The following is a 144,179-nucleotide window of genomic DNA, read 5'->3' as shown; positions in this document are numbered from 1 at the left end:
GGGCATCCAGATGCTGGTTTGTGCAGCTGATTTAGCAGGAAAGTCTCCAGAGAGCTTTATGCCTGGTGGACTGCAGGCCCGAAGCCTCAGTCTCTCTCAACTCGAAACCCTCCCCTCCCCTCCACAATCCTATTCTCTCTAGCCTCCATCGAAAAGGCCTGAGAGATGGCAAATTGGGTGGTCAGGGGTTTGGTTTAACCCTCTGATGCCTGCCAGTCCTTCCCCAGGAAAATTAAAGCCAGTCATTCTATCATCCATTCAGAGATTGTTTGCTGAGCACCACGCAGTACAAGGCCATGTAACGGGCATAGGGACACAGCAAGGAGAAAATACATATTTGTTCCACATCCTCTGATTTACAATCAAGTGGGAGAAATTAAACTAATCACTCAAACACCTCATAATCACAAGTGTGATAAGGCCATGAGGGAATGTCCCCTGGGGCGCATGATGATGGCCCTGAGGAAGGCCAGCCAGGGAGTTCTTCCTGAGGAAGTGCTGATAGAATCTGTCAAAGCGGGAGGCAGGGGCAGGGTTCAATCTGCCCACTGTGCTTTGAGAAGCTGGCCAATCACTGTGAGACCACAGCAGAGAGGCGGTAGGTCCCTTTGCCCAAGCAGTGGAGCAAGTGAGTGTGGGAACAGGTCATTCCTGGCTGGAACTGGGAAGCTGTATCTGGCCCCAGGGCTGCTGGTGTGGAGGATGGTTCTGCTCTTGGGGCAATAGCAAAAGATACCACAAGGCCCAGCTTCCCTGAAGCAGAAATGGCAATACCCTACCATTGTCAGCAAATATTTGGGAATCTTGTGTTAAAAACAGCAGAGTTATTATCTATCCTCTCATGGAAACCAACAGAGAGATTCTAAGTAGGCTTCTTCAGGGTCATGAGCATCTCTGAGACTTAGACATACTCAGCTAAGCCCCCATGAACGCGTGCCTCGCCACCTCCACACATAGGAGGAGAGACAGCAAAGGACATGTGAGCATCTCAACTAACCTAAAGGTTATAGATTCAGTTTTTCTTTTATGTAATTTTTGGATAGCTGAATGTTAAGCTAAACATACTCCTTTTATGGTTGTAAATATCTTCCCTCTTTTTCACATGAATCTAATACATTGAAGGTTATTAAATTGTTCTGGGACAAATGAGGAAATTGATGAGATTGTTTTATGATGAATTTCAGTTTTCCATTGTCATGATTTTACCTACAGGAGGTTGAATGGAAGGTATGATTTTTTTTAAAAAAAAAGACTTATACACCACATCACAGCATTTGACACTTGCAATCACCATGTGAATTAGGCAAAAAATATTTCAGTTTAACGGATGAGAACAACACCTACCCTGAGACATTAAGTAACTTGCCCAAAGGCCAGGTGATTGATCCATCTTTTTGTGACTACCACATTCTTTGCAGGACTCTGGAAGTCTTATGTCGAATTTTTTGTCAACTAAATTCATGGTTGTCAACTAAATTTATAGCTGTCTTAAAATTCAACTCTTCCTACAATCTTGGTGCAGAAATAAAATCTACACCACAACTATATTGTCTTCCTGGATAATTCAATTTTATTATATTTTGTTTTAATTCTACTAATGGAATTTTGTAAATAACCCAGGGGATTTCCACTAGCTTCCCAAATAAAATACATATAGATCATGTGTCCAGATTGATTACAAGTTTGTTCCACATTCTTAGTTTTTGTGTTTCATTGGAATGAAAATCTTTACTTTCTCTTTACCAGATTTTTTGGTGTCCTGTTTTGTTGGAATTTTTTAATGACTAAGAAAAAGGTTGGTATATGGTGGAACTTTTGTTAACTTTTGACAATCAGCAGCGCCATCTACTGTTAAGTAATATAATTATTGAGGTATTATGGCAACTTGTCAATGAAAATTAGGACTTAGTGAGGGAAAGACCATTTTATACCCCGGGACTTACTATATAAATAACACAGATTATATATGTTAGTTATCTATATAGACTTAAACTATAGAAGTAATACAGATTCTTGTACACATTTTTACTTTATATTATGATATCTTTAAGCTAGCTATAGAAATAATCAGAAGAAACTAAAATATAACTTATAATTTTATAATGCTTAAGAGTGCTAAGTTTGGAAGAGGATTTTATGGCGGTGAGTCTCAGATTAACTTCCTACGTGACCACTCTTACACTGTTTTTTCATCTGGAAGATGTGAATAATTGAAGTTGTTTTTTTGATTAAATGATACATATGTAAAATTTACTCCAAAGGTGGCAGAAGAGTAGCTGTTGTCATTTGACATTTGATGGGTGCCTGCTAGGTAGCTGATTGGGCTACGAGTCTTCTTCCAGTACTTCTGTGAGACAGGAGACTCTGAGACAGCGGGTACCATGCCAAGATGACACAGTCAAATGAGAATCACGGTTAAACTGCACTTTCTACACGCTCCAAAGTCATTATTCTGTTCGATCACAAACATAGTTCTGAAGCCACTTCTGATATATCCCTGTGAATGCTCATTTCAGATTCACAATGAAGACCTGCTTTTCACATATTGATATGGGCATCTGTGGTCTGGTGCACGTACCACACGAGCTAGCTGTGTTGAGTTTGCCTAACCTTGAAATATTTGAGAAGGCAACTTCAGGAAGACTCCTTGAGAGCTCAACCTTGACCATAATCAAAGATGAAAAGGATGAAAAGCCTGTGGTTCCCCATGCCCTCAGTCTTTCATGCAGACCTCTCTTACTGTTATCCATAGTTTTTTTACAAATCATATCTTTCTGGAATAGGATTCCCCAAGGACAGAAGTTATACATGTTAAATGAATGAATAAATAAATGGAAAAAAAAAAAAAGATTACAAGTTCTCCCAGTACGAAGAGATGCTTCCTTGAGCTCCCCACTCCAGCATGTTGTGATTACTCATTGGAGATTTATTGACTCAAATCAAATCAGGCTACTTCCTTAAGAAAACCACTTTCCCCACTTTTAATAACCAAACCCAAGGGGAATTAATATTACTTCACATTTTCTCTCTAGGGAATGTGAGAGGATTTCACTAAGATGACAAAATACAAATAATTAGTTGATAAAATGCATATACGAATCACAAAATTGTATTGTTATGGTTGCTTTTAAAGGTATTTTACCACTCTTCTGTTAAAAAAAAAAGGAAGGAAGTTGGTTCAGGGAAGTGCTGTGACTATTAAGTGAAATAGGATGTCTAAAATAATGCACACCCACTTCATTCTTTCACTCACAAATATATTCCTCTTACTTTGGGGGCACTTTCTTCCCCATCATAAGGGTCACAGCTGAAACTCCTAACACAACAACAGACTAACAAGAGAAAAGCATCATAAATTTATTTAATCAAAGTTTTACATGGCATGAGAACGATTAGAATGAAGACTCACAGACCCAAGGAAAGCTGTCTTTGTGCTTCTGTTTAATGAAGAGTAGACGGCCGTGCAGAAGTTTGATTGAACAAAAGGATATGATCTAAAAGTAATAGACTGAGGGGGAGCCCAGGTTGTCTGTTTGGATTCCTTTAGGCATCTGTGTGTCGTTTTTCTTCCTCTTGGATAGAGGGCAGTACCCTCTGAAATGAGGGCCTTCCAAGAAGGGCAGAGTGACCTTTGTAAGTTTTTTGGTTTGCTTTGAGGAAGAGGGGCTCTAGTTTCTATGACTTGCTTCAGGGGAGAAAGAGGCACAGGAGACAGGAGGGCAGGAGAAAGTCAGAGCGGGGACAGGGGTACATAACACTCCACTTCTGAGTCTTCCAATTTCTAGTTCAGAGTTCTCAGCATGCCAAAGAGCCATACTTTGGGGTATTGCTTTCTGAGCCCCAACACCACTATATGCCAGATAGACTGTTCTAGGCACTAATGGTTCCAGCATCAAAAGAAACAAAATCCTTCCATATGAAATTTACATGGAAGTTCAGGTGGGTGGTGAGTTCCAACAACGGGCAAGGAATCTGCCAAATAAGCCAACGGAAGTACTGTGGAGAAAAGGAAAGCAGAGGAAAGAGACTAGAGAGCCAGGAAGGGCAGGTTTAGGTAGAATAGTACTTTCAGGCCCTGCTGAGGAAAGAGCTGATGAAGTGGGAGACTGCACCTGGGGATGTCTCCAGACCAGCTTCTCAGACAGAAGGGACAGGAAGCAGGGCCCCCGATGAAGGAGGTATGAGTAGCTTAACAAACCCCAAGAGGTAATCCTTCCCTCCTATACTCCAACATCTGAACCTTTTGGTTTTCTTGATGATGGCTCCCACGATCATACTAATTAAAAGTGCATAAGTATTGACCCTAACAGTGTATGAAAATGTAAGGACATCATTGACAAAGACCTGATCCTTACAGTGTACCTCAAGGAATATAGAGAAGTAGCCAAGGTGAAGTTCTCTGTGGTGAGCTATTCCTGTTTTATGACTATTTGATTTATAATGTTTTAAAGGGTGCCTGGGTCTCCACAGGCACCCTACTTAATGTCTAACATAGCTGGAATGGAAGGTGGGGTATTTGTAATAGAATACACTGGAAAAAAAAAAACTCAGTTACCAGGGTATAGCTTGATGCTTTCAATTCTGTCTCAGCTCTGACATTCAATAATCCTGTGACGTGGGAAAATGCATTACCTGTGCTAGGAGTTGAATGAGCCTTTGTGGGTTGACCTGGAGACCCAACACACACTTATAACATTCTCGCTATAGAAAAATGAGTTCTGGGTTTCAAATGCTACACTTACAGACATTCAGAACACAGACCATTTATGAATTGGAGACTTCCTGTGGTGGTTAAGAGTATCCCTGGTGGCAAAGGGCAGGAAGAGATTAAAGAACAAAGCCCAGAACTACTGTAGCAGGAGCATTAATGGGAACACACTGATCATGACAGACAACCCAGCAAAGAGCCCTGAGAGAGTATCAGGCTGTAGCCTGTGTGGCTAGTGCTGTTAAAACTGAGGCAGGCCAAGTGCGACTTGCAGAGCGCTCTGCAAAGCTTCTGTAGAAGTCAACTGATAGAGCTCTGTAAAGGCTGGGAAAACATGCCAAAGTGCTTTTCTCTTTACATTTTGGGAACTATATGCCCTTTGCCCTACACAGCATGACATAGCACCTGTCTCTAGGATGAAGATTGTTATAGCAGGAATAAAAACTGGGGAAAATGATATTTTGAATAACAGCCATGTTCAAAACAGAATATTGTAGCAAAACACAAAGCTTGAAAATCAAGTGTTATTCAGAGAGAAGTTGATCCAGATTCTTTGATCTTCTTCTTTAACACATGAAAAGGGTCATAAAAGTCTATCTAGGAAAACAAGAAAGAGGTGAGGGAAAAGTCCCTTCAACCCCCTATAGACAAAAGAAGGGGAAAGAAATTGATAGAGTAGATCAGAAAACAAACTTCTTCATTCTCCCCTTTAACGTGTGTGTGTGCGTGTGTGTGTGTGTGTGTGTGTGTGTGTGTGTGTGTGTGTGTGTTTGGGGAAGAGAGTCAGGGTATTTCAGAAACAGCCAGCCAGATGGAAGAACCCGGACTAGTAGTATTCTTCTCCCAGAATGAGGGAGTGTGCGACTAGAGGTGGGTGCTACAGCCTGCAGAACTCTCTGCTGTGCACCATCTGATGGGTATAGAAGACTGAGCAACCATCAAGTCATCTTTACAGCAACTTGACCTCGCTGCAGCAGCCAAGCCTGTGGTGTGTGGAGCCACCTCATTCAACTAGCTCATGGATGGTCACACTACCTGACTGAGTCACAGGAGGCACAAGCTGCCTACAACAAGAAATCAGTCAAGCATGAAGCTTAGGGGGAAAAAAATCCAGCATTTAAGAATTCGTATTTATTATTTTTATGACCATTGTAATTTTTAGGCAACCGATAATCAATTTATTTAAATAGTTGACTGAGGTTATCTCTGTTTTTCAGAGTGTGCTCAAAAAAATTTATACTTGATTCTATTAACTAATTTTTAAAAGCTAAGTCTTTATTTTTGATGCTAATTGATAAGCAGTAATACAGAAATTTGGAAAATGCAATTTTTTTAGAATCCAACACATTAGCCAATTGTTTTATATACATAGAAAAAATAAGTTCCATGTCTTTTTTTTTGTCAAGACACAATTTACTGAATGTGGCAGTAGACATAAACCAGACGATGAAGATGGAAATGATTCCAAAGAAACAAAAACCAGGTTCTCATATATTTTTACTAGTTTTGCTCTAAAATATAATCTCCCTAGATTTTGTAGCTACATTGAAGATTAAATGCTAAAACTTTGGTGTGTTATTTGCAGAGAAGTACTGGTTAATTAAGCAATTAAACCATCTAAACACAAATGGCTTTTACATACAAGAAATAAAAATAATAAGACATTCAAAAGCAAAAGAATTATTTGAAAAAAAGAATATTGAGTCAAAATGCTTATGGAAGCAAATGCTATTTCTCATTTAGACATAAATACTTTGCATGCTACATATAAAATAGCAGTTCAGGATAGTGATACTAAATCTAATATGTGATCACTAAGAAAGCAGTAAAAAAAAATGCATCAAAAATGTTTGCTGGAAATTTCAGATGAATCTAAAGCAAAGAAGGTAACTTGAGTACCAGTTTCTAATGATGCTGTAACTGGACACATTCAGAAACTGGCTAATCACATGGAAGACCAAATCTAAGGGCAAATGAGACTAGCCAAGTACTTACCTTTTTTCTAGTTGGAGAGGAAATGAGTACTATTGCTAATTATCTAGGCCAAAAGGCACTAATCAGCATAGGTCAGGCAAATCATGATGATCAACCTATATAGGCACCTCAAACTCAGCATGTCACATAGAAGGAACTAATCAACTGTTTCAAGCCTTATCTTCCTTTATGGTCTCTGTGTTATTTTCTGCTATAATCCACCTAGTCATTCGAACAAGACACATGTAAACAATTTCTGACACCTTCTCCTCTTTCACTCCCATATCCTCACCCTACACCTCCAACTCTGCTGAGTGAATGTTGCTGGAATGTATCTGTTTCTCTATCTCCCTGCTCTCCCTACTTTGGTACAGGCTATCATTTTTATAGCTGGTGTAGAATGCTAGCAAAATATTTTTCAACTTGATGAACACATAGATACTGCCAACATGGGAATTCCTTTTGTATATACGCTATTTGAACCTGATGTTGGTACAAAAGAAAAATTGTGTTAAGCAACATCACTGAAAAATAGAACTAGCTCTTGACTGTATAAAACCAGGAAAGGCTGTCTCATAAACAAATACGATGAAGAGTTTCATGTAGGAATTTGTTCTGATAGCAAATTCCAATGATAGGAAAACTTGCTGGAGCAATTACTCAGATGAAGGAGTGAGCCTGTAGCAGTTAATCAATTCACCAATTTTTTTTTCACAGAGAAAACCTTGTTAAAAATTATTTGCAAGTCAGTTGAACTATACAGTGTGTTTAATGAAGTTATAAAAACTGAATGACATCAAGACCAATATGTTCAATTCAAAGCACTCTCTTTATTATGTGTTAATATGAAAGCTGGTGTACATAACAATAGCAATTGTTCCTTGATGAGGTATGATTGCTATTGGGAGGAGGAATTCTATAAAGTCAAGAATGCTTGAACTATGAAACAAACTTACAGGGCTTCTGCAGGACAAGAGACAAACTCTTATAGATGTGCAATGGATTGCCAGACTTGCTTATCTATTTGATGTCTTCAATATTGTTCATGATAATGAATACTTTTGTGCAAGGAAGGAAAGCAGTGTGTTCTTCAATGGTATTAAGATCAAAGAACAAACAAAAAACTCAGGAGCATGAAATTCCAGAATTTCTACATTTTGCATGACAACAGTTGTTAATGAGATAGATGATGATCTTAATATAGCATACCTGAGAAAAGTTATTGCTAACATCTTGTGCATTTTATGAAATGTTTTAGATTTTACCATAAAAAAGACTCGTACATAGGCAACTCATGGATACAGAATCCATTTTTAATTAAAATATGATTTAAATATTCCATTGTAATGAAGAAAATACTATAACTTTCATTTTAAATTGAGTTTTATGAATATTTAGTATTCAAAGTATCAGTAGGAGGTGTATATAATCCTGAAATAAATATACACATATTAAGGGCCATGTCAATAGTTTCTGCTAATTGGGTTGCATAAGCAACAAAGTTTAGAGTCCATCAATTTAGAAAATAAACATATCAAGATATTTTAGCGGGATGTGATTAAAGATTTGATTTTTGTTTAATTCTCTCTTGGATTGGTTCCTTCGGATCATATCCTTTCATACATGTATGCCTATATGCAAAGAGAATATTGATGATAGTCCTTGAATGTTTCCAGACTGATGACCATGATTTCACATGATAAATTAATGAAGTGGTTTCCGATTATGATTTAGTTGGCCATATAGTTAAATACATGGAAGATGTGTAAATAGTCTAGTCCATATTCCTCAGTAAAAGAATAGTTTGCCTTAGTATTTTGGTTTGGATATGCGAAATCCCCCAAAAGCTCATGTGTGAGACAATGCAAGAAAGTTTAGAAGTGAAATGTTGGATTATGAGAGTCTTAAGCTAGTCAATGCATTAATCCACTTGAATGGCTTAACTGGGTGTTAACTGTAGATGGGTAGGGTGGGATAGAGGAGGTAGGTCTTTAGGGATATAGTTTTAGGGTATGTATTTTGTCCCTGGTGAGCCGAGCTCTTTCTCTCTGCTTCCCTGTTGCCATGTTCTGAGTTGCTTTCCTCTGTCATACTTTTCTGCCATGAGTGGTGGAATTGGCTATCCATGGACTGAGACTTCAAAAACATGAGTGCCAAATAAACTTTTCTTCCTCTAAAGATTGTTCTTGTCAGGTCTTTTGGTCACAGCAGCAAATAAGTTGACTAAAACACTTAGTCTCCTCCAGTTAGACTCTCATCCAAATTAATCTTTCAGGGTTCCTTGAGTCTGAAACCTTCTCTCCTGGGATCCTGGAATGAGGTGACTAGTAAGGCACTAATCATTGAGGGCCTTCTCTTTTTTTTGACAAAATAATACATGCAATGAATTTGATTTCAATCCCTACCTCCCTCCCACTCCCCTTTCTCTCCTCTCTCCTACCCTCTATTGATCTTCCTTTTACACCTTTATTTATATATTTATATTTATATATGTTTGATTGAAATTCAATTAATGAAATTCAATTTTGATGAAATTCTTTTTGGTGCATTTATATATGTTTGTTATGTGCTATTGTTTAATTCATTTCATATTTCTATCACTTTGCCTTCTTTCTTCTCATTCTCCTTCTCCTACTCTATTGATCTACCTTATATCTTTCTGATATCCAATTTCCTTCCCTTGGAGGGACTTCTTTTTAACCAATGGTTCACAAACTGTGTTCCTGGAACCCTGACCTTTCATGGGGTTCTCCATTCCCATCCTACTCCCACTTCACAGTTTTGGTTTAATCCACTTCATATTTTCAACTTTGGCATAAGAAACAAGTTTTTTGTTTCTAAAAAACAAGTTGGAAAACTACTGCCTTTCCTCACTGCCACCATTTGCATCTGCCCTCAATGCCAAGTTCTCTGCAAAGAATTTCCTGCAAAACTACAAAATAAATAAATAAATAAAAAGACACATCTTTTCTGAGGTGAGCAAGTCTTTATCAGGTTCCATTTGTCTACCTCCATATCGGTCTGAGTTGCTCCCTGACCCTCACACCTCCCTTCAGCTCTTCATAATCCCTGGGATCCCTCAGGCAACACCTTTGTCAGTTTCTACCTGTGACCTCCTTAAAGCCAGAAGCTGCCTGGTTCTCTGTGCCTCCTGTGGACTGTACCACAGCTCTTTCTACACAGTATCTACAAATAAAGTTTTGTTGTTGTGAACTACCAATGAAGGAACAGGAGAAGATATTAGGACATCAAATACAAGATTCCAGTAATAGAACTTAAATTGATGAAATTGTCCACCATAGAACCAGTTTGATGGTTGCTGTGGAAACCAAACATCCCTCTTCAAATCACAATGTTCTGAGGCCCAGGTAACTGAGGAAGACCTGTCAAAGAGAGGTCATTTCTGGTACAGAGTGGTTTTGGACCAATCTCTCAATTTCTCTGTCTTTTGAGTCAGGGGAACAGACTAGAAACTTAGATCATGGGCTGGAATTCAGCCTATGTACCTTCATAAGAGCATTCCAGTACTAACACATTGAAATACTTTCTGGCTGGTTGGCAAATAGCTGCTGGCTCAAATCCCCTAAAGGTTTCACTCCAATCTCCTCCCCACCCTCACAGTCAAGACCATCTCTGCCCCTCTTTGCCCTCCATCTCACCATGACCTGGCAACTAAAGAGTTAAGGCCCAACCCAGTAGGGGATTCAACCCCAACCCAGCCCTAGAGCCTGGCTACGGTTGTGATCATTCTGGTTGTCCTCATTCTGGTTGTCCCAAATCTGGTGATTTTGCATCTCATAGTCCACAAGTAGAATGTAAGGGAAAGCCTCATGGAGAGCTGGGTTGAGTCACAGAGACAAAGATTTGCTTAGGCATGAATTGTCCCCCATGGCTGTCCAGATCGTGTGTATGTGTGTGCACTGGAGCACTGCCCAGGCAAAACCTGGTGTTATGGTTGCAGTATGAGGTGTCCCCAAAAGCTCATGGGTGAGACAATGGAGGAAGGTTTAGAGGTGGACTGATTGAGATATGAAAGCCTTGGCCCAATAAGTAAATTAATCCCAATAGGGACTGAGTGATAACTGTAGGCTGGTAGGGTATGACTGGAAGAGGTGGGTCACTGAGGGCATATCTTTGGTATATATTTTGTGAGATTGGCTTAATCTCTCTCCCTTTCTTGGTGTGATGTCTGGAGTTGGGTTTCCTCCACCACACCCTTCCACTGTGATGTTCTGCCTCACCTTGAACCCCAAGGAATCGAGCCAGTCATCTATGAACCAAAATCTCTGAAACAGTGAGCCCCAAAGTAAATTTTTCCTCCTCAAATTGTTCTTGTCAGGTCTTTTGGTCACAGCAGTGAAAAAGTTGACTAAAACACCTAAGAAAGAGGGGAAGAGGTGCAAGCTACAGGGATAGGCTTGGAGTTTGCACTTCAAGAGAGCTGAACAGATCACTCCTGGGCAATTCATGGTTCATTAAGACTTTACTTCAAGAGGGTTAAGTTTATGCTGCTTGCTGTGATTTATCCAACTGACCCAGGCTATCACCAATGCATCACAAACCCAAGACCACTATTGAATGCAGAGACATGTTTGGGTAGCCCTAGGATGGCGGCTGGTGTTGAGCCAAGAGGTGGCACATGATTAGTGTTAACACGGCGTGATCTACTTTTGCCTGATTAGTTAACGTCTCCTCTGTGCTAGTGGTCAACAAATGTTCCTCATTCTTAATTGGTATGGTGGTGCATGCTCCAACCGTGCTACTTAATCCTAAACTGATTGGCTGCCTTAGGTATATAAGACACACACCTATAGGAAGCACCTCGGATAAGCAGCACCTCTGATAGGTCGCAGAATGAAGGTTGTAGATTGCAGAACGCAGGACTAAGAAGACACCTCCTGATCCCAGGTCACAGGACGCACCACTAAGAAGCACCTCTGATAGCACGCACCTCTGACACGCACCTTTAGGTCGCGGGATGCAGGTCGCACCTCTAAGAAGAAGAGGTAGACCTTTGATAAGCGTAGCCTCTCTGAAAGAGTAGCATCTTCTAAAATTAAGCAAAGTCTCTCTTCCTCTAAGCAAAACCTTTCTTCCTCTCAAAGCCTCTTTTCCTGTGTAAACTAGTGAACAAGCAAACAAGATAGAAAGCAGCCCACTAAAGAAGGATAAAGATAACAGAAGTAGTTCATTTTCCAGTCCACCTCCGATAAATTACCGCGGGATTGTTGCTGCGGGCGGCAACAATTGAAGATAAAGAAAAAGTTTGTATATGATCTGGAGAAAGAAATTGAAACTCAAATCCATAGAAATGCATCTATAGACTCAGAGGATTGACTGAATTCACTTTTCCTTCCTTTTGCATTATGTATTTGTATTGGTACGTGTATTTATGGTCACACACCCTGACTTGATGTCTTCATTTTGTTAAAGATGCTTTTCAGTCTCCATACAGATTTACTATGCATAATTATATTTATTTCTCAAAATGTTCCCAGGCCAACCAGTAATTATTATGTTCATTTTACAAACAAAGAAAACTCAGAGAAGTTCAATAACCTCCCCACAACCCTTTTGAAGTCAGACCCTCAGACTTTCCAACATGACTTACTACATCACGTTGCTTCTTAATGTCCTTTGACTAAAGACAGTGCTCTCTTTTTTTGTCTTAATAGGAAGCAGTCCAGTGAAACTTAGTCATTTATATTCATTGCTAAAGCAAGGAGGTGACCTTCTACTAAGTGGAGGTTGAAAGGAAATACAGACAGGGTCACAGGAGTTTGCTACTTGGTCAGTGAAACACATAACATGAAACTTTTAAAGAAAAGTATCAGAGTCCATCTAATTTTTTTGTTGTAGGAACCTACTGATTTCTCTAGATCAAATAGCAGGTGAGTACAGTTCATTGCCATTTAGCCTTTCCAAGTAAAATAAATATAAACACAGCAGTAGAAAAAAAATTTAATATATACCCATAAGAAGAAAAAATATTTAGGATGAGAGACTTAGTTAATGGAGAAGAATGGGAAAAAATACAAAAGAAAGCACCCCGTTCTGATGACAGCACAGAGACAGGCATAAAATTCAGGCTATGAATCTTTCCTGAATCTGGCAAAAAAAACTTGTATCCTCACCTGTCTTGGTTTTCTCATATGGATCTCCCCCTCTGTGGGAAGAAAGTAAATAACTTTCCATGTAGTTTCATTATTTCATGATCTTTCTGTTGCTGTACTGGTAAAGAGATGATATTTTATTTTTTCAGCAACTGATAGGTAGATTACTTTTCACAGGGGAAAACACTCAATAGGGTCACTAGAGCAGGTGAGTCTCTGGGGGTCACATGGACCAATGTCAAGAACAAACAATGCAGGAGAGGAATTGGGACAGGAATCATTTGCTCCCTAGAAGGATGGTAGAAGCTGAACAGAATGCAGAGTGCTATGTCACATGACCCCCATCTGTGACATCATTAACTTCATGGATGATTGAGGAAAGGGACCAGAAACTTCAAGGTTCCTGAGTCTCCAGGGTGAGGAGAGGCAGAACAGAATTTGTGAATGCAAAAGTCCACAGTGTTTCATCCCCAAATGGCAAGGAGGTCTCAGCTGACTTCTGGGTTCCATAGTTAATCATTTTAAGAATAGCGTGCGATTGTTTGTTACCCTCATTTTTAAACTTTGGGAGAGGTTGTACCAGGTGTCATTTTGGTCTCCTCAATTCAGGACACCATGATCCTTGCATTGCTCTAAAGACAGTTCCTGAAATTCTGGTCTTTGAAGACTCTCCATGTGGTCTGTGGGTTACCCACATGCAATGGGTCGGTTGTGTTTGAAGAGTATCTTCTACTGTAGATTTGAATTCTCCACGAAAGGGCACAGAAATAGATACTTGAAAATTATAACCACAAAGATGGTCACGTGCTAGGCAACACTTCAGATGGTTGTGGGGTGTGCGTGTTCTGTGGTTGCAAGCAAAAGCTTTGAGGTGGGTGGTCCAAGGAATTTCTTTAGTGTGGTTCAGTCTGAAATCTCATTGGGAATGATGTTAGGCCAAGTACTTGCAGGGCAATAAGAAATCAGACCACTTCACTTGAGAATCTTTAAAACAGGTATTTGTAACCAATATTTCAACTGAGAAAATATCTTGACCCTAAACTTTTACAATTTCATTACTGACCATAATGGAGGGATAACTCAGTCACATCACTTTCATGTCCAATTTTGTTTCTGGTAGTATAAATAACAACTCGGTTTTGAAATTTAATGCTGAGTCATATTTTAGAAGATGGTTTGGGAAGAGAGGGGCTCAGAAGTCCATTCTCAGAATTTTTTGAAAATCTTTACTAATTTTTATCTTAGTACCTATTTTCTAATTTAAAATTAAAAGTACTGGTCCATCCATTGGCTCAAAACCATAGTAAGAATTCTGGAACCCAATCAGCATTTCATGTCTGTACGACTTGAAAGACCTTCTAATAATAGGGAAGAAGCAACAGGTGCTATGTGGCACTGGTCCTTATTCTTGGTTCTGGGTCTACTTATATTATCTTTACCTGCTATGATTTTAATGTGTCCACTACAAAGTTTAGGTCTTTTCAGAGTGACAGTATCAAGAGATGTGACTTTAAGAGGAATCAGGCCATGAGGACTTCTCCCTCATGAATGGGATGAGATGCCCTCAAAAGGGAATCACACGGAGGGAGCCCTTCCACCTTAAGCCATGTGAGGACATGGTCTCCCTCTACATCCTTGCAAGATGCAGCCCTCACCAGACATCAAATACCTGTGGTTTCATCATGGACTTCCAGATTCCAGAACAATAAGAAATAAATTTCTGTTCTTTACTAAAAAAATGGCAAGAGTACATATTATTCAGGTGTCAAAGATTCAGTATTGGGAGAGTTTTATTAATCCTCCCAAATCATTAAAAACAGACATAACATCTAGGTTCGTGAAAGACAAACATTGCAAACTAAACTAGATAAGAAGGAATTCCTACAACGCTGGAGTCGGGGTGGATGAGACCAAACATGAGACAGTAGAGGTCTGAGAAAGCAACTAGTCCAGAAATACGATATGAGCCTCAGAATCTATACATGATCAACAGAACTCACCCCAGAAGGAGAGAACCTCATATTGTGTAAGGACCTGGGTGATCCCATTGAAAAACATCCTGTCAGAAAGGTTCCAACTTATGGGGGAAGGTGGCCAGACTTGTGAGTGTCCAGTTGGCCATGAGGCTGTGGTCGACTGAGTACAGCCTCCAAACATGTCCACATCCTCTTCCTGGAAACCTGGAACGATGGTATCTTGCATGGCAAAGGAATTCAGCAGATGTAATCAAGTTCAGGATTCGAGAATGAAGCATTATCCTGGATTATCCAGGTAGACCTAATTTAATCACAATGCTCTTTATAGTAAGGAGCCAGGAGCATCAGGCACCAAAAGGAGCCAGGAGCAGAAGCTAGAGTGGCATACTCTGAAGATGGAGGAAGAAGCCTTGGGTCAAGAATGCAGGCAGCCTCTAGAAACTAAAAAGGCGGGAAAATGGGGTCTCCCCTTAAGTTTCCAGGAGGGAGTGTGATCCTGCCAGGACCTCGATTTTAGCCCAGTGAAGCCCATCTCAAACTCTGACCTCCAGAACTGTAAGAGTTAATCAATTTGCATTTTTCAGCCACTAATTTTGTGTGATTTGTTACAGCAGTAAGAAGAAAGAGACTAACATAATAGAAACTGCGTTCCCCAGAGTTCCCTTTCCTGTACGTTCTGATTAGAGAACATAGATGAATTTGCCATGCTGTGGGAAGTGAGGGTGAAGCAGGAGCCGTTCCTTCTGAAGCTCTTCGGGATGAGGTAAGCTGCCCTCAGGGTTGGACTTACTCTCCTCTGCTCCATGTTCAGCCCTTCTTGCAGATGGCTGGCCCTGGTGATTCACAGTGGCCCATAGCAGATATGTGGCTATGAATCCACAGATGCAAGAGCTTCCCAGAGGCTCTCCACACACTCCCTTCACAGTCTCGCTTCAGCCCTAGACCTGGGCTTCTCCAACCTGTCCTCATTCAGGAGCCCCAGGAGGATTCAGTAGACACCCTCAGTGTTTCTCAAAATGATCACATTAACCCGAGTTAAATAACATTTATGTGTAGAGACAGGAGCAGGGGTGTTCATCTTTCAAGGGAAAAAAAGGGTGATTCTCACAAACATGAGAACCTCCCCTAGGAGAAGATGGGAGACAGAGAGGCACCCAGGAACTTTTCTGAGGTGCTGGTGACAGTTTTACAACCTAAGAAGTATTTACATGACTATTTGCTTTTTTTCTTATTTGAAATGAACATATGTTTTCATTATTAAATGTCATGCGATATCTTTTCCCAATATAACATTTTTTAGAGATTTTATTCTAACAATTGTATGTGACACACAGGTTTGAGGGAGCTAAATGTAAGATTCTGCATTCTATAGGGTAGCTGGTCCCATATCATGTGTATTAAAAATTCAGATTTCCAGCCCCACCAAGGCCACAGATCAGAATGTCCAGTGTGGATCTGGAGACAGGGTCATTTTGCCCAGGTCATTTTCCATCTGGATGTATTTACTGGACAAAGCACCCATCCCTCTGCAGGAATCGTCCTGAGCATCAGTGGCCCCCTGCTGCCCTCTTGTGGTAGTTTTTTCTCCCCAAACTGGGCAGAACATGCCCCTATAAGGAGTAAGGGAGCAGATTCTGTCCTGGAGTTGGTGGTCTCCCTGAGGACTTGCCTAGTTGGGCTGGATACCAAGACATGATACCACTACCTTGTCTGCCATTTTTGTTGAAGTCCTAAGTGCTCTAGACTGGTTTACATTCCTGAAAGCGATCTGTTTTTCTCCTGGCAGTGAAAATGTCTTGGACCCATAAACCCCTCTTACCTGCTCTAACCTCCTGCTTATTGGTCCTCTCTGACCATGGAGATCCCCTGACTCTACTTTCTGCCTCTCCTTCTGGGCCCTTCATCTGTACACTCCTTCCCTGTATCATCAGGTCTTCTTTTCTACCTGAAGAAATTAACCAGGACCCGGTCTCCCCTGAATGATTCTATCCAGTCCTGTGACTCCACGAAACCAGGGCTGTTGTGAGAATAAGAATCAAAAACTGCAGAGAAATAAAGGAAAGGGCCTGAGCTGGAAGACTGCTCTGAGACCAGGACCTTGTTGGACATGCTCAGCACCTGCTACTGGGTCCCAACCCTGCCCCGACACTGACCTAGTACCTCCTCCTTTTTTCTATTCTTCCTCCTCCATCTGCCAGTTTCTGATTCTGACAATATGCTCAGAATGGGCAGGTACACACACACACACACACACACATACACACACACACACACACAAACTCATAAAATTGGGGTAACTTAAAGGCACCCCGACCAGATCCCATGGGCAGATTCCATGTGTGTGGAGTTCCTGTTCATTCACCTCCCACTGTCCCCAAATAAGATGCTGTGTGAATTCTGGACTTAGCCCCCACTGTTAAACATGGCCACTGACCCCTCTTCAGTAAACAAATCCCTGCTTCCTCCCCAAGAAATTATAACCCACCCAAGGGGGTCAATGTACTGTAATGATTACAAATATGATTTGGGGATGAGAATTGAATTGAAATCTCTGCTTGCTTATTGTATGCTGGTGGCCTTGGGTTACTTATTGTTGTCTCTAAATCTCATTTTCCTCATCTGTAAAGTGGGAATAATAGCATTTAAATCAAAGTTTGTTGCAGTTATCACATGAGGCAGAGATGACAAACACGCTTATCACATTTCATACACATACAAGCAAAAAATAAATATTAATAATATTCATTGTGAAGTTCAGACTGGGGGAGGACTCAAAGGACTATATCTCAAGGACCAGAGGCATTTGGAACCCTGGGCAGTGCCTAATGCCCAAAGGTTCATTTCCTAAAAGAGCCATCTCCCTGGGAACTCTCTAGGGAATGCTTCAGTTTGACACTACTGGAACTTCATTCTCCTTTTAACTTCATCATGGTTCTGGCCCACAGGATGGAATCTTTGACCTGCAGCCCAGAGATCACACTACCTATTCTGAGTCTCCCTGTTGATCAAGCTAGCCATGGAACTGCCCTGTTGGGAGCATACTACCCATTTTTTCTTCCATCTGCTGGATTTCCTCTTCTCTTCTACCATTTCCCTTCCACTTACAGTTTTTGCTGCCAGGAACAAGACATTATCTCACCCACATCCACTGTTGGTCACTGAGAGTCTGGGGATTAAGACTTCCTGAAACAGAAAGCTCCTCATAGTCTAACCAGAAATCACATCATCACCTGCTTTAAATACAGCAGTTGAATCCCTGGAAACTGCAGAGTGAAGGGTAGCAGAATATGCCACCCCAAAATGTCCCCCTTTGAAATAAGGATTATTTTGAGTTGAAGACAATTAAGGAGTGAACAGAACAACTCTGTCCCCCTCCTTTCTAGCAGGAAGGGAAGGACAATTCTTAATCTCTGATAGCCTTGAGACCCTCAAGACCCTGACCTCTACACTCTACACTGGAGGATTCTATAGAACAAACCTTACTAACTGACTCTTATTTGTCATTAATCTCCCACATATTTACCTTCTCACCATCTGCTGCCTCCAGAAGCCCTCTGCCTCATCACTTCTCTAAAAGCTCACTGTCCTCATGTCATGATGTGGTATTGGCCCAAGTTTTGGACAGTGCTTCCAGTCCCCGCAAGTCAGTCTTTTGAGTCACCCTTGCATGTCTGTGATGCACATGCCCATAAACTTCTGTTTTCTCTTGTTAATCTCTATTTTGTTACTCTCATTTATAGGGCCCCAAATGGGTAAAGGAAAAAAAAATATTTTTTTCTTTCCCTGCAAAAGCAACTTGGGAGCCAGAGGAAAAGAACAAACAAATCTTTGTCATGGAGACCTCTGTGCACAAAAGTGGCACCCTCAAGGGCCTTGCTCCTGCCCTCAGCCTTGCTTTCCTACTCCTGTCTTTCTTGCTCTGCGCTCAATCCTCCACAGGGAGGAGCTCCCATCTCCCCTTAGGTTTTCTACTAAGCTTAGCATGTCAGCCTTGGACCAAACCCAAAACATTTGTCTGTTTCGTTGGAGAAGTTCCCTTAAACCTTCTTTCTCTTCTATGTGCCTAATTAGACTTTGGAGAAAATGAAACTCCATGATAATCCTAAATCCTCAGTTATGGACCCAATTCTGCACTCACTGGTTATATGACCTTGGTAAGTTCTTTTCCCCTCTCTGGGTTCCTCCATTACCAAATGAGAGAGCTACGTTGGGTGGTCTAAGAGGCCTCTTCCACCTCTGATGGGTCAACATCAGTTTCACCAGTGTATAGGAAAGTCAGGTTTGGTCTTTCTGTATTGCGGCCCTTCTGAGAAGTTCCAATCATTCAGATAACACATCTGTCTGTTTTATCCCTCAATAACTTCAAAGTAGATCTTTGACTCATCTAAGAGTATTTCATGAAGTGACTTGCTTGAAGTCACAAAGTAAATGAATTTCATAGACCAAAATAGCAACTTGGGTCTTCCTTCCAGCTCTCTTCCATCAAGACAGCATACTAAATAGAATACTAAAACCACTCCTGCCAATCCCCGCCACTAACTATTATTATTATTATTACTATCATCATCATCATTATTTAGTGTTAAAGTGATCAACAGATGTCATTAACCTGAGATGGCTCCATGCCAGAGGTTCCTGTGTGAGCAAACCAAAGCCCAGTTCAAAGCAAACAGTAAAATGAATCAGAAACTGACATTACCCTCTAACCAGGGACTTTCTGCTGGACCATAACCAAGTAACTCAAAAACCAAACAGTAGTCCATCAAGAAATTTCTTACGTTGCTTTTGTTTTCAGGATAGGAAGGCCCGCTGCTCTCACTGCTGAATCAGAGCTCTCTGAACCTTTTCTGGTTTTGAGCATTGCGCAATTCACAAATCCTTTCATGCTTAAATTAAATCTGTTAAGTTTATTTTGCCTAAAGTTTTTCTTTTAACAGTATGCTTTCAGCCATGCAAAACTTTATTTTAACTTAAATTTTAAAAGGGGACATGTTTAAACATAAACCATCACCATTTAAAATGCTTTTAACTTGCATGAAAAAAAAAAAACTTGGAAATTGTGAAAACGTATCTTTCAGCTTCTTCTTCCCATGTTTTTTGGTTTTTATTTTTTGAAAACTAGAGGCTTCAGTTTAAATGCATGACCCACATTCCACGTGAGGCTTGGTGGTGCTGATTCAACATGGGGATAGTTAGTATTCAGCAGATTTTAATTTCAGAAGTTGTATGTTTTATATGCAAAGTTCACTGGCCCAAAAACTAATGCTGGCTCGGCCTGAGTATTAAAATCCATCAAGTCCCAAAATTTTAATTATATATAGGACAATGGGGCATAATTTAAATTCCTAAGGCCTGTAAGGCTCCCAGGAGGGAAAGTCACTGAAAACAAACCTCTTCCTCAAGGCATCATTATCTTATCTCCTACTCTGCTCTCTTATCTAAGAAATGAGGATCAAATAGCATTTGTACTGTTGGAAGCACTATCATAATCACAACTTGCATGCAAATTTGGAAAAATCAATTGGGGATTTTATAAGAGTTCACGGTTAGGAACTATCGTACTAGATATTTATGCTTAATGGTATCACCATAATTTTTATAAATAGGGCCTGTTTTTCTCAGAAAGTTCTTTATACCCCACCCAGGGAGGCAAGAGTTCCTCAAGGCCCTCTGGATGGGTTTGAGGAGTGAGCGTGTCAGAGGCCTTACAGCCAGGCCATAAAAGTTATGTGGTTGAGACAGAAAGAGGAATAAAATGTAGACCTTAAAGAGAAGGCCACAGATATGACTCCAGATATTAGAGAGAGCATAAACCTAAAGACAGAAGTGGAGGTGGGAGTTGGGAGTAGAAACACACACCCATCTTGGGAAGCAAGTAGGGAAAAAACACAGCCAGGTGGCATACAACCTCCCTGAGAACTCAGTTCACCCCCAGCGATAAGGAAAGACAGAGAATGGGTAGGGGAACAGTCCCAGATGTGACTGACTGGTTACCCAGTACTGATAGTCTCTCTCACTCTGGCCCCCTTCCTGATTGTCATGTCCTGAGCTGCTTTCCTCCTCCACCCCCTTCCACCATGATGTTTTGCCTCACCTTTGGACCAGAGCAATGGAGTTGACCATCTATGGACTGAGACCTCTGAAACCATGAGCACGAAATAAACCTCTCCTACTCTAAAATTGTTCTTGTCAGATCTTATGGTCACAATGGCAAAAAAAAAAAAAAAAAAAAAAAAAAAACTGACTAAAACTTCCCCCAAGGCTAAGGCAGATATCAGATATTTTATAGCAAATCTTATCCGGAAGCATAATAGAGTAATTTTGATTTGACAAAAATTAAGAAATTAAGTGTTTTTTTTTTTTCCTTAATAATGTGGAGACCAAAATACGGCATCAAAATTTACTTTTAGTATGAGAATTGTTTTCGTGCTGAAAGCAATTAAGAAGTAGATGCAAGGAGCTCTCTGCCCTCCCTGTATTTGCCTAAAAGCATGACACAGATTTACAGAGATAAAAGGTACACTGCCCCACCCCATGCCCACCAGAGAATTAACCACTGAAAACAACTCTACAGACATAGGCCTGCAGGTAGCACCAGAGAAATCTATACCAACAGGTTTCACCAGCTAGCCTTCATATGTCATTTATTCACTTTTCCCCCCAAATGCGGTCTCTAGGGATTCAACATTATTTCCCTTTGTGTTTTCTCTTCTTCAAAATTTAACTTATCTTTATTAAGATGTTATATAAGCTGGAATTCAAACCCTCTATGAGAATTACTTATTCACTAGGTATCTCCCATATTGGGCATGAATTTGTTACTAAATGTTCATTTGTTATTCTCTTGTTAATCTGTCTTTTGTTACAGAGATCCATTCCAACTAATTTATAAGAATTGAGGGAAATATTATTTTTTCTTCCCTATAGTGTCAAGTAATAGAATGGATCAATATTCCTAAAATGTAATGCTCGTCTCAGAATTTCTCATACTATAATGTTTGAACACACTTTGAAGAAAAATGAACAGAATCCCTATATAGACAATTCTATTTTTAAAAAATAGGTACAAACATAAGTTTGATATAATATCCTTGTGTTCAATGTCCCTTTCCAATTATAAATAAAAAAATAAATTAAATGTAAACAATACTAATATAACTCAAGTTAACGGTACTAATTTAATGATAGTTGGTTCTGGTTTGCTGAAACTAAACTGCTCTTCAAAGGGTAACCAACATTTCAGTTTCTTTTGTCTTCTGTGTGTCTATCCTACCATATGCCCTGGAACCACTCAATTATTTGTTCCATTCCTTTATTTTCATGAAGCACAAGAAGTACATACAAAGTCTGATAGTCATTGTGGCCCACATGGATTAAGGGACACGCCCCTCCCATGTTTAAAGGCTTCAAAGTCTAGAGTCACTAGCTTTTTATCATTAAACTGGGGAAGGGATCTGTCACCACTCAAGGCTCTGCCCTATTGACATATGAGGAAATTCCAGCTGTGCCTCACCCCATCATCAGACCTACAGCATCCCTTCCATGCCAGTCACACGCTGCTCAGTGAAAACCGAGTAAAAATGTGTGCTGAGCTTAACTCAGCTTTGAAACCAGGTTTACATAATTTATTAAAAGAGAAGAATTGATTTCAATTTAGCATGATGATATTAACCTATTAGTCTTTCCCATGTTGGTGGTATACCCTATTGGAGGAAGGGAAGGGGAGCTCTATGGATTTCTTCCATAAGGGCACTAATCTCATTCATGAGGACTCACCCTCCTGACCTAATCCCCACCAAAGACCTTTCCTCCTAATACTATCACTTTGGGGAGTGGAATTTCAACATATTAATTGGGGAGTGTGCACACACATTCAATTTCCAATGTTTTGACTTTCTGGATTTACAAATTATATTTCTTTCTTTAAAAAAACATATTTTCCCTGCCCTATTTCTTTCCTACAGCTTTATTGAGTTTACCTTCTATAACATTCTCAAGGCAATATTCCTGAGAGCTCACTTCTTATAAAAGTTCTCCTCCACTTGGTTACTATTGTCTCCTGTTCTCTTTCCCTTAATCCAACCCCAATGAAGCATCTCAAGTCACAGGCTTTTACATAAACCACCAAATACATGAGAAATGCATTTCAAAAGAAAAAAGTCTTTCCAGAATCCACCACCAATTGGCAGTTCCTAGAAAGATATTTTTAGATTCCATCATGTGTAAAAATTGAGCAATAAATTGAACCAAAAAAATAGGATACTCTAATTAGATGGACAATGATAATGCATTAAAATTCTTCAGTGTAAGAGATCTCTTGATGTAGTTACACTACTGTAGCATAAAGTTTAAAGACAGTATTGTGCAAGAGACAAGAAGACATTATTGAATAATTTCTTATTTGCTTTAGACTCTGTTGTGTGTTTCAGATTTCCACATGTGGGTCTCAGTTACACACTCCAACTCCCACGTGGTCAGTGTGGCAAAATCTGTTGGCTAATTAACCCCAAACCATTCTCAAACTCCTGCTGTCTTTCTTTCTCCTACCCTGCTCTGCGACTCTTGGGAGCAGGCCAGTTTCCCATCTTCTCTAGCAGCTGGAAATGGCTATGTGTTCTTCTTCTGGACAATCAGTTGCAAGTATGGGTTTCATGGGGTCATTTGAAACAGCTTTTCTTTCCTGATAACTCGTACCATGTCTCTCTATCCCTTCTTCCTGCCTGAGCAAGAGAAGAAACAGAACAAAATGCTAACATTGAAAATTGATAGAGTAGAAAGATAGCCTGGCCTGGGATGGCATCATCAATTGATGACTTTATGCCCGGAACCACTTGCCTCCTTTCTAAACTACTGTTTGTCGGATTCTTTTGTTGTTATTTGTGGTTAAAAGTATTCCTAACTGATACATCAACATCTTTCTACTTTTTCCTTCAGGCAAAAGGTTTCAGAGCTCACTACATTTAGAGCATGTGGCCAGACAAACCCATAAAAGTATCCAATAATTCTCCACTATCAACCCTTAGATATAGAATCCTTCCTAGGAGTCCCTTCCTCTTAATATCATCATCCTCTGACTAGAGATTTACAGCTGCTTATGGTGAATATGTCACTTGAGCCAGTGAAATTCCGTATAGATGCAGAATTCAAAGGTGAAAGAAAAGATATTCTAACTACTGAACCTAGAAAACAGTAAGTCTCATAGGCTAGGGAGAAAAACCACTATTATCTGGATTTTAAGTAAAATGGCAAGTTCATACAGGTAATTAAGTGGGTTGGTTAACTCAACAAATTAACTTAAATAAGTGAGTGTAAGTGACATATTAATATCAGTATTCATTTGATGGTTCCTGTCTCCAGTGACTAATATGAGCCCTGAGTTCCTAAAAATTAGGGTACTCCAAGCATTTCTAGAAGTCCTCGGGAGGTAGGTGTCTTACATGGTTTTACAAACATACTAATTTTGCTTTTAGAATACACCATGCCTTTGGGCCTCCTCAGTGTGGAGTATGACCATGTCCACAGAACAACGTCTCCCAGTGGACACTACAGACTCCCCCAGGGCTCTGCCCTTCCTTGTCCCCTACTCCATTCTCACAAAGCATCCAGGAGGATCCTTTAACAGTGAAAATCCCCTCTCCCATTATACTTAGAATGAAGTCCATGCTCTTTACGTGGTCTCAGTTATGTGACCCCTGACAACACTAGCAGCCCCATCCCGTACCACAATCCCTTTATCATTATGGTAAAAATCCCGTTACCTTCCCGTTCATCTTGCATGCCAACCTCATCCCACTTTAGCAAGTTTGCCCTGGATATTCCCTCTGTTTGCTACTGTTTTCTTCTTAGCTATTTCCTTGGCCTTCAGATATCAACATAAAAGTTTCTTTTCCATGACATTTTCTCCAACCATTCAAGGTAAACTTATTCTTTTATCCCATTCCTCTACTGGATTTCACCATAGCCCTTAGTTCTGCTAGACTGGTTTGCTATTGTCTCTTCCCTCACAAGAATGTCATTGCCTCTGGTGATAAACTTGCACCAAAATCTTTTACATAATATAGACATATTTTTTTCCTTTTACTCATTGAAGTCTCCAAAAGTCATATATGGAATATATTTATATTAAAATCTTCATAAAAGAAATCACAAAGGTATATTTCAGTGAACAGAGTCCAGTAGTATGTTATTTCAGGGGTCATGATATCTCTTCCATCCTAAAATTTCTCTAATGCATATTTCCATAGTATGACTTTTGGGGCCTTCAATGAGCAAAAGGAAAAAGATTATGTTTATATATTATGCACAATAGACACTTTGGGCCTGATAATTCTTTGTTGTTGAGGGACTTCCCTGGGTATTGAAAGAATGTCATTGTCCTGAGAGCGGGAACTTTGTATGCCTCGTTCTCCTCTATAGTTCCAGATCCCAGAATAATGCTAGGCACCTAAGAGGTGCTCAGTGGATGCTTGGATATAACCTTAGTTAAAAACATACAGCCTCTGGTCATAGACTTGCACCAAAATCTTTTATGTAACAGAGGCATTCATTCATTTATTCAACAATTAATTATTCCATAGATACCGTGAACAAGATTCAGTAATGTCAAGAACACAACAGTGAAGAAGCAGACAGCCCTCATAGTGTGGAGCCAGATGGAAAAACAGACAAGTGCCCCCATGGAAGACCAGCACAGCAATGTGGGAAAGTCAGGGACAGAGGGAGGCAGGAGGATGGCTAGAGAGGATTGGCCAACCTGTTCTGGAGGGCCAGCGTTCAATGGGTCAGAGTACGATAGTGGGCAAAGTTTTAAAAAAAAGGGTCTGGGGAGCTGTAAACATGCACCTCATTTGGCAAGCTGGGAAAAACTTGGTGGTGTTTTCATAAGATGAATATGTAATTCCAAAATATCAAATGTGTGAAGTATTTCCTTGATATACAATCTTCACATTTAATTAAAAATCTTGTAGAGTTCAAAATTTAATCTTGTTTTTAAAAAAGAAAGGAAGAAAAGCAATCATATATTTCGTGACTTTAGAGGATGTTCACTCCCCTCTAGAAGACTAAAAGGAAACCAAAGTAAGGGATTTGTTTGGTCTACCTTTTGGAGCAAAAGAAGTTGATGCTGGATGTAGTTGGTTCCAGCTCTCAGACAGGAGCACACAGGTATTGGGGCCTAGGTCCATAATAATTCAGGTGTGATACGCATGTAATGGGTTTCCTTGGTTATCTTTGGAGGTAACATGGAGTAAGGCTGAGGATTTAAAGACACTTACACTGACTGTATTGTCACACTAACATTTACAAAAATGTTTTGAACATAAAACATTAATGACTTAATTTCGGCTTCATTTAAGGTGTTTTGTTTTGTTTTTTTTCTCGCCAAACTTGTCATACTTTCTTTTGCTTCTCTACAGTTTAGTGAACTTAAAGAAAGAAAAAGGCAGAATTAATCCTCTGACAGCTGAAACAAGAAAAAGTTGAGTTTCAAACTGCAATGTGTTAAGGAGAATTCCCCCAAAGATAAGGGGGAATGTTTAAATTTTAGAATCCAAAAAATTATGCAATGAATTAGATAAATCCTTGCTCCACTTTATGGTCTTTCCAAAATCTTTTTCTGGCTTTAACTGCATCTAGACAAATATTGACTATTAGGGTTTTTTTTTGTTTATTTGTTTGTTTTGTTTCTTTGTACTAGGGATTGAACCCTGGGGCACTCCATATTCATAGCCCTTTTTGTTTTTTATTTTTAAAACAGAGTCTCACTAAGTTGCTCAGGCTGGCGTGTAACTCGCAATCCTCCTGTCTCTGCTTCCCCTACTAGTTGGTATTACAGATGTGCATCTAGCTGTTAAATTTTTTTTAATGAGGAAAGCAAAGCAATAATGTTTAATCCAAAATACCCCCTCAAGAAGGAAAATTGCATAGACAAGAAGGTTTGTTGTGAATTGTATTTTAAAATATTTTTAACTGACACATCTACATAAAATGGAGTTAAGTGCCGTGTGGCATTTCAATACATGCATACATTGTGTAATGATCAGATAGGGGTAACTGACATGCCCATCATTTTGAATATTTAATGTATCTTCGTGTTAGGAATATTCAAAATCCTCTCTACTGTTCTGAAATATTCAGTTGTGTCAACCACAGCTAGCCTACTGTGCCACACAAAATAGAGATGTTACCGTTCCTATACAACTGTACCCCTGTTCCCCTTAGCCATGCTCTCTCCATCACCTTTGCCCACTCTTAGCTTCCGGCAGTCACTACTCTACTCTCTACTACTTCAACGAGATCAACATTCTTAGCTTCCACAGATAAGTGAAAACATGCAGCATTTGTCTTTTTCTGTCTGACTTATTTCACCTGACATAATGTCCTCCAGATTCATCCACATTGATACCAATGACAGAATTTCATTTTTTTTATGGCTGAATATTCCGTTGTATATATGTACCACACTTGCTTTATGCATTCAACCATGCATGGACACCAAGGTTGATTTCATATCCTGGCCATTGTTAATAGTGCTGCAATAAACATAAGAGTGTAGATCTCTCTTCTACATACTGATTTTCTCTCCTTTAGCTATATACCCACTGGTGGTATTGCTGGGTCCTATGGTAGTTCTACTTCTAGTTTTTTGAGAATTTTTTTTCTATATGGTTGTTTTCTACCATGGTTATACTAATTTACATTCTCACCAACAATGTTTGAGAGTTTCCCCTTTGGAGAATTGTCTTGATGGTCATACAACTCTGTAAATTTAATAAAAAATATTGAATTATTCCCTTAAAATGGCTGAATTTTGGGCTGGGGAGATAGCTCAGTTGGTAGAGTGCTTGCCTTGCAAGCACAAGGCCCTGGGTTTGATCCCCAGCACCACAAAAAAAAAAAAAAAAAAAAAAAAAAAAGGCTGAATTTTATGGTGCATATGATACATATCATTAGAAATATACATCATTAAAAATTAGATATATATCATTAGAAATTAGATATATATCATTAGAAATCAATATATCATATATGTGTGTATATATAACATACATATACACATAGTATATATATTTATATAACACATACACACACACACACACACACACACACACACACACACATATATATATCTTTTTAATTGGGTTCTAGTCTCTTCCAATATTTGAATGATCCCTGCTCTGGTTCTGTGCTGTCATATCCTTTTACAGTAATTTTAATAATTGGGAGAACTAGTCTATTTCATGATTGTAGTACTGACTTTCTGGTTACTCTTACATGTTTGTTCTTCCATTTGAATATTAAAATCATTTTGTCAAGCACTTGCAAGTGGCCTGCTTGTGGTTAAAAATTTGTGGATTAATATAAGAAAACATGGCATCTTAAAACAGTGAATCTTTGTGTGCAAGGACACACAAAGGCTTTTCATTTATTACAGCCTTCTTTTATGTCTCTCAATAGGCCTGTGGAGCCACATTGCTCAAATCTCAGCTCAAGCATTTCCTCACCATGTGACTTTACACAGATTGCATAACCTCTAATCAGCTGTTTTTTCATCTCCAAGATAGAAATGACAGAATTTACATCACAAGTTTGTTGTCAGGACTAACAACAAGTTGTTTATGGAAATCACTTTTCTAAAAGTACCTGATTCATTGTAATCAATGTGATTATTACAAAGGAAATGTACATGACCATAAGCAAAGGCTAACAATCCACAGAAAGCTGTTGTTCAGCATTTAGATATCGTACAACATTTGGAGGGCAATTAGGCAATGAAAATCACAATTTTGAACATTCACCCTGGTTTCTAAAAATATTACTTACACATTTAAAGAATCTGTCAAAGTTCTCCAAAATAGATCACCAAGAATGCACCTGTAGTTGATTGGGAGGTGTCTCAAGAGGAGTATATTAAAATGAACACATTTTAGGATTTGAGATTTGGTTAGAATATTTTAGAGACCATATTCAGAATTCTGTTATATTATGTACTGTCAGAAAGAGGGAGCATTTCTACAACTGCATATCTCAATAAATTTTTTGTGTAGGTAGGGCAGACGACAGCTGGGAAAAGGTACAACTGGTAAAGAATTAGCAGTCACTCACTTAGCAAGGGAGGTGGGCATTTGCTAATTTGTGTTGCACAGTGTCCTTGTCTAAATTGGATGTTCTGTGAGATGCCTATGGAAAATGTAAGGGTTATCTGTGAGCATCTGAATATTAAGGCCTACTGCTTCAGATCTGTTCGTAGGTGACAGAGTGATTTTATTTTTCTTTTCATAATATTCTTGCAATGAAACTAATAGATCTAGATGTCTATCAGTTCAGAGGCTACTTAGATATCCTCACAATAAAATATTGAGTCTATGGAAAAATGAAGCTGACATGAAATGACACCTATAATATATAAAGTGAAAAAAGATGCAAAATATGCATATTTTAAAAAGTATGTTTAACACACATGCAAGTTTATACCCTCTGGGAAGATGCAAAAATATTACATATTGTAAATCTTATCAACAGTGTTGACTTTGAGAGATTGGGATAGTGTGGAAAGGACAGAGCACTTTAACTCAATATACATCTGTACAAATCTAAATATTGAATTATTTTATTAATAAAATTATTTTTGAATTGTGATGCAAATAAGCTTGTCTTTAATACACAGCAATGTGGTTTTCCTTGATTAGAAATGCAAGCAATACCACAGCTTGCTCATTAGCCCTATTACATTGTAAAAATAGATTAATTTGACTACTCCTCCAGGGACCTGTATGATTCAGGTAACAGTTCCCAGAAATGCCTACTGAGAAATAATCTCTCCCATCTTTCCTTTGGGTATAATATTAGCACAGGATTTTCCTGTGCAGAACACACTCACTCTTTCAACTTAGAGGGTAGGTTTCTCAGCACTTCTTGTTTTCAGGAAAGGGCCCATTAATAGTCTGAGGAAAAACAAGAATGATCTCCTTTGGTATCTTTGCTCTTTCTGGGGGTTCAGAAGCCATACCCTCTTTTTCTCTTCCTACTCAGCATCATCCTCTGAGTGCCTTGCTTCCAATTCTTGTTCTGCTTCCAAGACAAGTTTCTCTGGCACCCAGTTTGTCATGTTTTCAGATGACTTTTGCATAATACCATGACAGATCAAATACAATATTTATTATCATGGGTACTTAAATGTAAATACACATGTAGACATGGTAAGTCTCTGTACCATTTTCTCAATCCCTTCTTCACCTAAAATTTTCTTTCTCTACATTTTGCTTCTTTCTACCACAGATCTCAATAATTATACCCCATGAGATTTACTTCAAAGATCTGATGATTTCAGAAAATCAGAATATCAGTCCCTAAACCACTCATTTCCTATTGTTCTGGATGGATCAATACACCCCACTACCACACACACACACACACACACACACACACACACCACAAAGAGGCTTTTTCCTTTGAGTTGTAATCTTGAGAATCCTTTCTCAGTGATTCATGTAACAGATGAACTTATCTTAAGTGTAACTTCAAAGACTGTCAAATTTTATCATTCTTTTATTCTTGAAAAATGCTTCAAGAGGCTCTTATTTTTGTGACAATAATTATTGGAAATTGAGGCAATACTTTGGAAAGTATATTTGCTTTTGCTCAAGTGTTTTGAACCTGCAAACTTAAAAGTTCCTTGTCAGTGATTCCAAGTTTTCACTTCAAAGAGTAAGTGCTCACACTACCTAGGTACATACGCAACAGATTTTTCTCCAAGTCACACTGGTAAAGGTTACAAACATGTCTACCTACTACAGGGTCTCTCACTTTATGTATAGAACCTTAGGAATACAAGTGCCAAGGTGTTTGAAAATCTAGGTAACCTCCCTGTGCCCTTTGTAACTCCAAGTCTGTGAATTTACATACACTATAGAATCTTAGAGCATAGGTGAGAATAAATTGTATCTCCCATAAAAGCACTGGACCGAACATAATTGGAAGTAAATTGAAATGCATGCTAAATGCAGATGGAAATGAAAATGCATAAGGTCAAAACTTTGAAGACATTTCAAAAAAAAACTTGGCATCTCTACAAGCAACCAGTGTTTTTCTAATTATTTATTAATAAAGGGTAGCATTTTTATTCTTTAATATTTTAAAAGTTTTTTTTCCAAGTTAAATAAATAATGTACAATGAGGAAACTGAAACTGAACTTCTTATTTTGTGCATTAAAAATTAATTAGCAGTGTCTTACTTTTCTGAGCCCTCACTGTCAGAGCCTAAGCTTGCCACCTTGAACATCAGAAATGAGCATCATGAATGGTTTAACCCATACCTGACAGCACAGCCTAATGATTAAGATGTGGCTAGCTCACCTCTTAATACCTTACAATGAGGATTAAATTTCAATGTGAGTTTTAATGGGAACATTCAAACCATAGCACTTTATTTAGGGGAAAAATTATTGGAAGAACCCTAATAAAGTTCCAAAACAAGAATTGCATTTGTCCCTTCAATATGGAATTTTAACTCTTTTTCTCATAAAACACTAAAAATGAATGAATAAAGAACAGATTCAACGGTGGTTCCCCCAGATGCCACCTGATCTCCTTTTGACTTTAGAAATTCATCAGTAGATCACTACCTACACTGTTACATGCAATGTTTCTCAAAGGGTGGTCCATGTGACATCTACTTGGGATGGTCTTGAATTGAAATATCTTGGGCCCCATTGCAGAACTAAGAATTCAAAGGCTTGGTGGTCAAAGGATCTACGTAATCAGCAAGCAATTCAGTTGGATTATATGCACAGAAATACCCCATCTTTCAATTTGCCATCTTGATTACAAATACTCTCTAAAAGATTTAGTAGACCTTGCAAAGCAGAACTTGTGACACTAAAATATTTTAAAGTACTATATACATATTTAGAAATAATTCCAAATACTAGATAGCAAATTCTGATGAGAAAAGTTAGTTTAATAAACAGGACTTGCTTTAGCAAAATTTAGGTTTAAAATGTGAAGTAAACATTTCTGTTTATTCTTGGAAACTTTATTTCTCCCTTATCAGCTTCTCTACAATTCTATATTCCACAATGAATGGGTCTTTTTCCTCTGTAAGCTATCTTGTGCAACATTAGCCAATTAAAAATAAATGCAGTCATATAGACTGGTCACAATCGGGAAACTTGCCAAATCTTCTTGTTGAAAAGTGAAGAATTCAGACACCTAGATATTTTTATTTTATTGGTTTATTTTTATTCTATTTATTTATTCATTCAAGGTATGTATTGATGAATGCCAAGTACTGAGGTCGAAAAAAAATATGACATGGCCCATGCTTTTAAGAAAAATCAGGCACTCAGAAATTAAGAATTGCAGCATATTCTTCCAAAATAGAAGCATCATTTTATTATTTAATTCTCGGGCCTACCAAAGCATTATTTAATTCTCTAGAAGAATGCACCTGTGTTTATGCTATTTACTGTTACTTACAGATTCAGCTTCTATGAAGTTATATGTTGATTTATAGCTCTTCCAGAAACTGGTAGGTAGAGGCCAGGGATGTTACTGAACATTTGACAACACAGAATTTGCCCTGCAACAAACAATCTTCTGGTTGAAAAAGGTCAAGAGCACTGAGATTGAGAAATGCTGTTTCAAAGAGATCAAAAGCTGATTTGGGAAACCAGGAGATCTTTGCCCTTTATGGTTAGAGGAGCTTTAGTAGTTCTGTTACATGGGCAGAAAGTCAGGGAGTGAAGCCTGAGAGAGGAAACTCTTTGAGTTTTTGGTCGTGAAGGATGTTAGATAAAGCAGATAAACAAAAGGGGAGGCAGCATTAGTGGAAGTGTTTTGTAGGAAGGATAATTGTTGATACTAGAGTATTTATATTAACTGAAATTTAGGTTTTTTTTCCTTTGAAGTCATAATCCCAGTCACAGTTGAGAATGTATTTTAACACATGGCCAGGTATTATTTTATAATTGCTGCTTCTTCAAAGGGGAGAAAATATTGCTGCCTATTTGTGATCATATGACATAATTGCAAACATTTAGAACAAAGGAAAATGAAAGCACTTTGATGTCTAAAGCTGTATTCTCACAAATAACTATTTTATAAAATAATTTAAACTATTGTATTGTCACCACATAAAGTCTTAACTGCATTTCTATATATAAATATCCAAATTATTTAAACTAGATTATTAATGGTTTTTCATTTCTTAAATACTCCTGAGATTACACTTCTTATACTATCAGTGACTGACTGGTTGCTCACTGTGCCAGAGGAAAGATTTACTTTTAACTCCTCTATTTGAGAATAGGAGGATTCTGAAGCCAAGAGAAATAATGTAAAGTCTTTACTGTTATAATTGTCTTTGTTTTTGTCTTTTAAGGAATATCAAAGTGTTGCTTTCCTTCAGTTGAGGAAGTCCAAGATTTTTTGGTGGAAACCTGGAAGAGCCTGTGGCTGGTCGTAGAAGAACTCTTTTGGCCCTAGCTGGCAAGCAGATGACACGGCCGAGTGGCTTTCTCTTTTCTCTGGACATTGGACAGTCATCAGCTCCTCCTGCAGCTGGCAGGGACAAATCCACTTTTTTTTTTTTTTTTTTTTGTAACTGGAATCAGTCAAGGCCATAACAAAAGATAAATGATTTCCTGACATCAGCAGTCTATTGGAATAAAGCTGAAAACCCTACTATATGGGGCTATTGCACAGATTCTAAAGGATTTTATGGGTTTATATAGGAAATGAACCACCATTTATGGCATAATTCTTATGAGAAAAAAACCCTATTCTAAACAAAAATACTTCAATTGTGTTGGATCACTGTATCTAGATATAGATAGATACGTAGATATAGCTAGATATAGATTGGCTACAGTTTTATGAGACAGGCTTTCTTCTAAAAGTATTACAATAGTGAATTTCAGTTTTCATCTTTTTCTAGATTCATTCCTCCCAATGAAGGTTCAAACACGTGTCTTAATTATAATGACGGGAATGCAGTTTTATAAAATGCAAAAAGTTAACAATGGTTAGTTAATTCGTGTGTCTCTATAGCAACAACTGATAGTGGATTTACTGTATAGATTTATTCATATACCAAGAGATTCTTTCTATCTACTGAATAATTTCTCGAATTTTAATTAATTTTTGCTTACATGTATTGTAACAACAGTTTGTCTGATGAACATTCAACTTACTTTTATTCTGCCCCAAACTATGCAACTGACCTTGGTTTGTGAAGTTGACATGTATACTGAAAATGTCCTTGAACATTTTCTCTCAAGATAACGAAAGAATGAGGGAGGGGCAAAGTTACTTTTTACTCTGCATCTGTTGAATTTTATTTTAGAGTATATCCAAGGCTGTGCTTTGAACAGGCTACCAAAACTCAGTGTAAGAATGTGATTTCTGCAATTCCTGAAGAAACTTTGTTCTTGTCTTGAAATGTCACAGAAAAACTGTTGATAATCATCAAGCAAGGTTAGTATCAATCAGATAAGGTGCTATTTATACTTTCTGAAAGTGACTGTTCCTTCATTGAACAAAACCAGAATTTTTAACAAAATAGAAAATTTCTAAGAATTCTTTATCTTAATAAGGTAGCTGTATTTTTAATAAATTGATTCAACTTTGAACTGCTAAGTAGAATTACATGTATATTGTTGCTAACTTATCTTTCATATATATCTTTCTAAATTACTGTTTTATTTATTCAATGTAGGTAAATGATTTTATTGTATTTAAGTGCTTAATAATTTCTGGCACTAATTAGTCTTATGGAACTATTCAGTAATAAGCATACCCTCATATGTTTTTCAAAGAAAGCATTTTTCTCTTGGAAGATTCCATTTAGTCATAATTATCCTTTCAGAAAAAAAAATTTACTTGTAATTTTCTTGTATTTTAGAGATCCCCTAATTTTTTAAACAACTTTACATTAGACACAGTACTACTTTCCCTCTTTTCCCCAAACTCTACATCTAGCCAGATGTGAACATGGTGGGCACACAATGGCTTAACTGGCACAGCCCCAAGGGTTCTGCTCCATGAAGTAAGTGCTCTGAGCTGAAGATCAGGTCCCTCTTTCAACAGAAGCAGAGAAGGCTGAGTCTTTAGTAGCTGAAGTGGGAGACACAGACATGCTGTGTCCTGTGAGACATGCTCTGATGTGCTCCTACAAGGGTCAGGTAGAGTCCCTGCAAGTGCTCCATCAAAGATGGAAAGGACAGGCTGTGCAGGTGGGTCTTGCTGGGAATGGTGCAAGGTTTTCAGACACAGCTCTGATGATTGCCTCTAACACTGGTTAACTGCTTGGCAGGGGACCCATTTCTTCACCTCTCAAAGCCTCCATTTCCTCACCAGTCATGTTATTCACCTCATTGGACTATTGAGAAGATGGAGTAGGATATTTCATATAGATGATGAAGCAAGAAAAGTGGGAATAAGACTCATGTTTTTGCTGAGGCTGTCGCTACTGCTGTTTGCTTCCCCTGCAGTTTACAGGCCTGATCTGTGGTTTCAGTTACACCTGACTGGCTCCTACTCTGCTCTTTGCTGAATATCCAGCCTGTGGACACCTCTCCCCAACCCCATCTCTTTGAAACTGTCTCAATAGAGAGGTTAGGCTGTTCTAATTAATTTTAAAAATAATTTATTCACCTGTCCAGCAATAAAGTAGTTCCTTAGTCCCTGCCTGGAGATAAAGAAGGTCAATTTTGCTGTTTTGAGGTAGGAGTTTATGGTTACATGTTGGTGATAATTATATTCACAGTTCATTCTTCAGTTTACAAATGAAGAAATTCAGGTTATAAGTTTAAAAATATGAAAGGCAATACATAAAGTACTCTGGAATGTAAATCGTATTATCTGACCATTACCAATCCTTGAGCTTTAAAGTAAAATTCATATCAAATTTAAAAAAAAAAACTATCTTCTCAAGGAAATGGAGAAAAAACTCTGGACTGCCTTCAAACTAAACAGTTCATTTTTCCTTAATGATGTGTTCACTTGGTCATTTGATAGGTGATTAAGGATTTAGAAGTAAACAAGGAATTATAATACAGAAAGTTAACTATGTGGTATATTGGTAACTGTTAGAGGGCTAAAACTAACTATTATTCAATTGCCTCCTAGAAATAAAACAATTCAGCTACAACCCCAGAAACAAAAACATAAAGGAAAATGCAAATCATTAACATATTACTACTACATGAAGGACTATGAATTTTCTAAGTGCTTTTCCCTCAAGAGTATATATTACTTTCAAAGAAATATTTTCAAATATTTACCTAATATAGAGAATACAGGTTGTGGCAGGTGCTAGGAAGATAAAAGTTAAATGTTACCTCCTTCCTTGCTTTCAAGATGGGTATAGTGTCATGGACACATCAGTCACTGGTGAGCAGTAATCACACAGTGTACATGAGGCATGCTGAAGGACAGTGGGGAAGGGTTTTGCATTTGTTTAAACTCCTTACCCTTGCACAAAAGTTTCAATGAGTCAGGAAAGAATACATCTTAAGGGGCCAAGGGAAATGTGCACGGTGGCTTCCTCAGGGAAGTAGATCAAAGTGGATGACTTGACAGGTGGCAAGGAGCAGGGTATTCCAAGTACAAGGAACAGTATGGAAAGGGCACAGCTTGTGAAGGGAGGATCAGGTAGTTTGGTTGTACAGGATAATAGTTGGTGGAAATGGTAGGCGGAAAGTTAGACATGTAGGTGAGACAAACTCCGAAGGGTCAGTAGTCACTCTGGACAAATGATTGAAATGTTTTTGGTTGTGATGAGTAACAGCGACTTCGAAATTCCTAGCGTTTTGTTTTTATTTTTCTTTAGATGTTCCTTTTAGATCAAATACTCCTAGTAGGGGTGGAGTCATATTTTGTCATCCCTACTAAGTGCCTGACAGAGACAATGGCTTTTTGCTATTTAGTTTTAACTTTGTCATGTGTAATGCTATCAGTTTCTGAATTGCTACCTCTCAGATAATTCTTACTGCTCAAGGAATAAAATCATAGGTATTGAGAATAGGTAGTAACAGATATTACATAGGAAAACAGGAAAAAGTCCAACTGCTTCTCCCTACTTTAAGACAAAGTATCAGACGCCATCACTATTACCCTCTCAGAGAAGAGTTGATGAAGCCCGCAGCCCACACTCCACATTTTTAATATAAGCCTCTTCTGAAATGTGTGAGACAGGTGCAGCAGGAAATGTTTAAATTGTCTTTTAAGTCTTAAAAAAAAAAAAAAAAACTTTTTAGTATTACTGAAGAGACAAAGTCTTTTGTATCCAAATTTCTAAAGAAGTAACTATCACCCCACATGACCGGTTTATATTATACTGTACTCTGGTAAAATAAAATATTACCATTAGATGGGAATTATCTTTGCAAACCATAATAAGATAGGAATGAAAGTGGTTCTCTGGAATGTTTTCCTAGTTTCAAATCTGAGACCTAAATATTAGTCTGCTCTTTAGATAAAATGTGGCTAGGCTTCAAAGCAGCTTGCTTAAAGCTAAAAAACAGATTACATAAATATAAATTCCCAAATTTCCATCACTGAATATGGATTGTACAGTCTTCTGCAGATTCTTTACGGGGAAGTTTGGTTTTTGTTTTTATAAACAGGAGTGTATCCATTTTTTATTCTGTTCAGTACATTGGTTGGGAATTTAGGAATTAAAACTAAGCTCTCCACACAAGTCCAAGTATAAACCAATAATGCTCAAGGTTGAGGACAACACAAAAGGGGTGAGTGAGCAGTATTTAACAGTTTGCCGTAATTATTCTCATTTTACAAATTACAGAAACGGAAAACCTTGAATGATGGTCATTTGAGAAGATAAGTGATTTTCATTTAAAGACACCTCGGACTGGTGCGAGGTCGGAGAGGTTGGGAATTTTGCTCACTTAAAAATAAAGCGAAGTTAAGGAAAATGGGGTTGCGGACACGATTTCCAATTGGTGCAAACTGTGACGTTTGTGTTTGCCACGCAGAACAGAGTTCAAGGTTATGCCTAAAAGGGGGCAACCCCGGGGAGAGGGGCGGGGGGGGGGGGTGAGAGCTGGAAGGAAGCGGAGTGGGGTGGGTTTAGGGGCAGTGATGGCAGAAGGGACCCCGGGGCGGGGGCAGGCGCGGTGGCCCTGAGCCCAGGTGCGAAGTCCGGGAGAGGGGACGACGTGAGCGGAGCCACGACGTCGATGCGGGTCCAGGCCGGGCGGAGCGCCGCTTTCTACTCTGGTGAAAAGCACGCGGGGCGCCCGTCCCGGGTGAGAAGTCCCGGCGGGCGGAGGCGGGAGCCGCGGGCCGAGCAGCCACGGACTCCTCCCCCGGCGCCTCGGCTTTCTGGGTCAGGACGCGGCGGCGCGGTGCCGGTCCCTGGGACCCGCGGGCTCGGGCGCCGCCTCCGCCCGCAGCTTCCCACCCGCCCGCAGGCCCGGGTCGGCGGCCGGCGACCGCGGACTGCTCGGCATAACGAACGCAGGTGCGTACGGACAAGAGAAAGGGGCGACTGGGCGGACCAGGGCCGACGCGGTCGGGGGCGTGAGGAGGCGGTGGCAGTACTTCCGGCAGCGGCGACTGCACTTCCGGGTCGCTTTCTTCCCCAGCTTCGGTCTGTTCCCGAGGCAGGAGAACCTCTCGACCCGGGTTCCCCGACGCAGCTTTGGCGGAGCCGATGCCTCGGAAGTGGCAGCTCGGGAAGTGGCCAGCATTTCCACGCAGGACTCCTGGGGTCGGGGGAGTGGGCACCCCCTCAGCCTGGCGGGTCCCTACGAGCCGCCAAGTTTCAGCAGCGACGCGCCGGGCACCCACCGAGGCGGGATCTCTCGTCGCCGCCCCGCGCAAGCGTTGTGTTTCGTTTGCATTTCTTTCCCCCTTTAAATTTGGAGTTTCTGTTTCACACAAAAACCAGGGCTGCGCTGTCAGTACTGACCTTTGCAAATAAGCCAAACGCCAGGAATGCCTAAATTAAAACTAAATTCTAACTAGGTAAACCATGAAAAGCTGATGACATAAGAGCATTAGAATTCACTTTGAAAGTAAACAGGGTTTTCTGGGTCGTCACAGAATGTGATCACTTACTCAAGGGCTCAGGGCAGTTCCCATGGAAAACTTAAACCACAGGTTGGTCTGTAAGCCATAATTTTTACTTTAACCTTACTGCAGAATTTTTCATTGATTTCCCGAGTTTATCAGGGCATTTTATACTTTATTCCCTAAGGATCAGCTGATGAATTACATAAATATAAATGCTAGATAAATACTGTAAGCATTATTGTAGTTATTGTGGTAAAGCATAATTTTCATGTCTAAAGTAGAACATGAAAATGAAATAATTTTCTTCAGAAAGCGTTTTCATGTTCTAGTTTCTGTAAGTAATGGTGGGATTAAGTGTTAATTTTAGATGCCAATAGTTTATGTTAAAATAAGGTCTAATTTTCTGGTATTAGAGCCTTATAAATTCAAAATTCTAACAGGAGTAATACTTTGCACCTGATTATTAAAATGTTAGAGCTCTGAAGTTTGGTCAGTAAAATTCTTAATTATTGTATTTTTTATAATATAAGTAATTACAACTAACGAAAGTACAGAAGCTATGTAAATGACTTCATACAACCTTTGAGATTATGCTTCAGGCAAGAAGTATTCTGGTTATTACTTTTATACTTTAATATTTTTAATTAGTGTCATTTGTTGATGTAAAAGCATATTAATTTCATACAGATATAAAATTCAAACACCTGAGCTATTTGTTTATAATGGTAGTTATTTAAAACAAATACCAGCCCCAGTGATTCTAGTTTTTCCCACAGCTAAATTCCATAGTTCCGAAGTCATATTTCACCTCTGGACATCTCTGCTCAGTCAGCATTCTCCTTCATGTCCTTGTTGATGCTTTCTGAATTTTCAGCATTCAGCTAGTTGCATACAGGGAGTTTCCTAACAGGATGTTAAGGGTGACATTTTCCACTTCCTAGTTGGATGACTCTCAGAGTAAATGACTTGGCAGTTGCTTATGCCTCCGTTTGCTTTTCAGTAAAATAATAATAGAACTATTATTATTATTTATATATTCTTTGTGGTTACTGAGGATTGAGTCCAGGGCTACTTTATATACTGAACTATATTCCCAGCCCTTTTTATATTTTATTTTAAGACAAGGTCTCACTGAATTGCTCAAGCTGGCCTTGAATTTGTGATCCTCCTCTTTCAGCCTCCTGAGTTATTGAGATTACAGGTGTGCACCACCAACTCCCCTCAGGACACTTAAAAAAATTTTTTTTTTAAATCTGCCTCCAGCAGGTAATTTGAAAGTGGTGTCATTGGTAAAGAAAGGCTAAGCAAAATATATTTCTCATGTGTTTAAACGTGGTTCTGCCTCAGGAATAAGGTCTTTACCCTAGGTAGATTTTCACATCTATTTACTTACTTGTGAAATGAAAAATCTTTTCAAACCAGATCATTTTTTGATGTAAAGTTCAAAGAAGTACTAGCAGGAATGGACCAAAAAATGCACTAAGAATAGGAAAAATCTTTTCAGTAGACATCTAGAGCAGCATATGGACATCCTGATTTAATCTTGTACGTAGATTGGTGGTGGGGCTCTAACCCAGGACATGCTAAGCATACACTCTACTACTGAACTACACCACTAATCTTTTTATTGAAAAAAAAAAAATACTCAAACTTGATACATTATTATTAACTGTGATGTAAATGTAAGTTGTAAGTATATGTATATGGTGACTTTTCTTATATCTGTTGCTTTTTATAATAATCTTTCAAGTTAGTTTTGTGATACAGTATAATGTTTTGTGAAAATAAAATAATAACTAATAATTACCTACAATTTCAGCTGAAGTTACAAATTGATCAGAATGTGCTATTGGCATTTATCCTGGATAAATAGGCAAGAGTAGGCAGGTAGTTAGATTTATATTTCCCAGTTATACTGTTAGGGGACAGACAGATGCAAATGGTAGGAACATGAGGTTAACGTAATAAGTCTAAAAATGGGCCCACTGTGCTGACCCCCACATGCTTTCTCTTCCAAGAAGCAATTTATCTGCAGCTCTGTCTGGCCTAGTGGACAGACTGTGTCACATTCCTCATCACACCACCTATTAACTGCAAGAGAAATGCAGGCCCAAAATAATGTTGATAAGAGGAACCCAAGTTACCCTGAAGGGAGAGACTTTTGTGACCAAATCCTGAAACCTAGGGAGATAAGGGTAATTCCTCCTAACAATAAAATCTGTAAGAATTTATGGTTAACAATCCAATTAGAACTGGTCCAAGGTGACCTAGAGTTGTCCTGGCAGTGGGGATTGGAAAGTCTGATGTCACCCTGATGTTGGTCAAAAGTCAGGAGGTGGATCTGGGAAGCACTATGGAAACTTCTCTAGGATCCCCAATGAAACAAGTGCAGGCACATTGTCTCTCTCCTCTCTGAGAGGACCCACTCTCCCTTGAGAGAGTCCCCTTTCCCTTTTCCTATTCTTTCAATAAATTCATTCCTGTTACTCTGAGTGATATTTCTGAAATCTTTCTGACTTGATCACAAGAATCGGGGTTTGAACTTTGGTCTTCACATTGTCTCAGTTTCCAGGAAAGCCCCAGCTCTGTGACAATACCAAATAAGTGAAAGTATCTAATCCACAGCAAAATTATCTGTCATTCAGGCCAGACTAAAGTAGCAAGATCTTGGAATTCCTGATTTAGGAGATGAGACTCTTAAACCTCTTGGAGATAATATTCACTGACATCTGAAGTAATTTCTAGACTGTTATTTTATGATTGGTCCTTCTCATTAACATTTCAGCCCAAATGATGTAGAACATCCATCCAAATAGGGAAGTATAACAAATCTAAAAAGCACCATTCTTTTAAGTAAGGCTTCTCAGAATAGATTCTTGTTACTTATTCTTTGAGAATTTCTTTCATAGGGCATATGACACATCGTATTAAATTGGTCATTTAGTGTATAAGGAATAGCAATTTGCTAGAATATGTAGAATCATAGAATATAAACCCTAGAAAGCCGAATTTCTGGTATACAACCTAATTTGAATTTGCATATTTCTAGTACTTCTGCCTGGATTCTCAATCCTAGCTGTCTATTTTGCTTTCTGTTTCACTTAAGAAGCAATCAAAGAGAACTTTCATCACCTTTCACCACAACATCTACCCACCTACCCGATTCTCTGCTCACATAATCTCCTTTCATTGCTGTGAATAAGTGGTTTGTGTTCCCATCAAAGGTCAATCCTTGAACTTTTGCACTAGAGCCCACCCCCTTTGCCTTCTCAAGTTTATTGTTGTACAATTCTCTAACACTTCTTCCACTTTTTAATTGGATCTTTTTGATTGGCAAATAAAATACCGTTATTTCTTGATTTCTCCATATAGTTATGCCATCATTTCTCTTTTCCCTGTTGTTTTCTGTTTGTCTGCCTGTTCTGTTTTCCTCCTCTTTCCTGCCTTTCTTTGAACTAAATGAATGTCTTTAGTATTATATTTTTGTCTCCACTACTGGCTTATCTTTATCTTTGGGTTTTTTTCTTTATTCTTGTAGTAGCTACTCTAGAATTTACAACCATGAATCTTTAACTTGATAACACTTTATTATAATTTAAGATATTTACAAATACTTTGACTTATTGTCTTACGTTTTACTTCTATGTACATTATAAAACCTATGGTAATTATTGTCACCTTTGATTTAATAAGCAAATATTTTATAAAGAAATTTTAAAATGAGAAAAATGATTTTTATGTTTACCCATAGGTATTTTCCACAGTGGGTATTTTTCATTCTTTGTGCACCCAAGTTTCAAACTTAACATTTTCCTTCTGCTTGAAGAACCTCTGTTAGCATTTCTTTTCTTTTCCTTTTTTTTTTTTTTTTTTTTTTTTTTTTGGTACCAGAGATTGAACCCGGTGGAGTTCAACCACTGAGCCACATCCCCAGCTCATTTTTTATCTCAAGACAGAGTCTCAATAAGTTGCTTAGAGTCTCACTATATTGGTGAGGCTGGCCTTGAACTTGTGATCCTCCTGCCTTAGCCTCCTGAGGTGCTGGGATTACAGGTGTGTGCCACCACACCTGGCTCTGTTAGCATTTCTTAAAATACATACCTAAATCAGTAATGAATTCCCTTAGCTTTTCTTTGTCTAAAAATAAAATGGTTATTTTGCTTTCATTTTGACAAGAGATTTCACTGGGTATAGAAATTCAAGTTGACAGTTCTTTCAGCATTTTAAATATGTCACTTCATTGTTTTCTTGCTTAAATAGAACCTGAGAAAATCTGTTATAAATTTCTCTGCATACAATGTGTCTTTTTCTCTGATGACTTTTAAGATATTCTTTTTGTCACTGGTTTTTATCAATCTAGTAATGTTATGCCTTACTTTGGTTTTCTTATTCTACTTGGATTATGTTGACCTTGAATGAGTTTGTGTGTTTTCTCTAATTTGGGAATGTTTTTGATCACTTTTTCCCCTCTAATTTCATGAATTTTTCAGACTGCTTGATATTTCCCCATGGCTAGCTATCATTTTCCTGCTTAGTTGCATGTTTAGTAATTTTTATTGGTGTTGAGCATTTGAATTTTACATGGTTTTATAATTTTGATCTGTTATGTTTATCTAATTTGGGAATTTTTGGTCCCCCTCTAACTCAATGTACTTTATAGACTGCTTGATATTGCCCCATAGCTTTGTTTGTTTTGTTTCGTTTGTGTGCTTTATTTGGGAAGGTTGTTTTTGCTATGTCTTCAGGATCACTGATTTTCTTTTTGTTCCATGGTGATTTTTCTACTAATCCCATTTAGTACAAATTTTTCAGACATTTTATTTTTCATATCTAGAAATTCCTTTTGGTTTGGATTGATGCCTTCTTTTGTCTTTCCCCATCATGTTTATGTTTCCCATTAATGTATTTATATATATTCATATATACATTTATATATTATATATATAATAAATGGCAAACATTTATAATCATTCTAACACCTTTGCTAATTATATTTTCCTGTTTCTTTGCATGTCTACTAATTTTTATTGAATGTTAGACATTTAATTTTATGCTGTTGGATTCTGGCTTTTCTGTTTTTTAAAGTATTGGACTTTCATCATAAAGGCAGTTAAATATTAGTGAATCAGTTTAATCCCTTGGAGGTGTATTTTTAATTCTGTTTTAGGGAAAGTCTAAATAACCTTAACTCTGGAGTTATTTGGTCTTTCTACCACCCATGCTACCCATGGGGTCTCTGCTCAAAGCTTCATGTATTCTACAAGAACTCTTGGAAACTTGAATGCTTCCCAGTTCTGTGTAATCTTAAGGAATAATTCAGTTATGGCTTCCTGGTGATTGTTTTCTTCCTACAATTTGTTCTTTGCCTGCCCTGCTGGGGTTTCAATGTGTATTTCTGGAGCTCTTTCTCTGAATATTCCTCCCTCATCTTCAGCACTCTGACACACGAATTCTGGGTGCTTCAGTTTGTCTGAATTCAGATCTTTGTCCATTGAACTCAGTGAGACTATCAGGCTGTTGGTAGTCTCATTAGAGGACTGCCCCTCCCCCACTCTTCCTCAGGGCTGTAGGTGGCAATGCTCTCTCTAATAATCTCCTTGAGAAAGTTTTAGGAAAAACAAATCAAAAAATTACAAATTTAATTTCCTGTATTAAACAACTTATTATTTGTAACATTTCTCCATTAGTAAAATTTAATATAGGTATTTATCTGTTATAAAATAGGGTATACTGAAGGTAAAACAATTTTGGGAACTTCAAAGTATATTAAAAAGCTTCAATATACTTAACTGTAGTTACAGAAGTTTTATCAGAGTACTAATATGCTTATTGCCATTTTAAAATGTCTCAGATAAAAGAACATAGATTAATGCTATCTTTTACTTGTCTTGTGATTTTTAAGAGCAGGGACAGGTCATAGAACTAGTGAAGTAAGATTTACTAGAGAATGATTTTATGTATTTAGTCTAAGTAACTGAGTTTATGTGGAATGAGGTAGGGCATAGCTAGTGCCTTGAATGCAAAAAGGCAAAAGGTCAGAAAGAGAAAGGAATTAAATCAAAATATTTTAAAAAGTGAAAATCTGAAATAAAACAAAAACATTAAGACTTCAGATATAAGCAGAAATGTACGGAGAGAGGAATTCTGGGTCAGAAGATGGACAAAACTTACATAGATGTTAATGAGGCAGAAAGACCACCTGAAGGCAGCCAGGAAAAGGGTCTCCGAGAATTAAAGGAGGAAGCGATCTTGCCATCTTAGCCAGGAGCACATCCTTCTGCTGCTCCCGACAGCTTCAACCACAAGAGCTCTTCCTTAGTTACCCCAACCCTACCCCTAGCAACCACCAACCGACCAACCGGAAAATCTACGCCTTCTCCCAAGCACTTCCTCTTGGGCCAACAAACCCTTCCCCTTTGTGCTAATAACGTCTTAGAAATCACTTTTCTCCAGATTTGCTGAAGAAGACAAAATAAAGTTGATTGGTCCCTTTCTGAATCTGTATTTACGTGTCATCTAACCAGTCACCTATAGGGACACACGAAACCATAAAAACCCTAGACAACAGAGATTCATTGGCAATCCTCTCTTGGGACCCCTCCCTCTTCAGGAGCTCTGCCTTCTTTCTCTTACTCTAATAAATCCTGTTACTTGGCTCTCACCCTTGTGTCCCTGGATTTCATTGTTCGAATTAGTGGGATAACCCACCCATCCACGCTCTATGTTACGTTATCACTTCTGCTTTCCATGTTGAATAAACCAGAGATGGGGTGAGTTATAAACTTACCGAAACTCTACTATATATTTCTTTTTATCTCTAAGTTCTGGTCTTTAAAAATAATATTGTTAATCACTCTAAATTTAAGTCCTAATGTAAGCTAGGTGCCAGGAAAGAACTTCTTCGCCTTCTTTTAAAGACTAGATAAGACCAAGAAATCCATCAAATTCATTGCATACAGATAAATTTCAGGTGGGCTGGGGATATAGCCCACATGCTATATGCCTGCCTCACATGCACAAGGCCCTAGGTTCAATCCCCAGCACCACAAAAAGAAAAATAAATAAATAAATAAAATTCAGAGAAAATTAATAACTTGAAATTTCAGAGAAAATTAATAATAACTTGAATTCACAAATAATTTTCTCAGAAATTTATAATGAAACTTTTGCTTCTATTTATCAAATCCTTTGCAAATATAAGTAGAAAGTGAATTTCAAATTGGTCATGCAGAATACAAATTCTGAATTAAAGTCCATACTTTACACTAAATTTCATTAATTTTCTTTAAAGTAAATATTTCCATTGGGTCATATATATTATTGAGGTACTTACTCATAATACACTTTAGATTATGATTTCTGAAGGTTTTTTTTAAATAATGTAGATTTGTCTTTTATTGATTGAAAATGCACTAATATTTTGTCTTGGGCAAAACAACATTCATTTACATTTATGCTTTTAATTTTAGAAACAAAGATCAAGAAATGCCTCATTCCACAAACAAAGAACTGATAGTTGGCATCATGGTGGGAACTGCTGGGATCAGTTTGCTGGTTTTGTGGTATCACAAGGTCCGTAAAGCAAGTACAGCCGTGAATTTACCTAAATTTCTTTCTCTGGGTAATACCTATAATTCAATAACTTTTCAAGATGAAATGTGTAATGGCCAAGGAACAGCAGTGATTTTCCAAAGAAGACAACTTCAGATACTGGAGAAGTTAAATGAATTACTGACGAATATGGAAGAACTCAAAGAGGAAATTAGATTTCTTAAGGAAACTATACCAAAGCTGGAGGAATATATACAAGATGAACTTGGAGGAAAGATAACAGTTCATAAGATAAGTCCTCAGCACAGAGCTAGAAAAAGAAGGTTGACTACAGTTCAAAGTACAGCAACAAGTAATAGTTCGGAGGAAGCAGAAAGCGAAGGAGGGTAAGTTTCTATAGATGTTTCCCATGTTGAATTATTTTTGTATTATTGCTGTTATTTAGGTATTTATATATTTCCAGTAATAAGAAATTAAAAGGAATGATTATTTTGAATTAGATTATTATAACTAAAACCATATTAAATAAAATTATAATAAATACTGAAACTAAAAAAAATGTATTGTCAATATTTTAGATTGTTTAGACATTATAAAAGGAATGTAAATAATTAGTAGTAGGTGACATTATATAAATATTAAGAAAGACAGTCATTGTTTGCCAAAATGGGTAATCTATTTTTAATGTGGTCACTGTGTGATCCCTTGTTTAAGAACTCTCTAGATTAGTGCTAATAGAGCGTTCTGTATCAATGGAAATATGCTATATCTGTGCTGCCCAACATGATAGCCACAAGCCACATGTGGCTCTTAACCGCTCAAAATGTGGCTGGTGGAAGTAAGAAACTGAATTTTAAATTTTATTTCATTGTACTTATAGTATTTTGTAATCAAATTTGAATAGCCACTTGGGAATAATGGCTACTGAATTTTAGGGCAGTTCTAAAAAGATTTGAGAATGTGTAAGTATTCAGTTTCATCCTTTCATGGGTTAATTATTGACTTCTAATGCCAAAAACATAGATAATAGTCTTTAAAGAAGAAGCAAATAATTTATAAATTAAAAAATTGTGTCTGACTAGTGTTTTTAAGAGTAAAGTAAGCAGGATAAAATAAAAAAGATCACTGAATATTGTACAGTTTATAGTTCTTGATGTCAGGGCCTCTGGGTTTAATTGTTGTATTCCTAACACCCTACTTCTGTAGCTAGCAGAGTAGATTTCCAGTAAAGAGTTCTTGAATGAATGAGTGATTTCCAAAGTTACCATGGAATTGGAAGGAGGGATATGAAGGGAAGAAACAAAGAGTAGTGTATGAATAAAAGGGTAATTTCATATATAAAAAAGTATAAAGTGGAGAGATCAATGCCAGGACTGTATGTTTAGCATCTTTTTATATGAACTTGGGGAAAGGACTATGAAAAGTTTTTCAGATCAGGAAAAGCCACAAATGATGGATCTAGATAATAAGAAGGTCTAAAAAATTGGACAACAAAAACAAACATCTGTAGACTGGTTTTAAAACCAGCGAGTGAAATGTTTAGAAGGAATCTAAAATAGTTTTAAATCACTCAAAACTATAACTTAGAAAAGAGACCTGCTAATTACTATGGGAATAGATCATAATAGCTTAGTACTCTGATAATGACAAAAATTCCACCATAACATGGAACATCATTGAGACTTATTAAAGACAAATCATCTGGTTATCCTGCCTATGTATAAACCTATCCTGCCTACTTATAAACCTGTGGTATTTCCTCATCAGGAGTCCCATATGCATTTTTGACAATCATGTCATAGGAAGAACATAATAGAACTAGAACTAGCCAGAGAAGATCTTCTAGGCCAAGAGGAGGATTGGCAACTAGGTAAAGAGTCTAGGCCCAAAGGATGAGTAGACCCTAAGAAGACCCTCGCTAAGTGAGCATAAGCTTCTTCAAAAAATTCTAACATTCTAGAAAGAGAGATAATCTTTGTTAAATTTAGGACAAATAGGAGATAATTATAGGACTTAATTAATTTTCAAATAATGGCATGGACATACATTTTTAATGTAGGTTCAAGAAGTATTTGTGAAATTTATGACTGATAGTCACATGTAGCTAGTATGAAAAAGTAAATATATCACAACTCTTAAGTCTGATAGCAGGTAGGACATTCCCTCCTCTTGCATCATCCTGTGTGTCTTTGTTAGCAATAAAATACTAGAGTAGATGTAATGCAGCCCTAATGACAGAGTGAGCTACAGTAAATGGAATCAAATATAGTAGAGGGAAAGGAACTTCTCCCATTTTGTCCACATTTTAAAAAATTTAAATAAATTAACACATACTGAATCTGACATATTTTTGGGGAAAGGAATAAGATATAGAAGGATTTAACACATTTCTAAATAAATACCTAGAAACTAACCTTCTAAATAAAATAAAATAATTTTTAGAAACAAGGTCTTGGTGAACTATGCTATAGATTGCCTGTTCTTTTGTAAAATCACTTGGGTCTGAGATGACCAGTGGTGGTGAGATGCAGTCATATCCCTTTAGCATATTTAAGATGGAATATATCCTCCCTACACTGTGTCCTTGATGACAGAATTAAAACATCAAGTGACAATTACATATTTCATATAGAAAATTAATCTTTCATGAGAGGAAACTAGAAATTTGTACTTCTTTCAGCAAAATAGATACCAGTTACAATTTCCTAATGCTATTAGTTTTACAAAAGAAGGGGAAAATATAATGATATGCTTAATTGTTGACTGAAACTTCAGTGTTAGAACTCATAAAATCTGCTCATAGAAAAGTTCAGCAGGATGCATTTTCTGTAAACATTTTAAGAATCTATTACATGCCTTCTCTTAGTAGGTGAGTATCACCACGGCCTTACGGGTCTATGCCTCTTTCGGACTCAGATAATTTCATGTATTTGAGAGTGATAGTGATGATGACTGATGTCCAAATTCTTATACCTTCTGAGGGCCTGTTAAGGTTGTTCCAGTACCAGTACAAGCAAAAACACTTGGAAAGCATCTTTGATTCTTAATAATAATATATTTTGACTGATTTTGATTTTGTCCCTGCTCCATGGCACAAAATTTGTTAATGCCTTGCCTGCATTGGTTCCCTTTAGGAGAATAGTATTAGACACCAAAATCTTGACATGTGGAGGAGTACTGTTTTTATTTTGTTTTGTTTTTTGGTGCCTGAGATTGAATCCAAGAGTGTTTAGCCACTGAACCACATTCCCAGCCCTATTTTTTTTTTTTTTTTTTTTTTGAGACATGGTCTTGCTAAGTTACTTAGGACTGTGCTAAGTTGCCAAGGCTGGCTTTGAACTCACAATCCTCCTGCCTCAGCTTCCCAAGCTGCTTGGATTATAAGTGTGTGCCATCATGCCTAGCTTTTTTGTTTTTTGTTTTGAATTCTGCTTTGTCAGGTATTGGAATAGCTACTCCTGCTTGTTTTCAGAATCCATTTGCATGGCATATCAATTTCTATCCTTTCACTATCAGCGTATGGCTGTCTTTGCCTATAAGGTGCATCTCTTGCAAACAACAAATAGTTGGGTCTTATTTTATAATATATTCTGTCTTTTAATTGGAAAGTTGAGACCATTTGCATTCAGTGTTATTACAGAGGAATGTTTATTAATTCCTGCCATTTTGATTTATTTATCATGCTTAATTTTGTCCTGCTTCTCATTTACTTAGCTACTCTTCAAAGAGATTTGTTCATTTGTGAGCTCTGGGGTTTGTTTTTTATTTCTCCTCTGTATTTCTTAAAGAAAGTTTAGTAGTCATGAATTGTTTTAGTTTTTTCTTATCTTGAAAGGTTTTTATTTTTTGTTCTATTCTGGAGGATAACTTTGCTGGATATAGCAGTCTTGAAGACAGTTGTTTTCTTTCAGGAGTCAGAACATATCTTTCCAAGCTCTCCTGGCTTTTAGTATTTGTACTAAGAAATCAGCAGTGATTCTTATTTGTTTTCCTATAAATGTGACCTGATATTTTTCTTTTGAGGCTTTTAAAATGCTATCTTTGTTTTGTATGTTAGGCGTTTTAATTATAATGTGTTGTGGAGAGGTCCTTTTTTGATCTCATCTATTTGGGGTTTTGAATACCTCCTGTTTCTGGATGTTCATCTCACTCTGAAAGTTTGGAAAGTGTTCTGTTATTATTTCCCTGAAGATAGGTTATCCATTCCATTAACCTCCTCTTATAACCCTCCTCAATTCCAATGATTCTTAAATTTGGTATCTTAATGTTGTCCCAGAGTTCTTATATATTCTGATCATGGTTACTTATTTTCTTTTCTTTAATGCTGTCTGACTATCTAAGACTGACCACTTTGTCTTCCAGCTCTGAGATTCTGTCTTTAGCATGATCATGAGACTCAGCTGAACATTTTATTTAATTTATTATGTCTTTCATTTCCAAGATTTCTGCTTGGTTCTTTTTTAGGATTTCTATCTCCTTATTGAATCTCTCATTCATGTATTGTACTGACTTCCTAAATTTATTCAGTTGTTCTTCTGTTTTCTCTTGGAATTCATTGATCATTTTTATAATGATTCTTTTGAATTCTTTATCTGATATTTCATCCACTTCAATATCTTTGGGATTAGTTGTTGATGAATTATGAATTTTAGGATGTGTTTTTTTTTTTTTTTTTTCATTTTTTTTTTATTCTTATGTTGGGTTTTATGCATCTGCTGGGAGGGATTTTTCTTCCACTCTTATATGTGGGCCTTTTTTGAGGATACAGTCTTCACTTGCCAAAGTGTCCTAGAGTGAACTAGATTGAGACTCCCTTGAAGATATAGTATCCATAGCCTTTATGTTAATTCTGTTTTTGCTGTAGCAGTAGATGTCCAAAGATGGGACTTTGAGGCCCATCCATAACTGTTTCTACTTGGGGCCTGGTCACCAGTTTGGGGTTTTGTGTCTCTTCTATTCTTTGTATTGAAATATAGCTGAAAGATTGTGTGTTATTAGTTGTATGTGGAGCAAGGTATGCTGTCTTTTGGTTTAATTTAATTTAGCAGCAGAGGCTCTACCCTGTGAACTAATAGTGTGTCCCTATATGTTCCCAGAACCTTACAGAATAGAGGGAAACAAACAATAGCAAAAACTGATACAAACAATGTACAACCTTAAAATAAATACCTGGTACCTATGATGATATCTATAATGTTAATTGCCACACAGAACAAATGATGGGATTAGCAATTACCAACAGCAAAACCAGCAAGTAACCATAAATTAGATATGGCATTAAAGCAAACAACAGATGTCAACCATGTCATCCACAGCAGTAATAATTGCAACGTTAATTGTGGGGGCAGGAATTATGTAAACCAATGATTTCTATGTGATGGTAAAAATACAGTTAACTTAATTAATACAGTAAATTAAATAAAATATAACTTAAAAAGTGATAGGAAAGTAGAAAAGCATTTATAGTTTTAAAGTGAGCAGAAAGAATGCAGAAGAAATGGAGCAGTGATGGTTATAAGGAAAGAGGAGGAAAAATAGGAGAAAAAAGTAAAGGGAGAAAGAAAGACCAATAGAATTTGGCTATGTGGTTAGCAGAAGAAAAGAGAGAAAGAGAAACAAACAAATGAAACCATACAAAACAAAACCAAAATATACAAACCAAAAATCCTAACCCTCAAAAGACAAGGTAAAGAAAAATAACTACATTTTAAAAATGCTAAAAATGAGAACCAAAGAAACAAATATGTACATATGTTCATATCAGCACAGCAAGAATACACAGCAAAGACGGGAAAAAAGAAAGAAAGAGAAAGTGAAAGAAAACAGTATTCTCATTGGAAAATGAAGGAATTGTTTCCATTGAGGTGGTCAGAATCGTTGATGAGAATGGATGGTCAATGCCTATGCCTGACTCTTTTTTTTTTTAGAGCTATGTACTAAGAGTGAGAGCAAGGGCTGGGGGTTGTTCACCCCTTGCGCTTTTTGGGTTGCTATCCAAGCTGCCAGTTGGAGTGGCCCAAGACTAAAGCTGATTGAAATAAATCTCGTCTTTTCTTTTCACCAGTAAGAGGTAGGATGGAATGGGAAGTACTGTCAGTTGGAGTTTTGTCTGCACAGACCAGATCTGTGCACTCCCAGGGTAGGGCTGCTGCAGAGTTCTATGAGGGAAGTTATGGAGGATGGGCTTAGGTCTAATCAGGCTTCATAGGCTTTGTTGGGTAGTGTTTGCTCTGAAAAGATTAGATCAACATACCGCTAGGGCCTGACAGTTGCTGATCTCTGTTGGTCATCTGGATTTTAGGAGCCTCCCAAGAACTCTACTCATGGGACAAGAGAGCCAATCCTCTACATGCTCTGCTGCCCGTGAACACAGCCTCCCAGGCTTATTTCTGCACCCCACCTGTTCAGATTCCTGACCGGCTTCAGCTGTTTTCATGAGCCACCAGACTCAAAGGAGAAGCCAATTGGGCTCCCCTTCACTTTTCTGACTTGAATCCCCCAAGATTAAATCTTCTTTGTGCCCGTTTCTCTCTTGTTCTGCTAGGTAAACCCTAAGCCACCCAATAGGGGCTTGTCAGAAAAGAGTGGCAATGTTTTCTCTGATCTCTGGCTCCTGCAGCAGCGTGACCACCTCAAGATGGCCCTTGCCTAGCTCTCCATGGCCCGTTGAAAGACAGGGAACACTTTTCAAGTACCAGTGCACGGTGCAGCCTTTGGATCAGCTAAGTTCAGACTACTTTTATGATTTCAAGTTTTTCCATAACAAATCTGTCTGTTGTGTTTCTCTCTATGTTATCCTTCCCACTGTGGGGAACCAATGCCACTACCACTGCAGCTGCTGCTACTGCAACTGCCGTGACTCCAAAGTAGTCTGTCCAATATTGAATTTTAGCGAAATCCCTTTTTCACCCACCATACTGAGAAGCAGTACTCCCACTGCTTAAATTCTGAGCCATGGAGTAACTAGAAGTACAGCCTTCCTCTAATCTGCCATGTTGAATCTCCAGTATTTGAGAATTCCTATTGCCTTATTAAAAATCTTATGCTGTCAGACTTTTTCATTTTAGTCAACCTGAAAACATGAAATGCTAACTTGTCATTTTCTAATTTGCATTTACTTAAACAAGTAAGACTGGCCTTCTTTTCCAAGACAGAAGAAGGACATCACTGACAATTGAAGTCCCCCTTATTCATTGAATGCGTGTCTGCTCTGTGCCAGGCATTGTTTGGGTGCTGAAGATATAGCCAGGAACAAAGGAAAGTCTGACAAGTTGAACAAGTTTTTAAAGAAGTGTAACAGGATATTAAAGAGGGATGCTTTCAGCCTGTTTTAACCAGATCTTCAAAGGCCAGGAACGAAGTAAAAAGTGCCAAGTAGATTAGCATCCTGCAGTCAGATGCTAGACCTTCTTGGCAAGGACCTTCCAAGAGACTGCCACTGCCATCTTGGGCACTCACCCATTTGTAGCCTACATATGAAAAAAGGCTGCTAAAGAACACATTCCTTCAGAGGAAGTTGCTCATGTGTTGGGCATCCTGCCAGTATGTGTACAAAGCTGGATGCTGTGAGAATTAATGTCACTGTTCAGGCAGAATGTGTAATGTGGGAAGTGAGAACAGAGTGGAATACATAGCCTTCTAGAACTAGTACTGACAGAGTAGGTGGAAGTGGATGAGCCTGCAAAAGAAGAATGATGACTGGTCAAAGTGGGAAAAGAACCAGAGGTCAAAGGTGTTACAGAAACTAAGAAAGGACAAGATTTTTAAAACAGTGACTAAATTCATAGGTTTAAGGATTTAACTAGCTATATAATATCAGTTCTCTTAACCTGAATTTATTTATTTTAAAATGCAGTTAATAGTGCATGACTCGTGTTGTTTTAAATCTTAAATGGCATAGGAAGCTGCTTTGCACTGTGTCTATTCTGTAGTGAATTCTTTAAAAAACGGAATTATTTTATCAATAAGAAGGAATGATCAAATGTATCAAATTCATTAGAACAGGAATAAACTTTCTCTATAAGGGTTTTAGGTATTGAGGACCATACAATGTCTGTCTCAACTATTTAGCTCTGCCACTGTAGCATGAAAGCAGCCATTAACAATATGCATATGACTGTGTTCCAGTAAAACTTTATTTACAAAAACAGGTGGCAGTTGGATTAGGATCTCAGTGTATAGTTTTCCAAACCTCAAACTAGAAAAATACATTCAACAGTAACCTTTGGGTTTGTAATGCTTTTCAGTTAAATTCAACAAGGTCTGGCCTTTGTTTCCTGGATTTTGGATATAGGAAGTCATTTTTTTTTTAAAACTTTGCAAAAGCAGTTACTGGGTAGTGATGAGTACAGAAACCTTAATCTAGGCCTGCACAGATGGATCTAAAGGTAAAGATGTAGACACTAGGAAGGTTGACCCTTATTTCAAGAAACATACTTTGAATGAGAGAATACATAAACAGGTAGGGAGTATTTGGTTCAGGGAGCATGTATTTTATGTTTTTCTTTTTGATTTGCTTATTTTTTAACATAAGGGTTACTTGAGCTTATTTATGTGTCAAGGAAGAAGCCAGTACAGACAGCAAGAGTAAAAATACAGTAAAAGATCTTAAAAAAAAAAAAATCAAAAACAAAAACAAACAAGAAATAACACAATAAACAAGGTGTGACCTGACCCTTTTACCAACAGGACACCCTAGGTGTTGGGATTAAACATGTGGAAAAAAGAGACTACAGACTCTAGGGAGACTTTATTGCCTTCAGGATAGTATCTGATAACATGGGAACTGATAGTATAAAGTCTGTAATATTGCTAACCCCAGTAAAGGAGTACTAACTTGGAAAAAGTTAAACTCTTCTCTATATCACATTATCTGCCTAAGAATCCCCATTACCATAAAATTTATAAATATAATAATTGGTGGGTTACCATAAAAGAAAGAAGTTTGTAAATTCATTCTTTTCTAAAACAAATGTTTAATGTTGTAATAAAAATAAACAGAGGTAACCTGGAACTAATTGAAAAGGGAACATTACTATGACTGTACATGATTAGATATACTTGATAAGCCATTTATAGAATCTAATATAATATAATGAATTGAATAGTTTATATTGTAATTATTGGCTAATAATATACACTTGGATCAGCTGAAGCTATAACTGTACACTTCATTATTACTAAATTCAGAGTAACTCACAATCTCTGTTTTGTGTAATGTGGGAAAACTTGACTTTATCAGTTCAAGTTGATTGAGCCACTTCTAGTTTAGAGCTAGTTCTTTATGTTAAAGATTCAGTCCCCATTAGGGTTTTCCCCTGTTCATGTCTCCTACTTCTCTTCAGGTATAATGTAGATTCCCTGAAGGAATTTAACCTAGGCACCAGGAGGAAGGACATTCAATCCTGGTATTACTCACTGTCCTCACAGGACTCCAGCTGAGATATAAAGCTGCTATCAGGTTCCTCAGAAAACTGTTCTACCTTGGCTTTGGAGGTCATTTGTACTCTAGATGTTCTGGAACAGAGTTGCTCAGAATGTGGTCTGTAGACCAGCAGCATTAGCATCCTATCTAACTGCTGAGATTATTGGAAATGCACATTATCAGGATCCACCCAGACCTAACAAATTGGAATTTCTGTGAGCCTTTCCCAGGAATCAGCATTCTAACTAGCTCCCCTGATGACTCTGGTGCACCCTGAAGTTTGCAAAGCATTATTCAAGAAGATTTTGTATTATTCAGCTGAGCTATCACAATGAAATTGTAGTTTTAAAGAGTAACAATTATCGCTACAGATAAAGAATATTTTAATTGGGCATAATGAAGTGCAATGATGGAATATGGTCCTGGAAGGAATAGAGTGAAGAAGAAGGTTTAGGTGGCCATAAGGCATGATGAAAGTAGAAGATACGTGGGGGCCTGGAAATGACATGGGAGTAAAGAGAGCTGGACGGGTAGAAGGAGGAGCAGATTTTATGTGTTTGACACTATAAGGAGTTATGACCTTCATTTGGGCTAAGTCTAATTTGACTCTCTTAAAAATAAGCAAAAGGGGCAATTTTAGTACATCTAGATATTTTGATAAGTTATCTACCAGAACAATATTAAGTAATGTCTAGGTCTTGCCCACATTCTTGTGAGATTCCTTTTTTGGGGATGAATAATCATAGATTTGCTTGAATTGGGTAGCAGGTAGGGATCTTTCACTACCTCTCTTGAGCAGAATTGATTGACAGTGTGGAGATCTAGTCACAAACTCATCATTTCCTTTGAGGTATCTCAGTAGCCCCATACTTTTTTTAGAGGCCTTTCATGGAAGTGTTAAAACAACAAGATGGCCCAGTGTTGCCAAGAAAAGTTTCATGTAGAAACTTCATAAACTGTACATATTCTGTTCTTGGCAATGTGCAAAAGGAGTCCTTTAGCAAAAGGTAACCACAGATCTTAATATGTCTGAGGAACAACAGACAACAATCTCACAAGAAAAGGAAAAAATAATAGATTGCTGCACTAAGAGACAGAACTACTTGGGCTTTCTGTGCTCCTATATATCTTTGTACGTCTGCCAAAAAACATTCCTGACCATTCTTTATCTGGGCTACTTTTAAGGGCATAGCAAGAAACCTTGAGGAATGAGGGAATGTTTCCCTCCAGAACTAAGAGGAGGTTAAGCAAATTTGCTTATTACTTGCCATAAAAGTGATGGATCACCTAAGCTCGTGTTCCTTTCCTACAGCATAATCCATTGTGAATCCAAGTATCTCAGGACCCTCTACATTGCCCTTGTGGGCAATATGGAGCTAAGGAGGACCACTTCAAATATTGTCATGATTGTGCTGCTTACTGTGCCATGAGTAGTATAAACCTTCTGTCTCTGACTTAGGAATCTCATGTCTTCTGTAAAAGATTGACCAATTAAGTTCCAGGTTTTCAATTTTATATGAATATTTCAATGAAATTGAGATAGATGCATTAAAATAGGTTGGAAATGCTAATCTAGAGTTTATGTATCTTTTATTATCATTAAGAACAATAATGTAGATTGTTCTATAGGTAGGACACTGGGACAATATATATGAACTGTCCTATAAATAGGATATTGAGCAAGTATTATATCCTTTCATACATTGCATAATACACAAAGAGGTGATGTTCATGACTGTCCAACAATTAATTTTGGTGGAAAAGAGCAAAAAACTTCAAACAAAAGGTTATATTACATTTTTGATAATTTGTTGTCAGTTTCACATGACATGACTTGTTTTGACATTATTATTGCTCTTGCTATTTGAGGATATTATAGCTTCTCATGTCAAATTTGATGTCATCTTAGCAGTAGTATGTCTGGGAATATTAAACTTTCTTTCTCTGATGGTTTTTCATTGCACATTCCAGGTATGCTAAGCAATATAAGCAAAAGATGCTGCTTTTGAAATCCAACAAATTTATGAGATCTTTCTTGTCTTTGTTAAAATAATTTGTGAATAATCCATGCATTTATGACACACATGTTAATTACTCAAGTGAAAAAATGCCGATACCATTTTTACTTTTGTAGAAGTGGAATATTTGGAAACCAGCCAATCATGTTTATCTACACCACTGTGGATATACATTGTGGTTTGAAACACATTGACTCTGCACTTTATTGTTTCCACTGTTGATCTTTGCTAAGTGGTTCCACTGTGTGGTAGTTTGTTCTAACAATGACACATTTATCATTCAGCCACTTTACAGGGAGAATGTCATTATTTGTGTTGAATCTATAATCATATGACCTTCTTGCTTGTATTTTCATCACTGTTGTCAGTTTCAGAGGACACTTATTTAGTCTGTTCCCTCATGGTGCCTGTGGCCTGGTATCCAATTTCTGAAGTTTTACCAACAAATCATAGCCAGCGAATAGACTGTTTAAGAAAACAGTCTGATTATAGATTCTTTATCATTCCAAGCATTTATAGAACAACTTACTCCCGGTGCAAAAAGTCATCATGGCATGGTCATTCGCAGGTACTTCTTCCATAATACAAATGTAAGCTATAGCAATATCCCAATACGCTACACAGGGCTGGAATTTATAGCCAGATCTTATGGGCTTACCTCTAATAAAGTGTTTTAGCAAATATGTCTATAATGTCTAATAATCATTGCTGCTTCTGTCAAATGTTGTTCAAAGATACCAAGTTTCATGAATGACTTTTAAATCATATTCATTAGAGGATCAATTTTAAAACTTCTGTTTTAATATTTTCTTGTCCTTTACCATTACTGTTACTGGTAAAAAAAAAATGTATGTTATTTTTCAGCTCCTGAAAATGATTTCTTGACATTGCATTTTTAATAATAGACATGCAAATCTTCAGCATTTGACCACTAGTTTCATATGGAAGGTAACTTATCCTAACCTGAAAACATAAGAATTTCTAAAAATGTTTTAAAGTCATTACACGAAGTACTTCAAATTAATTCTTATTTTTTCATAGAATAGCATATAGTTTCCTTAACAATATGATCATATATTTTGGGTTTCAGTATTTTTTTAGAAATCTCCACCAGGACTAATATTCCAAAAATTCCTCATTTTTCTTACTGAGCATTCAGAATAAGTGTTTTCTCTAATATATTTTTTGAAGTATTTGGGTACTAATTGATCACCAAACAGGTACTGAATTTTATGATTTTTCACTTTTTTCCCAGTGATATCTGCCAATTTTCTTTTTGCCCTGAGGATAGGTAGGAGAATTAATAGCAGTAACATAAACATCTTGACTCTCTTCCATACTTTCTACTTCAACAGCTAGGTCGGATGGTTCAATATGCAATTCAAGAGGACATGGAATATCTTTCATTGATGATTAACCAATTTCACCATCATCAGCTTTTTCATTGTCAATTAAATTATTTACATCTGGTAGAATTAATACTATACCAGATGTTTCAATAATCTCATCTTAAGAATATTCATTCAGAGGCTGGGGAGATAGCTCAGTTGGTAGAGTGCTTGCCTTGCAAGCACAAGGCCCTGGGATCGATCCCCAGCAACGCAAAAAAAAAAAAAAAAAAAAAAAAAAAATTCATTCAGCAGTTCCTCAGTTTCTTCTAATGTTAATACGTGAACACAGTCTTACTTGTCAACACATTGTTGACAGTCACAAATAACAAGTCGCAAGCTGTTAGAGTTTGTCAGGCATCAGTGCAATACACTACGGATTACTATGCCCTATTCATATCCCAGTGTCCCATTTATAGGACAGCTATTTTTCAACATTGAGAATTTGAAATACAGTGCATTCCTTAAAATAAATGACAAGTTAGTTCTAGAAAATATTGTATTACATATCAGATATATACATGATACTTTGTTCAGTTGAACATTTAGTAAAAGGAATTTGTGCAGTCATAGTGTGTGCCATTATAAATATAAAAATATTTTCAAACATTGTAATCATCACCTACTTTTCTCAAAAGAATAGAAATCTAAAAATATAATAGTTATTTCAGAGTTACCATAAATGGCATATTTGTTGCTCAATTTAAGTTTTTTATAGGAGTCCTATATATATATATAGGACAATGGAACAAAATTGGTTAACTTATTAGCATGTGAGTAGAGTAATATCAAATCACAAATCTGAGAATTGTGTGAGACAATTAAGAACTTTAGACCTACTAAAAGGAATATGCTCAAGGGTTTCTGAAGCAGGGTATTAGGGAACAAAGACAGGAAGAAACAGAGGGTATAGTATCAGGATGCTGAACAGTGAATTAAAGTGTTTTAGGGAGTGTTTAATGTCATAAGTGGGTATGCACATAAATATATCATGGAGACAGTATTCCAAGTTGGATTGGAAAAGGAAAGAACAATGATCCTTTCCTAATAACTCTGTTAACCTCACCATTAGATGAGTATAAATTGTTTCAAGCATAATAAAAATGACACATCACCTCTCCATAATCTTTGCATGTGACCCAAACAATCACATGGCCCATTTAACTGTCAATGTGGATGAAGCTTGTTGCATATGGGAGACAGAAGTGACATTTGGTACTTTTAAAAGTTTTCCTCCCCATTTCAATATATGTCCAGACCAAAGTCTCTAACAGTCACTTTTTCATATCACTGAAGGATGTAAAATCCTGGGGTAAAGTATGTTTAAGTGAAAGAAAAATAAATTAGACCAGGGTGTGGAAAGGTGCTGGTGAGAGAGACACTTCCAAGGAAAGAATTGCGTACTGTCATGTTTGTTATTACCCCCCATCCAGCTGTTTTCTTACCCCTTGATTTGTTGGCAGACTCTGAACATAATGAATTCAGAATACTTATGCTACTGCCACACAAATTGGAGCTTTTCAAAAAGGTGAGCCATGAAATAATTCTATTCTACATTGATGTCATTAGATTCTAGAGTCTGCTGTCATCACATTCTGTGTTGTTGCCATGTTAGTTTCATGTGAAGCTAAAGCATTCAGTCTTCTGATTTGTTCCACCTACTCAAGACATTTTATGGCATTAGGATGATGGTCTAGAAGGGAAGGGAAGACTTACTTTGGATCAAAGTTAACATGGGAAAATGCTTAAGGTAAGCCCTTCAAAAACAAACAAAATAAAGCCAAACAAAACACTTTATGTGTTTCATGCTTCCTGTGCTAAAGAACATTGAAAATACTCATAAGCCAAGTTCTAGTGCTTTCTTTAGTTTCCCACCATAACTGGAGTGTCTGTATATTTAGTTGAAACATCCTCCCCAGAAAGGTTCTGCTTCACCCACGGTTAACATTTTAATACAATTAGTCAACAAGATATAAGGTTATCTTACTTAACTCCTTTAAATATGCTAGCTTAAAAGTCTCAAACAGATGTTGTGATTTATTACCTTTGAAAACATAAGTTCTGTTTTTCTTCCTGGGAATCCTTTAGTTCTGGGAGCCTTTTGTATGATCCCCTTTATCTTTCTGCCTTCTCCTCTGAGTCCTTCAACTTTCCTCCCCAAGCTTTAGTAGAAGGGGGCAGATACTTGTAGAGGTAGTCTTCTACCTACACATGCCTTCTTTTGGGTACATCTGTGTGACCGTCAACTTCAGCTACCCTATTTTTCTTACTCCCTGTTGTTCCCTATTGGTAAGGTGGATATTGTTCCTCAGGAGGCTTGGCAGGTCTCCACTCTGCTCCCTATTTTTTTCCTCATTTGACCCTTTTTTCACTCTAGCTGCTGCAAAGAGGACCAGAACTTCCAACCAAATTGTACTGAAGATCAAGTTACTTCACTCCCCCGGCATCATGAAGCCTCTTCTATTTTACGACCACATATATCTCTTGATCTTAAAACATCTCGTCCTTCTGCAACACATGAAGTCAATTCAACCACAGGAAGTAGAAAATTGTCTTATCCATCAAATACATGTCCTTGTTCACTTCTCTCTGCAAGAAGAAAATCTTTATCTCTTAAATTTAGAAAAAGCAGTATTTCCCTTTATCAGAGACAAAGTAGAGCTAACTTTGATTTTCAAGAAGACGCAAGCTTCAATGATTCAAAATCTTCAGACCATTTTGGTGCCTTTAGATCCCAAAGACGTTTTACTTCCCCTAAACTAAGTCTAGTTTCCTATTACAGTAGTGCCATGTTTTTTGATCCTCCATCAAGTAGTCAGGACAAGTTTAACCCAAATGAAATTGAAATGTTTTCTAGAAGCCCAAGTCATCCTGAAGCTGAAAAACATACAATCTTCTCTAAGCCTGAATATAGCTTAGTAAATTTAGAAGCAAGAGCTCTCTCTTCAGCCCATCGGAACACTGCTGACAGAGCCTCCCATCAACAGAGCATTGCATCCTTCTTTTCTCTTCAAACTATTAATTCCTCTACCTCTCTAACAAATGAATTTGCCAGTACTCTTCAAGAAACTGGCCAGTTAAGTAAAGATTCAAGAGATCTCTTTCATTCCGAGTCTCTCAATCACAGCACAAATAACTCTCCACCTATGACTCAACAGCGTCTCTCTCAAAGTGTAACTCCCCATGTCTTCCATAATGTTGGATATTCTTCATCTCATAAAAATGCCAGTAGCTTTGCCCTATCTCAAAATGAAGTTACCTCAGGCCCCTTTCAAGAGGAAAACATTTCTGTCTCCTCCCAAGATGAAGACACACCTTCGCCTATTGAAATTCCTAAAATAAGGTCATCTCAGATTTTATTCTGTCTTAGAGAGGGAGCTTAAATCAGATTTCGCTCCACTTACACTCCAGAGCCTGTAGAAGCCAGTGGTTGCATTCTTCTAGAAGTTCCCTCTCCTCACTAAGCTTCACTGCATTTTTGGAAAAAGATTCCTACATTGTAGTCTAAGTTTCATTACAGTAATATTGAAAGTTAGTTTATTGACATTATTGGAATATGAAAGTAAAAAATGACTGTCTTTCAGAATTTTTTCAGATTACTCCTTAGAGATTGCCTAGTCCCAAATTTCTAAGGGATAGTTTGTGATGTGAAATTAACATCAAGCTTTGACATACAGGTTGTGCAAATGTAATATATTCTTTGAGAGTTTAGTGGCTTCTTTTTTCCTACTCTATTCATAAAAGATAGTATTCCTACATATCTTGTAGAGCTATGTTGATCAATTCACACATATAAATTTTTAACAGGCTTGCAAGCTATGTATCTCATGTCAGATAACCTACTGATAATGTTTTTATTAACACAAGAATCAAATTATACAGTCATGGTGGCCCATGCCTGTAACCCCAGTGACTTGGGAGGCTGAGGCAAGAGGATGGCAAGTTTGAGGCCAGCTTTAGCAAGTTAGCAAGGCCATAAGCAATTTAGGGAGACCCTATCTTAAATTAAAAAATAAAAAGGACTGGGATTATAGCTCATTGGTAAAGTATCTCTGGGTTCAATCTCAGTACTCACCTCCTCCCCATAAAAGAATCAAGTTATAAGTAAAGAATATTATAATGGAAATATAAAGAATATTTAGAAACAATATATTTTAACTAAATTTTATATATACATTTTAATATACATTCATATATGCACAATCTGAAGACTCAAAGAACTCTGAACTCAGAGATAAAAAGTATGTGTATCAATCTCCCAAAACTATTTTTAAAAGTATTTTATAGATTTTTTCATTAAGCAAAAATTATATTTTTCAAAATAATTGAGTGAAAAATGAATATAAGCAATTAAAAATATTTAAGTTAGAAAGTAGTTAAGACTTTTCAGAGGAAAGGAATTTGCATTATTTTCAATGATTTGTCATAATAAATGCCTCTCAAATCTGTATCTTTAGGCTAAGATGTTATTTCTACACTTACGGTTTTCTCTTCCCCTTAGCATGTGTTCTTTTATTTTTCAATTTTAACTCTTAGTTGTGAAGACACACATATAACATAAAGTTTATCAGTTACCATGTTTAAATACATAAGTCAGTGTCATAAATACATTCACTTTGTTGTACAACCTGCACCATCATTAATCTTCACAATTCTTTTCATTCTGCAAAACAAACTGCACTCAATAAACAATAACTCTCTCCATTCTCCCTCCCCAAGTCCTTATCAACAGTCATTTTACTTTCTAAGATTCTGACTAGTCTTAGTGCCTCATATAAGTGGAATTGTATAGTATTTGCCTTTTTGTGACTGGTTTACTTCACTTAGCATAATGTCCTCAAGGATTATCCATGTTGTAGCATATGTCAGAATGTTTTTTTTAAAGTTGAATAATATTCCATTGGATGTGTATACCACATTTTGCTTATCCATTCCTCTATCAATAGACAATCTGAGTTGCTTTTATGTTTGAACTGTTGTGAATAATACTGCTATGAACATAATTGTGCTAATGCCTCTTTGAGACCTTACTTTTAATTATTTTGAGTCTATACCCAGAAGTGAAATTGTTGGATCATCAAGTAATTCTATTTTTAATTTGGAGGGGGGACAATCATTGTTTTTCATTGTGGCTACACCATTTTGCATTCCCACCAAGAGTGCACAAGACTTCAATTTCTCCTCTACTTTGCCAAAATTTATTGTTTTATTTTGTTATAGTGGTCATCCTAATGGGTTTGATATGGTCTCTCATTTTGGTTTGATTTACATATACCAAGTGATTAGTTGTGGGTATCTCTCAGCCATGTCCCACATGGGATGAGAAAAGGGTTAACTGCTAGAGGATGATGTTGGTCATTTATCAATTAATTACCCAGAAACTTATCTACTCAATAAACACACAAGAGCCAATACTCTTTAAATGAGAGGAGGCATTATGGGTCTGGCCATACTAGCTCTGGCCTCTTACAACAACATGGAGTAGCCCAACTCTCTTTATTTTTATTTATAGACACTCAGGTAAAGGGCCCAAGACCAGGAGGAGCTTCTTCTGTGATGGACAGGATAGGGTGGAGTTAGGGGAGCCATTCTCTTAGGGGAACTAGACAGGGAACCGTTTGATTCTGATAGATAAGGATGGCTTCCCACAATTAGTGGTATTGAGCATCTTTTGATCTGATCATAGGCCTTTGTAGGTCTTCTTTGGAGGAATATCTATTCAAGTCCTTTGCTCAGTTTTTTATTGTTGAGTTTTAGGGGTTCTTTGTATACTCTGAATTTTTGACCTCTTATTAGAGATATGACTTTCAAATATTTTCTACCAGTGTGTAAATTACCCTTTTACTCTGTTCATCATGTTCCTTGATGCACATAAGTTTTATATTTTGATGTAGTCCAGTTTACCCATTTTTTCTTATATTGTCTGTTCATTTGTTCTTTCATCCAAGAAATCATTGCCAAATCCAACATCATGAAGTTTTTGCTATTTTCTTCTAAGAGTTGTATAGTTTTGATTTTTTTTTTTTCTTTTTGCGGTGCTGGGGATCGAACCCAGGGCTTTGTACCGACTGAGCTATCTCCCCAGCCCTAGTTTTGATTTTTGAAGTTAGGTCTTTGATGCATTTTGAGTTGATTTTAGGGCATGATGTTAAGTAAAAATCTAATTTCATTCTTTTGCATATAGATACAATTTTCCAACACTCTTCATTAAATGTACTGTCCTTTCTCCATTAATTGGTCTTGGCATCCTTGTCAAAAATCATTTCATGTTTGCTGCAATTCCTTGGATGATATTTTATTGAGGATTTTTAAATCTATATGACATTGACCCATAATTTTAATTTCTTATAATATCCATATTTGATATTGATGCCAGTTATATTAACTTCATAAAATGAACTGAAGGATATCACTTCTTTATTCCATAAAAGAGTTTGACTAAGCCTAATTGTTTGAATATTTGGTAGATTTGTTATAAAACTATTCTGTGTACATGTGTATGTGCATGCACATGCACATGTGTGCACATGGAGGTGGAGGAGAAAGAGAGTACATATATAATTCTGATTTAGTTAATTTAATGACTACAGGAATATTTAAGTTTTTATTCTTATAAAAAATATTAGCTTTACTGAGATATTATATATGTACCATAAAATTTCCTGTTAAGCATACAATCAGGTGGTTTTTATTTGATCATGGAGTTGCCCATTTTTAAGGTGGTTATTTCTTTATTGTTGAGTTGTAAGAGTTCTTTTTAAATATATAGTCCTTTATCAGATGTATTATCTGTAAGTATTCTCTTTCATTCTGTGGATTATCAGAAATACTAATTCCTATGGTTTTTTTCTAAGAGTTTTTTAGTTTAGCTCTTATATTTAGTTTTTTGATACATTTTGAGTTAATTTTTATATATAATATAAAAGTTCAATTTCATCCTCTTGCATGTAGATATTCATGCAATATTCATGTAAATAGTCCTAGCACTATTTACTGAAGAGTATTGTCTCCTCTACTAAGTTGTCTTGGAAATTTTATTAAAATAAATTGGCCACAAATGTAAAGACTTATTTCCATATTCTTATTTCTTAATAGATTCTTAATGAATAGTCCATATGTCTATCCTTATGCAGGTACCACACTCTCTTGATTACTGTAGATTTGTAGTGTATTTCCAAATCAGAAAGTATGAGTTTTCCAACATTTTTTCTTCTTTACCAAGAATTTTGACTACTCTTGGTCCTTTGCATTTCCATAGGATATATATATATATCCTAGGCTATTACATAATCAGGTAAGCCATTGGAGGTTAGATCAGGTGGTACTGGGGAATGGTGGTGAGAAATGGCTAGATTCGGGGTATATTCTGAAGATAGAACCAACAGGATTTGCTAGATGTTGCTTAGGAAAAAAAAAAAAATCAAGGATGAGTCCAGGTGTTTCGTTTGAGCCTCTGGAAAAATACGCTTTCCATTAGTAAAGATTGTTTTTTAAGAAGCTAGATGTCAGTTCATAAAATGTCTTCTTTAAGGTCTTTGAAATAAATTTGAGTCGTAGTATTTGGAAATATTGGCAATTCTCCAAAGAACTCCCTTTTATCTTTTATTTATATCTGTGACAACTGCAAATTATGTGACTGATTGCATTAGCTGCTCAAAAAATGAAGAACCACATTTGCATCCCTTGTAAAAAGGGCATAGATATCTAAAATATATGCATATTTTATTGACTTCATTCATCTTTGGCCTTGTTTTATATCTTTCCTCACTATTTCTAATTTGTTTTCTTATATGTTATAAAATGTAAGTGTCCTATTTGGGCACTTGATACATGAGCTGATGAACCCTACAGGGAGCATGCATTCTTATGGAGAGAATACTGACAAATTACACCATATGTAGTAGATTAGTGAGTTACATAGTATATTAGAAGATAGTATGTGCTGTGTGGGTGGGGAGTCAAACATGCTGAGGGAGATTGAAGGTGAAGAGTGTGTGAGTTCCAGCATTAAATAGAGTGATCAGGATGGGCCACACTGAGAAAATAACATTGGTACAAAGACTTGAAGGAGGTAAGGGTTTAGATGATGTGGCTGTCTAAGGTAAGAGCATGGCATTAGAGAAAGCAGCAGGTAAAGGTCCTGAGGTAGGACATGCTTGACAGGCTTAAGAAACATTGAGGAGGCTACAATGGAGTTAAATGAGTGAGAAGAGTGGTGAGAAATAAAGTTAGAGAGGAATTGGTGTTGGGATGCAAATTGCACAGGGTCTTTCAGACTGTTGTTAAATCTTCAGCATTGTCTCTATTGGATACTAGGCACAAATTACAGTTTTAAGCATGATTTGACTTGCATTTTAAAAGTATCATTCTGGGCCATTATGCCTAACTTTCAAAGGAGCTGATGATTATTTCTGCCATTTTAGGTATATTACAGCTAATACTGATACAGAAGAGCAAAGTTTTCCAGGCACTAAGGCATTTAACACACATGTAGAAGAATTAAAGTTAGATGCCCTTCTTCAGAAGGTAGATCACTTACGTATGAATGAGTCTGACAAGATGGAGAGTTTTGAACTACTTTGTGACCACAAAGAAAAGGTAAGAACTGTGTCACAATCTGTTTTCATTTTTTTACTTTATCTACCATCTCATTTATGTTATGTCACAGTTAACAGAAAGTAAATGATTAATGTGAAGTTTTTGAATAAAATGACTAAAAATTTTTTAAAGTTAAATATAAGAGTTAATTTAAAAGGGTTTCAAGATGGCAGAATAGAGAAGGTTGCTTTCCTGGCTGCTCCATGGTGTGAAACCAATAAAGCAGATAGGCGGTTTCTCAGCAAATCGGTAAACAAGAAAAGGGGGAGGACTTTGGGGGAGGAATTGACTGGAATTTAATACTGGACATTCAAAGCAGATCAGGGACTCAGGAGGTTGAATATAGAAAATAAGGAAGAAATCCCTGTACCACAGCTTCTGTCACAACCAGAGAGAGACATCAGCCAGAGAGGTCCCTGTGTGAGAAAAGTGGAGGGATAAGAGAATTTAAGGAACCAGCATTTTTCAGAAGCCTGAGGCTTGTCTGGATATAAAGAGTTTAGAGATCAAAGACACTGCCTGACTAAACTGAAAGGCTTGCAGCACAATATCCTGTGTGAGAAAGAAGCTGAATCTCTCCCCCTGGCATGTAGAGGACAGGGGAAGGAACCATTTTGCAGCTGCTGCATGGAAGCCAGCAGCTAGGGGAGACGATTCCTGGCAAACCCAAGTGTTGTCCAAAATTCAGGCCTGGAAAACCCACATTTCATGACATGCTCATGCCTAAGTGAGCAGAAGAAAATCAAACATGGAGAGAGGTTTACACAGGGAAATATTGATTGTGGAAAGCCAAATGGCTCTTCCCCCACCCCTCCAATCTGTCTGCTTACAGGACCAGCTAGGAGAGACACACCTGGACAGGATTTCAAATGGGCAGGCAGGAGAGATTGAGTTTGGAGACTGAACCCAAAACATGTCTGCAGGTGACATAGTGGACTAAGAATTGACTCCTCTACCACATGAGTGGAACCCAGGGGAGATCCCTGGGGGACAGTCTTCCAGCATGGACTGGCAATTGCTGGGCCCTGGAGGTATGCTGATTTAAAATCTCCAGACCAATTTGCATTCAGCAAAGAGCCTGGAGCATACCTAAGCCTAAACCCCGCCTCCAGGACTTCTGTCTACAGGATCACCTCTCTCACTCCAGCAATCCACCCAGAGGGTGTAGCGTTATGCCTCAGGCAACCACATCTAACACTGCCATGAGGAGAAGCTGAGAATCTTTTGAACTCCAGTGGAAGCAATTCTTTAACTTTTCATTGAGTTGGGTTTTTTTGTTTGTTTGTTTGTTTGCTTGCTTGCTTGCTTGCTTGCTTGCTTTTTCTCTTTTTCTTTTCTCCATTTACTTGTGACCTTAGTAGGTCATGGACATTTATACATATTTATATTTGTACTTTTTCTCATTTCTAGCATTTTCAAAGCCAGTTATTTTTCATGGATCAGGTTTTTGAGGACTGAGATGTTTGATTAGTACATTTTAGTTTTGTTTTATATTTTTTAATATTTTTTAAATTTTTTACTTTATATTTTTTTCTCTTACCTGTTTCCCTTGATTCTCTTTCTCTTTTCTCTTGTGCTAATAGCCAATCTCTATTGTTCTGTCTTTCACACTTCCTTTAATTTTTTTACTTCTATCTTCTCTTCTCCTACCCCATAATCATCATATCATTTCTGTTCTCTCCCTGTCCAGCATTCAAAATTATAAACCTTTTTGCAAGTGTATTGTTTTTATTGAAGGCAATAACTGATCATATCCTATGTGTTTATTATGACAACTAATATTATAGATGTCATAGCAGGAACTATTTTGTTTAATGCTGTATATTATTTCCATTGGTTGTTGTTATTATTTGTCTTCCCCTAAATGGTAGAGTACTGGAAACCCTCAGGGACACTATAAGTCCACATGATAGAAGCTCTACTGCCTCAGATCCATACAGTCAGATGGACAGGCACACAAACAACATGAAAAAGCAAGGGAACAAACTGCTCCAAATAAACCAAGATGCTCCAATAACAGACTCCATTGACACCACAGTGGAAGAAATGTCAAAGAAGAAGTTTGGAATATACTTAGTTAAACTTATCTGTGAGGCAAAGGACAATGTAAGGATTGAAATCAGAAAATACAGGAAGTGAAAGATCATTTCAGTAAGATATAGAGATTCTAAAAAAAAAAAAAAAAGGCAGAAATTCTCAAAATGAAGGAATCAGTAAACCAAATTAAAAATTCAGTGGAAAGCATCACCAACAGTCTAGATCACATGGAAGACAGGGTTTCAGGCAATGAAGATAAAATACATAATCTTAAAAATAAAGTTGACAATGGAAAAAAGGTTTTAAGAGACCATGAACAGAACTTTCAAGAAATATGGGATAACCTGAAAAAGTCAAATTCAAATTTAAGATTTATCAGGATAGATGAAGGCTCAGAAATACAAACCAAAGGAATGTACAATCTTTTCAATAAAATAATATCAGAAAATTTCCCAAACCTAAAGAACAAAATTGAAATCAAATACAGGAGGCTTACAGGACCCCAAATATACAAAATTACAGTAGACCCACACCAAAGCACATAATTATGAAAATGCCTAACATACAGATTAAGGATAGACTTTTAAAGGCTAGCAAAGAAAAATGACAGGTCATATTTAGAAGGAAACCAATCCAGGTCTTATCTGATGTCTCAACTCAGACCCTCAAGGCTAGGAGATCTTGGGATAATATTTATCAAGCCTTGAAAGAAAATGAATGCCAGCCAAGAATACTATTCCCAGCAAAATTAAGCTTTAGAATTGACAATGCGATAAAAACCTTCCATGATAAACAGAAGTTAAAAGAATTCACTACTAGAATGCTTGTAATATAAAACATACTCAATACAATATTTCACAAAGAAGAAATGAAAAATAAAAGTAAAAAACAACAAAGAGAGGAACTACACTAAAGAAATAGTCAATCAAAGGGGAAACTAATTCAAATTTTAAAAAAGAAATAAAATGATAGGGAATAAAAATTATTTCTTAATAATAACATTGAATGTAGATGGCCTAAACTCTTTAGTCAAAAGACACAGACTGGCAGATTGGATTAAAAACAAGACCCAAAAATATACTATCTCCAAGAGACTCATAGGCAAGACATCCACAAACTGAAGGTACAAGGATAGGAAAAAAAAAAAAAAAAAAAAAAAAAAAAAAAAAAAATATATATATATATATATCATTCACATGGATCTCATAAACAGGGGTTTCCATCCTCATAAGAGATAAAGTGGACTTTAAGCTAAAGTTAATCAGAAGGAACAAAGAAGGACATTTCATAACTGCTTAAGGGAATTATACATCAACAAGACATAGCAATCATAAATATTTATGCCCCAAACAATGGAGTATCTATGTATATCAAACAAACCCTCTCAATTTCAAGAATCAAACAGACCGCAACACAATAATACTAGGTGACTTTAACACACCTCTCTCATGACTAGATAGATCCTCCAAACAAAAACTAAATAAAGAAGCTATTGAACTAAAAAATACAATTAATAATATAGGCTTAACAGACATATATAGAATATTTCATCCATCAATGACTGAATACACTTTCTTCTCAGCAGCACACAGATCCTTCCTTAAAATAGACCATATCTTATGCCACAAAGCAACTCTTAGCAAATACAAAAAAGAGAGATAATACCCTGCATACTATCATATCATAATGGAATTAAATTAAAAATCAATGATAAATTTGAAAAAAGAAGCTACTGTAACACCCAGAGACTAAATAATATACCATTAAATGTCAAATGGATAGCAGAAGAATTCAGGGATGAAATTAAAAAAAAAAAAAAAAAAAAAAAAACATTTAGAGGTAAATGAGAATAACAATATAACATATCAAAACATCTGGGGCACTATGAAGGCAATGCTAAGAGGAAAGTTCATTGCATCGAGCTCATTTATTAAAAGAATAGAAAGTCACTGAATAAATTACCTAATATTATATCTAAAACCCTAGAAAAAGAATAACAAATCAACACCAAAAGCAAAAGAGAGGCAATAAAATCAGAGCTGAAATCAATGAAATTAAAATAAAAAATTCAAAAAATCAATGAAACAGAAAGTTGGTTCTTTGAAAAAATAAATAAAATTGGTAAACCTTAACCACACTACTGAAGAGAAAGAGAAAACCCAAATTACTAAAATTCACAATGAAAAAGGAAATATCACAATGGACACTACTGAAATATAATATTCAGAAAGGATTTTGAAAATTTATACTCTAATAAAATAGAAAATCTTGAAGACATCAACAAATTTCTAGAGACATATGACCTACCCAAACTGAATCAGGAGAGTTTAAAAATTTAAACAGATCAATTTCAAGCAATGAAGTACTTTAAAAAGCCTACCAAGAGAGAAAAGCCCAGGACCAGAGAGATTCTCAGTCTTTTCCCAGACTTTTGAAGAAGAACTAATACCAATCCTTCTCAAATTATTCTATGAAATAGAAAAGGAGGGAACCCTTCCAAACTCATTCTATGAAGCTAGTGACACTAAAACCAGATGAAGACACATTGAGGGAAGAAAACTTCAGACCAATGTCTCTGATGAACATAGATGCAAAAATTCTTAATAAGATACTGGCAAATTGCATACAAAAACATATTAAAAAGATAGTGGACCATGATAAAGTGGGGTTCATCCCAGGGATGCAAGGGTGGGTCAACATACAGAAATCAATAAACATAATTCACCACATCAATAGACTTAGACAAGAATCCCATGATCATCTTAATACATGCAGAAAAAATGTTTGACAAAATACAGCATCTGTTCATGTTCAAAACACTAGAAAAACTAGGGAAGGAGCATCTTGCAACATTGTAAAAGCTATGTATGCTAAACCCAAAGCCAACATCATTCTAAGTGGAGAAAAATTGAAAGCATTCCCTCTTTCACCTCTTCTATTCAACATAGTCCTAGAAATTCTAGCCAGATCAATTAGATAGAAGTAAAATATTAAAGGGATACGAATAGGAAAAGAACTCAACTTATCACTATTTGCTGAAAACATGATTCTATATTTAGAAGACCCAAAAAACTCCACCAGAAAACTCCTAGAACTCATAAATGAACTCAGCAAAGTAGCAGGATATAAAATGAACACCTATAAATCAATTTCATTCCTATACATCAGTGATGAATCCACTGGAAGAGAAATTAGGAAAACTACTCCATTCACAATAGCCTCAAATTAAATAAAATATTTGAAAACCAATCTCACAAAAGATGTGAAAGACATCTACAATGAACACTATAGACATTAATGAAGGAAATTGAAGAAGACCTTAGAAGATGGAAAGATCTCCCATGTTCTTGGATAAGCAGAATTAATATTGTCAAAATGACCATACCACCAAAAGCGCTAAACAGATTAAATGCAACTCCTATTAAAATTCCAATGATGTTCTTCATAGGAATAGAAAAAACAGTCATGAAACTCATTTGGAAAAGAGGCTCAGAATAGTCAAAGCAATCCTCTGTAAGAAAATTGAAGCAGGAGGCATCGTAATACCAGACCTTAATTTATACTCTAGAGCTATAGTAACAAAACAACATGGTGTTGGCACCAAAACAGACATGAAGACCAGTGGTACAGAATAGAAGACATAGAGACTAACCCACATAAATACAGTTATCTCAGACTAGACAAAGGCATCAAGAACATACATTGGAGAAAAGATAGCCTCTTCAACAAATAGTGCTGGGAAAACTGGAAATCCATATGTAGCAAAAGGAAATTAGACCCCTATATCCATGCTGCACAAAACTCAAAATGGATCAAGGACCTAGGCATTAGACCAGAGACCCTGCGCCTACTTGAAGAAAAAATAGGCCTGAATGTCCATCATGTTGGCTTAGGAACTGAATTCCTCAACAAGTCTCCTAAAGTGTAAGAAGTAAAATCAAGAATAAATGTGATGTTATCAAATTTAAAAACTTCACAGCAAAGGGAACAATAAATAATGTGAAGCAAGAACCTATAGCAGGGGAAAAAATTTTTGCCACCTACACCTCTGATTAATTTCCAGGAAATATAAAGAACTCAAAAAATGTAACACCAAAAAAACAAATAACCCAATCAATAAATGGACAAAGGGACTGATATAGACACTTCACAGAAGAAGATATATGATCAGTTAACAAATATGATTACACAAACAGTGTGACTCTATTTCATGTACAACCAGAGAAATAAAAGTTGTACCCCATTTGTGTACGATGAATCTAAATTTTAAAAAATTAAAATAAATAAATAAATAGAAATGTTCAACATCTTTAGCAATTAGAGAAATGCAAATCAAAATGACTCTAAGATTTCATCTCACTCCCTTCAGAATGGCAATTAGCAAGAATACAAGCAATAGTAAATGTTGGCAAGGATGTGGGGGAAAAAGTATACTTGTACATTGCTGGTGGGACTACAGTTTGGTGCAACCACTATGGAAAGCAGTATGGAAATTCCTCAGAAAACTTGGTATGGAAACCATTTGATCCAGCTATCCCACTCCTAGATGTACCCAAAGGACTTAAAATCAGCATAGTACAGTGACACAACCGCATCAATGTTTATAGCAGTTCAGCTCACAATAGCTAAGCTATGGGACCACCTAGGTGCCCTTCAACAGATAGATAAAGAAAATGTGGTACACATACACAATGGAAATTTACTCCGCATAAAGAATGAAATGACGGCATTTGCTGGTAAGTGGATGAAACTGGAGACTATTATGATATGTGAAACAAACCAATCCCAAAAAACCAAAGGCTGAATGTTCTCTCTGATATGCAGATGCTAACTCACGTTTAGCAGGGTGGTGGGAAGAATAGAAGTTCACTGGATTAGACAAAGGGGAATGAAGGGAAGGAATGGGAGAATGGGAATAGAAAAGATAGTAGAATGAATGGTACATATCTTTCCTATGTTCTTATATGAATACATGACCAACATAACTCCACATCACATTCAGTCACAAAAATGGGAAGTATACTCTATGCATGTATGATATGTCAAAACACATTTTACTGTCATATATAACTAAAAAGAACAAGTAAAAATTTTTAAAAAATCAAAAAAAGAGTTAATGAAACTTACCTGAGTTCATAAAAATAGAACCATGCCTCTAATTATATAGATTTCCTTTGTATTTTTATTAATGTGTATTTTTTATAAACCTAATTGTTTAAGAATAAGACATTATGCCAAGGCATATAGTACCTGTTCTCTGATGAGAGGAAAAACATTATTTTAATCTATCTATTTTGTTATCGGTATAGTAGCACTATCAATATTTAAAGCTATTTCAAATAGTGGTTGTTTTGCAGTGTTTAATGTTGAACCTGAATGGAAAAGCCCATCCCTTTCACTATCACCAGTAAAGAAAAAGGTGTTGGGGAAAGAGATTGCAGTATCCCAAAGAGAAAAAAATCTCTTTCCCATGAACAATTTAAGCCTAACCTCTAAAACCTAAGTATTCTGAGTAGAAATATACCAAAACATCACACTGTACCCCATAAAGACACAATTATTATCTGCCAATAAATTTTTAAAACCTTAAAAAATCTTCAAAATTTTATTTAGGAAGTTTAGGTAAAAAATATAATTACTCTTTTGGTATATATACTTAGGTATACAGATATTATTCAAAATATTCACTGAGCTATCTATATTGATAAAATAGTTAACTTAGAGAAGAAAATAAGAAGAGGATACCATAGACCACAAAGAATTTGTGGATTCTGATACCTGTCAGTTCTTTCTTTTACATAGCTAGATCTAGTGCCTAAATAATATATATTAATCTTAAGATCCAACAATATATTAGGTCACATTTCTTGGTCATGGATATTTAAATTTAATATGTTAAATACTTAAATATGCATATGAATAGATTCAGTTATTTAAATTACGAGTTATTAAAAGTTGCAATTATAGTCTGAACAAGTAATAAGTTAATCTAATGTGCAATTCTATCTTTTCAGTTTAGAGATGAAGCAGAGTATATGTGGCGGCTTGTTCGTGCTTATGGAGACATGTGTGTGTTATCTACAAATGTACAAGAAAAGAAACATTACGCTAATATTGGTAAATATTTTGTCAAAACTGATTATTCTCAAGTTGCAATTATGATCTAGAATAAACTTCTAGTGAATTGTAATTAAATCCAAATAATCTTAATTAAAACCAATATGTTTAATCTATTTCATATTCTGGTAGCAAAAAATACAGTCTCAGAACAGAAAGTTTTCTTAGAGCTAAAGTATATATTGTTTCAAAATATTTGAGCATAGAATAGGCAACAGGAAAAACCCTCAAATTTAACCTTTTAAGTTTATATAATTACAGAAAGATAAAACATTAAGTGGTAGTATTTGAGGAACAATAATAGGCAGAGGACTATTGTCACCAACAGTAATCTACCACAATTAAAATAACATACCTTATGTACGTCAGGTAGTACTCTGGAGACCACAAGGAAATAAACTGTCATGTTTTTTTCAAAATAGATCTTGATAAATGAAGATTAATCTTGAGTTGATAATGTTAAAGCAAAATGATGAATAAATGGTGTTCTTTTATACTGTCATCTATACTTTTTTGCATGGTTTTAAAATTTCCCTAACAACAACAACAACAAAAAAATAGCCAGAATGTCAAATTGTTGTTAGTGGTATCATTTTTATATTTCAGCTTGACTCTCAATGAATGCCAAAACACTTTCTTATAAACGCTCCTAACTGCTGTCTCTCTGAGCTTCAGCATAATAATTTTGCATCATGACCCCTTTAATTCTTCTTTTATTCCAGAGCTGACTCTTTTCCAGGTCTTCTCTAAGAGAGCATGAGGAAGAAATGTCAAGAGAGATCAACCCCCTCCCCGCATCTAGTTCTCTGTTGTGTTTATTTCCACTAAAGGAAGTATTACCAAACACTTCGTGATACTCCAGCTTGGAGATATATTTATGGAATGACCTCTTACTTTAGTCTTCCTCCAGTGGGAGGAAGATCAGAGGACCTCCCTACTTGTTTGTCACATATTCATTATCAGCTTTGTGGATCAGTTTTCTGGAGCAGTTTTTCCAGTTTGCAGGCTGAATACAAAGTAGAATTCTAGAGAAGAGATTTATTAACTTCAAGGAAAATAAAAGTTAAACCAAATAGAACAAAGGAATTTATTTTCATATCTGCTGAGAAAATAAAAGGGTATCTATGTAAAACTTTTGACACTTAAGGAAATTAGATACGATTTTTTCTTAAGCACTTACCCTACCCTGAGCTTTATATTAGCAGGGAGCAGGTTAAGATTAAAATAATAGGATAACGGAATAGATATAGTCTCAAAATAGACTATGGGGAAGCTTATAACTTTGAGGGGAAGGCACTTTTATTCAAATAATCATATGTAGAAGGAAACAAACTGGAATGAGCTATTATCAAAGAAGAGTGCAGGGTATTAACCCATCCAGTTCCAAGTGTTTGGTTCTGCAAATATTTCAATGAAATTGACATAGGTGCATTAAAATATGTTATAAATCATAATCTAGAGCTTAGTATATGATTTATTATCAATAATAGAAGCTAATATTATTGCTATTCATTCCTGTTACTTTCCTCAGAAGAACAAAACTCTAAAAACACAAATATTTATTTCAAAGTTAACATAAGTGGTGTTATTTGTTTTTCCACTTAAGTTTTTTAGGTGTTTCATAAATGGGATGATGGTACATAATAGATTATGAGATTGTATAATCAGGAGGATGTGATTGCAGGGGCTGGAGGTTGATACTGGGAGGTCTTTCTTATTGGAGTAACAGTTTTTCATAGGGTAAAATTACTTTGAATCTCTATTTTTAAATGGTTCAGGAGTTAAATTGAATTAATGTATGGGATGGTGAAAATGGAAAAGATATATGCTGGAGGAAATCCAACAAGATGGAGCATAGGATTGAAATAGGATGTCTAGGAAGAAAGGAAGGGAGGGACAGAGGAAGAGATGGAGGGAGAAGGAAAATGGAGGAAAGAAAGGAAGGGAAGTTTATTATGCCAAAGGAAAAGGAGAAATACCTCAGATGTATTCATTCAGATATTGAAATAAATTGAAAAGAATTCCTTTTATTCATCCATTTAAGAAAAATCTATTCAAAATTATTGTATCCAGGATCAATTTTAAAATGAGGGTTAGAGGGAAGCAGAGGAAAGATATAAAAGTGATTAAGACAATAACACACCAAGGGAACTGGAGCTGTGACTTAGTGGTGAAGAGCTTGCCTGGCATATGTGAGGCCCTGGTTTGATTCTCAGCACCACATATAAATAAATAAAATAAAAGATCCATTGACAATGAAAATACATATATTAATAAATAAATAAATAAATAACACACTAAGGAACTTACTGTGTGGAAAAGATCAACAAAGCACCCATCAATTATAATTTAGTGTACGTGCTCAGTAAGGTCATGACCAAGTACACTGGAGTTAAGAGTAAGGATTCAGGCCAGCTATTGAAGAATGTTGGATTTGGTATAAAGGAAGAAGTACTGACTTTTTTTTTTTCCTTGCAATAATGTGTTTATTATGCTAAGGAAACTTTGACCTCTGAAAGGTGCAGAATTCTTTTATGAAACTCATAGTGAGTATACCATTATGCAGTATATTTTGGAAGTACTATAATTGACCATAACTTGTATTCCAAACAAAATAAATTTTTTTTTTTTTTTTTTGGCAGGGAGGTGGGTACCGAGGATTGAACTCAAGGTCACTTGAGTGAGCCACATCCCCAGCCTTAATTTGTATTTTATTTAGATACAGGATCTCACCGAGTTGCTTAGTGCCTCACTTTTGCTGAGACTGGCTTTGAACTCGAAATCCTCCTGCCTCAGCCTCCAGAGCCACTGGGATTACAGGCCTGCACCACTGTTCCTGGCTAAAATAGAAATCTTATATTTAAAGGAATGCTACTATACTCTTCATGATTAAGTAATCAATATAAATGTCTCAAAAAAGATTACAAAATGCAGTTCTGTAAGAGAAATAACTTTCCTTTGGGGCTTTAGCTGCGTAAGTGAGACTGGGAAACCAGCCTGTTGACTTCCCAACTTTTGTATTCTAAGAGTGATGGAGTCACCTCTATTTTGTTCCTGTGGTAGTGCCCTGAAAGTTTTATTTGGCAAAATATCTAAAATGTTGATTTAGTTTTAAATATTTTTACACTAACATTTAAAATTGCTAACTCCTTTAATATTTGTACACAATATAATATCAGTTATAAAATACTTTTTAATTTTTTTCCCAATTAATGTAGATTTCTATATAGCCAGGTTCCCTTTAGATAGAGATATATAGTGCCACCTAACAAATCAACAAATGGGAGAATGGCTATGTCTTTAGAATTGAAGATCCTTATTTGTGAAGGTTATCTCAACCACTTATGCTAGAAAGGCATTTTCTATATCATTGGATAGTCTTTTCAAGCCAAAAAAAAAAAAAAATGAAGAAGCATGGGGGGAAAAAAAGAAGGTATAAAACAAAATGACCTCTTTGAGAAATAGTCTCAGAATGTGATTCTGTCTAAAGCATTTTGATTTTTTGAAATATTAGGCATACCTCTACCCAAAGTAATTATTACATGATAAAAGTTATTCTACAATTAAGTGAAATGACTTGGGGAAATCATTTCTGTCACTGAGCCTCTTCATTATTGCAGGTGCTTCAGCAAGAACATGATCTTCCTTACTCCTTTTGACAGTCACTCACTGTACTGTGTTCTGTTTCTCCTTGCGCTTTTTTTTTTTTTTTTGCTATTTACTTGTTTGTACCTGCTACCTATTGACCTGTGAGAGCCCTAGAAGGTCAAGGACTGTGTCTTATTTGACATTTTATTCCCAGATGTAGCACTTAGTAGTCACTCAGTAAATGTTGTTTGAATTGATTACAAAAACAATTTCTATTATGCTTTGAAGTAATGACTGAATGACTTTTCTCCTGCTTGGTTAAGTCAGTTAATCCAGTTGGTCTTGAACCTGAGCATATATCAGAATCATTGGAGGAGAGTTAAAATGCAGAATTTATGATTGAGCAGTCTCCCATATGGTGAAAATGTGTTTTTCTAACACATTTCCAGGTAATAATAATGCTTTTGGTCTTGGACGTACTTTAGGAACCACTGACATAATTACAGAATCCACCTCCCAACAACTCACATGAAGGTACTAAATCTAAGTATATTTACCTTTCAGGAAAAACTTTAGGTGAAAGAGCTGTTGCTAGAGCACCCATGAATGGATACTGTCATCTGTGGTAAGTCTACAGGATTTATGCTGCCTTTTGGGTTCTAATATGCTCTTTATACTTTGCAATGGATTTTTAAAATTACAGTTGACCAAATGAATTTGTCAGCCATGTTCACTGAAAAAAAAAAAAAAAAAGTGTTTAGTGGGTGGTACAGCAACTATTCTATTTATTCTCATGTATTTATCTTTAAGCATATTTTAAATATTTAAGTTAAACTTTCATTGAAGATTTCATCAATGAATCTACTAAGTCTAATATCTTTGCAGGTGATAAATTACAGTTAAATCTAACAACATAGCATTTTGTTTGAAAACATACTGAAATAATGCCGTGTTTCTAAACAAAATAAAGAATGCTTCAAAGAATAAAAGTTGCTGAGTCATGGGATACAAATTCCACAGGTCAAGGAAAAGCCAGTTATAATGCAAGAAAGCTCACACACAGAGAGAATTTAATTAGTTGGGTGGCATAGATGAATATCCCTAGGGCAAGAAAAAAAATTATTCGTGATTTTGTTTTGTACCCTTTGTGTATTGAGAATTGTTAAACACAATGAGAAGAAATGCATTGCTTTTAGTTATTGTTCTTCCTTTAGTTGCATTTTGACAATATGTTTTAATTCCTTAGTTTTCTTCTTTTTCTCCCCAGCAATACAGATATCTTAGATGCTAAGAAGATGAAGTGAACATTTATGACTCTTTCTTCAGCCTTAGATATTCATAAATCCACCCTTCTTTGGGGTTATTTGATTCCCTAGGTACACTCTCATGCAAAAATCTCTCTCCAAACAGCTGATTTTCCACAGGTCCCCATTTTCCACAAGACTCTCAGGAAATTATTTTTGCCCACCTAACTGAGGTACAAACCAACTTTCCAGATCATACCTGTTTCTTTGGCCTGCTGTCAGCAGGGGGAGCTCCATGACAAACTCTCACTTAAAAACTCCTGGGGCAGGAATCCCATAGTGTTTCCTAAATCCCCCCAAGTTCTGAAAACAAAGGCCAAAATATGAAAAGGTCTTTAGAAGCTGCCCTCACTTGGCCTAAGATGAGGTGCAAGCCTGGTCCCAGGCTTCTCTCATGATAGGATGGGAAGTGGGACCCCAGTACCCTAACCCTATAGAAGTCCACTCCCCAGCCCCAACCCCACCCCATCTCACCATCTCTTCCTCCAATGTCTTTGCCTTCTTGCATATGACCAAAAGATGGCTAAGCCACAATGCCTGCAGAATTTGTGAATTATTTCCCTAGCATGCCTTGCATGGGTAGAGCATCTTGATTTAGGAACTGAAGCACCTAGTAGATAAAGTATTATTCTTACCCATGGTGCTTCTGCAAAAACTCTACGAAAGGATAATTTTGCAGTTACATCCTGGTATAGATTTTTAAGATCAGTTCCCTGTGTTGGTGATTATTTCCATAGCCACATTTACATAGATAATGCAATTCACATAATATTAAAATGTACTAGTAAATTAACATGTGTATGTGTTAAGGTACTTCGTATCTTGCATTTTTAGGAGTTACTGTAGTGAATTTGTACAGATGAAGTATTCTCCCCCCCCCCCCATTCCTTTGTAATTGGAGGTGTTTGGCACTTGGTTAGCTAGATTAGGATACAGAAAGAACATTCATGTTTTGCTCTGAACTCTAAACTTCTTCCCTTCCCCACCATTTCCCTTTTCTTCCTTCTGCCCCACCCTACTCTTCTTCCCCTGAAGCTCTTTCTCTGTTGTCTTCATCCTTTTCCCATACATTGATCTGTACCTATGAAGAATCATTTGATGTTCATCTTCAACCTAAGGACATTTACCAATGTGAGTTACCAGTTTTCAGAGAGGAAAGATATTGAACCTTGTCTGAGGGTTTCCTGAATACCTTGAGATCCATCTTATAAGCATAGATTATGCTGAACTCACCCTTAGTAGGTTGCCCCAATCTATCTTCCACTAATCTAACTGCTTCTCCATTTTTAATCATTTTTTTAACTTTTTGTTGTGAAATAAATGCCTTGTCTGTAACAATGAGATTTAACTCCAAGATTAAATTTCATCAATATATATGAAAAGCAGTGATCCAAATGTGTTTCACATGATTTTTTAATTTGGTATCAGTTTTTAATTTAAAAAATACTCAAATGTAACTGATGGATAAAAATTAATAAACTTGAAAATTAACATTAATTTTTAGAATGTATTTTATCTACTGAATGCAAAAATTTTCATTCAGTTAAATAGTTGAGGTAAAAGGTGATGATGAAACTTAAACTTTGACTTGAGAAATAATGGGTGAAATTTAGGTAACCCTATTCCATAATTAATTATAAGAGAACATTGAGAAAATATCTTATTTTGATGGAATCTTTTTCAGTATGTTAAGATGTTAATAAAACCTTTTCTCATTCATTCAGCATCAGTGACAAAGTATGGCCTGCAGGCCAAATCTGACTGCTTGTTTTTATAAATAAAGATTTTCTGGAGTACAGCCACACCCATGCAATTTGTTCATAGCAGCAGAGTTGAGTAGTTGCAAAAGAGATTATCTGGCCTGAAATATCTACCATCTGGTCCTGCAGCAAGTTTACAAATATATGGTTTGCAGTGTTATGCAATGGTCTGTTACTTTGAAATAAAAGATGTAATCTTTTTTGGGGGGCGGGTGCTGGGGATCAAACCCAGGGCCTTGTGCTTACAAGGCAAGCACTCTACCGACTGAGCTATCTCCCCAGCCCCAAAAGATGTAATCTTTAAGGTTAATTTTCATTAAGGGTTAATAATAGGTAAAAACTTAGAAAAAAAGGGTCACTTTAAAAATGTAATTTTCATCTTTATATTTTCCAAAATGAATTACTTAGTAACTTTAAGGCTGCATAAACTTTCTATATGATTTTGTTGTTTTTGTCAGACAAGGCTAAAATAATTCTGAAATCAAGAGAATAAAGTGACCAATGGATTTGCAGCTTGTAGACCAAACAGGGCTAGCCTTAATCATAAATAATGTCTTACATATTTATTGTACTCTACTGTTTGCAAATTATGTCCACATGCCCTATGGCATGTGATTCACAGAACAGGCTGTTTCCATTTTCTAAGTGGAGTAAGCAAAGCAGAGTGTGATTGGTAATCAGTTTACACAGTAAGTGGAAAAATAGGAACTAGAACTCAGATCTGGTATTACATACTGAAGTCTTTCTTCTGTGGCAGTATGCTGCTTTCATTTTCTCAATCCATATAAATTGCTTTGGTGTTGAATTAGAAAACACTGCAGGGAAACTAATGGGGTTGTTTTAGTACTCGTTAAAACAGTATGCTTGTCAACTCTTAAGAATGTCTTTGGACTGGGGCTGTAGCTCAGTGGTAGAGCACTTGCCTCAAATGTGTGAGGCATTGGGTTCAATCCTCAGCACACAAAAAATATATATGTAAAGATATTGTGTCCATGTACAACTATATTAAAAAAAAAAAAGAAAGAAAGAAAAGAATATCTTTGCCCCATGTGGTAACGCATGCTTATACTCCCAGAGGTTCGGGAGCCTAAGGCAGGAGGATCGCGAGTTCAAATCCAGCCTCACCAAAAGCAAGGTGCTAAGCAACTCAGTAAGACCCTATCTCTAAATAAAATACAAAATAGGGCCAGGGGTGTGGCTCAGTAGTTGACTGCCCCTGAGGTCATCCCCGGTACCCAAACTACAACAACAAAAAATACAAAATTCTTGTCAAAGCATTTACAATTAAAATGACCTCTAGATGGAGATAATATACCACATTGTTAACTTTTTTCAGAGTTCCCATCAACCTGAAAGTTTGAGAAATAAAACATTGTTTTTTAAAAATTATATTTTTATTACAACATATAACATTGCTATATTACAACATAGCAAGGCCCTAAGCAACTTAGCAAGACCCTGTCTCTAAATAAAATATATAAAAGCACTGAGGATGTGGCTCAGTGGATAAGTGTCCCTGGGTTTAATCTTCAGTACAAAAATAACAATATTAAAAAAGGCACATAGGTAGAATTGATTGAAAGAAAAGAAGTGACTATGTTTTGGGAGAAGATAGCCAGGTGACCTTGAAATTATAATATGTAAGAATATAAATAATGTTTTAGATTCGAAAGAAACATTTCAAAGAAGACCATGAAAAACAAAACTCTAGTGACATTTTTTAAAAGGGAAAAATGTATATATTTTATATAATAATATTTATGCAAATCATGGGTTTTTCATTTTCTTTTTTCTTCACTTGAGTAACTTGGAGAGAATGTGTTGAGAAAGCAAAATAAGAGCTTAGAGACATGCATAAGTAATTCTGTTTTTCAGAAAATACAAAATCAAACCCACCTCTCTAAACTATTCCTTTAATTTTAGTGCAAAGAGGTGGTTGAGCTATTTTTTGAATCACTAGATGAGGAAGTAGACTCAACACAGATAAACCTAAAATGCAACATGATTTTTTAAATATTTCTGTGCCAATAGATGAAGTGGAGAAATCTGCCTAGTATACATGGATTTAAGCAAGGCATTCTACATCCTTGTAGACAAGAAGTAGGTATGTAGGCAAGCTGATGAGTTATTCATGCTGCCTGAAGGATTTGAGTACAGTTTTTTAAAGATCATGTGAATTTGGGGGTGATTCTAGGTGAAGTCTATATCTTAGACCCTAATGTGTTCATAAATTTTCTTAGTAGATAAAGATGTAGAATGTATGCTTGCAAAAGTAGCAGATAACCTAAAATAAAGGAACAGAGTATATGATGGATAGCAATAGTAATTCAAAAGATTTTGACATGCTAAAAATTATACCTAAGCTATATTTCCCTCTGGAGTTATCCCACATTCTCCCTTGAATGTGTATTTCTCCCTTTAACCCATAGGCATCTCTCTTCAGATTGCCCTCATTCTCCCTTGAATATGTATCTACTTTCTTAAATAAACCTCCATCTATGTCTGTGAAAAAAATCAAACATCAAAAATTTTAAAAATTGTATCTTGACAACTGCTCTTGGTTGGAGCAGGAAGATGGTGGCCACAAACTTGACAAAAAAGTCTCTGGAGTGGATCAACTCTAGGCTCCAACTCGTTATGAAAAGTGGAAAGCATACGCTAGGGTACAAGCAGACATTGAAGATGATCAGACAGGGCAAAGCGAAATTGGTCATTCTTGCCAACAACTGTCCAGCTTTTAGGAAGTCTGAATAGAGTACTATGCCATGTTGGCCAAAACTGGTGTCCATCACTGCGGTGGCAATGATATTAAATTAGGCACAGCATGTGGAAAATACTACAGCATGTGCACACTCTCATTGATCTAGGTGATTCTGATATCATCAGAAACATGCCAGACAGACTGGTGAAAAGTAAAACATACAAAATTTTTCTTTAATAAAACTTGGCAGAACTTGTTTTAAAAAAAAAAATTAATTATACCTAATAGTATGTGAATCAATAGAAATGTCAATGAAGGAATGGAAAGAATGATATCAGAAATACCTAATAACATTAGAGAAAAACCCAAATTTGAATAAAGTGTGAAGTTTAATTAGTAATTATATATTAATATAAATAAATTGTGACAATTATCTATCAACATTGCATAAAATATGGGTATAGTTATTGACAAATGTACCATAGTTATGTTAAATATTAACAACAGGGAAAACTAGGTGTGGGGTTTGTGGAAACTATCTATACTGTCTGTAAATTTTCTGTAAGTCTAAAGCTATTCCAAAAGAAAAGTATATTTAAATACGAAGTGACCTAAGGTTTAAGTGAAAATAAGTTGGAAAATCACAATTCTCATAACAAAAAAGGGAGTTTTTATAGGAAGTTGTGGGAATTTTGAAAGGATTGAGATTATTCCATAATCTCGAACTCGTTGCAGGGTATGATAACAGAACTTCGGGGGGCATTTCAAAGGAACGTGGTAAGAAGATAATCTGAGTAAGCCTATATCCATTTTTAAAAATGGAATAAATAATAACCTTCCAAAAGAGAGATCACTAGACCTGGATGAGTTCATTGATAAATTCTACCACATATTTAAGGAAGAAATTACTTCAATTTTCTACAACCTCTTTCAGAAGATAGAAGCAGATTATATATTTTCCAACTCATTCTGTGAGGGCCAGCACAACCTAAATATCAAAATCAGCAAAAACATTATAAGAAAACTACACATCAAGATCTCTCATAAATGTAGATCCAAAATTTTCAACACAATATTAGCAAATTGAATCCCAACAATGTGTAAAAAAGAATTATATACTACAACCAAGTGAAATTTATCCCCAAGGATATGCAAGGTGGTGATTCAGTATTTTGAAATCAGTTAATATATCACATTAACAGACCAAAGAAGAAAAATCCCATGATCATGTAAACAGATTCAGAACATTTGACAACATCCAACATCCATTCATGAAAAAACAAACAACAAAAGTCTGAAAACAAACAAAAAAACAAAGTCTCAGCAAATATGAATAGAGGTGAACTTCCTCAAGTTGATAAATGTTTTAGTCAGCTATTTCATCACTGTGACTAAAAGACCCAACCAGAACAATCTTAGGGAAGGAAAAGTTTATTTGGGGGCTCATGGTTTCAGAGGTCCCAATTCATAGATAGCAGGCTTGAGATGAGGCAGAACATCATGGTGGAAGAGTGTGGTGAAGGGAAGCAGAGAGAGCGATCTCCAACTTGCCAGATACACATACATACCCCAAAGCCATACCCTCAATGACCCACCTCCTCTAGCCACACCCCACCTACCTCCAGTTACCACTCAATTTAATCCCATCAAGGGATGATTCACTGGTTGGGTTAAGGCTCTCACAACCTAATCATTTCCCCTCTAAACATTCTCACACTGTCTCACACATGAGCTTTTAGGGGCACCTCACATCCAAACCATAACAATAAAAAATATCTACAAAAATCCTACAGTTAACATCATACTTAAATGGGGATAAACTTGCTTTCCTACCATTAAAATAAACTAAGATTAGGAACAAGGAAAGGATGCCTCTTCTCACCACTGTTTTTCAACATTCTACTAGAAGTTATAGCTAATGCAATAAGACATGAAAGGAAATAAAAAGTATATAGGTTGGAAGTGAAGGAATAAAACAGTATTTCCTGATGATGTGATTGTCTTTATAGAAAATCAAAAAGAATTAACAAAATATCTCATGATATTAAGCAGGGTTGCAGGATATAAGGTTAAGTACAAAAGTAAATCACTTTCCTATCTATCCAGGAATGAACAAATGAAATTTGAAATTAAAACACATTAACATTTGTACTAGCAAACCTAAAACTGAAACATTTTTAAAATTTAACAAAATATGTAGAAGATTTATATGAGAAAGACTATAAAACTCCAATGAAAGATATCAAAGAATGAAAAAAAATGGAGAGTTATTCCATCTTCATGAATTGAGAGACTCAATGTTGTCAAGATGTCAGTGTTTCCCAAGTTGACCTATAGATTCAACACAATCCCAGCCAAAATCCCACAAGTTATTTTATGGATATCAAAAACTAATTTATATGGAGAAGAAACAGACTCAGTTCAATATCAAAGGAAAACAAAGCCAATGGACTAACACTTCTCAACTTCAAGATTTACTATAAAACTATAGTAATCAACACAGCATGACATTGCAGGGTCTGGGCAGGGCGGGGGGATTGGAACAGAATAGGGAACCCAGAATAGACTCACATAAATAGAGTCAGATAGTCTTTAACAAAGGAACAAAGATGGTCTTCCAGAAATAGTGCTGGAACAACTGGATATCCATATGCAAAAAGAATGAAACTCCAAAGTGATCATAGACTTCAATGTAAAATGTAAAATTATAAAACTCCTGGAAGATAACATAGGCAAAAAACCTAGATAACCTTGGATATAGCAGTGGCTTTTATATATAATACCAAAGATACAGTCCATGAAAAAAATAATTCATAAAACAAGCTTCACTAAAGTTTAAAACTTCCATGAAACACAATGTAAAGAAAATGGGAAGACAAGCCACAGACTGGGGGAAAGTATTTTCAAAAAAATATATCTGAAAAAGGACTGTTATACAAAATATACAAAGATTACTTTAAACTCAACAATAGGACAACAAACAACACAATTAAGAAATGGAACAAAGGCTTACACAGTATGGCCGGCGACATTAGCTAGCGCTCGCTCTACTCTCTATAACGGGAAAGCCGCGGACTACAGGAGACTGAACTGTATCTGCCTCTATTTCCAACAGACTCACGTTCAACTTTCGCTCACACACACACATACAAAGCTGGGAAAATTTTATTAATCCTTTTAAAACAATTTTTAATATAAAATCATAGCAAAAAAAAAAAAAAAAAAAAAAAGGAACCTGAACTTTAGTAGCAGCTGGAACAATCCGCAGCGGCGGTGGCGGCGGGAGAAGAGATTTAATTTAGTTGATTTTCTGTGGTTGTTGGTTGTTCGCAGTCTCAAGGTGATGGAAGCTGCACATTTTTTCCAAGGGACCGAGAAGCTGCTGGAGGTTTGGTTCTCCCAGCAGCAACCTGACGCAAACCAAGGGTCTGGAGATCTTCGCACTATTCCAAGATCTGAGTGGGATGTACTTTTGAAGGATGTGCAATGTTCAATCATAAGTGTGACAAAACTGACAAGCAGGAAGCTTATGTACTCAGTGAAAGTAGCATGTTTGTCTCCAAGAGACGTTTCATCTTGAAGACATGTGGTACCACCCTCTTGCTGAAAGCACTGGTTCCCCTGTTGAAGCTTGCTAGGGATTACAGTGGGTTTGACTCAATTCAACTTCTTTTATTCTCTTAAGAATTTCATGAAGCCTTCTCATCAAGGATACCCACACAGGAATTTCCAGGAAGAAATAGAATTTCTTAATGCAGTTTTCCCAAATGGAGCAGCATATTGTATGGGACGTATGAATTCTGACTGTTGGTATTTGTATACTCTGGATTTTCCAGAGAGTCGGGTAATAAGTCAGCCAGATCAAACGCTGGAAATTTTTATGAGTGAGCTTGACCCAGCAGTTATGGACCAATTCTACATGAAAGATGGTGTTACTGCAAAGGATGTCACTCGTGAGAGTGGAATTTGTGACCTGATACCAGTTTCTGTCATTGACACCACACTGTTCAATCCTGGTGGGTATTCAATGAATGGAATGAAATCGGATGGAACTTATTGGACTATTCACATCACTCCAGAACCAGAATTTTCTTATGTTAGCTTTGAAACAAACTTAAGTCAGACCTCTTATGATGACCTGATCAGGAAAGTTGTGGAAGTCTTCAAGCCAGGAAAATTTGTGACCACTTTGTTTGTTAATCAGAGTTCTAAATGTCACACAGTGCTTTCTTCACCCCAGAAGATTGAAGGTTTTAAACATCTTGATTGCCAGAGTGCTATGTTCAATAATTACAATTTTGTTTTTACCAGTTTTGCCAAGAAGCAGCAACAACAGCAGAGTTGATCAAGGAAAATGAAGAAAAAATGCAAAAAGAGAACACACATAGAAGGTGGTGGCTGCTTTATAGATATTGATTCTGGGGGCCATGCTTTGCATAACCACTACCTTGTAGTTGCAGAAAGCCCTAGATGTAATGATAGTGTAATCATTTTGAAGTGTATGCATTATTATATCAAGGAGTTAGATATCTTGCATGAATGCCCTCTTCTGTGTTTAGGTATTCTATGTCACTCTTGCTCTGAAATTGAAGTGCATGTAGAAAAAAACTTTTACTACATGAAACTTTACAACACTTGTGAACACAATTCAATTTGGTTTATGCACAGTGTAATATTTCTGCAGGTATCGTCCAAAATTCCCCACAGACAAGGCTTTTGTCCTCATTAGGTGTTGGTCTCAGCCTAACCATCTGGGACTGTTCTATGAAATTGCTGCCAGAACTTTGCATCCAGTTACCTCCACTTTCTAGAACATATTCTCTACTGATGTTATTGAAACCAGTTTCTACTTCATACAAATGTTTTTTGCATAAAAAAAAAGAAATGGAACAAAAACCTGAATGGATACTTCACCAACAGATATATAGATGGCAAGTAAGCATATGAAAAGAGGTTCAACATCATATGTCTTCAGGGAATGGTAAATTAAATCAACAATGAGATGCCAATATATACTTATTAGAATGGCCAAAATCCAAAATCCTGACTACACCAAATACTAACATGGATATGGAGCAATAGGAACTCTTATTCACTGCTGGTGAAAATATATAATGGTACAGCCATTTTGGAAGACAATTTGAAAGTTTCTTATAAAACTAAATTCTTGCCATAGTATCCACGGTCATACTCCTTGGTAGTTATCAAAGAATTGAAAACTTATTTCTGTACAAAACCTGCACATGAATGCTTTTAACAGCCTTATTCATAATTGCCCCAAATTGGAGGCAACCAAGATATGTCAGTAGGTAAATGAGTAATTAGATTGTGGTATATCCAGGTAATGGAATATTATTCATTCATCACCAAAAAGAAATGGTCTGTCAAACCATGAAAAGACCTGGAGGAAGGAGGAACCTGAAGTACATATTAATAAATTTTAAAAGGCTATCTAAAAAGACTGCAGACTGCATGATTCCAGCTATATGACATTCTGGAAAAGGTCAAACTTTCTGGAAAAGACAGAAAAGGAATGGAAGGAGGGAGAGAGGAATAAAGAGAGTATGGAAGATTTTAGGGCAATGAAACTATTCTATAAGATAATACAGTAGTGGATACATGTCACTGTACATCTGTCACCAAGTGTGAACCCTAATGTAAATTATTGACTTTGGGTAGTAATGATGTGCCAGTGTATCAAGAAATCAATGTTCATTGATTTTACCACATGTAGGATGTTGCTAATGGGGGAGTTTTTTTAATTTTTGTTTTTTACATGAGAGAGTATTTGGGAACTATCTGTATTTCTGCTCAAGTTTGCTATAAACCTAAAATAGGTATTCTAAAAAAATGTGTATTAGTGTTTTGAAAAGATTATGGCAAAAAAAAAACATATTGAGGCCTCAAGTTACCATGGCCGTTTTGTAAAGGAGTTTTGAGAGTCTTTTTCTGGGAATCTACTTTTCTTTTCTTTTTTTTTTAAGAGTAAATAGGCAAATTGCTAAACAAATATTATGTCTGTTTTTTAGTCACATAATCATTTATGTAAATTTTGTATTTTCAGTAGAATAAAGTACATCATTGATGGGATGCACAATTCTAATAACACTATTTCCAGGAAGGGTTGAGGGAACTGATGCCTCACGTTAATGTTAAATATTGATTATTTTTCATGCCTTGCACCTGTATTAATGCTTTTTGTTAAATATTGATGAATGATTTGGCTATGCTTTTTAATTTTTTGGTAGTATTTGATTTAAAATTTTACTTGATAGCCACTGTTTTGATCCCTTTCAGGTATGCAGTTTTGTGTGGCCAAGTGTCTGAGTTTGAGGGCTTACAAAACAAAGTCAACTATGGACATCACTTTAAGGTATTTATTAATATTAAAAATGCTTTAATGTAGTTGTATATTTAATTAACTGGTGTATATCAGATTATTCAACAAATTAAGCTCTGGGAACATTTATGTTGTTTAAATTGAAAGTAGGAAATGAAATGGCACTTTTTAAGCTACAGTGTGACAAAAAAAAGAATCAAACTATTAGGGTGATTAAATATTATTACTATTCCAAATCCTGAAATAAGTCACATAGGAAACGAGTGCTATTTTTTCAAAGACATAGGGTTAACCTTTTAGTTGTGAGCTAACTTACTAACACCTTAAGTAGCTTGGGCCTAATTACAATCTACATATGAATTTGGGTAGGGGCAGGTGGGGTCCAATGTAAAGTTTAAACTTGCAGCAATGGATGAACAAAATAAGTAATTCACATACACATCATTTATTATTTGCCTTTAGTTATCATAGCCCAATAAATAACCCCTCAGGGTCATCACTTAATTATATTAATGATGGGGTAGGGAAGCCTCTGAGACAATACTATAAGTCACTGTAGAGATTACTTTTACTAGGATTCAGTGCAGTTCCATTCAGCAATATCTAAAACTTAGAAGATGACTTTTCCTTTGGATGTTTCTTTCAGGAACATCTAGATATAGCAATCACACTTATACCTGAAGAACCCTATTTGTATTACCTCAAGGGAAGATACTGTTATACTGTAAGTTGAATGTCTGTATTTATGAATCTGATTTAAATGCACTATGAATATATGATACATCTTAAATAATTTATTCATTATATATTTTACTGGATGACAATTGTAGGGAGAATATAAAATCAGCATAAATTTTGTATGAATGCTTGTGTTTCTATAATTGTATATAAATGTATAATGTACATACTATTTTAAAATTATAATGTGTATATCTTATAACTTAAAAACTTATTTTATATAGTGTATGCAATATCATATGCATTATTATAATATTACAAAAAATATAATATTATAAACATGCATGTTTTTTTCAACTGTCGTACTTTGTGGTCTCTCGGGTTGGGATCAGCCATCCATATATATGCACTTTGTATATAGGTACACTACTCATGGTTCTGTGAGACTTCTTTTCAGTGTTGATTGAACATAAATTATGTTCTGACTAACTGACCAAAAGATGAATAGAATACTGTCTTTGTTTTCAAGGAACTTAATTTAGAAGGCATATAAGACATAGTGCTCAAAGAAAGCAGCTGGTCAGCCAGAACCCAATGTCTTAACCAATGCCATTAGTTTGCAGAATGGCACTGTATGCACAGAATGTGGAACTGTTTCTTAAGAGATGCATGGAAAAGTTAACATTGAAAGGGAAATGCTATTCATAAATGTGAAAATTAGGGTGGACAAAGGAGGTGCTCTCTTATTAAAACCGAACAAGGAATAGAGGTAAAGAAGTGTGCTTTTATTGCCCACCTGCTATGGGTCAAATATATATTTTATAGTTTATTTCTTGTTACCTTGAATCCTTAAAGCAGTCCTGTAAAGCAGTTATTATTCTAGTTTGAAACAATTCAAAATTTGAGGCTTTATGATGTTAAGAACCTTCCCAAAGTCCTAATTAATTAATCTATAAAACAGCCAACATTGAAATTAAAATTTGCTTAATTCCCACATTCATGTTCTTAATATTTTATGACATAGGAAGGGAACTTACATTTTAATAAAGAAAAAGGAAAAAATCTATTTTCCCGTTTTAGCCTTGTTTTGAGACTGCAGAGTCAAATAGAATGATTATTAGCATTCATGCTTTTATAATCAATATAATATTTTAAAATACAGGATAATGTCTCCTTTCTCTGGAGTACTTCACTAGTAAGTATACCATTCTTTTGCTAGGCTTTCAACAACTCACATTTTTATTTACTATTTATTTTCAATTGGTCCTAAGTTATTTGAAAGCTCCTTGAGCAGAAAACCCACATTTTACACTTCTTGATATTCTTTTCATCATCAAGCTCAGTTCTTCACACTTAAGCTTCTGTACAAGTTTTTGTTTTGATTTTGTTTCTGATTGGAAGTAGAGAAAAAAAAACAGAAAACCAAAAATATTTAAAAGCAGTAGTAATAATACTAATAATTGTGTGGCTCTTATAAGCATTTTATATGTTTATAAACAATATATTTATTGTAGCTTGCTTATTTCTTCCAACACCCTATAAGGTAAATGATTTGTCCAAGGCCACTCAGCTAATAAGTGATACAGAACAGGATTTGAACAGAGGCAGTTTGTTTCCAAAGTCTTTGCTCTTTACTAGTATGCTTTCCTGCAAATTGTAAGTATAGATGATAAATATGAGCTGTGCAAGAGGAAAGTTAGAATTCATTCCAGCAGGAAAAATAGAAGCGTGAATAAATGTATAAAGATGATTTCCAGCATGTATAGACTAGAGAACTTAAAACTTTCTGGACACAGTGTGTGTGTGTGTGGGGTGTGTGTGTGTGTGTGTGTGTGTGTGTGTGTGTGTGTTTCTACTCAGATTGGTAAAAGAGTCAAAGGAAAGAGAAAAAGTGAAGGGGAAAGGGAAGGGAACAGCCAGGGTCTGGGAACATCAGTTCTCAAGACAAGTGAAGCACTCATGAAACCTCCTGACAGCCAGAGGTATTTACTAAATCTGGTAAATGGATCTTTGTTGGGAATTGAGGGACTATGGGTCTAAACAGAGTAGAAAGTGACGTGAAGACTACCACAGTATATCTAAGACTCAAAACACACTTTTCATAGGGAAAATAAAAAGGTAAACATGACTAAAACTGACTCAGTAGAAGCTTATAGCAATGACTATTCATTCTCAGTCTTGACAATGGAGAAGGGGGAAGTGAAGGGAGGAAACTCCTGAGATTTACAAGTCATTGGCTCAACCTCACGTGCATCTGGGGCTTGAATGTATAAAATTTGTTTAGCCTTAAAAATCCAGAAAAGAAACTTTAATTCAAAACAAGCCCTCATTCTTAGTCCATATGCCAATGTCAGAAGAAAGGCTCCTCCTCCCTGAAAAAATGTGCCTTCCCAGAGAGCTTGTAAAACTTTCACAGAAAGTGTCCCAACAATGATGAGCTCACAGTCAAAAATGACAGACTATGAAAGGAAATAGGTCAAGAGGAGTAACAGTCAATGGAAACAAAACAAAACAAACAAAAACCAGAACAGATATAGACCTAAAAGGACTTCAGATTTTGGAAACATGGAACACAGGATATTAATCAGCAATGTACAGTGTATTCTTTTTAAATAAGAGGAATTAAAGGGAAAATGGATGTGCAGCTTGAGTAAAATTCAAAGCTATATTCTGAAAATAAGCTGGGTTAGTTTATGGCTTTGCAATAAGACAAGCTAGAACTCACTAAAGAACTTGATAAATCTTTTCTCTTACTCCATGACTTCAGGACGTTTGTATAACATTACCTGTTCTAATTACAACATTTCATCCAACACTGGATATTTAATTTTAGCTATAAAATTAAATAAAAAATAAGTTAACTAAAAGTGTTCCCTAATGCACTAGAAATGCATATGTTTGATTGTTTTCTGAATCAAATTTCAATTAAATCACTTTATAAGGATGTGTTACATAGGAACTTTGGATTACGTAGAGGGAAATGAGAAGAGGGGTGGGGGTATGAAAGATGGTGGAATGAGACAGACATCATTACCCTATGTACATGTATGATTACACAAATGGTGTGAATCTAAATCGTGCACAACCATAGAAATGAAAAGTTGTACCCCATTTGTGTACAATGAATCAAAATACAGTCTGTAAAAATAAAAAAAAAGTTTTAAAAAGAATGAAATGTATGGAGTAGCAGGTAAACACATGAAAAGATGTTCATCATCATTAGTCCTTAGAAAAACAGAGAACCTCTCTACACACTCACTTAAAGGACTCAAATTAAAAATAAAGGCAATAGCAAGTGTTGGCAAGGATATAGAGCAACTGGAACTCTCACATATTGTGATGGGAATATATGAATAATAAAGAAATTCACAAATGAATAGTAAAGCAATTTTTTGTTATTTAGCAAGACATGAAAATATATATTCACAAAAATCTAATACACGAATATTCACAGCAGTTTTAGCATCATAACAACATGGATGACTCTTCAAAGAATTATGCCAAAAAGATTCATAAAAGACTACATGATGTATAATTCCATTGATGTGAAGTTCTTGAAAAGGCAAACTATAGTCAGATCAGTAGTTGCCTTGCAGCAGGAAGGGGGTGAGAGTGACAGCAAAGGGACCTGAGAGAACTTTTGGGGTTGATGGAAGCGTCCTATATATTGATTGTTGTGGTGGTTTAGGATAATATGCATTTATCAGAACTCATTGAATGATATAACCCTAATAGATGAAATTTTAGTTTATTTAGCTTGTACCTCAATAAAGCTGCTTTCATTTTTCATTGTTTTTTTTTTGTTGTTGTTGTTGTTGTTCTTGTTTGTGTTTTGTTTTTGTTTTGTTTTGGCACTGAGAATTGAACTCAGGGGTGCTTTACCTCTGAGTTACATTTCTAGTAATTTTTGTTTTTTATTTTGATTCAGTGTCTCACTAAATTGCTAAGGCTGGCCTCAAACTTGCAATCCTCCTTCCTCAGCCTCCCACATCACTGGGATTACAGGCATGAGCCACCACTTTCAAAGCTAATTTTAAAAATACATATAATCACAAATTGTAGAAATTAAACACATGCAATAATATATCAAATAGTAATCAAAATAAAACTGTTAAACATGCATGTGCATACACACACACACTATATAAATTTTAAGGCTCAATTATCTCTAGAGATAAAGAGGATAACTATACAATAATTAAAAAGTTCAATTCACCAAGAATTTCTAAACTAATATGCTCCTAATGACAGCCTCAAAATTATAAAATGAAAATTGACCAAATTATAAAGACAAATATATAAACCTACCATATACTAGTAGACTTCATCAACCTCTTTTGATAATTAATAGAACAAGAGCACACTCAAAATTATTAGCATGTAAGCATATTAAACTTCACATTAAAAAGTTATTTAATGGACTAGATTTCCATTATACTTATCAACATGGGTGAAATCCTAAAACTGTAATCTTAAGTGAAAAAAAACCACATAACAATAGGAAATAAACAAACAGTATGATATCTTTTTTTTTTTTTTTTTTTTTTTTTGTGATGCTGTGGATTGAACGCAGGGCCTTGTGCTTGCAAGTCAAGCACTCTGCCAACTAAGCTATATCCCCAGCCTGTATGATATCATTTTTATAAACTTAAAAACAAAGTGAAATAAGCATATCAATAAGTAAAATTATATAGAAATGCAAATATTTGTTTTTTAAGTAGAGGGTAATGGCTACCTAGAATCTAGAAGATGGGAATGAGGAAGAATTTGCTCAGTGGGGTTTAGGGGTTATCAACTGCATCAATATCCTTTTAAGTATTCATTTCTGAACCAACTTAATCTTTAAAAATAAACATCTAATATCCATATTTGAAAAAATGAAAAACTTTTAAGAGAGAGCAAGAAACAGATGGTAGTATGAACTTTAGTTTGTTTGGTCATTGGTTTAAATGTGTATACTGGACTCTTCCTCTGCACCATCTCTGAGTTAAGGATCCTTGTTCTGTTTCCATTCTGAAATGCTGCTGCTGATTCAGGAGGCTGGTTGGCACCAGAGATTAGGAAGGAAGAGAACAGAGCTGGGCCTTTTAGCTAGTACATATTGTGAAGACGTACTCTGCAGTCATCTCAGAATCACAGATCAGATGAATGAAGAGGATTGGTATTCTTCTCCAACCTACTCCTTTTCTTCTGATTGGACACAAATCTTATTATGAGTATTCCAGTTTCATTTCAAAACCAATGCTTCTGGAACTCATGACTTGTTAGGATTATGAAAAGGGGCTTAGACTGTAGCTAAATCTAAGTCTGTGGTAGAGCACTTGCCTAATATGCATCAGATCCTGGGTTCAATCCCCATGCCTGCCCAAAAAAATTTATTGGAAAGGGAGACAAAAGTGTGATGTCTCTCATGTATTATTTATAAGTATTTTTATTTATATATAATTATATATGCATGCATATACATATACACATATAACTGAGGAGAGATTGACCATTCAAAAGGTGAACAACTTTCTGAGAGCAATGTTGTTCTGTATTTGCAGATCTCAAAACTCAGCTGGATTGAGAAGAAGATGGCTGCTACTCTGTTTGGAAAAATACCATCTTCAAATGTACAAGAAGCTTTGAACAACTTCCTTAAGGTATATTTTATCTATCTGTTATTTTGGTATCAGACTGACTGCCATCTGTACCGTCCTTGTGATCCTTGTCAAGGAAGTCTTTCTCTTCTCCATGTGTAGATCTCCAACCGAAGCCCCCGTTTGAATCCTAGACTTGGCGTGTTCTATTTTTAAGCCTCTCATGGTTACATTTCTAGTCAAACTTTTTAAAGCAGCTACATATGCCCTCGATCCTAGTAATGATAAGCCACTTTTTAAACATAATTCAGCAGCTCAAATGAAGGTTTAGGTATAGCAGCCTTTACTACCAAATTCAGAGGCAGCTCCCCAAGTCATGTGAGATGTGCAGAAGCTGTCATGCCCTTATTATCAGACTTGTTTCCAGTACTCCTGGTAAGCCTAATATAGAACCAGTTTCGTCTCAAAGCACTAAAAGATGCCAAAAGGAAGTTACTTTTTAAAACCACCTCCTAAGTTGCAGACACACTTCTATGGAGGATTCTTGGGGCATCAGATCCAACCAATATTTTTATTCCCATATTACAATGTATAGTTGCTATGCTTATACAAATTTGAATAGTATGTAAGTGTGAAGACATGTAAATGTGTAACATATCCACTCATATAATCAACTTCCTATAGGCTAATCCTTTGCCTTTCTTCAGAGTGAATTATAAATCTTATAGTTACAGGTTGAGCATCTCTAATTTAAAACTCAGAATTCCAAAATGATGCAAAATTCAAAACTTTTAAGCCACCACCACGTCAGTTCTCAAAAAGTTCCAGATTTTGGAGAATTACGGATTTGGAATTTTTGGATTTTGGATTTACTAGAAGGTAAAGCCTATATGTATTTTCCAAAATTTAAAAAAAAAATCAAAACTTCAGTACTCCTGGTCCCATGCACTTTAAATATGGAAAACTCAGCCTGTACTAAATGTTTTTTGTTTCTCCACCAACCTAATTCGGGATCTATAAAAATATAAGTAAAACCAGGTTCTGAACTGTGTTGTCCAGTGCCAGTATTTGCATTGTATTTTAGAGATCTGCTTTGTAAAATGGAAAGGGAATTTAGACATCAGGAGTCTAAGGTGGCAAATAGACTTTCTCTCTCTCTTTCCATCTCTGACCAATGGCCACTGGCTGCCTGGAGGACTTTGTGAAAAAATAAGTGTTCTAAGATCAAGCATAAGCCCAATAAAGAGAACATAGGAAATAAAAGCACAAGGACCATATTTTTTAAATTTTTTTAACTTAATGTGATCTTTTTGTTTTATGAAAAGGGAATCAAGGAACAACTAATTTGTTCAGTTTCACACAATGACAATCAAAGACTTGATTTAATATATGAATGAAGTCAAAGAATACAACATCTTCATTTCTTTCATATTTTTCTATCACTGAGAATTAGTTCTTTCATTTTAAATTCTACAAGAATATGGATCATAGTAGATTTAAGATAAATGATTTATACAAAAAATGCCAAGTTAATTAGAAAAAGGTTATTTAAAATGAAAACTAATTTTCTCATAATATCACAGTTATGGTTGGAAATTAGATTTTTCAGAACACTACAGAAGTTCTTAAGATGGTAATATGCCTGAAATAATATAAAGATAAAATCAAACATGGTTATCAGCACAATATTAGAGGTAATTAGTGGAGATTCTGGAATCAGACTACCTGATTCAATCTCAGATCTACCACTTACTGACTGATTAACATGGGATGAGTTAGTAAACATCTGTCTCTCTCAGTTTAATCAATAGCATGGAGATAACGGTACCTACCTCATCATAGTGGTATTGTGAGGACTAAATACATTAATACAAATAAATTGCTGAGAGCCTGTCTAGCACTAATATGTGCTTAATTTTAAAAACTCTCAGAACTTTAATCTTATTAAATTTTAAACGTCTTGGCAAACTATCTTGGCAATCCCACCACTTGATCATTACTTAGATTCTATCTGAAAAGTTTTCTATGGTGTTTGTCAAAAAGAAGGGAGAAAGCACAAGGAATGCTTCTCTCCATATTTACTGCAACAGCTGAGGGTACTAAAGAGCCAGGAGAACTGAGAGGTAAGCTGTGGAGGAAAGAAGAAATCTGGGAGTGACAGGAGGACAAAATAGCACAGGCCTTGGATTCTACATCTAAGCAGAGTCTGCAAACCCCTGTTTCCACAGGAGTCCATGTTGTTGAAGTTGCTACCCCCAAACCATCCCTCCACAGAGGGTTCACAGGGGCCAGGAATGGGTCTCCAGAGCCACCCAGTAGGGTCCAGTAGAGGTCAAGAACACTGACTTTAGAATCAGACAAATGAAGTTAGGACTCAAGCCTTTTCCTATATGCTTGAACTGGACATGCTACTCTCAAATTCTTCATCTGTTAAGTGGGCATGGTGATACCTGCTTTGTAAGGTTTGTACCTAAAATGATACATCTAATGACCTTGGCCCAGGGTCTAGCATGTTAAAGATTCTAACTATAATATATAGTATACATATAAGTATATAATATAATATAATATAATATAATATAATAATATATTAATGTTAATATATTAATATAATAATAGTATATAATATAAGTATCAGCTGCAATTATTTTATTCTTATAATGGGAAATCTGATCCATCTCAGCTTCAAGGAATCTTAGACTGATCATCTGTGAATCCTTGCTGGAAATTCTTTCAAGCTATAGGACGTTTCCCACCTCTTCCAAAATTCTGGAATGACTTCCTTGGGCAGTGATTCTTATCCTGGGCAATGCATTAGAATCACCTGAGAGCTTTGAAATATGTATCCAATGCCATGACTCAGACTATTAGTTACAGAATCACTGGGTACGTCAAGACATAGTTTATATACAACAAATCACATCCATTTTAAGTGTACAGTTCAGTGACATTTGACAAATTTTTATCCCCATATGGCCATCACCATTTTAAAACATAAGAATTTCCATCACCCTAGAGAGTTATCTTTGACCTTTGCTGTCAGTTTTCCCTTCCCCTGCCCAGGTAATCACTGATCTGCTCAGACAACTTGTGATTTTGTATATATCTAGCTTCTTTCACTCAACAGAATGTTTTTAGAGTCATTCATTTTTATTAAGTATATCAGTAGTTCCTTTTCATTGCAGAGTAAAATTCCATTATATAGATATACCACAACTTGTTAAATTCACCTATGGGTAAACATTGACTTGTTTCCAGTTTGGGGCAAAGTTTCTGTAAATTTTTATGTATAAGCTTTTGTGTGGACATGTTTTTTTATTTTTCTGGGGTATGTACCTCTGGGTAGACTTTTTGTATCAATTGGTATATGGTTTTAAAACTTGACCATTTTTTAAAAAGTTTTCAAGGTAATTTCAGTAGCAGCCTATGGCAGGGTTGGGAACTACTAAAACCAGAAGATGAGTATGAATGGTCAGGTGTGGCAATATTGATGAACAGACTGCCATGGTTTCATATACTTTTTGCAGTCATATGATCCCTGGGTCTTTATTAGTTGTTTCACCAGCTAAAGAGCTTTCTTCTGTGTCCTGATATGGTAGAAGTCTTTTCCTTGAGATTATGAGGTGTTAAAGCAAAATTTATTTACTCAACAATGTTTATTAAGCATATAGTAGTTAACATATTAGTCAAACACACTAATGTCAAACACAGTCAGACGTAAGGAATACAGAAATGGCCAACACAGTTCCTGCCCTCAAGGAACTTGGACAGCCAAGTAAACATGTACAGCAGCAGTCTTTGCCAAATGTTGTAATAAAGAGTGTTCTCAGAGCCTCTCTAGAAACTTCTGCTTAATTAAAACATTATACTGAATGCTGCTGTCCTTCCTATAATTCATCTAAGGGCTTTGGTAAACAGTCAGAATCTATTCCACTTTAGGAATTCAGTGTTGCCAGCAGCTTGTATTCGTTTGGGTTTCATTTGTTTTTAGCAATGAGAACAGAAAAAAGTATTCCAATTTCTAATCAGTTTGGCTAATTATACTCAGGTGTTAAGGTATCCATGCAGAATTAAAATGCGAGCAGAAATAAGCTGCTGGAGCTGGGGAGATAGCTCAGTTGGTAGAGTGCTTGCCTTGCAAGCACAAGGCCCTGGGTTCGATCCCCAGCACTGCAAAAAAAGAAAAAAAAATAAGCTGCTTACGTGCATACTTTGGGGCAAGTTGTCCAGATATGATTTGAACAGAACTGGTGCAACTACTGACCACAGGAGGAGGTACAGCTGGACAAAGCTCATTCTGTCCTTGTTAGCGTGGTTTAAGAAATGTACTTACTAAACTAGAAATGTCGAAGTGGAAATGATTAAACAAGAGAAGAAGCAGGAGAACCAGGATCCATCCGCACCAAAGTTCTGGCTAGAACTAAATTGACAACTTCCTTTAACCTGTTGTTAGCTGTGCTGTCTCCCTTCCACACAGGTCCACACGTTGGTCAGCAACTTGGTCTTAAAGAGTTGCACCCGGGCTGACTTCCCAACCCAGGAGGTACTGTCCTCCTCCTCCCAGAACCCTGCACTTCTGGAGTAAAATGTCTTTTACAAGGGATGTGCTCTTTTAAGGTGTTAGAACACTCTTCAGCACCCTAACTTGAATTCCTATTCATATGTTTTCTTTCAAAAACCATTTTTCCCTCAACTTGACAGAAGGTCTCATAGGATGTGTGTCAACTGTTACAGTGAATTGTTGTTGGAAGCTGAGATTGAAGTTGAGAATAAAAGTAGGAGGAAAAAAGTAGACTGGAGAAATTCACTTTTTAAATTTTGGAAATGTCTGAATTGTTTGTATCTTATAAAACAAGTATTTTTGTGAATTTTCAAGTGACCCTCTCAGGTTCTATATCCCTTTAGGGTGGGGACAAGGGTCAGGTATGGTGCTTATATGCCTCAGCCTTCACCAGGGCAAAAGTGGCTCTGAAACATAGACTGTCTTGGGTTCTAAGGAGAACTCTTTAGGAGCATTACATATGCCTGAAAGATAGCCTCATGTCCCAGAGACAAGGAACTGGTGCATAAACGCACAGAAGAGGAGTAAAGTACCTTCACAATACCTGCTTATCTAGGAAGTCTTCCATTAGGACTAGTGTTTCAAGGATGTGTCTTTCCTTCAAAAGTACTCACTGTATGAACTTCAAGTATTATCCAACTCACCTGTAATGTGTTGACATCATAGAAAGTCAAATATTAATCTCACGGAAGATGCTTGCCATTGTTACCAATCATGCTCTTCTCTCATTCCCTGAAGTTTGTGAAATGCGTAGGACCTGAAATGTTTATAGCCCTGCAGTGAATATATCACCAGTTGCTTTTGTTCTTGAAAGGAGAAAAGAGGGCATAGAGAAAAAAGAGTGGGAGCAATGATTATATAAAGGAATATCAAAAACTTAAAGTGTCTCACTGCTTTGTAAGCTTTATGACCATAGTAAATCAATTTCATTTTAATGGTTAAATGCAAAAGCTATGTTTATGCCCAAAAGATGCTTAAGTTGATAAGATGATTCAAATGTGAAACAATCAGCCTAAGTTCTTAGAGCAGTTAGGTTGCTAATGTCTTAATTATTGAAATATATCCTCACCACTTGTGGATGCTGTTGTGATACTGTCCTGTTATCCTCTTATCTGTTTTCTCTTAAATCAGGCTGAAGAACTACACCCTGGTTTCTCAGTACCCAATTACATGTACTTGGCCAAGGTAATGAAGACCACTATTTAAAGATGACTTCACATCCATCACATAAAAATGCAATTATCTTTAAAATGACTATTTTTCATTTCCAGTCTTATATAGATCTTGATGAAACTCAGAATGCTTGGAAGGTCTGTCATTTGGCATTACTACTTCCTGTTGTTACCAATGAGGTAAGTCTAGTGACAGTGAGTGATGGTGTCTGTCAATACTATTCAAGCTTAGTATATTTGGAATTTTTTCATTTATTTAATTTGACACTTTAGCTTTATTGAGGTATAATTGGCATATCCAATTATTTGTATGTAAGGTGTACAACTTGATGTTTTGATATATGTGTACACTATGAAATGATTGTCACATTGAGGCTGACATATCCAGCACCATACGGTCCCTTTTTTATTATTGTTTACAATTCTTAAGATACGCTCTCTTAGCAAATTTCAAGTGTACACTACCATATTATTAACTACAGTCACCAGGCTACGCATAAGATCTCCAGAACTTACTCACTTTCCAACTGAAAAGGTACACATTCCAACTCTAAAGGTATAACTGAAAGTTTGTACCTTTTGACCATTCAGAGAGGAAATGGGGAGATGCTGGCAATCACTCTTACATTCCCAGCTTCTATGATGGCATTTTCTTTTATACTAAAACGTTTTTACCTGGATTTTCCATTACTGTGAAGTTTTAAAATTTGCAATAGTTCTGTAAGATGACCTGTCACTAGAAGAACACTTGAATCTTTTAAGGGGCATGCAAGTCATGGGCTAGCAGATAAAACATCCTGATGCTTGTTAGGTGTAAAACTGCAGAGAATGGAACAAGTCCCACTGGGAAGGAGGGCAGACAGCACAGGAGCTTGGATCGAACTGTGTGGGAGTCAAAGGAGCAAGATGGGTTGCCCAGCTTAGAGCACAGTGCAGTCATCCAAGGCCATAAAAAGCATTAAAAGTGTGTATTAACATTTTCTTTGTTTTTGGACACCTTCCATTAATGGAAAAGAAAATACTACATTGCCTCTTGCCCCTTTATTCTAAAATTCAGATTTCTAGATTAGGCATGCTTCAGGGTTTGCAGCTCAGTCCATGTTCCTCTGAGCCATTGTCAGGTGGTGTGGGAACAGATGGAAATAGGTAAATGTATTCTTGCTCCCTTCTCATACCACCAAACATCATCATCTTCTGATTCATATCAAAAAAGAACTGTCTCAGGAAAAGCTTTCCTCTTCCGTGTTGAAGGAGTGCAGGCTCCATTGTTGGTTGTGATCTGGAATATAAACAAGTAAGACATACCTGTTGCCCTTTAGGAGCTTATGGCCTGAGAGAGCATCTGGTGTACATCCAGATGGCTGTGGTTCAAGGTAGAGAGCATGAAGTTCTAAGAGAGGTACAAATGGTTATGGAAAGTTTGAAATGGGAAAATTATTTCTCCTAGAAGAGGTTAGGTGACCTTAGGGGTGGTCTTTGAAAGGTTTATATAACAGGGAAGTGTGAGTAAAGCACATTGCATGTCATGAAAAGAGGCAAGGATATGTTTGCCTGGGGTGGAAGGAGTATGCAGGGCATTCCTAGGAAACGAGGCTGAAAATGGGAAGTGACACAATATCTAACATAGAAGCTTAGGGTTGGGGGATGTCTGAGTCTCTAAAGAGCAATACCGAGTCCCTTCCACAGACACACAAGCAAGGTCTTGAGCTGCTGATATGTATCTTCTGGGTGTTTGGAATTCCCAACAGGGTTGATTGCCCTTCTGACTCAAATCCGTTATTAGGTTCCATTAGGTAATAGCAGGTACAAAACGGCACACTGTCAGTACAGGAGTTCTCCAGAAGACAAAATTTTAGGTAATTTTTTCAGCAGAAAGCATATTTTGTCCTTCTAGTTGCTTACTCTGTGTTGGTGATGGGGACCCTACTGCCTTTCACAGTTTTCCTGAATGATATCAGTTACATACAATCATTTTTAACTGATTCTATTCATTCATATTACAATGTAATATTCAAATACAGTATGATAATGCTGTATAACACCTGGTTTGACATACAAATTTTTTTTTTTGACATACAAATCTTATGCATGAAATTTAGAGCTCTCACAAGAGGGCTAAATATTGACATTGTTCAGGGTTTGGTCCTTGGTCTGTAAGGCTCTTGTCTTCTCTTTCTTCCTTTCCCCATATAGATGGCTTCAAATGACATCTACATTCCAGGGATCCTCAAATTTATATCTCTAGACCTCTCTTCTGAGCTTTAGTACAGCTTCCCACTTGACCTCTCCACTTGGATGGCCCTCAGACCTCTCAGAATCAACTCACCATCAGGCCTTTGCATCTTCTTTTCTTCCACCTTTCTTCTTAATAAATGGCACCTGCATCCACCTGACAGGAGAACAGAGAATCATTCCTACTTCCTCCTTCTCCCTATCCGCAAGCACACACATATCCCCAGGTATCAAATTCTCAGAATTCTTTTTTTAAACCACCCACTATTGACTCTCTTTGCTGCTGCTGCTCAGTGTGCCACCTGGCCTTCAAGGCATGAGAGCCTCCTAGCTGTCCTCTCACAGCTTCCTTGCCTCATGCCAGACCACTCTTGGCTCCCAAGAGCAGCAGATTAACACTGAATCTCAACCTGTCACTTCCCTACTTCAAACCCTTTGCTGTGAGAGTGAAGTTCCACATTTTTAGCATGTCCTTCAAGGCTCTGATTCAGCCCCTATCGGTCTCTCAGGCATCACATGTCCCCCCTCCCTTTTGCCCCGTGTTTATCCCTGCCTTACACCCTTGGAACATGCTGTTCACTCTTTCTGAAACACTCACTTCCTGCCAGGCCCTCACAGCTTTCACTGGCTTTCCTCCTACTCATCCTTCAAGCTTCACCACAAATACAATTTCTTCAGGAAAGATGGCCTGAGACCCCCTGGCAAAAAAGGCCCTCATGCTTTTCCTTCATATCACTTAGTGCAATTGTGATTATGTTATTTGTTGTTTGTGTACTTGGTCCATTAAAGTAGCACACAAGTCTGCTTCATTCACCACTTTATTCCTAGTGCTGAGTACGCTGCCTAGTATAGCATCACTCATTAAATATTGGCAGAAAGAATCAAAACACTAATTCTACATGAATAAAAATAATAGTGTGAACAATACTAACAAGTAGGACTGGTAGTAAATGTAACTAAGAAATGTGGATACTATGTAATTATTTCTTTAATAAGCAAGATATCATGAACAGATATTTTCCACATTACCTTTTTTTTCCAATGATGTCTCCACTTGTAATCTTAGTAATTTTTTTTCAATTCTTTTCCAAAGAGATAAAAATGAAGTGAATTATATATCGAACTACCTATCTCTAAAGAGATTGTTCATATTGAAATATAGCCCATTATTGATTTTGTGGACCATCAAATGTTTTAGCAATGTCATAAATTAATATGAAACCTGGACGTTAGTTTCCACTCCCTCCTGAACTTGCTTAACATACTTGCCCCCCCTTTCTTGTAGCATTTGTATCTTCTTCCTTGCATTATAGTCGCTTATAGACACGACTTTTGTCCCCTACCACAGAGCTCTAAACCCATCACACTCCTACTCGAAATTGGGAATGTCAGCCATTTGGTCTCTAGAGCACAGTTTGGCATGTGTAAGCAGCTTTACATTCCCAGAATTTTAAATTGCAGTATTTTTATTATTCATGTGGACTTTTCTTGACCCTAAGGAGGTAATCTCAGATCCTGAGAAACATTTCTTTTTTTTTTTTTCAAAATAAAAGGGATTCCTATGTCTAAGGCAGTGTAAAAATATTGCTGAATGAAATAATGGCTTCATCAGTAGCCTGAAAGTTGTTTGCCTAAAGGCAGTATTCATGTTCATTGTCCTGAAGTGTACTAAGAGAGCTCAAATATAGAAAATATTGTGTAATATTTTTCAACAATGACTGATGTGCTAATCGTAGGAGAGGCTATTTTTTTTTTGCTTGTTTAATATTGCTGTAATATTTTGAAGTGGCATTAATCACCATTCTAAAACAGACTCATAGGATAGTTATCTCCAAATATAAGTAAGCTACTTCATAAAGTCAATAATGTGTGTGTATGTGCACGCACACATACTCACACACATTTTTCTGGCTCTTAAGGTAGAATCTCAGATTTCTTCAAATCCTGCTGGTGGGGATAGGGCTTCTACACATCTCATAGTTGAAGAGGAAAACAGTAATATGTTAACATGCTGGTGGATCCATTGTGTCAGCTTGCTTGGAAGACTTCCCCCTTCCTGAATCCCACCATTCCAAATCTGGTTCAGGAAGATCATGGGAATAACTCTACACATTACCCACATCCTCATAGATCTGGATCATGCTTAGCCATTAGAAATTCACAGTTTCTTTGTAATGGTCTTTCAAAAAAATATGCCTACACTCAACAATAATCTTTCAAAGTACCAAAAGTATCAGTAAATGTGTTAAATTTCATTGTACACTTGTATTTTCTTTATAGGACAAAGAGGCAATCAAAGAGGTGAAAAAAATAATGACTTCCTTGAAGAGGTAAATAAAAGAGCTTATTCTTCAACAAATCCAATGTGGTCTACTAAAATTTAAGTTTCTCAGAGTTGTGTTTTTATCATTTTTTTTCTTTTTTGATATAAGTATAATGTGTTCAGATTTGAAGGTAAAACCATGTTCTGCAGAATTCATTCCACTAGTAGCACTACAAAACAAATCAAGTTATTTTGAAAGTCTGTTTACTATAATGTCAATACATAATGATCTATAAACATGTATGCTTTGTATTTTTCCTATCAGTAAACTATAGCTTTCAGAACATTTCTTTAAATAAAATATTTAAATCAATCCAATAAAATTAACTCTAGTGCATATTTTATTGTGTCAATGGAGACTTTACAAAACAAAATAATTTAATTAAGGTGGATGGAAAATGGAAACAATAAGCACAATTGTGATAGAGAAAGATAAAAAATACTCGATAGAAAAGGAAAATATTATTTACAGAAATATGAATAATGTTATAATTAAAAATGCTGTTTTGTTATCAAATTTATAAGAACCCTTCTTCTTTCAGGAAATACTCAATGTTGGCAACATTGCCATGAGATATAATATTCTCTTATACTGCTAGTGGGAATGTATTGGGGGCACCAACTTTTGATAAAATGTCTAGAGCCTTAAAAATATATTAACACTAATATTGTAATTCCATTTCATAGAAGTAATCTTAAAGAGAAAAAAGTATGAATAATTTACAGGCAAATGTTCATAGCAACATAAGACTATGTCCAACAATAAGAAAAATGTTAATCACAATACAATTTAACTACAATCTAATACTTATTTTGACATTAACAGCAACTATTAAAATGATACAGAGAAATGCACAGAACATTTTAAGTACATGACAAAATAGCACATACATATAATCTCAACCTTATGAAAATGTGTACAAAAAGTTACCTAGTAGGAAATAAATTAAAATGGTAGTAGTTTATATTTCTGTGAGGCTGTCCTTATTTCCCATATTTACCAATTTTTGATAATAAATTGCTATAATTTTTTTTTAAACTGAACTAGCTAACAGTAATTTATAAAGATTCCCTGATATCCTTTAACTAACGTCATCCTGGAAATCAGACCAAAACTTGAATACATGGATACACACACACTCAAAATTTCCAAACCCTAGCTTAAAGATGCCAGTGAGTCAAATTAAACTTGTTCCTTCTCATATTTTATAAGGGTTAAGAGAGATACTAAATCATTTCAACCTCCTTTATAGCTGGTGTAACCCTAGACCAGATGGGGTAGGAGTATTGCAGGTCCTCCAATGGATTTACAGAGCCTGTCTTGCTATGGATATCTCTGGCTAGCTCTAAGCCACTAAAGAAATATGCAAGTTGAGACAGATTATTCCAGCTAGCCACAAATGGCATGAAACGAATCATATTGTAGGCCTCATGGAAGCAACTCATTCCAACAGAAGGCAGTACAAAGACTTTCTCTAGGAATTGTGAGGAATATAGAGGATCACTAGTAGAAATCAGTGGAACTTGTGAATCATAACTAGAACATGCCAGTGTTCAATTATTTTAACAAGATTCCTATTTGGTCCCTGTAATCAACATGTCTTCAATGGACAAGTTGATGTCTATTCATGGGATAATCAGTAGTGGCCTGTGGATACAGACATTGCCTAATAGAAGGGTAACACTCCATATATCAATCTTCAGCATATTAGGAATTTCTGCCATATTGAGCAATATTATGGTCATATACCTTCAAAATAACACCAAATCACATAACTACAGAAGCATGTGTGATGAGGTCAACTAAAAACAGATTCTACCTTGTACTCTCCCACCTTGTAAAAGCTATTTCTCTTATATGACAATATAATACGTAGAATACTAAACTTACTTCAGGAAATTTCACTCAGAGTAAGTCATGAGGACTCTTAATTTTCTATGGTTACTTCACTTACCACTCAGGTTGCTTGACATTGAAGAAGCCAGAAAAACTACTCAGTATCTTGATTGAGGATTTCTGCTGCTGGGTCACTAAGGCCAAGCTATAATGGTATTCTCCCTTCACTCACAGAGGAAGTACATGAACTACTAACCTCTCAAGAGACTCCAGGGACAACTTGGGAAAGGGGGGTTTGGATGGAGAACTTTGAACACATTCAACTTCAGGAGATAGGAATCAAACTGTATGCTACAATTCCTCATAAAGCATTTAAAGAGTAACTTAAATTTACTTTAAATGTTCCACTAAAAATTTTAACACTTGTGATGTCCATGTAACTGCTTTGTTAGCTATCCTACTTAGCAAATAGTTTTCATTTTAACATAAAAATCCCATCTCAGTTGCACCTAAAAAGTTGTCAAAAGGCTTTTCATGTGACAATATTTTTATAGTCTCGAATTACAAAGAGCAGTGGTAAAGGCTGGAAGGGACCATAAATACAAACTCCTATACCAAACCTCTTATTTGCTCTGATGTATAAGTAGCATGGTGAGTGAGGGTCAGAGAATTGTACTGACTGAGCCAGGCTGGATCCAGGCCTTGGAATCTTACATCTTCTGCATCCCACTTTGAACCTAGGACTATTTACATGTAACTGACTGGAATCCAAAGTGCCTGGCATAGAGTGGGGACTCTCAGAATGGTGACGTACTTGGTGACTACCTATTCCAAATGCTTTTTCTATCTCATCCTCACAGCCAACCCGTGAGGAAGGAACATTCAATTTTACACCATTTATGGAAAAAGGAGCTAAAGCAAGATTTTGAATAACATGTCTAAGACAGTGAGCAAGGGATTTGAAATCAAGCAGTCTACTCCTGAGTCCATGCTGTAGTCTGGGCCACAGTGCAATCCTGCCAGCCAAATCAGGAAATTAGGGATTCAGGGAGGAAAAGATAGAGGGTGAAAGGAGAGCATAAAATAAGGAAGGAAGGGAAAAGTAGGAAAAGAGTGTCTTTTTGTAAGTAGAGGGGATCATAAGGAAGAAGGAAGAGAAAGGTAGGGAGAAAGGTAAAAGAAAAATCCTATATTTATATTTTTGATTTTAGCATGCATTTTCTAGTTTCACATCATAAATTTCCAACACCCTACTGTGTATTTTTTTATACTAAATCTTTCTCATATGCCCAGTGTCTCCTTTCCCCACCCACATAAGGAAAGAGGGGGAAAAAAGAGGGTGGAGAAGACTAATTTTAATGACATGATCTACATGGTCTGTTTATGTTAGGAGAATCTCATTGTGGACTTTATAGTCAGTTGATTGGGCAATTAACAGAACTAGTTTATTTCACAGAGATAAAGTACATTTTAGAGGCAAGTAAAGTTAGTATCTTGAAGTTCTGTGATTTTGGAACTCCCCAACCTATATTTTGCTATAGGTGCCTGAAGCGAAAGCATTAAGGTTGAATTTTTTAAACAGTTTTATTGAGATGAAATTGGCGTATAAATAATTGCACATATTTAAGTGTATAATTTTGATGAATTCTGACATATGTGTACACCATGAAAACATCACCATGATCAAGATAAACTTTCCCATCATCTCGTGAGCTTATTCACACCCCTCCACAATCTCTTCCTGCTGCCTCTCAGCATCCCATCCTCAAGCAACCACTGATCACTGTCACTATAGATTGTATTTTCTAGAATTTCATGTTAAAAGAATATCCTTTTGTCTAGCTTCATTCATTAAACATAATTATTTTGTGATTCATCCACATTGCAGCTGTGCCAGTATTTAATTCCTTCCCTTAATTCTGAGTTGTACTTTTTATCACATGTCTCTGCCACAGTTTGTTTCCTAATTCCCCTGTGGATAGATATTGGGGATGTTTCTGGTACTTGATTATTACAAATAAATTTCCTGTGAACATTCATAGAAAGTCTTCAAATGGATATATATATTCATTTCTCTTGAATAAATACCCAGAAGTAGGAAGTATGGTTGATGTTATGTCTATCATTTTGATAACTGTCAAACTTTTCCAAAGTGGTTCTGTCATTTTACATTTTCACCAATAGCACATGAAAGTTTCACTTGCTTAACCTACTTTAAAAATCACTTGGTTTTATTTAATGTTTTTAATTTTAGCTACTGCACTACATTATGTAGTAATATCTGATTGGGGTTTTAACTTGTATTTCCCTAGGGACAAATTTATGCTAAGCCTTTTTTCATGTACTTATTTGCCATTCATATATCTTCTTTGGTGAAATGTCTATTCAGTTTTTTGCCCATTATTTAAATTGGGATGTTTGGTTTTTGTATATAGTTTGGTGTATGGCTTTGAAGTTCATTTGTTGTATTATTTGGAGACTTAATTATTCTAGCACTATTTGTTGAAAAGACTATTGTTTCTTCACCTGATTACCTTTGTACCTTTGTCAAATATCAGATAGGTATGTATTTAATATATGACCATTTCTGGACTTCCTATTATGTTGCATTGATTTATTTGTGGATCTTGATGCTAATAACATATTGTGTTGATATGGTAGTATAAACCCTTCAACTTTTTAAAAAATTGTTTTGGCTATTCTAATGTCTTTTGCATTTGCATATGAATTTGAGAATCAGTTTTTTACATTTCTACCCACAAAATCATGGCTGATATTTTATTGGTATTGTATTGATCAATTTGAAGATAATTCACATCTTATTATTGAGTCTTTCAACCCATAAATATATTATAGCTCTTCATTTATTTATGTCTTCAATTTCTCTTGCAATGTTTTGTAGTTTTCAATGTACAGGTCTTTCACATTTTTGTTAAACTTATCCCCAAGGATTTCATGTTTTAATGCTATTATAAATTATAATGTTTTAAATTCAATTTCTGATTTCATTATCTACAGAAATACAATTGATTTTTGTACAAAGGTATATCTTGCAACCTCTTTGAACTCACTTATTATTTCTAGTAGATTTTCTCTAAATTTTATTAGATTTTTCTTCACAAATGATCATGTTGTTTGTGAATAAAGACATTTTACTCTTTACTCTGGATGGTTTGGTTTTGTTTTTACTTTATTTTACCATCTATAACTTTGAATACACTGTTGGACAGAAGTAGTGAGAATGAACATTCTTATTTTGTTCCTGATCTTAAGAGAAATCATTCAGAATTTTGCCATGCATTATAATGTTACCTATAGATATCTTGTAGATTCCTTTTCTTAGGTTGAGAAAGTTCCCTTTTTATTCTTTCTTTACTGATTTTTTTTTGGAATGAATATTAATTTTTGTCAAGTTTGTGTTCATTGAGGTGATTGTATGGTCTTTCTGTTTTAGTTTGTTTATATGATAAATTGATTTTTTAAATATTAAGACAATGTTGCATTCCTGGGATAAACCTTAGTGTTAATATATAATTATTTTTAAGTACTAGTAGATTTGCTAACACTTTGTTTAGAATTTTTGCACAAATATTTACAGTGGGTATTGGCCTGTGGTTTTCTTGTAATGTTTTTTCCTTTGGGGCATTGGAGTAATCCAAGCCTCATACAATGGGTTGAGAACTATCACCTCTTCATCATTTTTCTTAAAAACTTTGTGTAGAATCAGTATTATTTCTTCCTTAAACATTTGGTATGATTCATCAGTGAACTCCTCTGGGCCTGGAGCTTTCTTTTTTGGGGTATTTTTACTATAGTTTCAATTCTTTTAATAAATACAATCAACAGGGATATTTAGATTATCTTTCTTGAGTGAGATTTGATTGTTTGTATCTTTCAAAGAATTTCACCTAACTGTCTATTTAGGTGTCTGTTTCACCTCAGTGGTCAAATTTATTGACAAAAATTTAGTAATATTCTCCTATCCTTTACTTATCTATAAAATCTATAGCAATACTACCTCCCTCACTTCTGATAATGATAATTTGTGTTCTCTTTTTTTCCTGACCAGTCTAACTAGAGGTTTCTCAATGTTATTGAGCTTCTCAAAGAAACAACTTTTGGTTTCATTTATTTTTCTGTATTTTTCTATTTTCTGCTTCATTTCTTCTACTAAACTACTTCCTTTCTTCTATTATCTACTTCCTTTCTTCTTTGAACTTTAGGTCTTATTTGGTCTTCTAATTTCTGAAGGTGAAACCTGAGGTCACTGATTTGAGACTTTGTATCTTTTCTAATGTGGGCTTTTATTGTTATTAAGTTCTCCCCAAATACCACTTTAGCAGTATACCACAATTTTTAATATGTTGTGTTCTCATTTTCATTCAATAAAAAATAATCTCTAGTTTCCATTTTGATTTCTTCTTTGACACATAGGTCATTTAGAAATTTGTTTGACTTGGAGTGGTTTGAGGATTTTGCAGCTATTTTTCTGTAGCTAATTTTTAATTTAATTTTCTTGTGGTCAGAAAACATTTTGTGTGAATAGAATATTTTTAAACTTATTGAGGCATGTTCTATTCCCAGAATATTCCCTGACTTGGATAATGTTCATTGCATACCTATGCCCAGCAGGTTCAAAAACCTAGAAAAACATGGTGTCCTTTGACTAGGAAGACAGCATATAAGAACTCTCCAATATCCTTCAGTTTAGTCTACAAACAGGATGTAATTCCGACACAAATATTAACCAGATTTTTTTGTGTGTTCAAATGGAAAAACAAACCAGTAAAAGTAATTGTGAAAATCCTGAAAAAGTCAAGGAAGTCAAGTAATGCAGGCAATCACATCTACTAGAGAGGAAAAAATGGGAAAAACTAATATTCTAAGAAATACTGTGGAACTGGGATGCTGCATGTTGGTATCCGGGAGTGGTTTCTTGTAACTGCAATGTGTGATTGTAGAGGGACTATTTTATGTAAGAGGAAAAGGGCTGACTGATGAAAAGAAGTTGTTGGAGGCCATGGAGGATATAGTAAAAAGAGAATTTAAAGTACCACCAGCTGAAAGAGGCTATTGGAAGTGTGTTTGATGCTAGGTCTTTGCAGTCACTCATTTTTCTGTTTTCTTCATGGTCACGTGGAACCTCTTTTGCCCCCATAAGCAGTGGGTACAAATGACCCATCAAAATGGAAGTGAATTCCCCCCAAACAGGAGTACCTGCTGGCACTGAAAGGTCCTGTTCCCTCTGATTTGACAAAGAGTCAGTCTTTTAATAATAAATTACGTTCTAGCTCTGAAGAGTTCGGCTAAGAAATTTTGTCTTCATTGAGAGTAAATGGATTATTGCATAATGATTACAGAAGTAATATTACATTATCCACCATACCAAAATGATCCCATATGATTTCCAAAAATTGCAGAAAAATCAATTCAAAACTTCTACTCATCATCATTAAGATCTGTTTTGGTTTCCAGATGATGGGTCCAAAGCTTCACTCCAACCTAAAGGATCACCACGTGTAATTCTGGAGAGGCAGCTGAAGATACCAAACAGTACTTAACCATTTCAGAACATTACATTTAATCACAGAGTTATGATTACACAGTGAGTCTTTTGTACTTTCAATCTAGTTTGAAAAAGCAGCACTTAATCTAGTCAGACACATTGTATGAACAGACTAATTGTGGAAATTTGGACCAAAAAAAAACTCAGAAAAAGGGGAAGAGGACAAGAAGAAATCTTGGAGTGTTTCACTTGTCAACAATAATTATACTGAAAATATTTTCCTTTGTCTAAAAAATGCAATATAGTTTGAAGGCACTAAATTTGTACTCACTCTACAGAGCAAGAGGGACAATAGAATACAATGTAACAATCAAACCCTGGAAGACATTTGGGCAAAACTCAATCGAATTATCAGGAAATTTCATGTAGCAGTGCTACAATGCAGAGGCATTAGGTCAAACGTAAGAGTTCTGTGATGTTAGGTATTGTGAATATGTGGGAAATGTTCTTAAAGGAAAATTAGCTTTTAATGGAAAAATTATTTGTGCATAAATGTGTTCTTTTCAATAAGTAACAAATTCTATCAAAAAGAATATTTGGAATGAACTAAGCATGGACTGAAATAGTGAAATTAATAAATTTTTTACTGGTTTTACATTTTGATGACTTTTTAAAACTTTGATGCTTCCATAATATGGCCTATTTATTCTTTACATTGTGGAGAAATTACATTGTATGGTAATGTATGTATAATTTATGTCCCCCAAATGAATAAGTATTCAGTGAATTCCTAAACTTCTTAATTAAGTCAAGAACTTTCTAGATTATACTTATTAGCAGTATTATTTTTTAAATTAATTGTAATAAAGTATTATTTATACAGAAAAAATAAATATGAATGAATAGGTAGATAAATTAATGACATAAAAGAAAAAAGTTTATAAATGTATTCAAATATATAGGCAAACTTATTATATGTTAAAAAGTGACACGTAAAATGAATTATTCAATGAATGTGCCTCTAAAAGGTAAGGAGGGTGGGAGAAATAATAGATCACAGAGTTATTAAATAATTGGCTTAGATAGAGGTTAATCAGCAAGAGTCAGGAGCATCTTCAGTTCAGACTTCCAAAGCACCCATGTATCTTAGCCATCATTACATTCCAAGTACTCACAACTGCATCTGGTCACGGCAACTGTACCTGGTGACAACACAATAACTACTCCTACTCAGCAGAGGTAACAGGTGCATACCCCACAGCAAGGCAGGGTATGCCAACCAGGAAGAAAATCAAGAAGAAACGAGGACAAGTAGGGAAAAAGAATGAGAGGAAGAGAATAGCCTAGCTGGGCACATACTCAAGGGAACCTTATTGATGTGGATCAACTTGAAGATAAAAAGGCACCTATGATCAAGAATCACAGAGATCTCATCAGAGAGATGCCTGATGTGTCATCTGGGAGGCACAGCTGCCCTGCAGAAGCACCACACCAGGAGCCCAGAGGCATGGTTCTTCGTGATCTTGAGCCCAGCTCACAGGGTTCACACAGGAATGACACAAAATGACAAATGTGAGTACACTTTTCAAACTCTATTTGGTGGTACCCAATCAAAGAATACTTGTTCACTTGGAGTTGAGCCTTGTTCATGACATGCATTCACTTCACCATTGTCACCTTTTATTTCCACAGGAGCCCTGGATGACATGGTCTGTGTAGACCCAGCCAGAGTCCTCATACGTACCATCAAAGGAAGTTAAGGCTGGGAACCATGGAATAATCTGTATCATCTTGCTGTTTATTCAGATGCAGGTCATGGGAAGCAGAGTTTTGTCTGTGAACATCCTGCCTCATTTGTATTCATCTTGGCAGGCAGTGGTGCATCTTGGGACACCTGATGAAAGACATTGAGCTAAGCCAGATTGCAGCAGCAGCAAGGCTTTCCCGGATGCTGGGCTCACATCAAAGCTTCTGTGCTAACATGTGTAGCTCTTTAGCTGGTTTGATACAGACAGGCAAACCCTTAGGTACCTGCCAGGGAGAAAACAGGGTCAAAGGTGTGCTATCATGAGCTGGCAAATACAGCATCCTCTCTGCTGAAGTCTCATGGGGTAGCAAAGAGACCAAAATCCACTGTACTCACTCTGATGCAAGATGACCAAGACTACCTCAGGTATCCTGGTGGCTTCAAGGTCTATTTCTAGGGAAAGTAGGCAGGGGTCAACAGCAAAGAACACAGGAGGAAGTGCTGCTTTCTCACTGAGGTCCATCTATTTCCTAAAAATCTAGGCTTGTAAACAAAGGCTGTATGATATAAAAGAGAAATAGGTACTGGATTTGTAACCTGATTCAAATCCAGACCTGGTACTTGCTCTCTGTATGAAAGTAGGTAAATGACAAGCTCTCTGAGCCTCAGTTTCTTCATCTGAAAAAATAGTTATAAAGATTCCTGCTATGATACGGAGTAGAGAGATAGCTCAGTTGGTAAAATGCTTGCCTGATAAGCATAGGATTCTGGGTTCGATCCCCAGCACCAAAAAAAAAAAAAAAAAAAAAAAAAAAAAAAAAAAAAAAACCTGCTGTGAAATATTTTGTCAGAAGATTAAATGTATATACATAAAACATTGACTCCTTGAAATGGGTACTATTTTCTCAGCTTCCCTCCCTGAGGAACAGTGACTACTTACTTGCCAGATTTTTCTGCATCTTCTTATATTTCCAATACCCCTGCTGTACTGCTAAAGTTGTGCACATACTAGAACTAGGCAAATGCATCTTGACTATTCCCCTAGATTCCACTTGTTTAATAAATATCTACAGAAACACATTCAGCAAGCTCACTACCCAGAATTCCAGAAGTGCATAAAAATAGAAAAAGAGCTTGGGGTGCAAATCCCAGGAGAGGAGCTGTCACTCAATGCTCATACATTCCGTTGCCCAGCAATGTGCAGCATACACACTACATGATGAGTGGTGCTGGTTTTCTTGACTCAATTGAATCTCAAGACAGAGTTCAGAACCCTGGGGATACTTTCCTGAATTTACATTTTTAGTATGGCAAGAGTTCTCAACTTCCCATTTGCTACCGAAAGCTTGAAAGAAATTCAAGGACTGAAACACCCAAACTGCTTGTAGAAGACACTGTGTGAAATGCTTTACACACTTGGGCTTTTAAAATCCTCTCATAGGTCCTGGTGCCCATTTTACAGATGATGAACACAAGCTTCCTGAAGTTAAATAATTCATACGGCTTGCCAGAACCACAGTCTGCCCCAGCGGAAATCCACTTGCAAAGAGATAGCTGAGAATGAGTAGGACAATGAGAATTTTAAGATTAAAAAAAAAAAAAGAAAGAAAGAAAAGAAAAGAAAAAGAAAAAAAGTACTCTGAGGGGATTGTGTAAACCTGGAAAAGCTTGTGAAGACTGGTATTCGTTTGCTCATCACCTCCTTTCCCTCTTCTCATCTCCATTCTCCCCATTTTCCCCTTTCTTCCTTTCTTCCCCACGAGACCATAGGAAGGCGCGCTTGCAGATTTCATTTTCGCCAACTGAAATCTCAAACCCAGGGGCAGGACTTGGGGACTTTCCACTCTAGTAGTCCTTAGGGAAGGCGAGCGCAGCGCCCCCAGGGCGCAAGGGGGATCCAGCCCTGCGAGGGCGGTAGACGCTGATTGCGACTCTGCACAACGCTTTGCCTTTCTCTCTTTGGGGTGCTTTCGGATTTTCCCAACAATCAAGTTGAGTTCTGAGTTACTGACTCAGTTATCTTGATGCATAGGGGAAAGGGTCAAGTGGAAACCTGATCCCCCGCGTTGAGTAAGCTCTTTTCTGGGAAATTCTGAAATGACTGCTGAGTGGTTCAAGACTGGTTACCGCTGCATCCCGAGCCGCGGAACTGGCGGCGCCTTTAGCAAACACATCTGCGAGGTTTGCGTTCTTTTCTCTTAGGCGATAGCCAAACGAAAACTGCCCATCTTCAATCTTTGCATCCACAGCGTGTAGAATGAAACTGCCACAAGGCAGTCAAATAGTACATCTTTTGGAATCAGAATGGAAGGTGAGTTGAGGCCCTCTCACAAATCCCCAGCGTTGGAATTAACAGGTGTACAGTGGATAGGTAGGGACAGAGACACCTTGATCTTGCCAGAGCTTATTGTGCAGTCTATACCTCAGGACTGCAGGGTCATTTCTTGGTATCTGTCATGCCAGCATTGTTCTCTGAGGTCCTGCCCGTTTTGCCACTAAGAGGTCCAGGTCATGGGTTCCCTTTGAGGTGTATCCCCAGAAGTCTCAACAAGGGGCAGAATTCCCTTGTGCTCAACTCTGATTTGAGTTTTATAAGTGACTCTGAAAATAATCTTATCTTTGAGCAATATTTAAAAGCCAAATAATATTAAACACTTCATATATATCATTATGATCTGTAGAATGGTCCTGCAAAGACAATCTTTATTTTTAGGATTGTCCTTTAAGATTGCAGTCATTTGCATTTGTCTTTATTTTACAAATGAGAAAATTACAGCTCAGAGAGCTTAAATAATGCTGAGTAACAGAAACAGGATTCTAACTCAGACCTGGCTAGGTCCAAAATCCATAGACTGGAGACAAATGGAGGCTGACATGCAGTTAATAAAGTTTTTCTTGGCCCCTTTTGCAAAGAACACATTTTATTACTTCTCCCCTGAAATACCACACTCTTCCTTTACTTAATAGCACAGTTCCTGCTATCTGCATCCCCTGCTCCTCGGGGAAAGCATGAGTACTTCTAACACATCATTTCTGCTTTGATAGGAGCATGCGCCTTCACCTGGATTTTGTCATGTCTCTGCCTTTTCACCCTTATCATTAATCTGATTAAATTAGAGGACAGAAAAGGATAGAACCCTCTCACTCCGCTGCCAGAATCAGCCAATGTCAAAGACTGAAGCACAGGTTTCCCTAAATGCGTGCAGGACACACACAAGGTCAAGAAGAACAGCAGGAAGGGTACGAGACCAGGCTCCTCCTCCCATGGACATGACTTTCAGGTTTCACCATCCGCCCCAGGATGCCAAGGATTGGACCTTACTGTGAAGATGAAATGAAGCAGATGTAAAGGTGCCCAGCACAACATCACAGCTGCCCACTGCACCCCCACCTGCCCCTCTTACCACTTAGCATCTCTTCCTTCTTGATTTTCTCCTTTCATCTAAAACTTTTACACTTTTGTGTTTCATTGAAGTCCACAATGCATTTTGAATTAATGTATGTGACCAGTGTAAGGTCTGTGTCTGCATTCAATTTTTGTATAGGCATGTCCACATTCCAATAGCATTTGTCAAAAGACCAGTCTTTCTCCACCGAACTGCTTTTACTCAGTTGACTACACTCGTAGGAATTTATTTCCGGACTGTCCACTGATCTATGCATCTGCTATTTTATCAATACTATGTTGTTGTGCTAATTTTAATTTTATTGTTAGTTCTTGCTATGGCCTGAATGTTAGTGTTCTGTCAAAATTCATATAGTGGAACATAATACCCAAGGTGATGGTATTAAGAAGTGGGAAATTGGATAAATGATCAAGTTGTAAGGGCTCCACCTTCATGGATGCGTTTAGTGCCCTTATGAAAGAGGTACCAGCAAGTTCCCTTGCCCCTTTTACCATGAAAGGACCAATAGAAGTAACCATTTGTGCACAGAGCAAGCCCTCATTAGACACCAAATCTAATGTCACCTTCATCTTGGACTTCCCATTCTCCAAAACAAATTAATAAATTTCTGTGGTTTGTAAATTACTCACTCTAAAATATTTTTAATAATGGTTACATGGACAAAGACAATCCTGAAGTCAGATAATCTATTAGTCCTTAACTTTTTTTTTTTCTTCAATATCATATTGTCTATTCAGGATTTTTTCTTTTTCATATAAACTTTAGAATCAGGTTTTCAATATTCAATCCTAACTTGCCCAAATTTTGATTGGAACCATTACAGATCAAGTTAGGAAGAATTGACATCTTGGCAGAGCACAGTGGCACATGCCTGTAATCCCAGTAGCTCGGGAGGCTGAGGCAGGAGAATGGCGAGTTCAAAGCCAGCCTGAGCAACTTAGCAAGGCTCTAAACAACTCAGTGAGACCCTTTCTCTAAATAAAATACAAAAAAGGGCTGAGGATGTGGCTCAGTGGTTGTGTCGTAGGTTCAATCCCTAGTACCAAAAAAAAAAGAATTGATATCTTAACAATATTAAATCAATTCATGAACATAGGGTAGCTCTTTATTTATTTAGATCTGCTTTCTGCCATTGGAGTTTTGTACTTTTGGACATATAGATCATGTATCTGGTTAGATTTATATCTAGATATAACATACCACTTTTTGATAGTGAAATGTATTTTTTAATGCTGTTTTGTTTTTGGTTTCAAATTCCAATTGTTCTTCATAGGTAACAATTGAATTCTGTATATCATCTTGTATCCTGGTAACTTGCTTATTAGGTTCAGAAGATTTTGGCATAGACAATTTTATTTCTTCTTTCCTAATTTGTATGCCTTTTATTTCCTTTTCTTGTCTTATGCTAACTAGGACTTCTGGCATGTTGTTGAATAGGAGTAGTAAAAAGAGACATCAAGGCCTTGTTCCCAGTCTTAGGGAGAAACTGTTTCAGTCGGCTTTTTTGCTGCTACACCAAAAGACCTGACAAGAACGATTAGAGGTGGAAAAGTTTATTTGGGTGCTCACCGTGTTAGCGGTCTCAGTCCATAGAAGGCCAGCTCCATTCTGCTCAACAAAGACAAAATACATACCCCAAAGGTACAACCTTTGGGACCCACCTCCTCCAGTTACAACCGACCTGCCTTTAGTTACCACTCAGTTAATCCCTATCAAGGATTAATTTGAAAATTGGGTTAAGGCTCTCATAACCCAATCATTTCACCTTCAAACCCTCTTGCATTGCCTTACACATGAGCTTTTGGGGGGCACATATCTAAACCATAACAAAAAGCATTCAGTTTCTTACCATGAATTAGGGTCTTTTGTAGATCTTTTTTATCAAATTGAGAAAATGCCCCTCTATTCCTAATTTACCGAAAATTTGTCATGAGTCATTGCTGGCTTTTGCCAAATGCTTTTCCTGAATCAATTAATATGATCATATGATTTTTTTTTTTTTTTTTTTTAGCCTACTGATGTGGTAGATGACACTGACTCACTTGTGGAGTCAGCCTTGCATACCTTGAATAAATGCCACTCGGCTGGGGTGTATAGTATTTTGTATACATTGTTAGATTTGATTTGATTATATTTTGTTAAGGATTATTGTTATCTATGTTCATAAGAGATATTGGTCTATAGTTGCCTTTTCTTGTACTCTCTTTGGTCTTGGTATTAGAATAATGCCAGTCTCACAGTATGAGGTGGGGCACTTTTTCCTTCTGAAAGAGATTGCAGAGAATGAGTGTAATTTCTTTCCTGAATGCTTAATAAGCTCACTGGAGAAACAATCTGAGCCTGGTAATTTCTGTTTTGGAAGATTAACTTTGAAAAATACTGGCCTAATTCTATTTTCTACCTGATTATCTACCTCTGTTTGTGTCAGTTTTGATAGTTTATCATTCAAGGATTTAGTCCATTCACCTAAGTTATCTACTCTGTAGACATAGAGTTGTTCATGTCTTTATTGTCCTTCAAGTGTCCAGGGATCAGTATTGATCCCTTCCTTGATTTCTCATATTAGTAATTTGTATTTTCTCCCTTTGTTCTCTTGGTAAGACTTACTAGAGATTTATTAACTTTGTTTTACCCTTTCAAAAAAGAAACAGTTATTTTTTGGCTATCTTTTTTTAAATTACTGGTTCTTTTTAGTTATAAATTATGATATAATTCATTTTGACATAATTATAGAAGCATGAAATATAATTTATTCTAGTTCAGTCCCCATTACTTCCCCTTCCCCTTCCATCCCTCTACCTCCCTGTTTCCTTGCCTCTACTCTGCTGATCTTTCTGCTATTTACTTATAGGTTTTTTTTTTTTTTTAATTAGTGTTTTGTGGATGTACATGATGGTGAAATTCATTAAAGTATACTCATATGTGCACACAGGAAAGTTAGATCAGATTCATTACAGTCACTCCCTACCGCATCCCACATCCCTTCCCTCATTCCCCTTGTCTTCCCCACTGATCTTTCTTCTATTCTTTAAAAAAAAAACAGTTTTTACTACATTGATATTCTCCATTGTTTTCCTTTTTTACAACTTTGTAGATTTCTGCTCAAATTTTTATTGTTTCCTTTCTTGTGCTTTATTTAGGCTTTTTTTCCTTTATATTGTAATGTGGAAGCTTAGACTACTGACCTGAGATCTTTATTCTTTTCTAATGTATGCATCAATGCTATAAATTTCCCTCTAACAAATGTTTTTACAGAATTCACAAATCTTGACAAGGTGGCTTTTCATTTAGTTCAACATATTTTTTTAATTTCTTTTGAGATGTCTTCTTTAATTCCTGTAAGTGGTTTTGCTTTATCCCCAAGTATTTGGGGAATTTTCAGCTCTTTCTCTTCTGGATTTTTAGTTTGATTCCATTGTGGTCTGAGGATATATTTGTATTATTTCTAATTTTGAAATTTTAAGATACATTTTATTCCCTATAGTGTGAATTCTCTTGGCAAGTGTTCCATGTGACTAGAGAAGAACGTTTATTTCATTGTGTTGGATGGAGTTTTCTAGAAATATCCTTTAGATCTGGGTATTTGCTAGTGTTGATCCAATCAACCATACCCTCACTGATTTTGATTGCCTTTCCATCCATAAGTTGAACAATCCAACTATAAAATTTCTATCCAATTTTACCTAAAGTATTTGCTACTCTGTGGTTGGATGTACACTTTAAGAATTGTTATATCTTCTTGAATAATTGATTCCTTTAAAATTATATCCATCTTTATATCTGATAATTTCCTTTTTCTTATATTTGCTTTGTTTGGAGTTTAATATAACTACAGCAACCTTATCAGTGTTAGCATGGTATATCTTTCTTTATCCTGTTATTTTCCACCTCTCTGTGTCTTAATATTTAGCACAGTTTTCTTGTAGAAACAACATATTTTGGGGTCTTCTTTTAATTACTCTGACAGTGTCTGTATTTTAACTGGTATATGTAGAACATTCACATTTAAGGTGGTTATTGATATAGTTGGATAGATATCAAATTCATGACTTTTTATTCATTGTGTTTGCTCTTTGTTTCTTTTTAAATATATCCTCCTCTTCTTCTGCCTTTTCTAATTTTAACTGAGAATTTTATGTTATTCCATTTCCTCTCCTCTTTTAGCATATCAATTATACTTCTTTTAAAAAAAGAGTTTAGTGGTTGCCTGGAATTTGCAACAGGTGTTTACAATTAATCTAAGTCTACTTTCAAATAACCCTGTACTATTTCATGAGTATGGCAGATATCTTATAGTAGCGTATCTCAAATTCCTCAGCTGTCCCTTATAATATTGACATCGTTCATTTCCTGATCCATATGCTATAATCATCCAACACATTTTTGTTATGATTACTTTGAATAGTTATCTGCTAGACAATTCAGTTATTCTTTTTTTTTATTTTTCTTCTCTTTGAATTTAATGAGTTTACATCAAAAATTAGGTAGTCATTTTACATTTAAGGAATAAAATCTTTAAAAAAATACAAAGAGTCAAAGGATTTTAACTAAGTTTATAAGTTTACACTTCTTTTTGCTGCTATAGTTTTTAACAATACATCTCATCACATCTTATTGCAATGTGCAAATGCATTTGCAGCACCCATTACAATCATGAAAACTAAATTTAAGGAAGTACATATACTGTTAACAGTGGCCCTTGGAGGAAACTGATATACCTTCTCTTAAAAACTCTACAGTATATACAAGCATTACATAATAATGCTATTTCACCATCTGTTGTCAAGAATCATCACCAAAGTTTTCTAGAAATAGATCCACATAATGAATAAATATTTAAAAGGTAAAGTGTTCCTTATTTTAATTTTAGCAAGATCTTTTACTTTCCATTGCTAAGAAATGCTTCAATACTTTTAAAGCAAAAGCTGTTAAGAGTCTAGATAGCTAAACTGTACTCCTGAGTTCAAGCTTACAGAGAAGTCTTTTGTAAGTAGTTCTCAATAAAATATCCTCCCTCCCATGCCCCTGCCCCAAATTGTGTATTGTTTCTTACAAAACTTTGGTCAAGAGTAGAAATATATCCAGGCAGATGTATATACCATACAATAGCAAGAACAGTAGAGCCCAACTAATGACTTTGGGTTTTAAAATAGAAGGCAATTAAAATGTACTCAAAGTTACATTAAGAAAAACTTTCACAGGGTAATATTGAAACAGTCACAAAGGTTAAGAAAATACTGATATCAAAGTACAAATGACTACAATGTTAAAATAGACAAAAACTACTATACAAGAGCCTCTTTTAAAATTAAAAATAAAGAACACAATGCATGAGTCAGGATGATTTTCCTGTTCTACTCATGGATTTTAGTCTTGTGTTTATAAGGTTGGTTATGTTGACATCTGGTAGTTTTTCTTAGGACATCTGATGAAGTCTCATTCCAACTTCATAGGGTGGATCTTCCCCAAAGAACCTCTAGATCTTGGTTACATCATGGTCATAGTACAATTTCAAAGTAGTGTAAAATCGCCATGATGTGCTGGGGCATGAAGACGTATCCGGTGTACAGTGCCATCCCCACAATCGAAACCAGCATGGAATTGAACACAGTCCGCTCCCAGGGCTCCAGCATGTAAAGCGCTGTGACCTGCAGGTACTGGTAGTAGAACCAGCACATCTGCTTCCAGGCCCGTGCCAGCACCATCCCCGCCATGCGCCTCCTGTGATGCAGCCACCTCAGTTATTCTTTTTCCCTCCTTTTACCCTTCCTTTTTTCATACAGATCCAAGTGTCTTTATATGGTTTTCGTTTTATTTGAGGAACTCAAAAAATATATCTTACAAGGCAGGTCTACTGACTATAAATAATCATAGTTTTTGTTTGTCTGAGATCATCTTTATTTCTCCTTCACTTTGGAAGAAGAATTTCACTGAATACAGAATTCTATATTGGTAATATTTTTCCTTTCAATATTTGTTTCTTTGTTTATTGCGGCACTGGAGATTGAACCCAGGGACTCTACCGCTGAGCTACAGTGTCCAGACCATTTTATTTTGTATTTTGAAACAGGTCTTGCTAGTTTCCCATGCTGGCCTCAAACTTGTGATCCTCCTGCCTCAGACTCCTTAATAGCTGAGATTCAAGGCATGTACAACTGTGCCCAACTTCTTTCAACACGTTAAATATTTCATTTCACTCTCTTTTTATTTGATAAGGAATAGGAGATAGTTCTAATCTTTGTTCTGTAGGTAAGATATTTTATTTCTTTCCTCTAACTTCTTTCAAAAATTTCTTCGTCTTTAATTTCTTGCAGTTTGAATATGATGTTCTATTTGCAGATATTTCGGTATTTTTCCTTCTTGGAAAGTCCTCCGGCTTCCTAGATCTGTGGTTTTGTGTCTATTGTTATTTGTGGGAAAGTTTCAGTCATTTCATTTCAAATGTTTCTTCTGTACCCTTTGTTGCTTCTCTTTTCAGTATTTCCATTATGAACATTTACAGTTTTTGAAATTTTCCATAGTTCTTGCAGATTCCATTTGGTTTCCTTTTCCATTCTTTTTTCTCTTTGTATTTCAGTTTGGAAGTTTGTGTTAACATAACCTCAAGATCACTGATTGTTCACTCAGCCATGTCCAGTCTACCAATAAACTTATTGAAGGAATTCTACATTTATGCTAGTGCTTTTTAATTTATAACACTTATATTCTATTCTTCTTAAAGTTTCCTTCTTTCTACTTATATTATCTGTTCTTACATGTTGTCTACTTTCTCGTTTAAAAACCATTGTATAAACATTGTGGAACTCCTTGGTAATGTAGGAGTAACACTCAGGTAATACTTAATCCTATTATAGTAGGTGTTATTTATTAAAGTTGTGTTTTGGTTGCTTGACTTGACAGGTAACATATCTAAATTTGTGTAGAAAAAAAGTTGTAGCATAGTATACTCCTCTATACAGCTCTGACTCATTTTAGGTAATTTTTAAAAGTAGCATTGTTCTGTTTTATTGTGTTTAACAGTAATTGACATGATTGTGCATCCTTATGACTTTCTTTTGGTCAAAAGTAGGCTTCCATAACTCTGTATATCCACTTTTGAAAGAGTAAGGTCCTGGTGTACATCTAAATCTCATTTTGAAAGCAAAGCAAGAAAAAGTATGAATAAGCTAAATAGGTAGTGACTTTGGAGTTCCCTGCTGAAAATTTCTGATTTTTCTCTTTTTATTTGTTTGCCTCTAGAAGAAGATTAGTAAGGGCTCTGCAAGAATTGAACCAGGTTTTGTATTTTATGAGGATCGGAGGAGACGATGCCTGTAACTCTCAACATAACATTTCAGCATAATGATAGAGCAGAGGCGTTGGAAATTCTCTCCCCATAAAATAATGGTAAAACAAAACAAAATTGTAAAAGGAACCATCTCAGAATAAAATTATCATGGAAGTCAATCAAAGGCAAATAACAAATTAAAAAACATTAGTTGAGGAAAATTCCACTGAATCTTAGCTAAGAACAGTGGTAGTCAGAACTACTGCCCATCTGCCCTCCATCCCACCCCACCCAGCTCAGCTGGTTTGGTGGTTCTACTAGGGTGTGGCAAGTAATGAAAACGAATAGTTTCATTTGTGAGGCTGCCGACTTGATTTGGAGCAAAGCATGGAAAAACCCAATGCCACTGAGGCATTGCCATAAACAACAGCAGTCTCTGTAGGAAAGAACTGGGGAAGGCCAACATGGCAGCTAGCTTGAGGTTGTAAGCCTGGTTGAGACAAGGAACACAGAGACAGATTGCTGGGCAGGATGATCTAGGAAATGAGGTAGCCATAGTGCCCGAGGTGGGCTTGTAGAATTTGCCTGAACTTTGAGTGCCTTTCCCAGCCCCCACAAAGATTCATTTACCAAAGAAGTAAAAGTATTTCAAAGCAACTTCTGACCATGCACTGGCTAATCTGTCACAGGGGAAACTCCAAAGGATACCAAACTTAAATTGTAAAAACAATAGCAACAATAATAATACTTTTTAAAACTAAGCAGAGATAGCAAAGGACACAGAAGTATTTGATGAAATAATGACTAGAAATTTCCAAAACTGATGAAAAAAATTAAACATTAAAAAGCTCAAGAAACGCCAAATAGGATAAATACAAAGAAAACCACACCTAAGGACCTCATAGTCAAACTGTTAAAAGCTAAAAAAATGAAGAGAAAAATCTTGAAAACAAAGCAGCAAGAGGAAACAAATTATTGTATTCAGAGGAACAAAAGTAACAGCTGTCTTCTCACTAGAAAAAAAAAGTAGAGGGAGATAACTAGCGAGGAGTGAAATCATCCATGGATTTATATCCAGAAAAACTAACCTTTAAAAATGAAGGTAAAATATTATATTGTGTGCACCTACAGATATGTAACAACAAATCCCATCATTATGTACAACTATAATGCATCAATTTAAATGTGAAAAAAAAGAAGGTAAAATAAAGACACTACTAAATAAGCAAAGACTGAGAGAATGCATTGCTCACTACGCTTACTAACAAGAAATTCTGAAAGTTCTTCAGACTGAAAGAAAATGATGCCAGATGGTAACTAAAATCCACACAAAGAAATAAAGAGCATTCCAAAAAGTAAATGCTTAAATAAAAGTAAGTCTGAATAAATATGTTCCCACAAAGACTTGTATTGAATACTCATAGCAGCAATATCTATAATGACCAAACAATTCAAATGTCTATGAACTTGGTGATATGAACAAAATGTCATCTATCCATGTAATGGAATACCATTCAACAATAAAATGGGCTACTGACACATACTGCAACATAGAAAAAACTTCAAACCATTATGCCACGTAAAAGGAACTAATTACAAACAAACCACAAAATGTGTATGTCTTTTTGATTCTTCCCACTTACTTAGATTTTCTTTGATTTTTTATACATTTATACATGTTTACACTTCTTTTGTTAAATGCATTCCTAAATATTTCTTTTTTCTTAATTTTTTTTCCTCCCATCGTGGTACAGGGGACTGAACCCAGAAGTGCCCTCTCACTGAGCTACATTCTCAGCCCTTTTCACTTTTTATTTTCGGACAAAATCTCTCTGGGTTGTCCAGGTTCTCAAACTTTCCATCCTCCTGTTTCAGCCTCCTGAGTAGCTGGGATTACAGGCGTGCAGCACCCTGCCCAGTTTAAATATTTCATTCTTTTTGATGCTATTGTAAATCAAAACAGAAGTTGACTTGCTATTCTCTAAACTTTGTTCAAGCAACTGTCCTGTGACTATTGGCTCCTACTTGTAAATTCTCAAACTACTGAAACTAAGTCTTTGTAGTAGATATATGTGGCTCTTCTTTCTCTTTTCTCATCCTACTCTCTCCTCTATTTTCCTCCATATCTCCACCTCACTTCTTGTTTATATGTTCATTGTTCTTGTTAGGGACAGGAATTATGTCCACTCTTTCTTACAAAAAAAAAAAAATGCTTGGCTCACTCTGAGTTTAATCAGAAAATTCATGGAGATGAAAGACGGTGCTAAGTGTGCTAGTTAACTGAGATACAACACAACCCCCTTTTGCTGAAAGAAAAGATTCAAATGGATCATCCTGAACTATATTTATTCTTCATTTGGCAGATCTCTTTGTGTGCATAATTCCTTTCTAGGATGGTGTGCAGTAAAGGTAGCTTTGATAATCCTCCCTGCCTGGGATCCCTGTGTGTATTATTTTTCCTACATTTCCCCCCTTCTTCCTAAAGGTAGGGTGGAACATTTGGATTCAGTCTGGTTTTAGTCTCTACAGCAGGTGCTAAGTCATGAGCCCACTCTAGGCCTGGGATCTGAGCCCCCGTAGAGCACCAGGCCTTGCTGAAGTGGCTACTCTTTTGGCAGGATCTTACAAACTCCCCCTTGGGACCTCTCCTGTCTCCTCTATGACTCCCAAAAGAGAAGGGTTAAAGTCAGCATGCAGGGAGTTCAGGAAGTGTGCAGGTTTTCATGTGGCCTCATTTTCTAGAGGGAGGTATAGGAGGACCAATGTGTCCCAAAAAATAGGTGGTTATGTGAACAGCCCTGCCTGTGGTACAGAAGGCCAGCAGTTGACCTGTGAAACCTGGAACTTGGTCCCAGTTGTAAACAGAAATCTGAGAATTTAGAATCAGAGCCAACATCTGGAAGAGGGTCTCTAACAGTGACAGAACTACCGGATGCCAGAAGTCCTGACTGAAAGCTGCTACCTCTGGGGCTATCTGCAAGGAAGAAAGCCATAGAAACAAACATCTGCAGTGTGTGCTGACCACCCACATGGACGATGGGCTGGGGGGCTTTATTAGCATTGTTGCAATTTAAAATGCAGGGGAAAGTACAGAGCTATGAGTTGTCAGGCCTGAATTCCATTTGTAGTGTCACAAGAGATTTTTATGTGTGTCTCTAACAATTAATTAACTCATTTCCATCATTCAACAAAAGGTTATTGAATATCTGCTTACTTTCAGGATATGTTAAGTAATAGTATAAAATGACTAAAATTTAGTCAATGCTTTTGAGGAACTTGCTTTTGACATGATATATGTGGTTATATTATCTATTCTATAAAATATGAGAACACGGGCCCAGCCTGTTTCCCAGGAAACTACCTATCAAGGGGGGTAGTTCCTTCACAGTGGGAAGGATTACTTATAACGCTTCATGTGGGCTGGCCTGAGTTAGGGCTGGAAAGTTCGTCTCACTGTCTCACTAGCCTTCTCCCTCAATGGGGAAGAAAGAAGCGGGAGGAAGGAGGATGGGAATGGAGAGGGAAGGGAAATACAGGGTCACAGAGGACCTGCAAGAACCACAAAACACTCACAGTGGAATGGACTATCCTGCTGTGAAGGGGTAAGCAGGAAGGACAATGGACACCTGGGAGCCCAGGCCCATGTCCCGGGATTCCTACAGGCCTCCAAATCCCTGCTGAGAGGGAAGGTTCTGGAAGCAGTAACTTAGTTCTCCCTTATACCTCAGCCCACACATTTCCCTCACACACTGCATTTTCAAATCCTCAAAGGCAGACCATGGCTTATACATCTCATATAATAACTATATAGCATAATTATTATTACAGTTAATCTTTGCTACATGCTTCTTTTATTCCATGTACTGTGCTAAGCTCATACATGTATTATTTACCTGAATATGTACCATGGTCAACAAATTTGGGACCTCATCACCTCCATTGTACCCATGAGTGAATGACCACTGACAGGTTAACAAATCCACACATTTCTACAAATTGGCAGGGACAGGATTTGAACCCAAGATTTGAAGAAAGCCTATGTTACATGAGCTCCCTAAACTTGGCACTGTGTCTCAATGCGCTGCATATCTGGTCCTTTCCCTTCTCAGGGACTTCATTCTTAAAATCATCTCTTCTGTCCTGCCTCAACCTTTTCTCTCTCCCTATTGGACCATTCTCGCCTGTATACACACATGCCTGAATATCACGTAATTTAGTACAAATACCTCCTTTGGCCATGTGTCCTCTTCCATGTGTCTCTCCATGAATAACCCCAGTTTCTCTGGTTTTGTTTTCATGTTCCTGAAAATTAAATAAATGTCCTATTACACTTATTTCAGTTCTCAGCCATGTTTGAAGAACCTTAAAAAGTCCATAGGACCTGTGCCCAAGCTTCTGTTAAGAAATTAAGTAGGACAGCGGATTCTGGATAGACACCAATAGCATCCACCCTACTCCCTCACCTTGAAAACAGACTGAATTTGAACACCCTGACCGACCCCTGAACTTAGGAAATTACAGATGCTCCTCCCAGGCAGTCCTGGCTCCTTTTGATGTGATAAAGAGGCTCCAGGGACCTAAAGGAAGTGTCCCCTGAAATTCCTGTTTTATGTTCTAATGCACCCCTTTCCACTTCTTTTTTATTTTTATTTTTTTATTTACTTATTTACTTATTCTGCTTTAGTTGTTACACAGCATGGGTCTGGATATCGCCTTCTGTTCAACCACTGTGTTTGCTAGTCTATGATAAAATATCAACATGTTTAAACAATCTGGAATATTGCTTTCATAGGGAAAAAAAAAAAAAAAACAACTTCGACCTGGTTTTGTTCCCTGATATCTCATTTGAGGTCTTGGCTTTGCGGGTTCCTGTCTCTCTGTGAAGCTGCATCAGCCCGCCAGGGCTCTAGAATAGTCCAAGGCCCTTCCAGTCAGGAATGATGCATGTAGAAGTGTTCTGTCAGCCACAAAGTGATTTAGAAGCATGATGAGGTTGCTGTCCTTGTTAGCAGGTTCCTTGGGTAGTTGATAGTAAAGACCAGAGTTGACAAACTTTCTCTGTAAAAGGCCAGATCATAAATATTTTAGGTATTGCAGGCCACGTGGTCTCTGTCATAACTACTCAACTCTGCCATTGTGGCATGAAAGCAGCCATAGGCAATAAGTGAACAAATGAGTGTGTCTGTGTTCTAACATAGTTTTATTTATGAATATTAAAATTTAAATTTCTTAAAGAGTTCATGTGTCATGAACTCTTCTTTCATGTGTCTGAATTCTTTTAAAATGTTTTTCAACCATTTAAAAATGTAAAAACAATTCATACCTCCCAAGCTAAAGAAACACAGAAGACCAGATTTGGCCTATTGACCATGGTTTGTTGACCTCTGGTGTAAACTATAGCAGATTCATCTACCAAGATGGCTGGTGATCATGGAGCCCACTGAGGCTTTCTGAACAATAACAGAGTAACCACTCAGAAAAGTGTTCAACTTATACTGGCAGCATTAGAGACTCAGCCTCACTCTTGGAAATTTAATTTTTTTTTTAAAAGTGGCCCTCATATGCCTTGTTCTTTTGACTTGAGTTTATTTCCCATTGGGGATATTGGCCCTTCTGCCTATGGACGAAAGTCAGGTCAATATGGGTCAGTTCTATGGGCTAGGAGAAGGGATGAAGGAGCCCAGGGTGGAAAATCTTAGAAAAATCACTTTCAACCATTCATCATCACTCAACCTAGCTCTTTAGGTCAAGGTCTCACACTTAGGAGAAGCCCCTCTTTAGGATTGCAATTCCCAGCCCTGGTGGGGAAGGACTGGAGAAGTAATCATCCAAATTCTGGTAGTCCCATCTGTTTTCCTAAGTCCTGTTCTTCCAGGGTCATCAGGACAAGAAGTCTTCATTGCTACAGATGTGGGGACTGCTCGCCCCAAAGAAAAGGTGAGGGAGAAGCAAGATTAGAACCCCAGAGACACAGAAACCGTAACTTTGAATCTCCTCTTTTGGAGTTAACTTTTTCACCAGAATATTACTTTTTTTAGGTCCTCGCTATTATTATCTCCAGATGTTAAGTGTTCTATGCTTCAAAATTGGGGCAATGGGCAGTTTTCTGTTTCAGATTCAATTCCTCCAGGAAGTTTTCCTTGATTGCCTCCCCTGAAGTGGAAAACACAAATCTCCCCTTCCTTGATTTCCTGGAGTGCTTCATCTGCACCTACTTAAGGCTCTTGAATATGTATTTTTCTATTATATTTATCTTCAGACCCATATGCTCAAAAAGGCCAAGTCTCTGAATACTCCTTGAAAAGCTTTTATTTCTTATCATGGTGTCTTATGCAAAGTGGATTCTGAATAAGTAGTTACCAATCAAATAAAAGTGAAACACCCAATAAATGGACAAACTGTTTCATTTATAGCAGAGCTGTCCAATGGAACATGGCTGTGATGGAAGTATCTATGTAGTTCCCAATGATAACCACTGTCCCAGGGAGCTACTGAGTACCCGAAATACGGCTGGTATGACTTAGGAACTGAATCTTAAATTTTCTTTACTTTTTAACTCATTTAAATTTGAAGAACCATGTATGACTCCAGGCTACCATACTGGACAGCACATGTCTGTGGGACAATAAACAGCTAGTTTAAAAATTGGTTTTCCAAGTGTGGACTATTCATTTGGGCAGTAATCAGATTCTTGTGGGGTTCACATTCTGGGGAGCAGAATGTGGAGAAGAGTGGAGACAGATAATAAGGGAGGAGGGGCAGAAACAAAAATTAAAGCAAGGTTGGGGGTGTTGAGAGAGACCGAAAGAGCAAGCTAAATATTAAGCAGGGTGGTCAGGGCAGGCGAGATCTAGGCTCAAGCCAAGCAGAGGTGAGTGTTCGGCAAAGAGCTCTGTAGAAGTAAAAGGAGTTCTGTGCCAACCTGACCCTTCTGACACATTGTCACAAAGAAAATGAGCCCCAGAGGGTTTGGGGGCACTGAGGAAGGAGGACAGTTTTTGTTGGGTTTTGTTAACAAAGCCTTGATGGATGTTTCCAGAGCCTTATCTTGAGCCTTAAAACAAGGGCCAGGTGTGGCGGTGCTAAGCAACTTACTGAGACCCTATCTCTGAAAATAATAATAATAATAATAATTACAAAATAGGACTGGGGGTGTGGCTCAGTGGCTGAGTGTCCCTGAGTTCAATCCCTGGCACCAAAAAAAAAACCAAAAAAACAACAACAAAAAAAAAAGAAAGAAAGAAAGAAAAAGAAAGAAAGAAAGAAAGAAAGAAAGAAAGAAAGAAAGAAAGAAAGAAAGAAAGAAAGAAAGAAAGAAAGAGTAAAAAAAGAAAGAAAAGAAAACAAGGGGCAGGCAGGCCGACCCTGCTTTTACAGCAATAGGTTCCTGGAAACTATGCTAGAAAACACACAGTGAAAAATCAACCTTATTCTTCCAACTGCTTGGTCCCCTCTTCCTCGGTGCCAATGCCAAGCTCTTGCACAGCTGCATGCCAACTGGATTTGCTTGGAGCCTGTGGCAGTTGCAGAAATGGAGTCATAAAATAGTGATGGCTGGGAAGGGCAGTTAGAGAACAGACTGAACAGAACCAGTGGTGAACTGTGAGCCCGGAGGGAAACAGGGAGGCTTAGGAAAGGGCAAGCGCGGAACAACCTGCATTTCCTGAGCATCCACCAGATCCAGCAGAACAGCTCTCACTAAGTGGCCCCGAGCCAGCTAATCATGTGACTCTCAAAGCTGGGTAACCTGACGCCTGGGGTCCCCAGGTCCAGACAGCGCACGCAGGAACTGTGTGGTGGAAACAACAAAGCAAGTCTCGGCAAGGAGAGCTTGCTGGACATGCAGGGTGCCACCAGGACATGAGGTCCCAGAACAGTAACTCCAGCGGCCTGTGCTTCTCAGCAGCCCCTCTGAGGAAATCCTTTTCAACTGGATATAAGAAAAGCTTTGTTCGAGGGCCAGTGGTAGAAGTCTACGAGATATTTTAGAAGCTCCTCTAGGTGTTTCAAAGAATCAACTTGGAGCTGCTTGGTACGCGTGAAAGAATCAGCAGGACATTACAACACATTTCAAAAGACACTGTTGAAAAGTATGTTAGCTCCAAGAGCCTGCTCTCTGGTTCTTCCTCAGGAGCAGAGTCTGTGCTCCAAGAGGACACCATCAGGAATGAGGTTAGGAATCAATGTCAAAGAGTGGTCTGGACCATATGAATGCCATTTGGCAAAACCAGAAGCCAAGGCAGATTGAGGAATTGCCCACAACATCTGCCATGGGGTAGGCTGAGATGATTTTACTTCTGTCTACCCAGACTTTAAGTGATCATGAAATCAATTTAATGGGTTGCAACCAAACCAGTTTTTTTGCTAATTATTGTTGATGATTCATCATGATCTGCTAACTCAGTGCCAGTGTTTTCTTCACATAGGGAGGATGTAAGAGGACACCTATTCTTAATATCTACTCCTTGGTGTTGCTGCCTTCAGAAAGGCTTCCTTGACTACTCATTTAAATCATTCCCCCAAAACACACACACACACACACACACACACACACACACACACACACACCACTGTTTTATCGCTTTTACGGCACTTAAAATTAACTGAAATCTTGCATATTTTCTTTCTTCCTACCCATCCCTCTAAAATATCAGCTCCATGAGCTTAGGGCCTGAACATTCATTGTTATCTGTTCCCCACCACAGTACCCAGAATAATACCTCCACCTAGTAGGAGCTCAATTAAAATTGCTTTGGGTGGGAGGGTCCAGCCCATGGCTTTAGCTGTTATTGCTCATTCCATAGGCTGGTGGTCTATTTCCTGTTGTGCCCCAAGAATCTGACACCACCTTTTCCTGCCTGGCCTACAAGGATGTCAACACAGGCCATGTTTTATTCACACATCTGGACTGACCTTCCTTGTTCAGTGTTTCTGTCTTGTTTCCTTGTTGGCCAGTAGCCACTGTGCTACCTGCTGACCCCAGGTAAGCTTCATTGAAGCTTAATTGCACTAATTACTTTCAAATGTATTTTCAAGTTTTAATCACATCTTGATGTAGATTTATGAATTTTTCACACAAGTATACATTCATGTAAACACAGTCACAATCAGGAAACTCCTCCTCCAAAAAAACACTTCATCATGCATTCTCTCTCTGCTCTAATCCTTGGCAACCACTAATCTGCTCTACATCACCAAAATATTGTTTCTTTGAGACTGGTACAGCACATGATCTATTGAGGCTTACTTCTTTTACCCAGCATAACTCCCTTGAGAATCATCCACACTGTTGTAGGTATCAGTTGTTCATTCCTTTCTGTTGCTAGGTAGTATTCCATTGTGTGGACCTACCACATTCTTTTTAGCCAATAATCCTTGAAATTTAGGTTGCTTCCACTTTCTGTGGATTCTGAATAGAGTTGCTATAAATTATCCTCTATAGCTTTTATGTGACTGTGTTTTCATTTCTCTAGAATAAATATATAGGGCTGGATCATATGGTACTATTTTGCACTCCACTTAGCAATGTAAGAAAGTTCCAGTAGCTTCACATCCTTGCCAAAACTTATCATGAGTTTGTTTGCTTTTTAAAAGATAAATTTCACTATAGTAGGTTTGCAGAGGTATCTCACTGTGGTGCAGGGGAATATAACAAAAAAGGTTTAAAAATAAAATAACAAAAATGATAAAGTGAAATTATAATAAAATTTAAAAAAAGAGGTATTTTAAATAAATTGCACCCTAAAAAAACAATGACAAATACCATTGGCATATACACATATGCTTATGTGCATGTAAGTTTATACAATCACGTATATAAATAGGGATTAATTCATAATACAAAATATACTTTATCCTATGGGTTGGGGCAAAAAGAAAAAAAAAATTTAAGCCATTATTCAAGAGAAGGAGACCCAAGGATTGGTTTTTTCGCTTGCTTCTTAATAAGTTAGCAGAAACCTGAAAACCTTGAATATGTTCAATACTGTGGCAGGAAGAAGAAACTGGGATTAGATCTAAAGGTACTGCTATACTTTAGGTCTAGAATGTCCCCAAAAGTCCAATCTGTGGTGCTGTAGGAGGTGGTGGAACCTTTAGGAAGGGGGTCTTAATGGATGAAAGTCAGCTCATTGGGCACGTGCCCTTGAAGGCAATATTGAGACTCCAGCTCCCTCATCTCTTTTTCTTTGTTTCTCAATCACTGATACTGCAGTCCTTGGGTAAAGGCCCTGGTTCTCAGGGTCCCAACAGACCAGGCTCTATCACCCATCTCAATGTGCCAATCAAAGAGATGAGTTATGGCAAAGGGCAGGAAAGGAACTTTATTCAGTGTGGTTGCTGAAAAGTGGATTTAGTGACCAAAGATCTGTCTTCAAGGGGTTGAAAGAAACTTTGAGGTTTTATAGAAAAGACGCACAAAGGTAAGGGTTGGTAAGAACTTTCATGGTTGGGAATTTGTATGGCTGGAAGAGCAGGCCATTTTGGTCAGGCTATGGTCTGATTGGTCTTTATCTCAGGATTGATTCTGCAAAGTTCTGGGATTTGGTTCCTACTGTGATTTGGTTCCCACTGTGAGATGACTGTTCCTGCTTAAAGGGACAGCCTCAGTTCTATCATTGAGTAATTGCTCCTATTTAGGGGGACAGTCTCATTATGAGGTGATCTTTGAGACTTTTGCTTCTTATTTTGATTGCATGTCATAAAGATGCTTATCAATCAGACCTGTTGTTCCTGGAATCTAAGGTAACTGAAGAAGAAAGTAGTTCCAAAAAAATAAAGAGGCAAACAGAATCAGAGAGGGACAAAATTGTCTAGGTCAGTGACTGGACTCTCCTTTACCACCATGAGGCAGGTGAGCAACTTCCTCCACTATGCACTCCCATCATAATGTACTGCCTCACCACAGGCCCAAAAGTAACAGGCCAACCACGGACTGAATGTCCAAAATTAAGAGCCAAAACAAATCTTTCCTTCGTTAGGTTGATTTTCTCATGTATTTTATCATAGTGATGGAGAGATGACTAACACAGGTACCAATTTGAAATTGAATCGGGATAAAAGTGAAGATCCTGTCCCATGCCACAAAGCATGTTCAATGAAACTCACTCTTTCATTACTCCTCTTTCATTACTCTTGTTTCTATATGTATGATATCATTCAGTAACAAAATGTTTTTCAGTGAATGCATCATTTAACAGAGGAGATATGTTGTAAATATGAATAAAATTTTAAAAAGTATTGAAAATTGAGCACAGATGTCTTTTTTTCCTGGTTAAACACATTTTTTAAAATTTAATGTATGCTCTCTCTCCAAAAAGAGTGTACTTCATGTAAAACAAAGAGGTCGTGTTGTGTGTTGGTGGAGAGGTAAGTGCAGGGGACCCTCATGCACAGCTGATAGGAGCATGGACCACTTTGGCAATCTGGAGGTTAATTTGAACTTGGCTGGTGCCATGGTTTTGCTCTCTCCCTCTGACCAGTGCTCAAGGGCTCCTAGAGAAGGAAATAAGGGTTCTGATTGGTCACATTAGTACACTCCTATCAGATGGACAGAGTTCTTACATCACTCCCCATTTCAGGAAAATGGATCAGTCCGTCGGTATCTTTTGGCTCAGGCATGGATTCCTGATCCAGACAGACTTTAGGATCTTAAAACAATGATGATTTTTAAAAAAATAATAATAAGAATAGCTTGAGGAGGCTTTTCTCAGAACGGAGCACAGTTGTGAATCTTTCTGGCCCTTCACAATGTCAGCAACTCTCAGACTGCCTTGTGGAATGTGCTTTAGACAAAGAAGGTAAATTGCTTGTGAAACTCTTGGGGATCATAGATCTTAAAACCTGATGACTGCCGGTATATCCAAACACAGGCAGGTTAAGAAGAAGTGACCTCTGGTACGAAGACAATGGGCTTTGAAGTCAGTTCATCGTTAGGGAAAATCGAGATGTAGATGTTTCTGAATAATTTTGACATAGTATCACCTTCCCCATAAGACCATTGTACAATAATGTGTTAGAGAGTTTATTTTAGTTGAGCAGATGACACATGCCTGAGGCTAAAGCAGGAGGATCACAAGTTCAAGGCCAGCCTCAGCAACTTAGTGAGACCCTATCTCAAAATAAAAAAATAAAAAGGGTTTGGAATGCAGTTCAGTGATTAAGCATCTCTAGTTCATTTCCCAGTATAAAATTTTTTTTTAATTTTTTAAGAGTTTAGCACAGTGAGTAATCCAAAAATCATAAGTGTTTAACATATTTTAATTCCATTTCTTCCTTTTGTACCTGGCACATATTGAGAAGTATTAAAGAAGATCTGTTTTCCCCAAAGCGTGTAAGTAACACGGCAAATAAAGGAACTACAAGCATTTTAGCTATGCTTTGCCCATATCTAATTTAACTAGATTATTTTTTCTTCTTGTTTTCAAGGCTCTCCCATCTTTTCTTCTTTAGGGGAGAGCTATTTTTTTTTCTCTTTCCACATAAACAATATGTAGATTATTTTCCTCCAGAGTTCCACCTCAAAAAGAATTGCTCTTGCATGTGTTTAAATATATGTATTTTTTTTTCCTTCTTTTCCTCCCTTTTCTGAGAAGGATAACTAAAAGACCAAAACTGGAGAGCAGGAGGTGAGAGTCACTGAGCCAAAGTGAGGGAAAGCTGACAGCCAGTTAATTTCTGCAGCACTAGTGCAAAACACTAGGCTGGCTTTGAGGTCATAGAAATGACCTTTGTGAGTTTCCAGTGACCACACCTATCTTAGTGCAAAAGTGCAAAGCTGCCTTCACATCTCACCTGCATCCAGACTTACACTCTGTTGGATTGATTGGGTTAAATTCACCCCTGCTTGATAGTTTTACAAAAGCCTGATCCCATTTAGATTTTTTAAAGGAACTTTTCCCCCATGAAAATATCACTTTCACTTGTGTTGACTCTATATGACCATTTCCAAGAGCTTTTGGAAATACATCTGAAAAACAAGCATTCTCTAAAACTAGTTCATAGCCATCCCTCTTGGCTGCTAAAGTAAAGTTCCCAAGCCAAAGTATCAATGGCATCGAGTGTGATTTTTACTCCACTGCTCCTTTTCCTGTTTTCGCGGTAATCAGAGCTATAGTCTGGAAGAAATAAAGGCCTTTGGCAGTACACAGCCTACCATCTGTGAGCATGGGGCAGCAAAGACCTGGAACCCCACTGTGTGGGGCCTGTATATCAGGTCATTTGCCAAGTACAAAGACCTGCAGAAAAATATTCCATGTAGTATATTGCAGAACTCTCTCGTCCGTTCTACTGTATTGAATTATTAATTGCACTTATTAATTAAAGCACATGTACCTTAAAAGTGAATGAATGGAACACTCAGAGGAAGGATTAATGTGCTGCTGAGGGGAAAAAATGTGCCCTACATTTTTCAGAGGAAGTAGAAATATTGGATCAGCATCTTAAAGTCTCAATCCATTCAATCTTTCAAAATTGCAAATTAATTCTTATTTTGTTTGGTTGTTTGCCATTGAAATTTAACTTCTAATTTGGTTCTTATAAATTAAAAAATATAGAAATCAGGAATTTGGTAGAAATCTGGATGCTTAAAAACTACTGGGAAAAAAAAAAGACAATGTAGATTGCCCTAATAAAATGTTTTTGGTGCAATTTTCCTTTCTCTCTCTCTCTCTTTCTCTCTCTCTCTCTCTCTCTCTCTCTCTCTCTCTCTCTCTCTCTCTCTCTCTCTCTCCCTCTCCCTCCCTCCCTCTCTCCCACTTTTTGGTACTGGGGATTGAACTCAGGGACACTTGATCACTAAACCACATCCCCAGCCCTATTTTGTATTTTATTTAGAGACAGGGTTTCACTGAGCTGCTTAGCACCGCACTTTTGCTAAAACTGACTTTGAACTCTCCATCCTCCTGCCTCAGCCTCCCGAGCTGCTGGGATTATGGGCATACACCACCACCCCCGGCTCTCTCTCTCTCTTTTTTTTTTTTTTGGTCACATCAATTGGTAATGTGCAGATGCCATTACAAGGTTTGAGGAAGGCACATCTCACACAATGGCATAAAAACGCAATTCACACTAAGGAACCACAAGAGGATCTTATGGTGAAATATTTTATTCAAGGATATATAGTAATAGTAGAAATAAATGGATGCATTAAACTATATTTGTTACAACATAAAATGAAATTTCATAAGATTTTGAAAGTGATTTTTATTATTTTGGTAATAGTGTCCCATTATAGATAATCACAAATATAGTGTTTTAAAAATTTGGTATATCAAACTGTAAAAGCTATATATTCATGCTACATCCCCAGAATCTATTTTGGTTACACCTAGGTGCCATATCTGCTGTGTATACACTAAAAGCATACAAAAATATGAAAAGGTTAAATAAGGAGTTGTTCTTGAGTTACAATCATCACTAAAGTATACCTTTCTATCTCACAGTTGTGTCACAGTTGAAAACATACAAATTAATATATCCTGCAATGCAACTATTTGATCTAATATAGATCTACTATGAAAATACTAAGGGTGTGGTAACATTTCACAGGTAAAGGCTAAGTTCTGGGACGTGAAAGCTTTTAGATAATACACAAAACACACCTGAGACATCTTTTTATTTTGGAAAAAAAATATTTCTTACATAGTCAAAGCTTTAATATGTAAATGAGGCATTTAATAAACAATATACTATAACTATTGTGATAACCTGAATTAGGTGTTCTGACTTTAATGGTGATCAGCAAATAACAGTCTAACGCTGGCTGAAATAAAATGAGGTTTTCTGATTAAGCCAGTAATCTGATTACCATAGCCTCCAAATTTGGTTATTTTCGTTCATTTTTGGTTTTATTTTCCTTCCTTTAACTAGATTATAGACAAACTAAATAAGGCAGGTAACCTCCAAGCACCCACTTTTCTCTCATATAAGCACAGCTTTCCCTTTGCCAGAAGCATCTGGGGACAACTGAGCTCAATACATAAAAGCAGGTTATAGCACATCTGGACCTGGTTGATAATAAGGCATCCAGATCGGTACATGAATATTTTTGCTATTACACATCTCTCAAAATAAATAGGCTGCAGGAACCCAAAGTTATTGTCTCAGCCCTTCTGGGGCATAACTTTTGGAATAGTCAGTGCCTAAAAACCTAAGTATATTGGGTAAGTCTAATTTCTTTAATTGAAAATACTGGCACAACTTTTCATCTTCAAGAAGTATAATTATGAAATTTTAAAATAAAAGTTCATATTAATACAATATTCCAAACTACAAAATAGATCTGCTATAGCATAGATTTAAAAAAAAAAAATCTGCCAAAAAAAATGCTGGCACACCAAACATCTTTTTCATCTTTTTTTTCTAAATGTTCAGACTTCAAATTTGTGCTTCAGTTAAATTAATTTGGAATGGGTGGGGAAATGCTTAGCCATCTTTCTTCCTTTTCTTTCTCTCTGTCTTCTGACCACCCACATATTCAACCACCTACACTCCTTCCTTTGTCATTTTGATTTAAAAATTCTAAAAAAATGCTTAATAAAATAGAGCAAACAGTAAGCTCTTAGGATTCTGTAAAACTTGTTTTGGAAGTTCAATTGCAATGAAAATAAAAATGTGAAGCTCCTGTGTACTTTTGTACTCTTTCCATCCCTTTTTAAGGGTTTTCAGGTTATTTTCATAACCCATACATTTTGTTCAAGTTTCCTTCTTTTTCAGTTCCCAAAGCAATTTCTCCCAGGGTTGCTTTTCCAAATAACACAACTGATGTGATCAGCTCCTCTGTCTTAGAGTGCCCCTCTCAAAACAGCCTCCCAAGAGGCCAATCCTGATACTGATGTTTTAAAAAACAAATATAAATCCTAAACTGCTTAATCACTTAAAAGAGAAACTAATCAGTTGTAATGGGAGTTTCCCCCTTGTTATCTAAGAAAGAGAACATTCAGATAATTCATGGTATTTTCACTCTCCTTCTAGCAGAGAAACGTTAGATTGTCTCACTTTCCACAGAGAAGGGTCAGATTCGTAGTAGCTTCAACTGGAACTCAATAATCAGAAAAGACTTTAAATTAAATTAAAATTTAAGCATGCCAAGAGTTTGGAATTTCAACATATTAACTGCATCAGTTTCAAAAGGAGAAACTCTTATGAATACAATTTTAATAAAAAGTAATAAAATAAGAACACATCTTACTGACCTAATTTTGAGATGTGACCATTGTCCAAAACTTGGATTAGA

The 144,179-nt window shown here is 36.6% G+C and overlaps 4 protein-coding genes, 1 non-coding gene and 2 pseudogenes across 11 annotated transcripts in view; 4 read left to right on the top strand and 3 right to left on the bottom strand.

Annotated features, from left to right (window-relative positions):
• The first annotated feature begins 34,119 nt into the window (after nucleotides 1-34,119).
• Rmdn2 (regulator of microtubule dynamics 2) lies at nucleotides 34,120-112,978 on the top strand. Of its 5 annotated transcripts, none has more exons than XM_047522663.1 (12): nucleotides 34,120-34,244; nucleotides 46,277-46,744; nucleotides 67,612-67,786; nucleotides 75,838-75,940; nucleotides 80,093-80,153; nucleotides 91,591-91,666; nucleotides 92,280-92,357; nucleotides 97,858-97,956; nucleotides 103,586-103,639; nucleotides 103,726-103,806; nucleotides 108,139-108,188; nucleotides 110,144-112,975. In XM_047522663.1, the coding sequence occupies exons 2-12, from the start codon at nucleotides 46,293-46,295 to the stop codon at nucleotides 110,190-110,192; spliced, it is 1,278 nt and encodes a 425-aa protein (XP_047378619.1). In that variant the 5' UTR covers nucleotides 34,120-34,244; nucleotides 46,277-46,292; the 3' UTR covers nucleotides 110,193-112,975. The 5 variants fall into 5 exon arrangements, with proteins under 5 accessions (XP_047378619.1, XP_047378614.1, XP_047378613.1 ...); XM_047522657.1 differs by lacking the exon at nucleotides 34,120-34,244 and adding an exon at nucleotides 37,900-38,253; XM_047522662.1 differs by lacking the exon at nucleotides 34,120-34,244 and adding an exon at nucleotides 38,404-38,894 and having other exon boundaries at nucleotides 110,144-112,976.
• Nucleotides 85,167-85,530, top strand: LOC124963492 (60S ribosomal protein L30-like; annotated as a pseudogene).
• Nucleotides 88,558-89,832, top strand: LOC124963142 (S-adenosylmethionine decarboxylase proenzyme-like). Its single transcript, XM_047522664.1, is given in 3 exon segments — nucleotides 88,558-88,796; nucleotides 88,799-88,958; nucleotides 88,960-89,832. Coding segments are annotated over 3 exon segments (999 nt in total). The 5' UTR covers nucleotides 88,558-88,636; the 3' UTR covers nucleotides 89,639-89,832.
• A 2,390-nt stretch (nucleotides 112,979-115,368) lies between the features above and the next one.
• On the top strand, nucleotides 115,369-116,076 carry LOC124962900 (shieldin complex subunit 3-like; annotated as a pseudogene).
• A 9,800-nt stretch (nucleotides 116,077-125,876) lies between these two features.
• LOC124963637 (serine palmitoyltransferase small subunit A-like) lies at nucleotides 125,877-126,408 on the bottom strand. Its single transcript, XM_047523431.1, has one exon. The coding sequence runs from the start codon at nucleotides 126,390-126,392 to the stop codon at nucleotides 126,177-126,179; it is 216 nt and encodes a 71-aa protein (XP_047379387.1). The 5' UTR covers nucleotides 126,393-126,408; the 3' UTR covers nucleotides 125,877-126,176.
• Nucleotides 126,409-141,931: 15,523 nt separating this feature from the next.
• LOC124963760 (small nucleolar RNA U13) lies at nucleotides 141,932-142,032 on the bottom strand. The gene has a single exon (XR_007104798.1). It is a non-coding gene; the product is annotated as a small nucleolar RNA U13 (small nucleolar RNA).
• Nucleotides 142,033-142,044: 12 nt separating this feature from the next.
• Nucleotides 142,045-144,179, bottom strand: part of LOC124962692 (cytochrome P450 1B1) — an 8,475-nt gene continuing 6,340 nt past the window's right edge. For all 3 annotated transcript variants that reach the window (XM_047521840.1, XM_047521841.1, XM_047521842.1), the window contains one exon: nucleotides 142,045-144,179. This exon is cut by the window's right edge and continues 1,701 nt beyond it. The gene's annotated coding sequence lies outside the window, so the exon portion shown is untranslated.

The sequence above is a fragment of the Sciurus carolinensis genome, chromosome 13, assembly GCF_902686445.1.
Source record: "Sciurus carolinensis chromosome 13, mSciCar1.2, whole genome shotgun sequence".
Taxonomy (NCBI): domain Eukaryota; kingdom Metazoa; phylum Chordata; class Mammalia; order Rodentia; family Sciuridae; genus Sciurus; species Sciurus carolinensis.
Note: the sequence above shows the minus strand (reverse complement) of the source record. Positions and strands in the feature narration are given on the sequence as shown.

Excerpts from the sequence above, each read along its gene's own strand:
- Rmdn2 (XM_047522657.1), top strand. The coding sequence starts at position 37,970 with ATGCGGGTCCAGGCCGGGCGGAGCGCCGCTTTCTACTCTGGTGAAAAG. Across the intron at positions 75,941-80,092 it reads GAAACATTACGCTAATATTG|GAAAAACTTTAGGTGAAAGA; the intron begins GTAAATATTTTG and ends TTTACCTTTCAG. Across the intron at positions 80,154-91,590 it reads AATGGATACTGTCATCTGTG|GTATGCAGTTTTGTGTGGCC; the intron begins GTAAGTCTACAG and ends GATCCCTTTCAG.
- LOC124963637 (XM_047523431.1), bottom strand. The coding sequence starts at position 126,392 with ATGGCGGGGATGGTGCTGGCACGGGCCTGGAAGCAGATGTGCTGGTTC.